The following is a 144179-nucleotide window of genomic DNA, read 5'->3' on the forward strand; positions in this document are numbered from 1 at the left end:
GTCGAAAGTTCTAAGCCAGGAGCATTAATTCATTAAACTTAACCCTGTGCTCATAGCTTGGTCTGCTGTGGAATACCTGGTATTTAAAAACAGCATTTTAAGGATTTCATGTGCACTTGTCTCTGGAATGTAGTACAACTCTTTAAGCAGTGGCAGCCCTCTCATGATTTACTGCAGCTACTGTTCTTTGCATGTGAGGCCAAACAGTGAGTAGTGGTGTTGTACTATGGGTTCTTTAGATTTCTCAATGATGAGATCTTGAGATTTGTATATTTAAACATGAACCATTTATTGTTAACGTTTAACCATTTACAGATCCCAGCTTACTGTCATGCATGGTTCTGTTACCTCTTTGCAGGCTGGTTCCAGGGTGTTCTCTCTAGACTGTTCTCTCAGTCTATTACCATGTGACTCCATGCATCATACCGTGGGCGATGCTATTCTCCAGTCCCACATTAACCCTTGCTCTGCTGAGCACCTTTATATTACAATGGCACATCATACAACATACCCCTTTCGTCTCCAAAGAAAATTATCCTCCCTTCCAACAGTGTATAACAAACAATTGTTATTTGCTATCCCTGTTCCCCCACCCCAAATCTCTGACTTTATAAATTCAGATGGTCTTGAAGCTTCACAGTCCCTCCATATCTTGGTCTGTCATGCATGGGGGAATGGTAGTAGTATTTTGTGTTTCTGACACTTTGCCATCTTCATTTGATTTGCTTTTTGCGCTCCTTCGAGTTGCGTTTCTCTTCATTAACAACTGTCTGCTTTTTTCAGACACTGTGAGTTTGTCCCGTTCCTTCCGAGGGGAATGTGCACTCCATTCATTCCTAAGCTGGACTTGAATTTTCTTTTCCACGGCGTCCGCCATGTTCTTGCTGGACCTTAATGTTTCACAAATAGAATCTTCATTCTACTTGTTTCATAATTTCAGCCGAACATTTATTTGCTGTTTTATTTTCAAATCGTTTTGCAAGTTTATGAATCTTTTCATTCGGCTTAGCTTCTTCTTCTTCTAATGCCTTGCGCTTCAGTGTTGGATTTACATTTTCCAACCTTATTCCTGTTTTTTTCTTTCTCTGTCTGCAACAGAACTATGTCCTTGTCTTTCGTGTTTGTTTCACTGTTGGCCAGGTCTGTCTTCAGTGAAGTCTTATCTTGTTTCAGTTCTATAATTGTGCTACTCATGGCTTCATTATCTGCTCACAGTTTAGAAAGTTCTGCGGCTCTTCCATTCAATGCCTCCTCTTTTCCATTCAACTGCTTCTTCACCTGTTCAGTCTCTTTCTTGTAGCTTTTGATTTCCTCATGGAATATAGAACATTACTGAGTCTTCTCTGCTAACAGGTTCCTTAGTATGTTCAGAGTGATGTTAAATTCATTTTCCTTCTCTTGGTAATTTTCCAGAAGAATACACTTTGATGTAAGGAATTCTTGTAACATATGAAGGCCTTTCAACAGGTTTTCCTTTTCTTTGCAAAGCTCACTTGCTTCATCTTGAGTTTTCCTGTAATTCAGCATAGTCTCCTTGAGTTTTTTTCTACCATGCTTCCATTCTGCTGCTAAGACCATCTTCATTTCTTCATGTTGCTGAATGGTTACGCATTCCTTTTGCATTTGATCTTGAAGGACAATCAACTGTTCTTTCAACTCCAGTGTATCATTTCATTGCTATTGATAGTTCCAATGCAGATTTTTGTGAAGTAATATTCAACATTCCTTTTAGCTCATCATTTTTTTCCATGGCTACATAGTGATTCTTCAAGGAGTCTTTCAGGGTCACAACTTCTTTGTGTGCCTTTTCTGCCTGCTGTTTTTCCTGCCTGTACATCTGGTGGAGTTTTCCCAACTCCTGCTTTGATTTGCCAACAGCAGAATTGAGGGTTGTTATCTCCTCCTGATACCTTTGTGCTGTTTCCAAAATTTGTTTGTTAAGATCTCAAACAGCTTGGTTCATTGAAGACTTCAGTGTATTGTACTTTTTCAAAGGTATATACTCAGCTTGAATCTTGCGCTTCAAATCTTCCAGTTCAGCTCTGATGCAAACATTTTCCTGTATGTTATGAGACAACAGTTTTTAAAGGCTGAGTTATTTAAAACCCCAGAGGGAAACTTTAAACAACTGTCATAACCTATATTTTCAATTGGTACATTTTGAATTGTAGCTCTAAATTCAGGAATAAGGCCACCAGTTCTCGAGAGGTTTTCATATCAAACTAAATGAGACATTTATTAATTTACAAAAATTAAACATATACACGTAGCTACAATTTAGTACTATCATAACTTTTAACAAAATCCCAAATTATTCTCCACTAAGACAACTGTAACCAATAGGTTTAACCAGACACCAGGCAAAGCATTTTCACCTTATGAATTCAAAATGAGGTTCCTTTCAATTTGGTTCCTTTGCAGACAGCTGTAAGCTTACAGCTGCTTAGATGTTACATGCCTCTGCTCTGCACACACAAACTCCTCTCAGGTTATACCGAGCCGTCCCTTTTGAATGCAAATTCTCATTGTATCACCAGGCCTTTTGAACTCCACCTCTTCTAACAATAAAACCCCTTTCGTAGTACCAATTTTATTAGTAATATAAACTTTGCTTGGTCTCTCCTAGCTAGGTGCAAGATTTCACTCCCACTCTTGAATGCTCTATTCAATAAAATGCAAATATACCTCTACCTCTGTTCACATCCCAAAACTACTGTACTTCAAAGCACCCAGACTGGCTGGCTTTAATCTAATTAAAACACATGCAGACACACCCACAGACTAAGCCTCTATTTTAAAAAAAATTCCAATAACAATATATACATTAATAGCTCCATGACATGTGGAATATTTTCATTTACTTATGCATGTTTTGCTTCTTTTGAATTGGCTCAGATAGCTTCCCTTCACTCATTGCCATCTGCTTACTCTGCACTGCCATCAGTCTCCCTCTCTCTGGGGTCTTTTGGTTCCCTCTCTCTGGGATTGTCTGTTGTCCTCTCTCTGGAGTCTTTTGTTGCCCTCTCTCTGGGGTCTTGTCCTTGCTGCTTTATTGGGATTTGCTCCCTCTCTGGGTCTCTTGTTGCCTTTGGCACTTTATTGGGAGTTTAAAATATCTATCAAAGCCTTTTAATATCTCACCAAATGTTGTCGAGCACGAATCTATACGTTGGCTGTGGAGTACTTCAACAGCAAATGCACCAAAGATGAATAAAAATTTATCAACTTGTACTTCTGATTCTTTATTTAATCTTGAAGCTCTTCTGTAAATTAAAAATTGCCTTCTCCAAGACTCCCATACTTGAGTCTGGTTTAGCCCTTTCCATAGCAAAATGCATCTGGCTGTTCTAATTTGCTGGTGCCCAACATTTCAGCTCTGACCCCTGTGACACTCCCAGCACATTATTCACTACATGCTGGGAACATCACTAAATTAATTAAATGAGCGGACCTTGCCTGATGAAGACCAGGCATTTCCCAACACAATGGTAAGGAAATTCAGAGGGAGAGACACTACAGTCTGCATCTCAAACATTTCCTGATGGTGCTTTAAAAAGAAAAATGGAAAGACTTACATTTCGAAAGCAGCTTTCATGTCCACCAGACATCTGAAAGTGCTTTATAGCCAATTAATTACTTCTGATGTGCTGCCACTGTTGTAATATAGGAATGCAACAGCCAATTTGTGCACAGCAAACTCCCAAAAACAGCAATGTGATAATGACAGATAATCTGTTTTTGTGATGTTGATTGAGGAGTAAATAGTTGCCAGGGCACCAGGGATAACTCCCCTGCTCCTTTTTGAAAGAATGCTATGGGATTGTTTATATTCATTCATGCAAGCACTTCAGCCTAACATCTCATCTCAGAGTCAGAACCTCCAACAGTGCAGCACTCCCTTGGCATTGCAATGGCTCAAGCCCTGGAGTGGGACTTGAATCAAGAACCTTGTGTCTCAGTGGTAAGAGACCCACTGAGCCATAGCTGACACTTGAAGACCAACATTGACAAAAACAACTGCTTATCCTTTTTTGAGTTGAGATGATACATAACACATGGCATAGGAAGACAGAAGGAAGGGGGAATATATACCTCAGAAAAATATCTCACTTTCAAAAAAACAATGTTTCTCCCAATGGCTCAGTGGATACATGAATGGTGAAGTGTGATACTGAACCACATCGGGTAGATCCTGGTATTGACCGCTGGCTGATCATGTTGAATTACCTCATCTCAGTCATGCTGACATTGGCTACAATTATCTCAGCACTTGAGGTTACAGACAGGACCCCAATCCTGGCCACTGATCCAACTTAAAAAATGTGCACATGTGGGCATAATGTATGGGTTTGGTTTGGTGGCCTCCCATAAATGAAGCTTGCTGACAATGCCTACAGTGAGGTATAAACAGCACTATTTGGGTAAAGTATTGGATGATTGTCAGCACTTCTAAAACCATATCATGGGATGGACTTAAGGGGAAGAAACAGGAACTAATTTTTAGTAAGGATATTTACTGAAACAAACTTGGGTGGTAATACTGAAAAAAATCTGTGATCAGCAAATAAAATGCAGAACATACATAAATACACTGCAAGGAAACATCATATTTCTGTTATAACAATGACTAAGAGTGACAGTGACAAACAGGCCATTTAAAAATAACTAAGGGAACTGGGTGGTGCAGTGGGTTCATGATGTGTACACTGGGACCTAGGCTTGAACCTGACCCAGAAAAGCAGATTACTTGTAGGATCTGGAATGCCAGTGAACTTCTGGGTTTGATGCCCGGCCCAGTATTTGTACTATCACAAATAATTACCTTTCACATATCCTTTCCTGTCTTTTGCCTTGCTTGGATTTTTATTTGTACAGTGCAAAGGAGAAATGGGGTAACTTCATATTGCAATTAGACCAGCAGAAACTGAGAGAATTGCAAAAGACTGGCAAGGAAGAAGATAGTGCTAGGGAGACAAAAATAGAGGGTGCAGAGAGATGGAAATGGCACTATAGACCAGAGAATGGAATAGACCAAGATTGCCATGGGGTTTTCAAGGGTTCAAGATTAATATCCAGGACACTACTGTGAGCAACCCAGGAGAAAAATCATAGATGTCCCCATCCCAACATTACAGGTGTCAGGATTCAGCCAATTCGATTCACTCCACATGATATCAAGAAACGGCTGAGCACATGGGATACAACAAAGGATATGGACCCCAATACATCCCAGTTATGGTACTGAGGACTTGTGCTCTAGAACTAACCGTGCCCCTGGACAAGCTGCTCCAGTAGAGCTACAAAAGTGACATCTACCCGACAAAGAGGAAAATTAACCAGGTATGTCCTATTCAAAAAAAGCAATTACCGCCCCATCATGCTACTCTCAATCATTAACAAATTGATGGAAGGTATTACCGACAGTGCTACCAATGGGCACCTACTGCCAAATAACCTGCTCACTGATGGTGGGTTGTGCCTCCAGGCCTCATTGCTGCCTTGTTCCAAACTTGGACAAAAGAGCTGAATTTCAAAGGATTGAATTTCTAAACTTATTATTGAATTTCGGAGCTGATGGCAGAGTAATTCCCTTGAATTGTGGCTAGTTTCTTTTTTCTCTTTTTGGCTGACACAGACACAGAAAGAGCTGCACCATAACTTTTATATGGTTCTAATTCAAAACAGCATTTGACAAAATATGGCCTCAAGCAATAAAATTGAAGACAATGGGAATCTGGGGAAGGCAGAGGTGTAAAGCTCTCAAATGGCTGGATTCATATCCAACACAAAGGAAGGTAGCTTTGGTTGTGGGAGGCCATCACCTCAGCCGCAGGGCATCGCTGCAGGGGTTCCTCAGGTTGGCGTCTTAGACCCAACCATCTTCCACTGCTTCATTGATGACCTCCCCTCCAACAGAAGGTCAGGAATATTGACTGATAACTGCACAATGTTCAGTTCCATTCACAATTCCTCAGGTAATGAAGCAGTCTATGCACGCATGCAGTAAGACATGGACAACATTCAGGCTTGGTCTTACAAGTGGCTAGTAACATTTGCATTGCACAAGTACTGTACCAGGCAATGAACTTCTCCAACAAAAGAGAGTGCGATCACCACCACTACACCCACCCCTTCCCCCACCACCTACTTGACACTCAATGACATTACCATTGATAAATCCCTCACCATCAACACCATGAGGGTTACCATTGACCAGACACGTAATTGATTGAGCCACATACATGTGGCTACAAGAGCAGGTGCTGGAGATGTTTCTACTCAGACAAGGGGGAGAATTTTCTCCCCATCAAGTGGGCCGGTCGGGAGCGGGTGCAGGATCGATCAGCGCCCATGATCAGCTGCGCACCGCCATTTTATATGGGTGGGCCAATTAAGGCCCGCCCAGCGTGACGTACACCCGGTAGCGTGTGCTACCTGTGCGGGTTGGGGGAAGGAGGGATATGCACGAAAGAGCGCAGAAACCTCCCTGAAGCATGGAGCTGCCTCAGGGAGATTAATTTCATAATGAAACATTGAAAAAAAAAAATTATTCAGGCTTGTATCCTCATGTGGACAGTGTCACATGAGCTGGGACATGTTTATGAATTTTGATAAAAAAATGTTATTCATTAATAAATCCTTCATGAAACCTCATCCCACCCGTGGATGAGGTTTCATTAAAAATGCAAAGGTCACCTGGGCTCTTCGCCTACCCACCAACCTTAAGGTTGGATGGCCAGCCCTGACAATTACTTTAATTAGTTTATTAATGGCCTTAACAGGCCTTTGACAGTTCGGCGGGTGCACAGCTGGCTCCGGCGCTTGCCCGCCGAGCTAAAGATTGGAATGACGCGCGGTGACGTCGGGACGCACGCCCGATTTCATTTCGCATCATTTTACATGTCGCTGTGTGGGACCCGCCCCCGCACGCCGAACAGAAAATTCTGCCCATGGTATCACTTTTCAGTTAGGTGAACAAGCTTTTGAAGTGTCAGCAGAACCCAACTAGAAGCAGTACAGTGGATCTAGGCAGTGATGCTCCTGATGGTACTCAACTCAATTCCTCCTTCCATCTGCTAACAGAAATAACCATCGCTGTCAGACCCTAACTTTTGCTCCATCAAGCAGATCTGCACTTTTATATGTAGCCCTTGCTCTGCAACCTAAACTGTGCTCTTAAGACATGATCACTCTGAGTCCTGGTGCTTGCTTTAAGACGCAAATGCCCACATCTTTAGCATTATAAAGCATTTATCTGATAAATTCTGCAGGACACTGACACTGTAAATCAACTGGTTAAGCGAAAACATCAGCGTTATCCACTTTCATAATATAATGTCACGATTGGCCCATTACACATTTTTTTTCAGTTCTTCTGATTGAAGTGAAGACCATGGCTCTCATGAAACGGTTGAATGTTGAGGCCTCTGTGCAGGCATAAATTCCAATAATATTATACTACATTGCATTAATTATTGAAATGTACAATATTATACAAATCAAAATCTTTTTACTACTTTTCCGTGTTATTTTGATGGAGGTGTTAACCTGCTCTGGTTATTGTGTGTGTCACAAAGGAGAAAGCAATCCACAGAGTGCATGAAGCATTTTTCTGAAAACATAGCCACAATTGTTTCAGCCTTAATGGGTATTAAAAATATTGGGTGCACAAAACACCCTTTCTCATGACCAACCCTACTTCCTTCTGTAACTTCCCCTGTAAAGAAAACTCTTTCCCATTGACTTACAACTGCACTTTCAAATTCCCAACTAGCTAACCTTTCATCCTCCATTTACCACAGCATCACTGTAGCTACCAAACAGCTGAACCATACTCTCACCTCTGCTTTTGATGTCATAGGCCCCATTATAACCATTACTCCCTTTCATCATGGTCCACCTTTTGGTACAGCCCTCATCTCCACTTTCTCAGATCCAATCCTCAATCTGTGGCCATCTTTTCTGGACCTCCATGTTTTGATCCCTCCAATCAGGTTTTCACACCTCCCACAGTATCAAATATGCTCTTGTCAATGACACAAGTTACATCATATGTGATGTTGCCTGTGGTAAACTATCCCTCCTCATCCCTCAATCTGAGGGCAGCCTTTGACAGGGTTAACAGCACCATCCTCCTCAATGCCTCTCCTTGGTCATCCAGTTGGGTGCGACTGCGCTCACCTGGTTCCCTTACTATATATCCAGTCCTGCTTCAAGAACCTTTCTTTCCGCCCCTGCAGCATTACCTCTGGTAGCCCCCAAAGGATCTGTCCTTGGCCCTGCCCTATCCCTCACCTACATGCTGCTCTTCTGCATCATTGTCTGAAAAACAGTCAAGTTCCACTTGTCAGCCAACTATACCCCACTGCCATGTATCTTGACTGTGCCAGTGTCTCTAAATTGCCAGACTGCTTGTCTGACATCTAGTACTGGATGGACAGAAATCTTCTTCAACAAGACATTGGGAAGACTAAAAGCATTGGCTTTGTCCCTGCCACAAAGTTTGTTCCGTAATTGCCAACTCCATTCCTCTCACTGGCAACTGCCTGAGGCTGAACCAGATTGTTCACAATCTTGATGTTGTACCTTGGGATGAGCTTTCAATTGTGTATCTGCACTCTCACAAGACTGCCTACTTTCACCTCCATAACATTGCCTGACTCTGCACTTGCCTTAGCTTATTTTCTTTTGAAACCTTCATCCAAGCCATTGTTACCTCTTGACATTTTTAAAATTCATTCATGGGATGTGGGTATCGCTGGCTAGGCCAGCATTTATTGTCCATCCCTAGTTGCCCTCGAGAAGGTGGTGGTGAGCTGCCTTCTCGAACTGCTGCAGTCCAAGTAGTGTAGGCACACTCACAATGCTGTTAGGTGAGAGTTCCAGGATTTTGACCCAGCCACAGTGAAGGAACAACGATATAGTTCCAAGTCAAGGATGGTGCGTGGCTCGGATGGGAACTTTCAGGTGGTGGTATTCCCATGCTTCTGCTACCCTTGTCCTTCTAGGGTTTATAAGATCCTGTTGAAGGAGCCTTGGCGAGTCGCTGCAGTGCATTTTGTAGAAGTACACCCTGTTGCCACTGGGTTGGATTTATCCTGTTTTTTGTGGATAAGTGGTTAAAACTGTAAGTCTCAGTAAAACTGATGGTGTCACCACAACCGATGACATCAGCAACATTGATGTCATCAGCAACATTAATGTCATCAGTATTATGCTCCTTATTCATAAGCAGACATCCAAATAATCAGTTGAAAAACGAAGTAATTATTTGCAAATAAAGACTAAAGGTGTAAATTTGGGTGGGAGTTCTCCAGGTCATCCATTGTAATAGACACAGAAATCCTGGAGAAATCATGCTTATGCCTTTTCTTCACTACTTCCACAGTTCTTCCACTGAAGTTTTGGAAAACAAGTGGGAGAGCCCTCATGCAAATTTATCTCTCTGCACCTTTTCCCTCACTGATACAGCATTAAACCAGGGCTCAAAGCTGGGCCTTCCTGGTGCATATAGTTCTGTGTCATAATGAGTGCATCTATTGTAGGAACTGGGGAATTCAGAGATCTTCTATGTGAAATATCCCTGCATGATATTAGTATTTATTTCCCTTACCACTTTCCTTAACATGTCTAAAGCCAAACTACTCTTTAAAGGTAGTAACGAACTACCAATTCAAGGTGGTACAGACTTTATTAGTCAATAAATTAATTACATTTTGCACAATTTTTCATAAAGTTGATTTCTATAATCACAAATGGAAATTAGTAAAATTTGAAGAATTTAAAAAAAGTTAGGTGGCTTCAAGTGGCATGCAAGTCATCTCACAAATAAACAACTTGCATTTATATAGTGCCTTCAACACAGTACAGCATCCCAAGATGCCTCACAGGAGTGTAATTTTAAAAATTTCACACTGAGCCACATATGATGATATTAGGACAGGTGACCAAAAGCTTGGTGAAAGAGGTAGGTTTTAAAGAACCTCTTAAAGGAGAGAAAGAGAGAGGTAAAGAGGCAGAGATGTTTAGCACCTAAGCAGTTGAAGGCACAGCACCAATGTACTGATGAAAATTAGCATTTGGAAGAGGCCAGCATATCTTATTTAAGTAAAGCATTTGGTTAATAATGATTTGTAATATCTAAAAGCCAACTCACTTGGGAAGGCAACTTTATCCTAATTTCACAGCCACTTTCTGATAGGTGATTTGATAATTGCAAGTTTTATAGTAAGGAGGCCACAAGCAATTCAAATCAGTTATGACTCTGTACATATTTCTGCAGCTTTCATTCTTCTTGAACATGGAATACACATCCTAAAAAAATTTCCTTGGTTTCTACTGTTTTGGGACTTCCCTCTCCATTGAGAACATAATAGGTTGAGTTTTGTGAGTTCTTCTCAGGGTACCTCAGTGCTCTTAACCCTAATGGGAGTAAAGCCAAGCTATGCTTCAGAGATATAATATGACAGGGCCATAAACAATCTTATTTTATAGACAACATAATCATCTAGTTGATGAAAACTGAGGCTATCTACCAAAAGACACCAGTGAGATTATTCTTTTGCCTTCCTGCTATGAAATCCAGGGACATTCCACAGGAGATGTCTTGGACCTTTCTGTGCTTGTAGTCAGTATTATACAATTATCAAAATCCCACTCCACGTGCTACTAATGGACAGAACTCTATTTGCGTAACAATACACAAAAGGTAGACACTCTGTTGCATGGTACTTTTACCTGAGCAAGTATGGCTGGTGAGCAACATTTTTCAGACACTTCTATTCCAGGAATATCATCAAATGCATGGGGCTCTGAGTAACAGGAATTTTCAACAAAACATAGCCTAGCACACTTAGTTTCCACTCTCACCCAAGCACAGCCCACTACACTTAGCAGATGGGAATTGTATTTTGATGGAATTGGAGTGATATTCAAGTAACAGCAGAAAATGTTTTATTTTAATTGAGGTTATAGTTGTCTTGGGGGGAAATGAAGGAGACCTCATGGGTCTGAAGGCATCATATTTAACACTTATTTACATTTAAATCTTTGGGACCCAGCATTTTCTCATTAATAATGCAAAGTGTTTTAGGGTCTCTGAAAATGTACCTTAGAATTTTATTTTTTGCAAGAAATTCTAATTATCTCGTATCATGAAGTCAATGGCAACAGATATTGGGTGAGATGTAAAGTGAGTTGGTGATTCGCTATTATCTGCTTTAGATTAACACATCAATCCAGGGTTATTGCCAACCTCTTTGGAAGCTGTAATTCTCTTGCAAAAATATGACTAATTATTTTGGTGTAGTGTGTGAGCAAAGTCCATCGCTTAAACTACATGAAAGTCAAGCACCTAAAATCAAATGATGTTTATAAAGGTGGGAAGGTAATGATGAAAGCTTAATGTAATAAGTTATGATGCTAATTAGTATATCTTTTAGGAATTAATCTTTTATCCTTGAATACACTGATGTCAACATTTGCATCCATCCATTAGAAATAAAATGTTTCTCTGTAAAATGAATCTATTTGTGTTGACATTTCTGCAGCAGCATCTTTTCATCAGTTTCCACTTTAAAATTGAATGTCATAGTGCTCATTTCCTATCACCTTGAGGAAGTAATTGTTTACTTGCCAAGGAATCTCTAGGAAAAAGAAAAAGACACAGTCAGTCACACAAAAATGGAGTGTTACTTTAGGTGATATATTGAGATACATTGACCCTCTTAAAGAGGTAAGTAAGTATAAAATAAGATCAGGTCTAAGTTATAATTTGATTACCTTACAGAGAGTGCATGACTGATAATGGATTGAATATTATCCCCTCTTGCAGTGCGGTTTAATATTCTGCAGCGCACTCACCAGTCATAAAATCTGCACTACCAGTTAAACATATTGGAGTGTACATATATTTATAACATTAAATATAGGTATGTAAATAGATAAATAGACAGTCAGTCTTTGGTCATGACACATTATAGATACCATTGCATGGTACTTGAAGTTTCTGGCAGTGACAATCTTACTAGAGTTCAGTGCATTTTGATGGCAACATGTTGACAGGTTCAGAATCTTTTCCTTGATACAGAGAAGCTTGGGTTGTGTGATGGTGATGAAGCAGACGCTTGGTTAATTACTGGGTGAGAGTGAGGTTTAGGAGCTTTGCAGTCGGCAGTAGGAGACAGGCTTCTTTGATGAACCAATGGTTTAAGGCCCTCTTATTTGAGTGAGGTCAGCTGGCTCAATGATGGGGTGGGGTTTGCAGTAATGGGACTCACACCTTATATTGTTTTCTCTGTTCTACGCGCAGCCTGTGTATTGTTCATTTAGACTGGCAAATGTCCCACAGTTGCTTTGCCCTTGTGTTTGTTGCACGAGTTTCATGTTGCATCACATAAGTGGATGTACTCTATTGCCACTGAAAGCAAGAATGAGGCAAGTTATTGGCTGTGGGGATCCTTCTGTCAGCAGCAGGCCATGTATACCTGGGTGGGATCTGGTGGATGGTTAAGACAATCAAGGAGTTTCCAGGCTGTCATCCAAAAAGAATGGAGGAGATAATATGACCAGAATGGGTGCAGGAGAGCTTCTGTTTGGCTGCAGTAGTCAGCTTTGGATAGAATTTGTGAAAACTATTGCAAGCATATCCTACTGAAGTAGATTCCTGGGTCTCAAGGATTAGGGGATGCACTTTCCACTAAAGTAGAGCACAGTCTTCTAAACACACTTCAGTCCCAACTGTTGGAATACACGTGCATATTAAAAAGAAACCCTGCAGAGTAACATGTACAACAGAGGGTCTCTTCAGTGCTGCTCTGCACTCAGTAAGCTAGACCCTGCATATTGCACACCATTAGATCATGATGTTCAGATAGGAGGATAAGAGGTTGTGATCTCATGCATGAGACTTCAGCTGGAGGTTGGACAATTGGCAGTCAATAACAATACAACTCTACGCAGCTCTAAAGAACACAGAAAAATGCAAAACACTAAAACTCTAGTTACCAATGGTGACTGCGATCCTGGACATCCTCTTGTGGCTCATGAGATGAATGGGTCCCACTGGCACCTAAAAATGATTTAGGAGAGAGAAAGGATAACGAGTAATATTTATTGTTGGAGGACATTAACAAATTGATTTGTAGTATGCTGCAAATAGTGTTGAATGTTATTCTCAGGTATATACAATACTCAATTTTGGTTTAAATACCCATCACTGCTGCAGCAAACTGTTTCTGATTGGATTAATAAAATAGCTGCAAATCAATTTGCTGTGCCTCCCAACATCACGGTGTAAAAAGACTTGAATTTGTTGCCACACTTGCCTGGAATTTCTGCAGGATTTCCCCTGCATAACTTTGGTGGAGATCTAGGAGAAGCTGCATAAAATGGTCACTTGTGCTACTTCTCCTTTCCTGCTGGGAATTTGACAGGAGATGGGGAGAGCCCCCAAGGAAATTCCAGGCAAAGTGTAGGCTGGGATTCTGTCGGGCTGACGGGGATCTCACACTCCATTGGGAAACTGGTAGGGAATCCCCCTCAATTCCATGGGGGAGACCTGATGGAATCAAGTGCCCTTCAGGCAATTAAGCGGCCACCACGGAGCCTTGCCTGCGATTGAGGTCCCTGGCAGTGGAAGTCCCGCCTCCTGTGAGCTGCCAGCCAATCAGAGGCCGGCAGACCTTATGCAGCCAGCAGCGGCAGGAGCAAAGGCAACTGGCGGTGGCGATGCACCCACCAGAGACCCAATATAATTGTAGGATCCCAGACCAAAGTGGACTGAAGATGGGATTGGGTTTGTTGGCTGAGTGTTTTGGGAGAGGGCGGGGGCAGGTGGGTTTGAGGCAAGAGCAGGGGTTGGCTTTCAATGGGCTCCTCCCTTTCCAATACTGGGTCTCTCGATGAAGCACAGAGTATCTGACTATGAGGGACATGCCCCCCACCCCCCGATGCTGCTGGCAAACCAGACGGTTTGCTGGGCACCCTTTGGGAGGTGCAGGAAAGCCTTGCGGCTCCCTTTTAGTCCCTGAGCCACGACTAAACAGTGGTGGGCTCATGGATAATAGGTGTCAATTGGCTCATTAATGAGCCTCGTTGACATCCCTGTGCTGACGACCAGGAATCCCTACCGCCCTCCAACTTAATCCTGCCCATGTTAAAAAAGGGAAACTGGAAGAAGCTAATAGAATATCCAGGCTGATAGTGAATAGAGGGAAGAAAACGAATGCAATGAGAGCTGTCAGTCCATAAATTCAAGAAACGTGCATATGGAAAGCTGTTTCTGAATGGAAAGATAACAACCTGTGTAATGAAAGCTGCTATTGAATAGTGAAAGACAACAATATGTGTATGAGCTGTTAGTGAATGAGCAAAGCAATGACAATGCCTCAGAATTTCCTGTGGTGTCATAATTTGTACACATTGCTTAAGTCAACAGGCCCCTGGGTATTCTTGCTATAAAGAGGGAGCTCAGATGTGCAAAGGTGGAAACTCCAAATGTACTGTAGCAGAAGATTGAGTGGAGTAGATTAATGGAGCAGAAGCACCCTAAAGATCTAAAACTAAGAACCACTGGAAGCATCAGTAGAGACCAGGCCCTTTAACTGATAAGCCATTAAGGGTAGACTGGCGGAAGACAACAACAAGGGCCTCTCCAGCGCGCAGTGAAAATGACGAAGGGAACATCGTCATTTGGTAAGAAGCGGAACAAGACCCACACTTTTTGCCGACGATGTGGGGCTAAAGCATTTCACCTGCAGAAATCGACCTGCGGCAAATGTGCCTACCCTGCCAAGAGAAAGAGGAAGTATAACTAGAGTGCCAAGGCCAAAAGGAGAAACACAACTGGTACAAGCCGCATGAGGCACCTGAAGGTGGTGTATCGCCGATTCAGGAATGGATTCCGTGAAGGGACCACCCCGAAGCCCAGACGTTCCACAATGGCTTCCTCCAGCACTGCATAAACTACCAGTGTATCTACACAACAAATAAAGCTATGGTTTGGAAAGTTAAAAATAAACAAGGGCCTCTCCGTCCACGAGGACATTTCAGTGCCATTACAACTGGTTCTCACATTTTTTCCCATAGTCCAGTAACATTTTTATGCACCGGCATGCTCCGACAATGGGCGGTGCTGATTAATCAAAAGTGCTGGTTAAAGGGGAGTTACATTATTCTGGACACAAGTCCTGTCTTTGAGAGGTTGAGGGGGGTGCGGAAGCAGCTGGAGAGTCAAGGGCCCCAGCTCATCATGACAACACAGCAGAACCACCACAACTAAATACAAACCCTGGAACTGCAGTTTCGGAAATCCGTCATTTGACTTTTCATTTCTGATGTTCAGACCGAGCTGTCACAAACTCCAGTTAATAGAGGGCATTTACTGTAGTTCTATGAAACACTGATAATCCAGGCAGAACAAAAGACAGAAAATCAGCCCTGGTTTGGATGCCCTCCATTTACTAATCTCTCCTCCACTATCATTTGTATATAGCCAATAGGGAAGGAGAGCTCAAGGGCTGTCCTGGCAATGACAAGGGTTCAGAAATCTAAATAGAAGCGGTGAAGTGAAGGGAGACCTCACTGACCCATTTTTTTGCCACTTCTGCAAATGTGCTCAATTTCAGGAAAGATGGTAAAAAAAAATCCACCCCACCCACCAACCGTTTAAGTTTATGTGTACTATTCCTGCCATTATAAATTCCTATGTCCACACTTATAATCAAAACTGGCCATATAAACTTGTCACACTGTAGTTACATTCTCCCTATCAGAAGAATTACAGCAACACCCCATGAGAAAGCCAAGGCTGTTTCTATTATAAACATAGTCAAAGGAATTTGTAATTAAAGTATAAAAATAAGGACAGAAAGTATGATCTTAAAATAGGGACTGACTTATGTCTACACAGCTGGTGCAAATATTGCCTCCCAACACTCTCTAACCCCACTTGGGGCCCCAGTCTGGGAAGAGTGTCCTGCAGTCAGCATCATGGTGAAGCAGTCTGGGAAGAGTGTCCTGCAGTCAGCATCGCGGTGAAGCAGTCTGGGAAGAGTGTCCTGCAGTCAGTTCTTGTTGAAAATAACAAGAGTGACATCACAAGACAGCGCGAGAGAGCGGTGGAGAGATCAGAACCAGTGTGAGTGCGGGGAAGCTTCAAAAAGTGATGTCAGCACAAAGATGAGAGCTGATTGGTGAATAGTGGGTAAGTGTTTTTCTCCAGTTTAAAATGGATTAAGCTAAGGAAAGGTAACAATTCTAGTTTTTATTTAAAGTACATAAATAATTTAACTTTATTTTACTGTATTTAACTTAAAGTAAGGGGTTTTTTTTTCAACTAGAGGCATGGCAGGGCACCTCAGTCCCGTGTTATGTACCGCCTGCAACATGTGGGAGGTCCTATACGTTCCTTGCGCTCTGACCAACCACGTGTGCAGGAAGTGCCACCTGCTGCAGCTACTTGAGCTCCGGGTTTCGGAGCTTGAGCTGCAGCTGGAGGCACTGAGGTGCATCTGCGAGGCTGAGAGTTTCGTGGATAGCACGTTTTTAGACGTGGTCACTCCACAGCTTACGGAAGTGCAGACAGAGAGGGAATGGGTGACCATCAGTCAGAAGAAAGGTGTCAGGCAGGTAGTCAGGAAATCCCCAGGGTGCATCTCGCTCGAGAACCGTTTTTCTGTGTTGGAAAACAGTGAGAGTGACGGTCCGTCTGGGGAGTGCAGCCACGCTCATGGTACCGTGAGTGGCTCAGCTGCATGGTGGGGGGGAGGAAAAAGAGGGGAGGAACAATAATGGTAGGAGACTTGATAGTAAGGGGAACAGATAGGCATTCCTGCAGCCATAAACGTGACTCCAGGATGGTATGTTGCCTCCCTGGTGCCTGGGACAAGGATGTCACTGAATGGCTGCAGGGCATTCTAAAGGGGGAGGGCAAACAGACAGAGATCGTGGTACATATTGGGACCAACGACATAAGTAGAAAGAAGGATGAGATCCTGCAAGCAGAATTTAAGGAGCTAGGAAGCAGATTAAAAAACAGGATCTCAAAGGTAGTAATCTCTAGATAACTTCCAGTGCCATGCGCAAGTGAATATAGAAATAGGAGGTTAGTCCAGATGAATGCGTGGCTGGAGAGATGGTACAGGAGGGAGGGTTTTAGATTTCTGGGACATTGGGACCATTTCTGGGGGTGGTGGGACCTGTACAAGGTGGACGGGTTGCACCTGAACCAGAATGGGACAAACATCCTTGCGGGGAAGTTTGTTAGTGCTGTTGGGGATGGTTTAAACTAACTTGGCAGGGTGATGGGATCCTGAGAGGAGGTTCAGCAGGGGGAGATGCACAGCCAAAATTAGAAGAGAGAGCAAGTGAGTCTGGAAGGCATAGAAATTATAGGCCAGTTAAGGCACAAGGGAGTTTGGCAATGTTGGATGGTATTTATTTTAATGCAAGGAGTCTGACGAATAAGACAGATGAGTTGAGGGCTCAAATTAACACATGGAAGTATGAAGTCATTGCTGTCACAGAGACATGGTTGAGAGAGGGGCAGGATTGGCAGCTCAATATTCCAGGATATAGGGTCTTCAGGCGTGACAGGGAAGGAGGTAAAAGAGGAGGGGGTATAGCAATATTGATCAAGGAATCAATTACAGCAGTAAGGAGGGATGACATCTTAGAAGGCTCCTCAAATGAAGCCATTTGGGTAGAACTTAAAAACAAAAAAGGAGCAATCACATTTTTGGGAGTGTACTATGGGCCCCCAAACAGTCAGAGAGATATAGAAGAATAGATATGCAGGCAAATTTCAGAGAAGTGTAAAAATAATAGGGTAGTAATAGTGGGGGATTTCAACATCCCCAACATTAGCTGGGTTAGTCATAGTGTGATATGTTTAGAGGGAGAAGAATTCTTAAAATGCATCCAGGAGAGCTTTTTAAGCCAGTATGTAGAAGGTCCTCCAAGACAGGGGGCGGTCCTGGACTTAATTTTAGGGAATGAAGCCGGGCAAGTGGTAGAGGTTTCAGTGGGGGAGCATTTTGCAGATAGTGATCATAACTCCATTAGATTCAAGGTTCTTATGGAAAAGGACAAGGATGGGCCAGAAATCAGAGTTCTAAATTGGGGGAAGGTTGATTCTAATAAGATCAGGTATGATTTGGCGAGAGTGGAATGGGAGCAGCTACTTTTAGGTAAATCTGCATAAGAGCAGTGGGACTCATTCAAGAAGGAAATAGGGAGAGGGCCAACATATTCCAGTAAAGATAAAGGGTGGGACCAACAAATCCAGGGAACCCTGGATGTCGGGGATATACAGGATTGGATAAAGAGAAAAAGGGAGGCTTATGGCAGATACCAAGGGCTCAAAACAACGGAAGGCCTGGAGGATTGTAGTATGTGTAGGGGGGGGGACTTAAAAAGGAAATTAGGAGAGCAAAAAGGGGCATGAAAAGACATTGGCAGGTAAAATAAAGGAAAATCCAAAGTCACTTTACAAGTACAATAAGATTAAGAAGATAACTAGAGAAAGAGTAGGGCCCATTAACGACCATAGTGGTAATTTGTGTGTGGAGCCGGAAGACGTAGGTAGGGTTCTAAATGAATACTTTGTGCCAATGTTCACAAGTGAGAGGGACGACGTGGGTATGGAAATCAGGCAGAAGGACTGTGATATAATTAAAGAAATTAGCATAGAAAGGGAGGAGGTTCTAAGTGGTCTGGCAGCTTAAAAGTAGGTAAATCTACAGGCCTGGATGAAATGTATCCCAGGCTGTTGAGTGAGGCAAGGGAGAAGATAGCAAGGGCTCTGGCAATAATTTCCAATGCCTCTCTGGCCAAAGGAGAGATGCCAAAGGACTGGAGGACAGCCAATGTGGTACCATTATTCAAGAAGGGAGGAAGGGATAAACCAGGGAACTACAGGCCAGTCAGTCTAACCTCAGTGGTGGGAAAACTACTGGAAGAAATTCTGAGGGACAGAATTAATCTACACTTGGAGAGGCAGGGATTAATCAAGGACAGTCAGCATGGTTTTGTTAAGGGGAGGTCATGTCTGGCCAATTTGATTGAATTTTTGGAAGAGGTGACCAGGTGTGTAGATGAGGGCAATGCATTTGATGTAGTCTACTTGGACTTCAGCAAGGCTTTTGATAAGGTCCTGCATGGGAGACTGATAATGAAGGTAAGAGCCCATGGGATCCAAGGCAATTTGGCAAACTGGATCCAGAATTGGCTGAGTGGCAGGAAGCAGAAGGTGATGGTTGAGGGGTGTTTTTGTGACTGGATGCCTGTGTCAAGTGGGGCTCCACAGGGATCGGTGTTGGGTCCCTTGCTGTTGTGGTATATATAAACGATTTAGACGAATGTAGGAGGGTTGATCAGTAAGTTCGCGGATGACACGAAAATTGTTGGGGTGGTAAATAGTGAGGAGGATAGCCTTAGATTATAGGAGGATATAGACGGGCTGGTCAGGTGGGCTGATCAGTGGCAAATGAAACTTAATCTGGATAAGTGTGAGGTGATGCACTTGGGCCAGGACAAACAAGGCACGGGAATACACAATGAATGGTAGGACCCGGGAAGTACCGAGGATCAGAGGGACCTTAGTGTGCATGTCCACCGGTCCCTTAAGGTAGCGGGGCAGGTAGATAAGGTAGTTAAGAAAGCATATGGGATACTTGCCTTTATTAGCCAAGGCATAGAATATAAGAGCAGAGGGGTTATGCTGGAACAGCTAGAGTATTGCATGCAGTTCTGGAATCCGCATTATAGGAAGGATGTGATTGCAATAGAGAGAGTGCAGAGGAGACTTACCAGGATGTTCAAAACAAAAACAGAATTACCTGGAAAAACTCAGCAGGTCTGGCAGCATCGGCGGAGAAGAAATCAGTTAACGTTTCAAGCCTTCATGGCCCTTCGGCAGAACTGGAGCATAGTTAGAAGAAGGGAGAAATATAAATTGGTTTAAGGTGGGTGGGGGGGGGGAGAGACACATTGAGGGTGTGGTGTGGTGATTGTGGAGATGAGCAGATAATCAAAAGATGTCACAGACAAAAGGGTCAAAGAGGTGTTGAAGGTGGTGGTATTTGTCTGAGAAAAGTGCTAATTAAGAATGGAAGACAGGATATTCAAAGTACAGCTCTAGTGGGGGTGGGGTGGAAAGACTAAAGGTTTTAGTTTTAGATTTAAAAATAATGGAAATAGGTGGGGAAAGAAGAATCTATATAAATTATTGAAAAAAAAATAATTTTGTTTTTACCAGGATGTTGCCTGGGCTGGAGAGTTTTAGTTCTGAGGAGAGATTGGGTAGACTGGGTTATTTTCCCTGGAGCAGAGGAGATTGAGGGGGGACATCATTGAGGTGTATAAAGTTATGAGCGGCATGGATAGGGTAGACAGGAAGGAACTTTTCCCCTTGGTGGAGGGATCAATAACCAGGGGGCATAGATTTAAGGTAAGGGGCAGGAGGTTCAGAGCGGATGTGAGGAAGAATTTTTTCACCCAGAGGGCAGTGGGAATCTGGACTCACTACCTGAAAGGGTGTTAGAGGCAGAAACCCTCATAACATTTAAGAAGTATTTGGATGTGCACTTGCGATGCCATGGCATACAAGGCGATGGGCCTAGTGCTGGAAAATGAGATTAGAATAGTTCGGTACTTGTTTGACTGGTGCAGACTTGATGGGCTGAAGGGCCTTTTTCTGTGCTGTAGACTTCTATGACTCTATGACACTTCACCTGTAAACTGTACTTCATCTTTACTCCTCATGTGCATCGCCACAGGGTATTGACTGGTATTTTTATAAATTTTAAACCTTTTCTTTTCTCTCACTGATTGAGTATCTACTCCAATGGGGGGAAAATGAGTATTTCGAGAAAATTTAAAAAAAAGGTCATGGTCGAAGGTGACAAAAAGATAGAGGTAAAAACAAGCACTTAGTCAGTGCTACATTAGTAGGCATCCCCTATCAATTTCTCCTCTTTCTATGCAAAAAGCATCACCTCTGGCCAGTAGCTCATAACCACTGATCTTTAGCATGGATCTAGGAACACAGGAAGACAGGAAATAGGAGCAGGAGTAGACCACATGCCTGTTGAGTCTGCTCCGCCATTCAATACGATCATGGCTGATCTTGGGTTTCAGCTCCACTTTCCTGCCTGCTCTCCATATCCCTTGATTCCCTGAGAGACCAAACATTTATCTATCCCAGCCTTAAATGTGTTCTTTGGGGAGTGGGGAGGGGTGGGTGTTGGGGGCGGGATGGGGGTGGGGGTGGGGTGGTGGTGTGTGGGGAGCGAGAGAGAATTCCAATGATTCACAACCCTTTGAGTGAAGCCATTTCTTCTCATCTCAGTCCCAAATGATTGGCCCGCTATCCTGAGACTGTGCCCCCATCGTTTAGGTTCCCCGGCCAGCGGAATCTCTCAGCGTCCACCCTATCAAGCCCTTCAGGAACATAGGAACAGAAGTAGGCTGTTTTAGCCCCTCAAGCCTGTTCCACCATTCAATATGATCATGGCTGATGTACAACCTAACTCCATTGCCCTAACTAAAATCCATTAATCCCAGTTTTAAAATTAACAAATTATCTAGCATCAGTTGCCATTTGTGGAAGAGAGCTCCAAACCTCTGTCATGCTTTCCATGAAAAATAGTTTCCTAATTTCACTCCTGAAAGCAGGTAGGTGTGAAAAGAGATAAATCCTGACGTGGGTGAAGGGAATCATTCAGAACTTGCTTGACTTGTGAGGATTTTTGTTGGTGCTTAGCAAACTAGCCAACTAACCCACCAGAAGCAACACTACAGGACATCCACTAGTATATGACTAACAGTAATGAATACATAGCACATGGGCATGGCTTCTCAGCAGTCCTCTTATTTTGTGATTCAGGTAACTACTATGGGTGCTTTGAAGTTTCCTTGAAGTCCAAATAATACCGTCCAAAGCCCAAATAAGGTAATGCAAAAGCAAAATATTGCAGATGCTGGAAAGCTGAAATAAGATCACAAGATATGGGAAATACTCATCAGGTCCAGCAGCATCTGTGAAGGGAGAACCAGAATTAAATGAGCCTGTGAAAGGTCATCAATCTGAAATGTTAACTCTATTCCTTTCTGCAGGAATGCTGCCTGAACTGTTGAATATTTCCAAATAGGGTTATGGCTTGCAATCACTACAGGGGTCCCATTATTCACCATAAAATAATTTGAACTCTGTATGGTATTCAGAATAATCATTGTTAATAAATTAACAGCATCTTTCTTGCAGATGATTTTCCATAACTGTATTAACTTATTACCAGGTCCAATGTGCCTTAGAATTTCATTAATCAAATCCTGTGTTCTCTGTAATTCGCTGGTTAGTTTTGAAGTAGCATTTTCCTGCTGTTGATAAAGGGCTGAAACCTTCAACTGCAGGTTCGCAATCTCTTCATGCATTGCTATATTTAATGTTGTGCCTCTGAAAAAGAAAAGAAACATTATGGCTCCATTTAAATTAGTGTTTCAGTCATCAGCGACCCTGTCTTTCACGAATGCACTACAAAATAAATGAGGCATTGTATGTTAATGAGATAATCAAAAGTTAATGAGGTGGTGCAAAGTAAATAAAATGGTGCAAAAGTAATTGAATTAGTGTAAAAAGTAAATGAGGTGGTGGAATATAGATTAAGATGCAACTTAAATAAAGTGTTGCAATTTAAATGAGGCACTGCATTTTTAACACAGTAGTGTGATGTAAATTAGTTTGTGTAATGGTAATGAAGCAATATACTGTTAATGGAATGACGTCATGTACATGAAGCACCCCAGTAATAAGAGGCAGTGTTGTGTAAATGAGTCAGTGCTGCAATTTGAATGTGCAGGAAAACACTGAGAGAGTGGTATTCAAGAATTCCCCTGCAATATGCTGGGCACGGGGGCTTCTGGTCATGAGCTTGTTGAACATTTCCTGTCTGCAAAGGCTACCAGTGTTGTTCTCCAATCACCAGTCACTAATTTGCACAGCTGTTCCCAAACATCAGAAACAATGGTCTCAATATTAACCTTCCCCCCGCACTCCCACCAAAATCTGACAGGAGAGCAATGGGGTTGGGGTGCGCAGAATTGGTTATCAAGGGTCTTAAATACAGGGCGTGCACCCCCAACTTGTTGCAAGTGCACCCAGCAGATATTGGGGCACCTAATTAACATATTTAAATTGGGTATCCATATTACAATTGGAAGTCCAACTTAAAATTCACTGCTGCCATGTACGTTTCCCTGGGGCCCGGAAGCCCAGCAGTGGAAGGGAGGGCAGGGACTGCCAACTCTATAAGAACATAAGAATGTATGAAATAGGAGCAGGAGTAGACCATTCGGCCCCTCAAGCCTGCCCCACCATTCAATAAGATCATGGCTGATCTGCCCCAGGCCTCAACTCCTCTTTCGTGCCAGTTCCTCATAGCCCTCAACTCTCCGATATTTCAAAAATCTACCTACCTCCTCTTTAAATACTTTCAGTGATCTAGCCTCCACAACTCTATGGAGCAGAGAATTCCAGACATTCACTACACTCTGAAAGAAGAAATTCCTTTGCATCTCAGTTTTAAATGAGTGTCCCCTTATTCTGTAACTATGTCCCCGAGTTCGAGATTCCTGCACTAGTGAAAACATCTTCTCAACATCTACCCTGTCAAGCCCCCTCAGAATTTTGTACGTTTCCATAAGATAACCCTTCATTCTTCTAAACTCTAGTGAATAAAGGCCTAACCTATTTAGTCTTTCTTGATAAGTCAAGATAAAGATCAGATGTGTGTGTTTTACAGCACTCTTTGTGGGCCAAGAGTGCTCCCCCACTAGGCCTCTCAAGGAAGTCTTCAGCACCTCCCCCCCATTGCCAATTGTAGTTTCTCGGTCCCTTGTGCTGATTGCGTCCATTGCCCTGCTTCTCACCTCTGATTACAGAATTGGATCCCAGAAACAAAATGTACCTTGTACGAAATTTTACATTAAATCCAACTATATAGGCAGAAACAACAACTTACATTTATATAGCACCTTTAACATAGAAAAAAAAATCCCAAAGTACTTCATAAGAACCCTATTAAGCAAAATTTGACAATGAGCCATATAACAGGATATTACAACAGTCAACCAAAAGCTTGATCAAAGAGGTAGGTTTTAAGGACCATTTTAAAGGAGAGAGAGAGATAGAGAAGCAGAGATGTGTAGGGCAGGAATTCCAGGGCACAGTATCTCAGCAACTGAGATACTCATGGGGGAGGTGGTGGTATTGTCACTAGACTGGTAATCCAGAAACCTAGGGGTAATGTTCTGGGGACCGGGGATTGAATCCCACCACAGCAGATAGAATCTGGAATTAAAAGTCTAATGATGACCATGAAACCATTGTCAATTGCCATAAAAACCCATCTGGTTCACTAATGTCCATTAGGGAAAGAAATCTGCTGTCCTTACCTGGTCTGGCCTACATGTGACTTCAGACCCACAACATTGTGGTTGACTCTTAAATACCGTCTGAACAAGGGCAATTGGGGATGAGCAATAAATGCTGGACTAGCCAGTGATGCCCACATCCCGTGAACAAATAAAAAATAACTGGTCACCAATGGGGGAGTCGTCAAACTCGGTGATGCGCAAGAAGCCATAATTGGAGGAGCACAGATATTAGTTTACAACCATCAGATGTAAAAAGGAATGCTTCACTAAAAGAAGTACATAATTTTGTATAGGTTAACCTCATCTGTCACAGTTATGTTTCCATGTGGATCCTGCAACAATGTGTACCTTGATGGAGGATGATAAATGTCTTCCAATATAAGCAACCATAGCAGAGGGAGTATGCCCAAAAGACTACTGTAGAAAAATGGAGATGCCTGCAACCATTTTTGAATAAAATCAAACATTAAAACCTGTCCTAATTGTGCAAGTATTATTTGAGAGCCTTTATAGAATTACTACAATCTGAAGGCTGCTGGGCAATAACACTTCATGTCAAATTCAACATGGGCAAACCGCAACTCAATGCAACTGTGCAGTAACTTGAGCAATACAAGAGAGATTGGAAATATAGGACCAGCTACTTACTCTTCTGAATCTTCATCTTGACTTTGGCTACGACTGTTGCCCCAAAACCTCCTGGAAAGTTTGCTTTTAGGACTCTGTTCATATTCAGCTTTCTCCCATTCTTCCATTTGTATTAAATTTGTGAGATTGTCTATATCTTCCTGAACAGGGATAAATTTCAGAATTTGAGATTAAGATGAAAGGAATTTCTAGCTGTTGATAATGGTGAGTACTTAACCTCGGATCAGTTTTGTTTTATTTAGAAAGAAAATATTGAGGAAATTGGATGGTGCGATGGATTAGGCCTTTCATCTTAACTACCCCTCACAGAGAGCAGAGACTGACTAGGTAGTTTAGGAAATGGAATTGGTGCTCTTCTCAGGGATGGGACGTTCCTGGGGCAGATATATATATACCCTGCATCTACTTACTGAGTCACTGTGTGTGAGTGCTCAGTGGGGCGACTGGGTGACCAACATAGAAAGCATTTCATTCTGTAGCACCAACGTCCCTTGATTTGCCCATAAAGGGGCTGAATTTCAATATTGGTGGTGATGCAAAAAAATCAATAATGAATCGATAGCCTGTTTTACACCCAATCCAATTTTCCTACCCATTGGAGTGAATATAGTAGAATTTAAGGAAAAAGTCTTATTTTGTTGTTTGTTGCAAAAAAACCCAACATTGATTACTGCTGGTTTAAGTATACGCTATCAGATATACATTCTCTCTGCTCTGTCCCACCAGTGTACGCTGTGCCCAAGATCATAACATCTCCAACTGAACTGATACAATTTTTCTCATTTCCCTCACTAGCTGTCCTTTTAGCTTCTCAGTAAGATTGCCAAATTAGTACAAAATTGTAACAGTATTGTGATGTGGACCTGTGCTCACTATGAACTGGGTTAGAACTTAAGAATATAAAAAATAATCTGAATATAAGCCAAGGTCCAGCAGACCCCTCTCTTTTTCACTGATCTCAAAACGATTTATTTGCCTTCTCATCATATCCCTTAATCTCATCCCTACCCAAGAGCATATTAAATTGTCCAAGCATACTTTCTTTTTTTAATTTGGAGCTCGGCATCGTCGGAAAGGCAGACATTAGTTGCCTTTCCCTTATATGTTTGAGACGCTGTTGATGGGCCTTCTTCCTTGAACCGCAGTGTGTGGCGATTTTGTACAATTGAATGGCTTGCGAGGCCAGTTGGTAGAGTAAACCACATTGGCATGGTACTGCAGTCATATATAGGCCAGACTGGAAAGGAATCCGGCAGCTTCATGGTCACTTTTACCAATGTCAGCTTTGAATTTCTAGGTTTTTAAAACCAAATTCAAATTCTCAAATTGCCTATTTCATGTGAAATTCCTGCAAGCCTCAAATAAAGTAAAGCTTACTCTCTTGGGCTGTCGGTTTGGACTGAATACAAAATCATTTCCCGAAGGACAATCGTGTTAATCCACTACAGCATCGAATTCCCCTTTACTTTAATTTACATTGCAGTGGTTTCAGACGTTGGATGCACTCAATTTGATCAAGTATGATTTCATCAGAAGATTCACATTACCTTTATTTGAATGGTGACTTTTTTGAGATCATCTTCTTGATCTATCGTCAGGTCATCGTCAAAGAATATTTCTAAAGGTGCACATGAATTATGAATAAATTCTTGAAACTTATTCTTTCTCCCCTGACTGAGATGGTCTTCAACGTATAGTACAATGCTAGCCTGTTGCATGGCTGCATTTGCATTTGCATTGTCATAAACTCTGAAATAAGAAGCTTCAATGATCAACAATGTATGTCACAAAAATCAATTACAAACACAGGAATGTAAGAAAGCCTTGGATAGAAGTCTTCACCCTTTCCACAGAATATGTATAATCTGCTATATCATGAACTCTACTTTCTCACCAACACCCTCCACCCCTCCATCAATCCCTTGAGAGGAAGTTCGGTCTAAATATGCCCTAAACCATTGGTATTCACTACATGGCCCGCAAGCGTCTTTCTTAGCTGCGGCCCTTCTTACTATGACTCCCCGAGCTGATTTTTGTATTATATTATGATGATGAACTGACTGTCTAAGCCGGGGGTTCCCAAACTGTGGATCATGACCTCGCAAGTAATTGGGGTTGTGAGTTCCTCTTCCTCCAAGGCAGCAGTGCCAATTGTGGAGTGGAGACTCTAGTGGGACCACACCCTGGGATTAGCTGTAGTTTGGAGGGCCATTCCTAGGATAATGAGCTTCGAAGCTTAGCACAGTCTTCATTGGAGTCTGAAAGGCGATTGTGGAGAAACTATTGCTCCCCGCTCTCACAATTCGGCACTGCGGTTAGAACTACTCAACGCTCCCCTCCAGATATCACAGCCTCCCCCACCCAACCCCATTTTCTCACAACTTCTTCCCTGTGCCTGCTCTCACAACATCCATACCCCCAACATCTCCACTCTCACAACTGTACCCTCACCCACTGCCACCGCCCCCCATGCACCCAACCCCCCAAAACACTGTCATGTGACCCGATCAAGATGCTTCAATGTCACAATTGGCCCTCGCTATTTTTCCAGTGAATACCGTTGCCCTAAACGCTGAAAGTAATCAAACACAGCATCTAGTATATCTATTCACCCCTCTACTTTTTAGTCCTACCCTCCAACAATAACTTTTCATTTATGCAGTGCCTTTAACATAGTAAAATGTCCCCAAAGGAGCATTAGCAAACACAGGCAATCCCATCTTCCAGGAACACAACCACCATCATATCCCATTGAGTATTTAACCATCTTAATTAATACTTTCACTAATTTTAAACTCATTTATAAATATTTCTCCAGATCTTTTTTAGAAGAGCCAATACAGATGAAATTGCTCTTGGTGGCAGCATGTTCTTCCAATGCATCTTGTAATGGTTGGAAAATACTCCTCTTGGCTCTAATTTTAATTTTGAAACTGCTGCCTACAATTCTGGACTCATGGTCTAATTTAAATACATATCTTACATCTCCATTATCTATGCCTCAGCGATTTAAAGTCATATATATTGCCCCATCTCAATCTTCTTTCGTCCACTGAAAAGAAGGTCAACTCTTGAAGGATTTTGCATAGCCTAGGGCATGATGCTTGGGAGTTAACTTTCCAATTTTCCTCTGAATTCCATTGAATGCACCAATGCTCTTTTGAAGATAAGCTAAATCAGTACTTGACAGCCATAGTTATCCAATGCTCCACAGCATTACAGATTATGCAGTCAGGAGAGAAAATTGAACCCCCAGCCTCATAAACTCAATTTATACATGTCTAATCTTCCAAGGCAAGATGTTGGGGCAAGCAACAAGGCAGTGTTGGGTACTGGGTCAGATATGTCCCTGCAATGGCTGGTGCTGTTTGATAATGCAGTAGGGCCCAGGGCTTATCTGATCTCTGGTGTTTCCTTAATTCTTTTAGAAACTTTGCAAAAGTGGAAAGATGCACCTCAAGAGAGACACTTATTCAGTTCTGCTCCTGCATTGCCCTGATAATGGCTACCTCGCAAATCTGAGTAGGGTATCTCCAATGTGGAAAGCACTCATGAACATGGTTTGCTCCAAACAACCTACCAGACTATCAAATATAGCAGTGAATGGCTCCAGTAATTGGGTTCCCAAGATCTCAGACATCAGTCGTAGCATTTGTGAGAAAATGCATTTTCGGCATTTCTTCCTTCCCTGCTTTTGGGTTCCTTTGCAAATCACCATGGAAATGTCACTCAATCCATGACACTCTGCAGTTCTGTAAGTCCTCCAGGAGGCCTGCAATGATGTTGGAGGCTCACTGTTGCACATCATCCAACAGCTGTTGCAATTGCTCATGGTACACTCAAAGAATGTGGCAAACAATGAAGACAAGCCCGTGACAATGCCAATCTTTTGCCTATACCTATGACCTATGATATGGCTTTGCACCTTGATGTTTCTTATTCCTTTTCTGCCACTTTTACTTGCAATTCACCTATTACACCTTTCTCAACTTCACTCTAAACTCTCTAGAATATTAGTGGTTGCTGGTGGCAGTGAACACACTTGGCAAAACCTGCTATGAAATGCCATTCTTCTATGGGGACACTACAGCCAAACCCAATCGTGTTCTCGCTTGTTATCCAAAGAATGTCCAACTGAAGTCCATTGACATGCTCAGGATCGGGAAGCTGGAGGATTTTCTTTCCTCTACCCCACAGATTCTGAGACCTGTCATACCGCCGGCATTGCCACCCAAGATCTGTATCAGTAACCACAACAAAACTGCATACATTTACCCAATGACCTTGTAAGGGAAGTCACATTATACGCTACGCCTTAAATATTTTTCATGCACTCTTACCTTTGGAACGTGTCTGAAAGCAGTGCTATCAGAAGATTGATACAAAGAATGCTCGAGACCCCAAGAAATGTTCCACAGAGAAAATAGGCCATTACTGGGTCCTTTTCGTACATATCCTCAAACCGATAATCATCAACCAGTGTAATACGAAAGACAGTAAACATCATCTGGGGCAAAGTTGTCATATTTGATACTAATCCTGGAAGCGTGAAAATGATGCAAGATAACAAATCATTGAATCATAGTATGGTTACAGCACAGAAGAAGGTCACTTGGCCCATCGTGTCCATGACAGCTTTCAGCAAGACCAGCAAACCTAGACCCACTCTCCCATCTTTTCCTGTAGCACTGCAAATTTATCATCAGATAATTTGGGGGAGGCGGTGGTGTGTAATGGTATTGTTACTGGTAATCCAGAGACCCAGGGTAATGCTCCAGGGACCCGGGTTCAAATCCTGCCACGGCAGATGTGAAATTTGAATTCAATAAAAATCTGGAATTTAAAAGTCTAATGATGACCATGAAACCACTGTCGATTATCATAAAAACCCATCTGGCTCACTAATGCCCTTTAGGGAAGGAAGAAAATCTGCCCTCCTTACCTGGTCTAACCTACATGTGACTCCAGATCCACAATGTGGTTGACTCTTAAATGGCCTAGCAAGCAACTCAGTTGTACCAAACCACTACAAAGTCTATAAGGAATGAAACTGAATGGATCACTCGGCATCGATCACAGCAAATTCGACCCTGTTGAACCTGCAAAGTCCTCCCTACTATCATCTGGGGCTTGTGCTAAAATTAGGAGAGCTGTCTCACAGACTAATCAAGCAATAGCTTGACAGTCATACTCACAGAATCATACCTTACAGATAATGTCCCAGACACCATCATCATCACCACCCCTGGATATGTCCTGTTTCACTGGCAGGACAGACCCAGCAGAGGTGGTGGCATAGGTATACAGGCAGGAGGGCTTTAGCCCGGGAGTCCCCAGCATCGATTCTGGACCCCATGTTATCATGTCAAACATGGACAGAGAAACCTCCTGCGGATTACCACATGGCACACCCACGCCCCCCTTAGCTGATGAATCAGTGCTCCTCCATGCTGAGCACCACTTGGAGAAAGAGATGGCAAGGACATGAAATGTACACTATATGGGGGACTTCAACGTCCATCACCAAGAGTGGCTTGGTAGAACCACTACAGACCGAGCTGGCCGAGTCCTAAATGACATAGCTGCTAAACTGGGTCTGCAGCAGATAGTGAGGGAACCAATTAGAAGGTAAAACATATTTGACCTCATTATCATCAACCTGCCTGCTGCAGATGCATCTGTCCATGACAGCATCAGTAGGAGTGACCACTGTACAGTCCTTGTGGAGACGAAGTCCTGTCATAACATTGAAGATACCCGCCATCATGATATGTGGCACTATTACCGTGCTAAATGGGATATATTTTGAACAGATCTAGAAACTCGAGACTCGGCAACCATGAGACAGTGTGGGCCACCAGCAGCAGCATTGCACTCGACCATAATCTGTAACCTCATGGCCCAGCATATCCCCCACTCTACCATTACCACCAGCAAGGCGATCAACACTAGCTCAATGAAGAGTGCAAGAGGGCATGTTAGGAGCAGCACCAGGCATACCTAAAAATGAGGTGTCAATCTGGTGGAGCTATAACACAGGACTACTTGTGTGCCAAACAGTGTAAGCAGCTAGTGATAGACAGAGCTAAGAGGTTCCACAACCAACAGATTAATCTAAGCTCTTGCAGTCCTGCCACATCCAGTTGTGAATGGTGGTAGACAATTAAACAACTCGCTGGAGGAGGCAGCACCACAAATATCCCCATCCTCAATGATGGAGGAGCCCAGGAACATCAATGGAAACGATAAGGCTGAAGCATTCGCAACAATCTTCAGCCAGAAATGCCGAGTGGATGATCCACCTCGGTCTCCTCCGGAGGTCCTCAGCATCACAGAAGCCAGACTTCAGCCAATTCAATTCACTCCACGTGATATCAAGTAATGGCTGAAGGCACTGTATACCGCAAAAGCCCCAACAATATTCCAGCAATAGTACTGAAGACTTGTGCTCCAGAACTTGTCCCGCCCTTAGCCAAGTTGTTCCTGTACAGCTACCTGGCAATGTGGAAAATTGTCCAGGTATGTCCCGTCGACAAAATGCAGGATGAATCCAACCCGGCCAGTTACAGCTCCATCAGTCTGCTCTCAATTGTCAGGAAAGTGGTCAAAGAGGTAATCAACAGTGCTATCAAGCAGCGCTTGCTTAGAAATATGTTCTTATGTTCTTATAACCTGCTCACTAATGCTCATTTTGACTTCCACCAGGATGACTCAGCACCTGACCTCATTACAGCCTTGGTTCAAACATAGGCAAAATAGCTGAACTCCCAGAGGCGGGGTAAGAGTGACTGTCCTTGACACCAGGGCAGCATTTGACCAAGTGTGGCATCAAGGAGCCCTAGCAAAACTAAAGTCAATAGGAATCAGGGGGGAAACTCTCCACTAGTTGGAGTCATGGTTGTCAAAGGTCAATCATCTCAGTCCCAAAACATCGCTGCAGGAGTTCCTCAACGTAGAGTCCTTGGCCCAATCATCTTCAGCTGCTTCATCAATTACCTTCCTTCCATCATAAAGGTCAAAATTGGGGATGTTTACTACAATGTCCGTTGATAATTACACAATGTTCTGCAACTCCTCAGATACTGAAGCAGTCCATGTCCAAATACAGCAAGACCTGGACAATACCCAGACTTGTGCTGACAAGTGGCAAGTAACATTTGTGCCACACAAGTGCCAGGCAATGACCATTTCCAACAAGAGAGAATCTAATCATTGCCCCTTGACATTCTGTGACATTACCATCGCTGAATCCCCCAATCAACATTTACCATCGCTGAATCCCCCAATCAACATCCTGGAGGTTACCATTGACCAGAAACTGAACTGGACAAGCCATATAAATACTGTAGCTACAAGAGCAGGTCAGAGGCCTGGAATCCTGTAGTGAGTAACTCACTTTTTGATTCCCCAAAGCCTGTCCACCATCTACAAGGCACAAGTCAGGAGTGTGATGGAATACTCTCTACTTGCCTGGATAAGTGCAGCTCCAACAACACTTAGGAAGCTCAACACCATCCAGGACAAAGCAGCCCACTTGATTGGCACCCCATCCACAAACATTCGCTCCCTCCACCACTGACACACAGTGGCAGCAGTGTGTACCATTTTACAAGACGCACTACTGGAACTCACCAAAGCAACTTGGACAGCACCTCCCAAACCCACGACCGCTACCATCTAAAAGGACAAGGGCAGCAGACACTTGGGAACACCACCACCTGAAAGGTCCCCTCCAAGCCACTCACCATCTTGACTTGGAAATATATCACTGTTCCTTCACTGTCACTGGATCAACATCCTGGAACTCCCTCCCTAACAGCACTGAGTGTACCGACACCACATAGACTGCAGCAGTTCAAGAAAGCAGCTCACTCAAGAAGGCAGCTCACTACCACTTTCTCAAAGGCAATTAGGGATGGGTAAAAAATGCTGGCCTGGCCAGAGATGCCCACATCCCATGAATGAATAAAAAAAAACAGAAAAAAACTGTCTAATTCTCTTTTGAAAGTCTTGATTGAATCTGCCTCTTCCACATTCTCAGGCAGTGCATTCCAGATCCTAAAGGGCAGGATCTTCCCCCCGTCAGGGGGGTTGTGCGGGAGTAGGTGCAAGCGGGCAGGTTCCCGATCGGCGCCCCCGCTCGGGGAGGTGCCGCCATTTTACGTGGGTGGGAAAATTAAGGCCCGCCCAGTGTGAGCGCTATGCGCTCCCTATGTGGGTGGGGGGTGGGGGGCGGTGGGGGGGGGATTCCCTTCAGCCAGGAGTGTGCTCTTTCAAGCATGTGCGCGAAAGAGTGCACAGATCTCACTGAGGCAAAGTGCTGCCTCAGGGAGATCAGTTGAAATTTTAAAAATGTATTAAAGGTAAGAAAATGTTTTCCTGACATTTCCCCTCATGTGACACTATCACATGAGCTGGGACATGTCCATTACTTTTATTTAAAGATTTTCCGAACATTTTAAATCCCTCATGAAACCTCATCCCGCCCGTGCATGAGGTTTCATGTATTTTTCTGAAGGCTGCCTGGGCATTTTGCCTGCCCGGCAACCTTAAGGTTGGACGGGCAGGTCCATTAAGTGTTTTAACTACTTTATTAATAGCCTTAAGTGCCCTTAAGTGCCGATCTGAAAATCTAAATGACGCGGGGTGACGTTGGCCCCACCCCTGCTCGTCGACTTAAAAATTCTTCCCAGAAAGCTTTTCCTCATGTTGCTTCTTTTGCCAATCACCTTAAATTGGTGCCCTCTGGTTTTTGATTCATCCCCCAATGGAAGCAATTTGTTCTCGTCCCTGAAACATTCTTGTGAATTTTAGTTGCACCCTTTATAATGTCTTCACATCTTTCCTAAAATGAGGTGCCCAGAACTGGACACAATGCTCAATTTACAGTGTTTTATACAGGTTTATTTTAAATTCCTTGCTTTTGTACTCTATGCTCCTACTTATAAAGCCCAGGACCCCACACGCTTTATTAACAGTTTTCTCAACCTGCCCTGCCATCTTTTATATTTGTGCACATATATCCCCTTATCCCTCTGCTCCTGCACCACCTTTAGAATGGTATCCTTTATTTTATATTGCTTTTCCTCTTTCTTCCTAACCAAACGAATTACTTCACACTTCTATGCATTAAATTTTACCCATCACCCATTCCGCCAGCCTGTCTTCTTGAAGTTTATCCTCCTCATAGTTCACAATACTTCTAAGTTTTATATCATCCTCAAGTTTTGAAATTGTGCTGGTCTAGCTCAGTTCAATTTCTGGTCATGGTAGTGGGGGATTCAGCAATGGTAATGCCATTGAATGTCCAGGTGTGATGGTTAGATTCTCTCTTGTTGAAGATGGTCATTGCCTAACACTAGCATGATGCAAATCTCATCCTGGTGACTTGTCAACTTCTTAAGTACAGTCAGCTTATATAATACCTCCTGTTTATCAATTTTCACCCCATTTAGTGTCTCAACTAGCTCCCCTTTCACTATGACTTTGGCAGCATCTTCTTCCTTTTAGAAGTCAAATGCAAGGTACTTATTTATGCCTCAGCCATGCTACCTGCCTCCATATGTAAATTCTCTTTAAGGTCCCACAATCTGTCCCACAACTCCTTTTACCACACCTTTACTATTTATATGTCTATATAAAGACTTTTGCATTCCCTTTAATTTTAGCTGCCAGTTTCTTCTCTTATTTGTTTATCACTTCCCCTCTGAACCTTCTTTATTCAGCCTGATTCTCTATTTGCCCAGGTTTGTACCCTGGAGAGGACACTCCAGTTTCGCTGAACACAGAATTCACAACCAAAGCACAAACTATCATCTAACAAGGCAGCTGGCTGCCAGATCTCTCAATTGTATTAAGCACCTGACATCTGTCATATGCACCCTTTTTCTGCTTCATCTTACTCTCTATCTCTTTTGTCACCTAGGGAGCTCTGGATTTGTTTGACACGCCTTTCCCATTTGTGGAGATGTACCTTGTCTCCGAATGTAGTCAAAGCAAAAGACACTGTGAATCATTACTTGCTTCTTCTGCGATTGTTCATTCTTACAATTTTACAAGTTCTGATGCACTTATTCCACTGGCACAATTGCAGTAGAACAGAATCCAGAGTAATCCAAAGTGGAAGCTACAGACAGTATCTTGAATTCTGGGGTGGAATCTTTAGCATGGTTGGAACAGGCACATTGAACCTGTAATCAGGCACCAACTTTCACTGAGACCTAGAATTTTGGGCCAGTTCCAGCATAGAAGTGAGGCCCAGGGCAGGCCTTGTAGGGACAGAGCAGCCGTCAATTCTGTTACTCCTAAAGGAACTTTGTAGGTAATCCATTCTCTCCAGGATTGCTACCTGCTCCGTCTATCAGGTTGGAATCCCTACTAAATACATATTGGAACCCACAGCTGTTCTCAGCAAGCTTCGGTTCCTTTGGGCCAATGGGATGGTGTACTAGGGAAACCCTGAAACTCCCTGAGCTATGCCCCTATGATGCAAAGGGGACCAAAAATAGACCCAACCTTCCCCACTCCATCCCACCTTCTACAATCTACACAAACTATAACATTATCCTGCAGTTTCTAGTTATCCACAGGGAACTTGATGAAAGTGTCTGTTTTAGAAAACCTGGCATCAGTCACAGTGAGCATGCACTGCTAACTGCAGACTGATGGTATTTATATTCTCCATCTTTCTTATCTCATTCTATAATCCACTGTCATCATTTTACCTAAGGAGTTTGCAGCACAGATTTTTAATGCTATCCTCCATTTGCCTAATGACCATTTAGCTTTGTGTTTACCCCCAGGAATATCAAATGAACCTTCCTCAATTTCCAAATTCTTCCGACAGATAAAGCTGCTCCTGTCACTTCTGTTCTTTGGGTTATCTTTATTATCCATATATTTCGAAATAATTATTATCTTCTTGGTGAGTCATGATTCTGTAATCCCAGAAACATCAGTAGCTTTCAGTGTTCTGATGATAGGGTTGAAATTCCTCTTTTAATGAGAAATGGGAGAGCACTTGTTAATGGCCCACTAATGAAACTGTATTGGCAGAAATTGCTCCTTTTACGGTCACACTCTTCTGCAAGCTCATCAACAGTTCATTAATTATTGAGAAATATGGGCATTTGTTAATCTTTTGTCCAAAGGAGATATATTGTCCTCTAGTCTCAACAAAATGATAAAATGTGATTTCCATCTAATGATCTGCGGGTAAACACAAGACTTACCACCAAATATGATCCAAAATGCACAAGCAAAAGGAATGTAAAACTCTCCATAAATAAAGAGGAACTTCAAGAGGTCGACGATAATCTTTCCAAGCATTACAATGAAAGGTCCCAGAGCTCTGAATGAGAAAATTAACAATATTATACAAATAAATAAATAGAAGTGTGAGATGTTACAGTTTGGTAGGATGAATAAGGAGGCCACATACTGTTTGGATAATAAGAGTTTAAATGTGACAGAGGAGCAAAGGGATCTGGAGGTACAGGTAGACAAAACACCAAAATTAGTGATGCGAGTTAATAGGGACATAAGAAAGCAAACCAATGAGTGGGTCCATTTCTAGAGGGATAGAATTGAAAAAAGCAATTCTTTATGTTTATGTTAATACTTATGTTCATGTTAACACTGGTTAGACCACACTTAGAGAACTGTGTACAGACTGATTTCCATACCATAAAGGACATTAGAGGCAAGGATTCACAAGGATAGTACCAGAATTGAACGGATATATTTATCTGCAATGACTGAACTGACTGGGCCTCTTTTCATTATAAATATATGCTACCACAAGGAATAGTTGAGGCGAATAGCATAGATGCATTTAAAGGGAAGGTAGATAAGCACATGAAGGAGAAAGGATATGCTGATACAGTTAGAGGCATTAGGACATTCATGAAGAGAGGCTCTGGAGCCTTGTGTGGAGCATAAACTCTGGCATAGATCAATTGGGCTAAATACAGACTCAATGCAATTCTATGTACAAGAAACAAATTTTTAAAATTCTAACTCTGGATATAATGCGGCTGCTGTTGTCAAAAATCACATTTACATAAAATATATAATGGAGAATGCCAAGAGGTTGGGAAGATGCTCGACCGTAACTTACCATTCTGAGAGGGTGGGAATTCAGACTGCTCTTTCCCTAATGGAAAATATTCTCAATCTTCAATCCTCGGCCCTTATGAAATTAAGTTGCCACAGCAACAATGTAGCACATTTTCCAACATATAATCACTCTTACAGAAATGCATAATAGTTTTATATACATCTGTAATGTATATATAAGAAACTTAACCTGAAGCGTCAACTCTGTTTCTCTCTCCATAGATGCTGCCTGACCTGAGTATTTTCAGCATTTTCTGTTTATATTTCATATTTCCAGCATCTGCAGTATTTTGGGTTGGATCTGGGTTGTGGAAGGCAATCCTTGAGGGGGGCCTCAAAGGCTTGGACAGAAGGGTAGAGTTTTTCTGTGGGCCTGGGAGATGCACTCCTGCTTTTTTGAGCAGCCTCACGTGATCCCTTTGAGGATCACTGGTTAGGTCTGATATAACTAGGTGAAGCATACACTGCATAAACCCAACCCGTTTCTACATGAATTTCACAATCAGGACCGTACGAAAGGCACAGGGCCCCAAAATACATATTTAAGGAGCCTGATGCCTATTTAGGCAGGCACCTGGACAACTATAAGCCACCCAAGACAATATGGCATCCAGCACACTTTTGCTCCTGATTAGCTGCAACAGATTGTGGTGCAAACTTTGGTGACCTGATACCCATTATAGAAGCACAAAACTGGTGGCTGTCAGCTTAATTTTTCCTCTATTCTTATTAATCATAAGCAACGCCACAGGAGATTTACTCTGGTGCGTGGGAGATGCTGGAGATCCGAAATAAAATTAGGAAATGCTAGAAATACGAAACAGAGTTAACGGTTCATCGTTAACCTTTTATCGGCTCTTCATCCTACATTCAGATGCTGGTGTAACAGAGATGTTACATGCAAACAACACTAGACCTCATTCTTTGCAATGATTTTAGCACACAAGTAACCGAACCAAACTTACGCATTTGACCTAAATTAAATTTTCATGATCAGATGTGCTGTCAGATGGGGGAACATTTCTCTTAATAGAACCATAGAACCATAGAACATTACAGCACAGAAAAACAGGCCACTCGGCCCTTCTAGTCTGTGCCGAAATATTATTCCGCTAGTCCCATTGACCTGCACCCAGTTCATAACCCTCCAGACCTCTCCCATCCATGTATCTATCCAATTTATTCTTAAAACTTAAGAGTGAGCCCGCATTTACCACATCAGATGGCAGCTCATTCCACACTCCCACCACTCTCTGAGTGAAGAAGTTCCCCCTAATGTTCCCCCTAAACCTTTCCCCTTTCACCCTAAAGCCATGTCCTCTCGTGTTTATCTCTCCTAATCTAAGTGGAAAGAGCCTACTCACGTTTACTCTGACTATACCCCTCATAATTTTGTAAACTTCTATCAAAACTCCCCTCATTCTTCTATGCTCCAAGGAATAAAGTCCTAACCTGTTTAATCTTTCCCTGTAACTCAACTCCTGAAGACCCGGCAACATCCTAGTAAATCTTCTCTGCACTCTTTCAATCTTACTGATATCCTTCCTGTAGTTAGGCGACCAGAACTGCACACAATACTCCAAAGTTGGCCTCACCAATGTCTTATACAACCTCACCATAACATCCCAATTCCTATACTCAATACTTTGATTTATGAAGGTCAGTATGCCAAAAGCTTTCTTTACAACCCTGTCTACCTGTGACGCCACTTTCAGGGAATTATGTATCTGAACTCCCAGATCCCTTTTTTCCTCCGCACTCCTCAGTGCCCTACCATTTACTGTGTATGTCCTACCTTGGTTTGTCCTTCCAAAATGCAACACCTCACACTTTTCTGCATTAAATTCCATCTGCCATTTTCTGGCCCATTTTTCCAGTTGGTCCAGATCCCTCTGCAAGCTTTGAAAGCCTTCCTCGCTGTCCACAATACCTCCAATCTTAGTGTCATCAGCAAACTTGCTGATCCAATTTACCACATTATCATCCAGATCATTGATATAGACAACGAACAACAATGGTCCCAGCACAGATCCCTGAGGCACACCATTAGTCACAGGCCTCCAGTCTAAGAAGCAATCATCCACTACCATTCTCTGTCTTCTCTCACACAGCCAATTTCGAATCCAGTTTACAACCTCTCCATGGATACCAAGTGTCTGAACCTTCTGAACTAACCTCCCATGTGGAACGTTGTCAAAGGCCTTACTAAAGTCCATGTAGACAACATCCACAGCCTTTCCTTCATCTACTTTCTTGGTAACCTCCTCAAAAAGCTCTACAAGGTTCGTTAAACACGACCTACCATGCACAAAGCCATGCTGACTATCCTTAATCAGCCCTTGGCTGTCCAAATAATTGTATATCCGATCTCTCAGAACACCTTCCAATAATTTACCTACTACTGACGTCAGGCTCACTGGCCTGTAATTACCTGGTTTACTTTTGGAGCCTTTTTTAAACAACGGAACAACATGAGCTACACTCCAATCCTCCGGCACCTCACCCGTGGCTAAGGGCATTTTAAATATTTCTGCCAGGGCCCCTGCAATTTCTACACTAGTCTCCCTCAAGGTCCGAGGGAATATCATGTCAGGCCCGGGGATTTATCTACCTTTATTCGCTGTAAGGCAGCAAGCACCTCCTCCTCTTTAATCTCTATATGTTCCATGACACTACTGCTTGTTTCCCTTCCTTCCTTATACACTATGCCAGTTTCCTGAGTAAATACTGATGTAAAGAAACTGTTTAAGATCTCCCCCATCTCGTGAGGCTCCACACATAGGTGACCACTCTGATCTTCAAGGGGACCAACTGTGTCCCTTACTATCCTTTTACTCCTAATATACTTGTAAAAACCCTTCGGGTTTACCTTCACATTATCTGCCAAAGCAACCTCATGTCTTCTTTTTGCCTTCCTGATTTCCTTCTTTAGTATATTCTTACATTTTCTATTCTCTACAAGTACCTCATTTGCTCCTTGTTGCCTATACCTGCTATACGCCTCTCTCTTCTTCTTAACCAGATCGCCAATATCCCTTGAAAACCAAGGTTCCCTATGCCTGTTAACTTTGCCTTTAACCCTGACAGGAACATGCAAACTCTGCACTCTCAAAATTTCGCCTTTGAATGCCTTCCACTTACTGAACACATCCTTGCCAAAAAACAACTTATCCCAATCTACTCTTCCTAAATCCTTTCTCATTTCCACAAAATTGGCCTTTCTCCAATTTAGAATCTCAATTCGAAGACCAGACCTATCCTTATCCATAATTAACTTAAAACTAATGACATTGTGGTCACTGGGCCCAAAATGTTCACCTACACATACTTCTGTCACCTGACCTGTCTGGTTCCCTAATAGGAGATCAAGTGTTGCATCCTCTCTCGTTGGTATCTCTATATATTGATTTAGAAAACTTTCCTGAACACATTTGACAAACTCCAAGCCATTCAGCCCTTTTACAGTATGGGAGTCCCAGTCAATATGGAAAGTTAAATTCTCCTACTATCACAACTTTCTGTTTCTTACATCGGTCTGCTATCTCTCTACAGATTTGTTCCTCCAATTCTCTCTGACTATTGGGCGGTCTATAATACAACCCTATTAGTGTGGTCACACCTTTCCCGTTCCTCAGCTCCACCCATATGGCCTCTGTAGACGAGCCCTCTGGGATGTCCTGTCTACGCACAGCTGTGATATTTTCCCTGACTAGTAATGCCACTCCTCCCCCTTTCATCCCTCCCCCTCTATCACGTCTGAAACAAGGGAACCCCGGAACATTGAGCTGCCAGTCCTGCCTCTCCTGCAACCAAGTCTCATTAATAGCAATAATGTCATAATCCCACGTGCCAATCCATGCCCTAAGCTCATCTGCCTTTCCGACAATACTCCTTGCATTGAAAAACTCCTTGCAATGAAAAAAAAATTTCGGAGGATGCATCACCTGGGATTGTTTGTGTACACCTTTTGGCTCAACAGTAGCAGCTGAAGAAAGTCGGGGACAAGTTATGTTGCAGAGAACTGTACATGACACAGGATAAATCATCTCTGCTCCCTACTTAAAGCCAATGACACTTGCTATGGTATGGTTAATAGGTACTGATAATTCTTCACTATCTTTCTAAAGTAATCACCAATCATATGTTGGAAGGCAGTGCGACAATTGCAGGAGGGGACACTACATAATTAAGCCTGTTCTTCTCATCCAATTGTTAACATGCATTTTTGAGATGGGGAGAGCAGAGAGAAAGAGCAGTAAATGTATAAAAAAAGCACTGGTTGGTAAAACTTCCTATCAGTATTGCATTCAATCTGTGAATAAAATGAATGTAGTTTTTAAATAGGCTGGATTTTATTGAATGCCGTGGTCCCTGCCAAAACTCCAACCCCCTCCCAAATCTCTTGGCTTAAAAGTTTGGTGGGGAGCCCCATCTATGATTCTGCTGGCTGCCCTGCAGCAATTCAATGCAGCGTTAATTGCCTTCAGGCAAGGCTTGCTCCCCTATCTCAGGAGGGAGTCCCGATTGGCCAGCAGTGCTAGGTGGGAGTGGTGGCCACTGCTGGGACTACAGACAGTCCTGACAAAGAGGAGCATGGGCTTAAAATAAATCCAGGGTATTGTCGGGACGAGGCTGGCAGGGTCAGACATGGGGTTTGGGGTTTGGGTCTGAGAGGCCAGTGGGGAGGGTAAGGGCTGGTGGCGGGCAGCAGGGGCTGGTGGTGGAAGAGAGCTGCCTCTGATGGACCCAGGAGCTGTCCTGCAAAGGAGGTCTCACCAACCCCGTCCAACATGAGCCTGTACAGCTAAAGTTGCCACTCATCCCATAGGTCACGGGCCTCACCCCAACGTGGAGAAAATAGCAGCAGAAGCAGGATGAGGCCCTTAAGTGGCTATTGCCACTTAAAGTCCTCAATAAGCCCCAGGGCAGACAGGCCACCTGACACCTCCACCACCCACTGTAAAATTTCAGACATGTCAGAGGCAGGCAGTAAGGTGGCAGACAGGCCACCCATTGGATTTTACGAGTCCTCCTGTCTAGAAATCCATCAGCTGGGGACTCTAAAATCCAGCCCCGCATTTTAGAGAATAATAGTCATAAAATCACTGCAGCAAATTTCAAACCTGAAATTGAGCAGTAGAACTCTCATGTGAACTATGATTTTTTTTAAAACAAACCAAATGGAAATATAAGAGAATGTAATGCATAGAATTCACCTGCATTACTTTATGCATCATGGAACGTGTATTGCAGTGTTGAGAACAGGGAAGGAAAGTATCATAATCAAAAGACATCTTATTTGAGGGAAAAGAACAAATCAGTGAGCTACACACCTGATAGCTCGGACGTGCTTCATGAGCCGAAGCCAAAGGAATATGATAGTCACAGCAAATAGTCGAATGTGCGCAATGTGAATAAAGTCATTGTCCGTTGTCAGATCAACCACATGAGTTGCTATCAGAGCAAAGAGCAGCAGATAAACCATCCAGTCAAACAGGTTCCTGGAAAAAAAAATGGCAATAGTTATGTTAAGTATAAGCAAGTACAGTTGGTGCTCAGCATTAATATACTAACAATGCTGCAGAACAGGTACAGTTTGACTTGAATTTTCACAAAGCTGGAGAAGCTCCATGCCTTAGCCAAAATGGTGCCCGAGCCCCGATTCTGGAAGTCCCTTCCCCCGAATTTGGCACACACCATTTTCGCCAGGGGTGTTGGGGGAGAGGGAGGCGTAAGAACTGGAGTGGGTTATAGTTTGCACATCTATGGTTCAGGGAGGCAGCTGCACATGTAAAAGTGCTGCTGCCTTCAAACGAGTGCAGTTTTCATTACTGGGATGACCAAACCACAACTCGTGGTCTTTAGATATTTGAGGAAAAGGTCTAAAGCTGCCAGAGTTTTTTTTGGAAATGTTGGATATCCTTTTGGAGAGGTAAGGTGCCCCTTTGGGAGAGGTAAGATGCCCCTTTGATATTGTTAAGAATAGACATGAATGTGCATAAAAAGTGGATAAACTCAGTGGAACTGTCAAGCTGTCAAGTCAATTAAATTCCAAGCCCTGGAAATTTTGGGGGGAAAAAAAAACAGCCTGTTGTAACTCAGCTTGTAATTTCACTTGCTCTCCTAAGTCTAAGGGGTATCATTATAGGATTAGTGCTGCTTAACTGCTTCCACAACCTATCATTATCACAAATGGGCCTTCTTGGTTCACAGTTTGATTGACAGCTCCATGTGGTTATAAAGAGATTAGCTGTCTTTGATGTGTTTTCATAAAGGATTATGTACTTGGAAGGAGTTTAAATGTATAGTTTTTTTAAGGAATTCGTGTTTTTTTTTTAAATAGTGAAGCCTGCAATATACATTTAGGACTTCATTTTATTTCATCTCACCATGGCTCCTGAGGTCTGCACATGGTGGATACTGGGTGAGTTGGCATGGAAGGTGTAAATGTAAAGGATGGTGGGTCGGGGTCATGGGTTGGCATGAAATGGCAGTAATTTGGGATAGGGGCTTTAAAGGGCCATGAGGGTGATTACAGGAGCATAGGTTGGCTGAGGGGCCATGGGGGTGTGGGGGCATGAGGTGGCATGGAGTGTGTGAGTTAGCATGGAGGGTCTGAGGGGCATGAGGCATGGGTAGAGGCATAGGTTGACATGGATGAGGCATGGGGAATCTGTGAGAAGGTGAAGAGGCATGAGGGGTGCTTTTGGTTTGATTGTGGTTTTCTTTAAAAAAGAATTGGGATGAAGTCCGTGAGCACCAAGGCAGGTCATTTAACCAACCCGCCTCAGCACGCAGCATACCCTGTGTCTGGCTCCAGACTCTTTCTGGGAGTGGCGGACCCGACTCAAGTTACAACCTGGCCCCTCTGACACCACCAACCCTACATCCCCCGCACAACCCCAGGGATCAAAATCAGAAGATTAGGGGAATTTTCTCCTGCATCAGGTACAATCCTGACTTGGGAGCTAAAATTCAGCCCTTTTAATCCTACTCTACCTCCTTTCAATCCAAATTAGGTTAACTGGCTGGGTACTGATTAGAGGCAGCTGTCTCTCCCAATAGAGTGGAGGGATAATTGGAGAGGAGAATTGCACTTGGGCAGTGTCTCCACTCCTCCTTAGTCATTGACAGAAGACATTGGCAGCAGCATGCTATGCACCCACCCTTTGTTCCATGAATCAGGGCAGACTGAGGAAGAATGGGGGTTGAAAGTACAGAAATTATCAATGTACCTGAACATCAATATCCCCATCAAAACACATGGGGCAGAATTTTTCAGTCAGCGTGTGGGAGCGGGCCCGACACACCAACGCATAAAATGGCGCGCAATGACATCAGGCATGCGTCCCGATGTCATCGCGCTGAGTAGCGATGTTTCGTTCGGCGGGCGTGCGCCAGAGTCAGCTGCGTGCCCGCCAATATGTAAACGGCCTAATAAGGCCATTAAGGATCTAGTTAAGGTTATTGTAAATGCTGCCCGTCACCTTAAGGTTGGTGGGCAGGCGAAAATCTAAGCGGCCTTCGCGTTTTTTAGGAAACCTCATCCACGAGCAGGATGAGGTTTCCTAAGGTTTTTATTAAATAAATAAATAAAAATTTCATTAAAATAAAAAATGTCCCATCTCATGTGACACTCGAGGGGACATGTTTAAATAAAATTATAAATCTCTTATTTAATAATTTCAGAAGCCCTTCAATCTCCCTGAGGCACGGAGCCGCCTCAGGGAGATTGAAGCCCTGCGCGAAAGAGCACTGGCCCCGACTCTCCCTCCTCGCACAGGTAGCGCTAAGCGCTGCCGCTCGCGTATTACGCTGGACAGGCCTTAACTGGCCCGCCCGCGTAAAATGGCGGCACGGAGCCAATCACGGGTGGCTCCACAACCGCCCTTGCCTGCTCCCACCGAGCTCGCCCGCCAACTGAAAAATTCTGCCCATGATTACTAAAACACTGGACACACAAAATGAAGAACTTGCATTCAACAGTGCCTTTCATCACCTCAGGATGTCCTAAGGCGTTTTACTTCTGAAGTACTTTTGAAGAGCAATCTCTGTTTTATTGTATAAAGCTCAGCAGCCACTTGCACACAGCAAGCTCCCACAAACAGGGATGAAATGAAGCGATCAAAGCATCCAGAAGAGCAGGCAAAAAAAGAGGACTCAGAGGCTGTGGCCACCACCCAGAAGAGCAGGTGAAAAGAGGACCTGGAAACAGTCCAATTCAGTCCAGTCTGTGGCTCCAGATGAGAGCAGTGACCGTGTTCTGAGAGAAATCAAAGTGTGGCATCACAGGAAAACAGATGTGATTGGTTGGTGACTATTTTGCTCATTTACAATCAAAACTCATGTAATTTATTAGTAATTTTAGGGGGAGAATCTTCTCCCTGTCGGGCGGGCGGATCGGGAGTGGGCGCGAAGCTGATCATCGCCTGCGATCGACTGCGCGCCGCCATTTAGCGTGGGCGGGCCAATTAAGGCCCAGCCAGCGTGACGTGCACCTGGAAGCGCTGAGCGCTCCCTGTACGGGTGGGGGGGGGGTAAGGGAGAGTCGGGGCCTGCGCTCTTTCACGCATGTGCGTGAAAGAGCACAGAAGCCTCAGGGAGATTTCTTGGCTTATGGAAAATTTAAATAAAGAAAAAAAAATATTCAGACATGTCCCCTCATGTGACAGTGTCACATGAGCTGGGACACGTCAATCAATTTTAATAAAATATTTTACTAAATATACCTGTGGGTGAGGTTTCATGATAAATGCGAATGTTGCCTGGGCTCTTCGCCTGCCCGCCAGCCTTATGGTTGGAAGGGCAGCCCTGTTAATTGATTCAAGTGGTTTTTGAATGGCCTTCATTGGCCTTTGACCGTTTGGCAGGCGCGCAGCTGACTCCGGTGCGCGCCCGCTGAACTGACGATCTGAATGACGCGATGTGACGTCGGGATGCATGCCTGGCATCATCGCGCATCATTTTACATGTCGGCAAGTGGGGCCCGCCCCTGCACGCCGACCAGAAGATTCAGGCCTAGGATTTTATCAGTTGTAGTATAAGGTTTACAAGCTGTAGTAAAGCTTATTGGGAGCTGCAATGTTTATTAATTGTAAATTAATTAAGAAAAATTAATTAACACATACTAAAGATGGCAGGGTAGATGGTGTATTGCGACTGCAGAATGTGGGAGATCCTGGATACCAGTACGATCTGGGGCAAACATTTCTGCAGTAAGTATCTGCGGCTTGAGAAGCTTCAGCTCAGAGTTGTTGAGCTGGAGGCAGAGCTGCAGACACTGATGCATCAGGGAGGGGAAAAGTTACTTCGACACTTTGTACCAGGAGGCAGTCACAGCCCTGAGGATATGGTCTTCTGATTTGGTCAGTGGTCAGGGACAGAGGGTGTGACTATGAGTGAGGCAGGTATGGGGACCCAGAAAGTAGAAGTGGAGGAGCCTTAATTGTCCAACAGGTTTGAGGTTCTTCAGCCTGTATGGACGAAAGCGGCGGCTGCAGGGTGGATGAGCAAACTGACCATGGCGCCATGGTACAGGAAGTGGGGCAGTGGGGCGGGGGTTCATATGTAATGGAAGTAGGGGATAGTATAGTCAGGGGGATTGACACAATTTTTTGCAGCTGGGAACATGAGCCCAGTGCCAGGGTTCAGAACATCTGCTCTGGGCTGGAGAAGGACTTGCAGTGGGAGGGGAAGGATCCAGTGGTCATGGTCCATGTAGGTACCAACAGCACAGGAAGAACTAGGAAAGAGGTAGTATGAGCAGATAGGGACTCAATTAAAAAGCAAAACCTCAGAGGTTAATAATCTCCTGAGCCATGAGAAAATTGAAGTAAGGTAAATCAGATGTGTGTGAAATGTGTGGCTCAAATATTGGGTGTGGGAGAAATGAGTTTTCATTTGTGGGGCAGTGGCACCAATATTGGGGAAAGTGGGAGCTGTACCATTGGCATGGTCTTCACCCAAACCTTACTGGGGCTGGTGTTCTGGCATGTTATATAACTAGAGCGGTAGAAAGGGCTTTAAACTAAATAGTGAGGGTGAGGAATCAAAGTTCAGGAGATGCAATAAATTTAAATAGAGAAAATAAGGCAAGAGGGCAAGGTAGGAAATAAGGGAAATGATGATCCAAGCGTAGCAGGAAGGCACAGCGTGTACAAACCTAAGAATGTGCCAGAAGATAAGGCTACAGGTTACAAAAATAGTAAAAATGCAGAACTAAAGGCTCTATATCTGAATATAGCATTCGTAACAAAACAAATGAAGTAACAGTACAAACAGAAATAAAGATGTATGATCTGATAGCCATTACAGAGGCATGGGGCTGAATTTTCCCCCCGTCAGGGGGGGAAGTTGAAGGGCTCGCGCGCACTGGCGTGCTTCCGATCAGTGCCCCCGATCAGAGGCGTGGCACCATTTTACGTGGGTGGGCCAATTAAGGCCCACCCAGCGTGACGTCTGCAAAGAAGCACTATGTGCTCCCTGTGCAGGCGGAGGGGGGGGAAAATCACAAAATCAAGAGTGCACTCTTTCGCGCCTGCGCACGAAAGAACGCACTCATCTCCCTGAGGCTAAGTGCAGCCTCAGGGAGATCGGCTCTAAATGTCAAAAACCTAAAAATAGAAAAGTAAAATTTACCTAACATGTCCCCTCATGTGACAATGTCACATGAGTTGGGACATGTCCATAATTTTCACAAAAACTTTATTAAAATTTTTTAAAGCTATATGAAACTTCATCCCACCTGTGGATGAGATTTCATGCTTTTTCCAATTCGCACCGGGGCTCCTGGCCTGCTCGCCAACTTTAAGGTTGAACGGGCAGGTCCTTTAATTACTTAATTGCCTCTGTCAATGGCCTCAATTGGCCATTGACAGGTCGGCAGGTGCGCAGCTGATTTTGCTGCACCCCCGCCTTCCTGAAAATTTAAATGGGGCTCGGTGACGTCGGGAGTTCCCGAGTTTTACACATCAGTGAGCGGACCCTGCTCCCGCTCGCCGATGCGTAAAATCCTGCCCATGGTTGCAGGATGGCAAAGACTGGGACCTGAATATTCAAGAGTACATGAGATTTAGAAACAACAGGAAGATAGAAAAAGGTTGAGGAATATCTCTTTTAATTAAGAATGACATTGTTACGATAGAGAGCGATGACCTTAGTTCTGAAGATCAAGAGCAGCATTTTCCCCCCGTCGGGGGGGTTGTGCGGGATCGGGAGCAGGTAGGCGGGTTCACGATCGGCGCCCCCAGTTGGGGGCGTGCCACCATTTTACATGGGCGGACCAATTAAGGCCTGCCCAGCGTGACGTGCGCCAGGAAGCACTATGCGCTCCCTATTTGGTGGGGGGGCGGGATTCCCTGAACAGGTCTGTGTGCTTTTCTGCACATGTGCGCAGAGTAGCGCACAGATCTCCCTGAGGCAAAGTGCTGCCTCAAGGAGATCAGTTGAACATTTAAAAATTTATTAAAGGTAAGAAAAAGTTTTCCTGACATTTTCCCTCATGTGCCACTGTCACATGAGCTGGGACATGTCCATTACTTTTATTTAAAAATTTTCCGAACATTTTAAATCCTTCATGAAACCTCATCCCACCCGTGGATGAGGTTTCATGCTTTATCGGAAGGCCACCTGGGCCCTTCGCCTCCCCGCCAACCTTAAGGTCGGAGGGGCAGGTCCATTAATCATTTTAATTACTTTTTTAATGGCCTTAATAGACTGCCGAACTGAGAGTCCAAATAACGTGGGGTGACATCGGGACGCACGCCCAACGTCACCCTGCGTCATTTTACGCGTCGGCAAGCGGGCCCCGCCCCCGCTCGCCGACCGGAAAATGCTGCCCCAAGTTGCAGAATCAGTTTGGATGGAGTTGAGAAATAGTAAAGATAAGAAGTCACTTGTGGGAATGGTCTATAGGCCCCTAATAGTAACCACACTGTAGGCGAAGCATACTGGAAGAAATAATGAGGGCTTGTGAGAAAAGGTACAGCAATAATTGGGGTGATTTTAATCTACGTGTTGATTGCCAATCTGATTGGTCCAAAGGTAGTCTGGAGGAGTTCATAAGAGTTCACAGTTTCTTAGAGTAGCATGTTCTAACACTGACCAAAGAGCAGGTTACACTAGATCAAGTATTGTGCAATGAGACAGGATTGCTTAATGACCTCATAGTGAAGGTACCCCTCGGTAGCACTGACTATAATATGATTGAATCCCACATTCAGTTTGAGTTGAGAGGAGTAGATCTAAGACTTGTGTTTTAAACTTAAATAAGGGCAATTATGAAGGAATGAAGACAGACCTGTCTAAAGTGAACTGGGAATTTAGGTTAAGGGAAAGGTCAGGAGAGATGCAGTGGCAGACGTTAAGGGAGATATTTCAGAATAGTCAGAAAAGATACATTCCAATGAGAAAGAAAGACTAAGGGAAGGATGCACCATACATGGCTAACTAAGGAAGTTAAAAATGAAAGAAAAGGTAATAATTCCACAAGGATAGTGCCAGGTCGGATGCTTGGACAGGATATAAAGAACAGCAAAGAATGACCGAAGTTTAAAAAGGAGGGAGAAATTAGAGTATGAGAGAAAGCTAGCTATAAATATGAACACAGAAAGTAAGAGTTTCTACAGGTATTTAAAAAGGAAAAGTTTACTTAAAGTGAACGTTGGTCCTCCAGGCAGTGAGAATAGGGAATTAATAATGGAAAATAAGAAAATGGCAGATGTACTGAACAGATCCTGTGTCCCTCCAGGTCCTGATGGGCTTCATCCTAGAGTCTTAAAAGAAGCGGCAGCTGAGATAGTAGATGCATTAGGTTTAATTTTTCAAAATTCCCTAGATTCTGGAAAGTCCCATCAGATTGAAAAATAGCAAATGTGACTCCACTGTTCAAGAATGGAGGGAGACAGAAAGCAGGAAACTACAGGCAAGTTAGCTTAACATCTGTCGCAGTGAAATTGCTGGAATATATTATTAAGTGGGGCACTTGGAAAATATCAGTGAAATCAGGCAGAGTCAACATGGTTTAGTGAAAGGGAAATCTCTTTTGATTAGTTTATTGGAGTTCTTTGAGGAAGTAACAAGTAACATGGATAAAGGGGAACCCGTGGATGTGCTGTGTTTAGTTTTCCAGAAGGCATTTGACAAAGTACCACTTTAAAAGGTTACTACACAAAATAAGAGCTCATGGTGTAGGGGGTAACATTTGGAATGGGTGGAGGATTGGTTAGCTAACAGGAACAGGGAGTAGGCATAAATGAGTTATTATGTATTGGCAAGATGTGGCGAGCGGAGTGCTGGGGCCTCAACATTTTTCAAATTTATATCAATGACTTGAATGAAGGGACCAAATGTTTGGTTGCTAAATTTGCTGATGACACAAAGGTAGGTAGTTGTGAACAGAACATAAGGGCTGGGATTTTCCAGCCCCGTCATGGCAGGACCTGCCATGGGAGGATCGGCAAAAGTCCATTGACTTTTGATGGGACCAGAAGATCCCACCAGCAGGCGGGGCCAGAAAATCCCACCCAAGGGGCTGAATTTTGCCGTCAGCGAGCAGGGGGAGGAGCCCGCTCGCTGATGCGTAAAATGACACGGGATGACGTCGGCGGGTACCCCTGACATCATCCCGCCCCATTTAAATTTTCAGGAAGGCGGGGGAGCAGCAAAATCAGCTGCGGGCCCGCCGACCTGTCAATGGCCAATTGAGGCCATTGACAGGATAATTAAAACAATTAAAGGTCCTTCCCGTTCAACCTTAAGGTTGGCGGGTCGGCCAGGAGCCCCGGTGGGCTTCTGAAAAAACATGAAATCTCATCCACTGGCGGGATGAGGTTTCATGTAGGGTTTAAAAAACTTTAATAAAGTTTGAGTGAAATTTATTAACATGTCCCATCTCGTGTGACATTGTCACACGAGGGGGATATGTTAAGGATTTTTTAATTTTTCTATTTTTAATGTTTGTACAAGTGTAAGCGATCTCCCTGAGGCAGCACTTAGCCTCAGGGAGATGTGCGCTCTTTCGTGCACATGCGTGAAAGAGCGCACTCTCGCATTTGGGGAATATCCCCCCCACACCTGCACAGGAAGCTCATAGCGTTTCCTGCCAGGGAATGGGCCTTAATTGTCCTGCCCACTTAAAATGGCAGCGGGACCCGCTTCTCCGGCGGGGATTGGCTCCCCACCTGCCGGAGATTGGGTTGGGCCCGCCCGCCCGACAGGCAGAAAATTCTGCCCAAGGGGTCTGTAAAGGGATTTAGATAGGTTAAGCAAGTGGGGAAAAATTTGGCAGATGGGAGAGAACTTTCCCCCCGTTGGGGGAGTTGTGCAGGGGTGGGTGCGGCGAACGCGGACCCGATCAGCGTCGTGCCGCCATTTTACATGGGCCGGTCAATTAAGGCCCACCCAGCGTAGCGCATGCCCGGAAGCGTTGTGCGGGCTGGGGTGGGGAGGGGTTCCCTCAGTTGGGAGTGCACTCTTTCATGAGCTGGGAAATGCCAATGAACTTTAATGAAAAAATGTATTTAATTTATAAACCCTTCATGAAACCTCATCCTGCCTGTGGATGAGGTTCCATGAAAAATGCGAAGGCCACCTGGGCTCTTCGCCTGCCCGCCGACCTCAAGATTGGACAGACAGCTTTCTCAATAGCCTTAATTAGTTAATTAATGGCCTTAACAGGCCTTTGACAGTTCGAAGGGCGCGCAGAAAATCTAATGATGCGCGGTGACATTGGGACGCACGCCCGACATCACCCTGTGTCATTTTACGCCTCGGCGAGTGGGCCCCGCTCCCGCTTGCAGGGCCGAAAATTCTCCCCACGGAGTATAAACGTGGGAAAATGTGAACTTGTCCACTTTGGCAGGAAGAATAGAAAAGTAGCGTATTATTTAAATAGAGAGAGCTCTGAGGCACAGAGGCATCTGGGTGTCCCGGTACAGGAATCTCAAAAGGTTACTATGCATGTACAGCAAGTGATTAGGTAGGCAAATAGAGTGTTATCATTTATTGCATGGGGAATGGAATATAAAAGTAGGAATATTTTGCTTTAGTGAGATCACATCTGGAGTAGTGTGTACACTTTTGGCCTTCATAGTTAAAGGATATAAATACGTTAGAAGCAGTTCAGAGAATGTTCACTCAACTGATACCTGGGATAGGGGGCTGGGGAGGTGGGGTTATCTTATGAGGCTGGGCCTGTAACCACTGGAGTTTAGAAGATTGAGAGGTGGTCTTATTGAAACATACAGGCCAGGATTTCCCGGTCGGGGGGCGGGGCCCGCTCGCCAACGCGGGATGACGTTGGGCGGAACTCCTGACATCACCCCACATCATTTCAATTTTCAGGTCGGCGGGGGCTCAGCCGAATCAGCTGTGCGCCTGCCGACCTGTCAATGGCCTATTGAAGCCATTGACAAAGTAATTAACGTAATTAGTGGACCTGCCCGTCCAACCTCAAGGTTGGTGGGCAGGCCGGGAGCTCTGGTGGACATTGGAAAAAGTATGAAACCTCATCCACGGGCAGGATGAGGTTTCATGTAAGTTTTTAAAAATTTAATAAAAGTGTCACTAAAAGTGATTGACATGTCCCAACTCATGTGACATGGCAAACCCCTTATTTTTAAACTGTGTCCCCTAGTTCTAGTCTCCTCCCACAAGGGGAAACATCCCTTCCAGTATCCACTCTGTCAAGTCCTCTCAGGATCTATGGGCAGAATTTTACCCCCATCGGTGGAGGAAGTTCAGGAGCGGGCGCGTGGAGATGCGCCACATGAGGGGACATGTCAGGGAATTTTTTTCTCTGTTTTTTAACATTTTTTAATGTGGAGCCAATCTCCCTGAGGCAGCACTTAGCCTCAGGGAGATGAGTGCATTCTTTTGAACGCATGTGTGAAAGAGCGCACTGTTGGCTCAGGGAATCCCCGCCCCCCCCCACCCGCACCGGGAGCGCATAGCGCTTCCTTGCGAATGTGACGCTGGGCGGTCCTTAATTGGCCCGCCCACGTAAAATGGCGGCGCGCCCCTAATTGGGGGCGCCGATTGGAGGCACGCCTCCATGCACCCGCTCTTGAACTCCCCCCCCCCATTGGGGGGTAAAATTCTGCCCATAGATCCTGAGAGGACTTGACAGAGTGGATACAGAAAGGGATGTTTCCCCTTGTGGGAGAAGACTAGAACTAGGGGACACAGTTTAAAAACAAGGGGTCTCCCATTTAAGATGGAGATGAGAAGATTTTTTTTCTCTGAGGGTCATGGTTCTGCGGAACTCTCTTCCCCAGAGAGCAGTGGAGTCAGGGTCATTGAATATTTTTAGGCATAGGTAGATAAATTCTTGACTAACATGGGAGGCAAGAATTAATCAGGGGTAGGTGGAATGTGGAGTTGAGGCCACAAACAGATCATCCATGATCTTATTGAATGGCTGAGCAGGCTTGAGGAGCTGAATAGCCTATTCCTGCTCCTGATTCTTACGTTTAACCCAACATGCTTGATGGAAACAGGGCAGGAAGGCTGCTTTTAAGAAAAAAAATTTGTTTAGCTCCTCAGATTCCAGGCATTTCAATGTCAACCAACAGAGTTTTGCAAGCAGATGTGGTGCCTGCCTAAGTTTATGCAAATTGGAATCCTATTGCAAAGTGTTTGCAATTTAAACTCAAAACATTTTCCCCTCAGAATTGAAATGGGGATCCGATTTACTTCCTGGACCTCAGTTGGCATATCACATGTGACCTCCCAACTGAAACAAGCTCGTTTTTGGACAATCCTGACATGGAAATATATCACCGTTCCTTCATTGTCGCTGGGCCAAAATCCTGGAACTCCCTTGCTAACAGCACTGTGGGTGTACCAACACCACATGGACTGCAGCGGTTCAAGAAGGCAGATCATCACCACCTTCTGAAGGGCAACTAGGGATGGGCAATAAATGCTGGCCCAGCCAGCGAAGCCCACATCCTGTGAATGAATAGAAAAAAAATCAGTTCAAGATACCACTCAAAATGATAGCAGCTGCAGTGCCAGTATAAATAGGGTAATATGTCACCCATTGCCATTTTCAGGCTGCTTCTGCTCCATTTACACAAGGTGTGGGGCTCTTATTACCACTCATGGAGAGATAATCAATGGCTGACTGGGAATCGGAGACCACATACTAATAACCAACCCATGCACATTGCAAACTGAAAGAAAGAACTTTAACCAACAGGTTTACCAAAAATCTTTAAAATAGTTGGGATGCATTTCTTCCAGTCCAGCCAACTGTTTCTTTAGGTATGACTCCTCCTGTCAGTCAAGACAAATTAGCACAGGATAATCAGTAGCTGTAAACAGATGCATCCAGTCCCAACATTAAGCATTAAATTATTAGCAGATGATGCTTCAATTGTGAAGATGAAATTTGGAGCAAAATTATAACATCTCTTTGAAAACAATGACTCAAGAAAATATCTGCTAATATACTAGGCAACTGTTCTATTAAAAACTTCTTTTCAACAGGTTTGTTTTACAGCCCATTTGTACAATTATCATTTTCCCCATTATTTTGGCCACACCTCATATGTAGACAGTAGAATCATTCGTGCTCTTTGCTGTGGAAGTAATATTTCGAAGCCAATCAAAAGCACCAAATGTTAAGAATTACACATCAAGATCAAGCAAAGATTGCTACCTTTGGAGCTTAATAGTGCTTGGCTGTATGAAACTTTTCAATGGCATTGCAAGAGTTAAATAATATTCAACACTAATTTTTCCTTGCGAAACAATTATTAAGAGAATTACAGGAAATTGCTTCTACAGTTTACTATTTAATGTTTGAAATGCTCTTTTCCATAGAAAATTCATACGGACATTTTGTGTACCTCTGGCCATCTTGGGTGACACAGGTTAAGATCCTTCATTATTTCCTTGCTTCTCCAATCCTTCCAGCGAGTAAACTTTGTATTTGAAGAATGGATTTCAATAAATTCCTCTACAACCTGATAGCCAGTGAGTCCAATTGCTATGATGGCAATAACTATTTTCCACCAGTCCTGTATTCATACAACATAAGAGAAAGAGAAAGAAAATACCTTCAAAAGGAACAAGAGACTAAGAATTTAGCATTATCCTTCAGCTATGACTTTCCATCCCATATTTTTATGATTTCAGGATCTACACATTAAATGCAACACTTGTACTATTCTATTTCACTAATACTTTGTCACATGACAAGGAAGTATGTGCATTCCAACAAAACCTATTTTTGGACTGTGTAAACTAACATTCGTATCTATCCATTCACCATTCTTCACTTTATGCACTGGATAATCCTCCCATAAATTCACTCAGTCTTTTTTGAATGCTGTGATCAGTTCCTGATCAGTTGTAGAGTTACTGAGCATGGCCATTTGAAGGAACTGTACTAACATATATAAATATTTGAAGTGACATTTTCACACAAGTGCACTCGGCTTATGACTGTATCTTCACCGGGGTCAGTTAAACCCTTTCCCATTATTCAGCTCAGTAATCCTCCCAAAGATGTAATTAACACTGAGGTTAAACGCAACATTTAAAAATGAAAGAAAATAGCGATGTGGGGAAAAAAGAATGTTAATCAGAATTAATTTTATTTGCTTGATCTCAAAAAGTGTAATTAATGCTTTAACTTTTTGATTGAAACGTGAAGAAGAGCCAAGATCCATAATGCAGAGTACCACCAAGGTTCAAAAAAGCAAGAAAGAAAATGAGATAAATGAGGGATAAATAAATTTGAATTCCTTAAAAATCTGATCATTTGTGGCCAGCACCAGAAAAGATTATCGTGAAAACTACCAATTATTCTTAAAAACTCAAATGATTCATGAATGTTCTTCGGGGCAGGTAATCTGCCAACCCTACCTAGTCTGGCCTACATGGAACTCCATTTTCACTCTATGTGGCTGACTCTTAATGCCTTCTGAAAGGATCTAACAAACCACTGAGTTGAAAAGTAATCATAGAAAGTGGTCCACCAATGCCATCTCACAGCAATTTGGGATGCGCAATAAATATGATTTTGCAGTTTTACTCACATACCAAAGACAATTTAAGAAAAAAATGATGCCAGGATTAAAGTCTGAGGATTGTAGAAGGAGCAAAGGATTGAGCAGGGTAAGGAATTTATCTTTTAGAAAGGGATGAATGAATAAGAGTAGGATACACCACAAAGGCTGCAGTGATTCAAGACAGTGGCTCATCACTACTTTCTCTTGGACATTTCGGGATGGATAATAAATTCTGGCCAGTGACACCCACATCCCAAAAATGAATAAGAAAATCTTAAATTCAAACCAGTGAGGATACAGTAAGAACAAAAAATCTGTAGCATAGCATATTTGGTGATCAGGAAGATGAGGAGTAAAATACAGGCAGCAAAAAAAAAGATTGCAATAGAGAGAAACTATTTCTTGTATACTGTCCAGATGGGCAAAAGACATGTTTATAGATGTACCCCAGCTATATGAGGGTAATATTTAAATCTTCAAAAGGTGTGTTTAGTTGCAAAATAGGAAACCATTTTTTTTGTAAGTGGAAGTGGAGATGTGGGGGTTACATTTGTGATCAGAGAAGTTGATGAAGCAAAGAATACCAGTGAAAAAGATGAACGAATGTGGTGGGCCAGCCAAAAATCCATTGATTTCAGCGGGACTGGAAAATCTGTGGAGCCACAAGACATGGCAGCTGAATTGTGAAAGACAGAAGAACAGTCCCTGAAGAATAGAAAAAGGACAGATTTCCATTTATTATTAAAAGATGATCAATGCAGTGATTCAACTACTGAATTACAGGAAGAATGAAAATTACATGCACTGAAGGCATACACTCAGAGGAAAGTTGATGAATGTGCAGTGAGGTTACTTCGCAAGTAAACAAGGTTAGATCATGAATGGAGAAGCCTATTGATTGGGGTGGAGAGCAAAGCCCTGAGAATTCTGGTTAGTTGAAATAAATGGTAATGGATAAGCCAACAACTCATCATTCATTTGTGTGTGCTCTGCCCAAAGGCAGGTCCCCGGCTTATTGTCTCCTGATGCTTAATCCTGAATCATTTCCTTGTCAGTTTTCTTTCAGTGGTTTGCCTTCCACTCTCAGGGCCAGGGAGTTAGGTTATAAGCTCACCTCAGGCAGAACAAGAATTGAACCCATGCTGTTGGCATTGTCCTGAATCACATGCTGGCTATCTAGTCAACTGAGCTAACCAGAACCCAAGCCAACAACTACAGCACAGATATCGAAGAAGAAACTAGCTAGCTATGAACATGACATTCATGGAAAGCCATGAATATAACTTTGTTTGTAAAGGCTGAGTTAATGTCAAGTTTATCACACTGGGGTAGGATTTTAACTCACACAAATCTTATTCACTTACACAGAGTTAGTATATTTCTGCTATCTGTATGTCCAGTTGTTGCAGTCTAAGAGTTAATGGGTTGATGTTAACTCCCTCCAACTGACTATAACTGAGTGACAGGGCAGCAAAATTTTCAAGTAAGAACATACACTTACCACCCATTCTTGCCCATCACCATTTACCTGAGGGTCTCTACCAGAGCTCAACTCTAATATGGTAATCAGGGTCCTATGTGCAACTTGAAGAAGCTACTGGGCAGACCATGAACTGCACATGGTCCTCCTCTGGCACCAGGTGTTGAATGGCTTAACCAGGGATCCTCAAAAGGGACTGCTGAAAACCACTGAGGTTTGTGTGAGGTGAGGAGGAACATGAATGCCTTTTCTGTCCTCCGAAAAAACATTTTTGGCTAACCACTGGACTTCCATGTCTGCCTCCCCCACTGCGATGCCCCATCATTGAGTTTACCTCCCTCTCCTCCAAGGATGACATTTCCAGCTCAGCTTCATGTTGAGATGTGCACTACCTCCCAATTGGCAAGTTATCTGTGAGTTTCAGAACAGCACTTGTAGCTCACCATCAATATTGAAATACAGCCCCACCCTCAAGATGGCTCTGGCTACTTGGCAGAGACTTTGGATGAAATGTGCCAGTGTCACACCCATTGTTCACCCAAAATCAAAGTGACCCCATTTTCTTTTATATATAAAAATTTGATTCTGACTTGATATATTTTGGACTTGAAGTAGAGATACTGTACTTACACCAGGTAGATCGTACTTTAATTTTTCACCATATGATAGCGATGAAGTAAGTCCAAGAACAGTCCAGGACAAGATGAATAAGATATTTAGGATCAACATAATTGCAACCCCTCTCCTAGAAAGCCAAACAAATTGTGAGCTTCCTCTTATAGTCAGGAAACAGGGAGGTATTACCACATAATGAAGCCGACAAAAATACGACACTGACAACAACTTGTATTCATATGTCAACCTCAACATCGTCAACTGTCCCAACACACTTTCCAGGACATTAGTCAGACAAAAATTAACACCAATCCAAAGAAAGGGACATTAGCTAGGTTTTAAGGGCAGTCTCTTGGAGATAGAGATAGAGGCTTAGGAAGAGAATTCCATTGCGTAGGGTCTTGACGGCTGAAGGTATGAAGACCGATGAGGTGAAGGAAGTGGGACTGGATAAGTGACCAGAATTAGAGAAAGAGAGTTCTTGGAGGGTTTTAGGGCTGAACGAAGTTAAAGAGATAGGGAGGGGTGGGGCCATGGAGGGATTTGAAAACAAAGATGAGAATTTTAAAACCAAGGCATTTCTGGATCAGGATCCACAGGGATAAACTCAGGTTTTGGAAGGGTAAAGATGGGAGACCGGGAGAGCATTGGAATAGTCAAACCTGGATGTAATAAAAATATGGATGAGGGTTTCAACAGCAGATGGGCTAAGACAAGGATAGAATGGGGCAATATTACAGAGATGGACGTGGGCAATCTACTGCTGGAGAGGATATGGGGTTGGAATCTCAAATCAAGGTGGCAAACAGTCTGATTCGGCCTGAAACAGTGGTCATGGAGGGGAATAGAATCAATAGCTAGGGATTGGAGTTTGTGGGGGCCAAAGACAACAGCTTAATTGGAAGAAATTAAGGACAAATGTTTAATTGGAGGAAATAAACCTTACCTTCCAAAACGCTTCCATTTAAGATTAATTAATTTCTGCACAACAGGATGCATGATGAGGTCCAGCTGTCGATATTGAACAATCACTTCAAGCTGAATCATATTTGTAGGCAAACAGAAAGAAGTCATTTTATGATCAATGAATGGCATAATCTCAGACTTACTTAGCTTTGCATTGTCGAGTGTCCAAGATACTCTCAGAGATCTCGTTTATTACTATTAACATAGTAACAGTCCACTTTCTGGGGATTTCCCAAATTTAATGTCATTTAGTTGATTCTACAACATGCAAACGCAAGGCAGACAACAGAAGAAATTTTTTTGTTGCTGCAATTTTAAACAAAATCATAACCAAAAGAATTACAATGAAACACTGACACTATTGTCCCATATTTACAAATTGAGTTTGTTTAAATCCCTGTGAATGGCCAGCTAGCATAGTACTTGATGCACTCGCCAAATTTGAGCAATGCAGTGCATTACATGTTGCAAGCGGCACCCAGCACATGAAACATGTTCAAGTATCTTGTGGACGTTGACATTTTTTTTGAATCAAGAAATCTTGTAGGCCAACCAATGTCCATTGTGAAAGACATGGCCAAGGTTAGAAAAATAATTAAGAGAGAAGGCATGATAAATCAAGAGCAAATAGCCAAGTAATGCCAAATTTGGGTTTCAGATATTGTAGAAGGAAGGATAACCTTAATGAATACAGTTTGAAGGTCCCAGCAGAAAACAAGCTGTAGAGAAAACAATGAATGGCATTTTGATTCAATGAGAATGCAGAGGGTGGAAGAGAATGCAGGGCAGTGTATATGGTACTAAGGAAGAAAACAGAGGAGATTTGAGAAGGGCAAAGGTTATAGTAGAACCCACACAAAACTAAGAATGACTGTGAGAGAGAGAGAGAAAGAAGTGAAGAAATGGAAGCTACAGGTTATCGACCAGAAGATAATTTTTTTCTGTTGTCACATCAGGGAGGATGAGAAAAGTGCATCAAGAACCTCCAAATGTGTGGGAGCAGTGTGAGATGGATTTGGATGGATTTATAGAAAGTTAATATTGTTGAGGGTAACAGCAGTTTCCGACATGAAAAAAACAATCAAACTCTTTGAAGGCATAAAATGAAACCCTAATGGGCTTATTTTTCCTCATTATTTTACTGATTTACACACTCATAGCAAGGCCTGGATTTTCATCCTTCAGGCAGACAGGGGAGAGGTGGGAAAGTTCCTGGCTCGGCCGTCTGCCTCAGGAGAATGCCTGCAAAGGCGGGATCTTCATTGCTAGGGACCAGTTGCGGGTTGGAGTCAGGCCTGCTGACCCAGGAAGAAGTGCGGTGGTAGCCACGAGGGCTGCTGGGTGTGATGACAGGCTGTTTAAAAGGCACGCCTCAGTCCCATGAGCCTTTTTTTTCCACTGGGACAAAGGCCCTCCAGTCCTCACCCCTGACACCCCTTCCTCTCCAAACACCCCCAATGCCCATCCATGCCACCTCATGCCCCCATGCCAAGCTCACCATTCCATCCACCCCCTCAGGCCCCTCAAGCCACCTCTGCCAAGCTCAGTCCTTCCACCCACCTCCCCAGGCCTCTCATGCCCCCATGTCCCTCTATCCACCCCTTTAGCCTCCTCCATGCTCAATATGCCAAGCTATGGCACTCCCATGTCCATTGACCCACTGTACACTTTTCAGAACCAATGAACCCCTAATAAGCCTCATTATGTATACTTGGCTGTCAGCCCAATGAGCAAGAATACCTGCACCCAAGAGGAAACATTGTTTGATTAAAAGCTCAGGCTGTCCCATCTCTGCAGTCAATTTCACATTATTTCTTTTCACAAGTTAAGTGGTTTTGAGGGTTTGTGGTTTTTGAAACTTCAAAGGGCCTGGATGAATGACACTTTTATTATCAATGGATTACTTTTTCAAAGTTTTTTTTACACATACCACTATACACTATAGAGTTCACTGGTTCTAGAAAGCGTACAGTGGGTCAATGGGCATGGAAGCACCATAACTTGGCATAGGGGGCATAAGGGGCCTGAGGAGGTGGCTCAGTGTGTGTAACTTGGCAAAGGAGGCATGAGGAGGACCTTTTGAACCTATCATTTATAAAGGTCCGCTTATATAGACTACAGTGTACAACTTCTGAGGGTCCGTGAACCATGACTCTTTATAAACCTGGTCCAACTCCATGAAAATTGCAGAGAAGTAGGAGATGCCTATCTCCGCAATGGAGCTGGCCAGGTCAGGAGAGCTGGATGTAGGCTTTTGACAGGAACCAGCCCGCACCCTTTAAAGGCACCCCAGAAAAATCGCACAGCCCGGGAAAGGGGTTTGGAATCCTGGAATTGGGACCCACCCGCCATTTTTAAAGGGCTCCCGAGTTATCCTGACTTGGCAAAAATCCAGGCTCAAATTTCTCTCTGCACAATTTTAATGCAGTCATTACATGCTTTTTCAAAAAAAAAAAAATTACATTCAAATAACAGAAAAAGTAATATTAAAATAAGAGAGAAATGTGATATAAATGTGTAAAAGGTGGTATGCAGAGGGATTCAAACAACTCAAATTGCAAATTCTTAATGGGGCTCATTTTATTATTAAATATGTTGTTTGATATCAGTGGCAAATCAACATGTTGACTACTAGACTGTAGGTCAGAATTAAACTCTATTATTGTTTTCTAAAATTCTCAGAGTACTGTGTGCAGTTCTAGTCATCACATTATGAAAAGGGTATAGAGGAACTGGAAGGGTGCAGGGAACATTTACGAGCATGATACCAGAAATATATGGGGCTGCACATCAGGAAAGGATTGACGGGCTGGGTTTCTTTTCTCTTTGGAGTAAAAGGCTGAGGGGTGACGTAAGAGAGGCCTTTAAAATTATGAAAGGCTCTGATAGAGTGGATACAGAGAGAATGTTTCCTCTTGTGGGGAAGAACATAACAAAAGGACATCAATATAAGTTAGTCACCAAGGAATCCAGTAGGGAATTTGGAAGAAGCTTCTTCACCCAAAGAGCAGCGAAAATGTGGGACTTGCTACCAAAGGGAATGGTTGAAGTGAATAGGTGCATTTAAGGGGAAGTTAGACAAACATTTGAAGGAGAAAGGAATAGATGGTTACAATAGTAGATTTAGATGACGAAGATGGGAGGATGCTCAAGTGGAGCATAAAAATGGACTGGTTGGGTCGAATAGCTTGTTTCTGTGCCGTATACCCTATGTAAATCTAATTCACTGCTTTCCATTTCCTAAATGAGAAGGCAGGCTTAGTCAATGATGCCCTATAAACAGCCACCAGGAGATGCACAAGAACATTGTTTATGTTAAGGTATTCACACAATACCTTAACACTGGTACAAAAAACAGTTGTTAATTTCATGCCAACACCAAACTTGTTTACTTCAAACCAAACATCAAGGCACAAACTGACCCTGAAGCAAAGCAGATTGAGCCCATCTCTTCCATGGATTCTCACTCCGTTTCACTCCAGTCTTAGGTTGTGTTTACATAATAACTGCACTGAAGTTACAGTAGTAACATGACTGGACCCAAGCACTTCTCTATCAATTTCCATAATTTACCATAAGAAATTGTTTAGTTGACCCTGATGACCCAGCCAAGAGCAAGAACTGATACTGTACCATTCTACGGGATATTATATTGTTACGTGCTTTCAAGTGACAAAAATTTGCATAGAATTTACAGCACAAAATGGCCATTTGGCCCAACTGGTATCTCTACCCCACATGAGTCTGCATCTACTCCATCTACTTTATCTCAGCCTTTCAGCTTGTTTTTCCTATTCCCTCTTCTCTCGTGTACTGGTCTAGTTTCCTTTTGAAAGCATCTGAACTCTGTGTCTCAAACACTTCCTGTGGTAGCAAGTTCCACATTCTAAGCTTAATACATTTGAAAAGTCAGTTTTAATCTTGAATGTGGAAAGGTTATTTGTCGTGGACAGGAGGTTCTGTTTATTGCAGTTTTAAAAGTTACACAATAAAGTTTATTTACACAATTTATTAGTTAAAAATCTCTCCAGTGCAAATATTATTTTCTGTCAACACAGCAACATTTTCTAGCCATAACTCTCTCAAGATGTCTCCAGTTGGTGACATCTTGGCTGAGATCGATTTTAAACAAAAAGTCTATTAAGAGAAATTCATTTAATTAGATAATGAAATAACGAAATTGAAACTTGATGACTTAAGAGTAAACATTTCAAATTTTCCACTCGCAGCACTCTGGGGTTCATTCTTCATTTTACTATCTATTGATCATTCTGCATTTTGAAGGACCAGTTTATACCTGATCTCTGAATCCTACCCAGAATAAAGAGACTGCACTGCCAATTTAAACATGTAATAGAACTTCAAGGCATTCATCGATAATCGCAGTGAAAATGTAAAAGGGGCTCCACCACCACTTTCTCAAAAGCAATTAGGGATGGGCAACAAATGCTGGCCTTGCCAATGAAGGAATATTTAAAAAATTTAGAATGAGTGTCCAGCTAAAATCTTGGACTGTTCGTAAGTGTGAGCTTGTGATTCATCGTTAGATTTGAGAAGTCTCACGTAACAATCGATCTCTGTTCAAGCCATTTTAGTGAAAATGGAGGCTTTTCTCAGAGCCTTTGCATAACTCTCTATTTATCAAAGCTGAGGTAATACTTACTAAGGACTTGGCACGACTGTTATCGGTCTCTGTTTCAAAGGAGATTTTGAAAAATCACAAGTGTTACTGAATATCAATTGCAACTTTCATGATCTGTAAAAGTTACTACACAATGATTAAGCTACAACTGCAGTATCTGTCTATCATTCTTTGCCTCTATCACAAATCAGCTTTGCGAAACAAGAGTTTCAGGCAACTTATAATAAATGTATGAATTCCAAATCTGTCACTTCTTTTCATTACGCGAGTCTGGTGCTTCACTACTGGGGTCTTGTGTAATGACTTCAAAGATAATCCAAGCCAAAAGTTGCTGCATTTTAAATGATGCCATTACAAAGTGAGTTTTGCTGGATAACTCCAGTGACATTCAGAAAGAAGAAATCCAGAAAAAAGTGCTAACTCTTTGGGTTTCTGAAGGTTTATATCTGCGCTCCTGCGAGTACATTCCTAAACTTGAGTGGAAAGGAGAAATTAAAGGCACTGAAATTCTATAGGTTGGAGGAGGAAATTTCATTTTAAGTGCCAGGATCTGTCCACAGTACTGGAAATCAGTCTAGAGTATTAGCTAATGACAGTGCCATTGTCACCAACTTATTTAAATTTTTGAGGCAGGGGAAGATAAGAGTTGAAGGCCTTCTAGAAACACATTTTGGGCCAAAAAGCCTGGAGTGCTGGTTGAAGTTGCTGGGTGTGGGGTGTTGGCTGGAAGGTACCAGTTCTCCATTCTCACTACACCCCACCCCTGTGCCAGAGGGCACAAAATATACAATAGAAACATTTCAGACTCTTACGTTGGCCTGGACTCATAGGTGAGATACATATTCATCACCATCAATGAGGTACACCTATATTCACCAGGCATACCTTTGCCAAATCAGTAGATGTAAGAAAAGCTGAGGCTGGGAGTGGAGCATCTGAATGAAGATTTCATGATGCGGACTATGTAAATAAGTTTGATCTGTTTCCTGCTCTGCAACCCTCTTTATTTCTGTGCTGTTTCAGTCAAATTGAAATGTATCACGATTGCCCCCCACAAGCCTCTGGTTTCTATTGACTGTAGGCAGGGACCAAATAGTAAAGAATCGTGTTTGTAAATCAGGTCCTGACTGAGGGTCAAGGTGCAGATATTACACACTTATGGAATCTGTGCACCTGTGCACTGACTTACACCAGTGGCTGGCAGAGATGGGCAGAGACTCTGTTTCCACAAAACTAGCCTGGGCACTGTGCCCAGCACCAAGGACCTGATGTACTATGGCTTCCATGAAGTTATAGCAGGAAATGGCTGGAACAGAGGTTGAATTTCAGAGCTAATATGATCTGTGTTGGTGATTGATATCAGGTTGTAACATAAACATTACCAACACCATCTTCATTATGGTCACAGCCAATAACAAATGTCAGCTATGTTGTCATTTACGCATCTTGCACTTTTGTTTCCTGCTGGCTTATTTCATTTTTGCTGCCAATACACCAGACTGATTTCTAGTGTTGTATCTTGAAGTGGATTAGAAGTGACACTGAAGCACCTGTTTTCCAAATTCTTCTTATACTGACGTCTTTAAAAAGCTGCTAGGTGAGTAATTCCCAACTAGGAGTCAACTTACTATGTGGAACACTAACCTACTGGGTCAGATCAAACCTGAACAGCAAATATTTCTGCAATCTTTCAAGTTTAAATTAATTATTTTACCTCCTCTAGAAATTTCAAATATTAGAAGTCTGTGTCTTGCAAAGTTATCAATATTACAAAATACATTTTATTAAATTGTGCTTTCTGTATTAATATTTACTTTGTGCATAAATAACATCTAAATTGCTATTATTCCTCAGGACACCCAATGCCTGTTGAGGCCTTGCAATTCTGAACTATCTTCCGTTTTATTCCCTGACAGTTTAATTGGTTCCTCTCCCACAGTTGCTAATACCTTGCTATGCTCCAATGCTTTAGGTGCCAGATGCTCTCCTGTACTGCACCCAAATGGTCATTTTGTTTATCTTTGAGCTTTGCTGGCAAATGTGAGATAACTATTTTACCTAGGGGTATTGCAAGTGAGCCCGGTCTACATGTTCATGTGGGCCGTTGGGCTGTCAGCAACGAGAACCTCGAGTGAATTTCACTTCTCAGAGATGTTCAGGGCAATTGTGGTGCCCCAACTAGTGGTTACTTGAGGAAAATTTTTTCTACACAGTAAGTTATTAGGATCTGGAATGCACTGCCCGAGAGTGTAGTGGATGCAGATTCACCGTGGCTTTCAAAATGGAACTGAAAAGCACCTGAAGAGAAAAGATTTGCAGGACTATGGGGAAATGGCAGGAGCAGGGGACCAGATGAGTTGAAGTTGCAGAGTGCTGGTATGGACACGATGTGCCAAATTGGCTTCTTCTATGCTGTAAACATGCTGTGGCTGGGATTTAGTTCCCATGATGGGGCCTCGCCGCCCCCCCCCGCCATCAGTTAGAGAACTGGTGGGAGGCCTGCTTTGTTTCTGTGCGGGAGGCTCGAGGTGATGCAATTCAAGTGCACTCAGGCTCCGCTACCCAGCCAGAGGGCCCCTGGACACATGTTAGTGGGGCAAGTTCCTTGGGAGGGGGACCGGGGGCTCAGAGGCAAGGGTGAGGGGTGGGTTGCTTTTAACAGGTCCCCACCCTTTCCGATGCCGGGTTCCTCGACTGGGTACTGAGTGTCTGTCAATGAGAGAACCCCCCCACTCTTACGAAGCCTCAGGCAAACCCAATAGTATTTACTGTATGGCCTTCCAGAGCCATGGGAGACCTATGAGAGTCCCGTTAAATCCCTAAGCCTCCATTAAGCTCCGGTGGGCTCAGGGATGATTGATGTCAAATGGCTCATTAATAAGCCTAATTGGCATCCTCCTGCAAGCGGGTAGGATTCCCAACATAATTGAGGTCATTCTTTGTGACACTGGGAATAGGAAGGCAGGTACTCTCACCCAATCCTCCTGGCCCCCCGTCAAATTGCTTGCTGCGGCAGGCTCAGTTAAATTTTGCCCTGTGATTCTCTGATTCTAATTTGGTATAGACTGAGGATTATGAACATTCCTTGTCTGCATGGCCAAGTTTAGCACTGGACAAACTCTCAAATATGTTGGAAGAAAGAATTGCATTTATATAGCGCTTTTTATGAGCGCTGGACATCTCAAAGTGTTTTACAGCCAATTAAATATTTTCAAAGTGTGGATACTGTTGTAATGTAGGCAACAGGACAGCCAATTTGCACACAGCAAACTCCCACATACAGCCATGTGATATTGACCAGATAGTCTGTTTTCTCTTGTGATATTGATTTAAGGATAAATATTGGCCAGAACACTGGAGATTACCTCCCTGCTCTTCTTTGAAATAGTGCCAAGGATCATTTACATCCACCCAAAAAGGCAGATGGCACTTGCATTATAAGAAGCAGCATTATGCATTGATCACCTTGGATTATTGGAGAGGCATTTCCTTAACAAGAGGTTTAAAAATGAAATTGGAATCAGTGTGATTATCATCCATGCATTTCCTATGGGCTGTCTCAGAAGTGATGTACTGCAAAGCCAGGAAGAATTTGCATGCTTGATCCTCTAAATGAGGAATTTGTGAGAGAGTGCTGCAGAAAGAAAGAAAATGAAATGAACAAGTCCTTTTCAGATAAACCGATGGGATTATGAATTTGGAAAATGCCCTACCTAACCAGGGTGCAGCATCACCTTTTAATGGGTAAGGCTGTTAAAATTACAGTGACTTCCCAAATAGAATATAAAAAACCTTAAATAACCAAATCAAATGAAGGCAGGAAAATCAATACAAAAATTCTGCTCCCTGATCGCAGAAGGCAAGATAACAACGTAAGCCTAATTTGCAACAGGCAGTGTAAACACAGAGTCACTCCAGCCTAGCTATATTGGAACACAGTCAGGTGCCTCCCTTTACATTTCATTTTTTGGGCTGGGTAGATCCACTGAAATATTTAAACAAAAGAATAAATGAGTGCAATAAAATTAAATAAAAATTTAATTTAAATCTGGGGAGTCAAAATAAACATTCCATGCACAACCCACCAGTCCTGGGAGGCAACATAATGGAAAGGCCTGACTTTGAAGTAGATTGGGCAACCGCAGAACTGCCTCACTCCACAAGGATGCACTCAAATACCTCTCGTTAACAGACAGTGGCACCAGTAAATTGATTTCCAAAAGCAAAGTGCTGGAAAATCTCAGCAGGTTTGGCACCACCTGTGGAGACAGAAACTGAGTTAATGACTGACGTGCGGGTGGCGGCCCCCGCAGGTCAGCGCTTAAAATGTCGCACACTGACATCAGGCGAGCGTCTCGACGTCAGTGCGCGGCATTGCGATATTTAGCTGGGCGGGCGCGCTATGAAGCGCGACACGCACCCGCCGTTAATTAAAGGCCAATTGACGCCGATTTTGAGGAGCCCGTGCGATCTTCGGCTCGGCGCATGGGCCCAACGGGCAGGCGGGTAAGTGACTTTTTAACAAACCTCATTCACGGGCGGGATATGTGGGCTCAGAGGAGTTGTTAGTGTTTTATCTGAAGTATTTATTGCAGCAAGTGTTTTAAACTTGCCTGTGTGATTGTTATCAGTTCAGATCGATTCCCAGCAGCTTTCTCTGTACTTTGAAGCTTCAGCTCAGCACTCTGCAGACAGCAATCTTTATCGGGCCTGCAGCTTTCCGGAGGCCTTCATTTAGCCTGGATCTGGGTTCTGACATCTCCACTTGAGGCAGCTCCCCTGAGGAGGAAGGGAAGGCTAGAATAAGGAGGAGGCCAGGAGTGGACAATCAGCCTCCAGGGGAGCCACCTTTGGGAGGCCAGGCACAGGCACAAGGGGCGCAGGGCCAAGAGGTAGCCCAAGGTGAAAGGGGCAGCAGAAGACGCCACTATCCTGTTGCCAGGGTATACAGGCGGTGAAGCAGCTACCTCAATATGTCTGAGGTGCACTGCCGAAGGAGGCTCCTACTGTCAAGGGAGACAGTGAACTATATCTGTCAGATGATTGGCCCTGAGATCTCCCCTAACTGTGTGGGCAGACAAACCCATGCCAGCAGCTCTGAAGGTCACAGCTGCCCTCCACTTCTATGCATCTGGCTCCTTCCAGGGCTCGGTGGGTGATTTTTGCGGTATCTCCCAATCAGCTGTCCACACTTGTGTCAAGCAGGTTACAGACATTCTGTTCAGACGGGCATTGACCTTCATCCACTTCCGCTGCGACCAGGCAAGTCAGACCCAGCGAGCAAGAGGCTTCGCGGCCATTGCTGGCTTCCCCCATGTCCAGGGTGCAATAGACTGTACACATGTGGCCATCAAGGTGCCAGCAGGTGAGCCCGGTGCCTTCGTCAACAGGAAGGGCTTCCACTCCATGAACGTGCAGATAGTGTGTGATCACAGGATGCAGATTCTGTAAGTTTGTGCAAGGTACCCAGGCAGCTCCCACGACACCTACATCCCCAGACACTCCCAGGTGCCGGGGCTCTTCAGTTCTCTGGCTCAGCTGGATGGTTGGCTGGTGGGTGACAAGGGCTACCCCTTCAGAAGGTGGCTCACGACGCCTCTCTGCCATCCAAGAACAGAAGCTGAGGAGCGCTACAATAGGAGCCACGGCACCACAAGGGCTGTGGTGGAGAGAGCCATCGGTCTTCTCAAGATGCGCTTCCGTTGCCTGGGCTGCTCAGGGGGCGCACTTCAGCACCCCCCAGATCGCGTCTATGATAGTGGTAGCATGCTGCGCTCTCCACAATCTAGCGCTGGAAAAGGGGGATGCAGTTGACGATGAAGACCTTGACGCAGTGAATGAGGCTGCACATGATGAATCCAGCAGTGCCTCAAAGGATAAGGAAGCACAGGGCAATGATGAGGGGCAGTACGCCGACCCGCTACTACACCAAGGAGGCAGGGACATCCGGGACACTTTAATCCAACGAACCTTCGGCTAGATCCACACACATGGATCAGCAGGACCAGCATTGCCTGGCACTTCCACACGTGGCACTTAGGTGCTACATCTTCCACCTCATCAGCTGCAACTAAGGGCTTAGTACAGAAACATCAATGTCCACTCAAACACTCAAGATATGTCTGTGAAACATACAAATGCAGCACAAAGGAAACACCCTCAGCCATGGTAAGAAAAGTGGACTTTATTGCCACCAAAATAAAGCACAAACGTCGCTCTGATGCACATAATGATACATTCCCTAATCTAGGGCCAACACAAAATCATCAGTGACAAACCCCTGGAGTGCCTGATGTGCCTTATGTTTTCGTTTGCGGGTGCTACATCTAGGTGTTGCCCCATCGCTCGGAGTGGCATCTGAGACAGCCTGCTGACTCTGCTGTCTTGTTGGCCTCGATGACCTTAGCGGCCGTCCTCTGGCCCGTGGAGCCCGTGCTGGCCCCGCCTGGGAGGGAGTGGCCAGTTCCAGAACTGGCACTTCCCCAGTTGTCGCAGCCTCAACGGATGCAATGGTCACTGGCAGAGGGGCGGAGGAGCTGCTGCCCTCATCCGGACAGCCCTGAGAGGAATTTGCAACGACGACAGGCAGCTGCTGCGCCGATGTGAGGTCACTTTGGACCTCCCTGCTCATCGCAGATGGATGGGCACCGAGCGGCGACACCTGGTGCCCAGAACATCTCCCACATTGCCAATGACCACCTGTGGCCATTACCGCTGTGAGGACTTGCAGGTCAGAGCGTAACCCAATCAGAAGATTCTCAATCTGTTGGAAACCCCTCTCCATGAGAGTTGCCAATCTCTCAATGGAGGAAGCCTGAAGCTCTGTCCTGAGGTTCATGCCATCACTGACACTCTGCCTGGATTCCTCCACCACAGAGACCAAGTGAAGCACACCCTCATGCACCCTGCCAGATGCTCCCGCACGCCCTGCCACTTGTCCTGCAGCTGCTGCATGGCTGACATCTCCAGAGACACATCATCACTGCCCGACTCAGCAGGTGCCTGGTCCCCTGCAGTCCTCCAGCTGCTGGCGCCATTGGCACTCTCTGTCCATGCCATCTCCTCCAGCGATTGTGAAGTGCCCTCTCCACTGTGCCCCGGGACACTAGCTGATGTCATAATCCCCACCGATGTATTTGTCGCTGCGCTGGTGCCTGGCTCGCTGAAAGGATGTGATGCAAGTTGCAAGTGTTGGCCCTCAGGTGCGGAGGGGAGGCTCTGGACTTGTTGGTGGCGGCCATGTGGTGGTGATGCTGAAATTAACAACAAGGACAGTGCATCAGTTAGCGTTCAGTCAGTAGCACCTTTCATCCACATTGGTGGGGTGGTAAATAGTCAAGAGGAAGCCCAAACATTATTCGCGCATACAGACAGGCTGGTCAGATGGCCTAAGGAATGCCACATGGAATGTTATGTTGCTAAGTGTGCAGTTAAGCACTTGGGCAAGACAAGCAAGGTACAGGAATACGTGAGTAATGGTAGGACCGCGGGAAGTCACAACGATTACAGGGACCTTGCTGGGCAGACCCGTTAAGGTAGCAGAACAGGAACATCAGGTGTTTAACAAGGTCAAAGCCAGACTTGCCTTTATTAGCTGAGGAATAGAATATAGGAAAAGAGAGGTCATGTTGCAAGTGCAGAAAACGCTGTCAAGGCCACAGCTACACTTCTGCATTCAGTTGTGACCTGTGTTTCATGGGAGGGATGGCATTGGAGTGGGGAGGATGCAGAGATTCCTGACCTGGATGCATGCTGGCCTGGAGAGTTGGAGTTATGAGGAAACATTGCATACACTTGTGACATTTGCTGTGGAGCACAGGAGATTGACAGATCACATTATTGACCGTCATACCGTTATGAGAGGCATAGAACGGGTGGACAGAAGGCAACATTTCCCCTTGGCGCAGGGATGATTGACATGGTGGCATTTATTTAAGTTGAGTGCCATGAGGTTGACAGGTGAGGTGCTGTGGACCTTTTGGACAGAGTAATGTGGGACGCACTGGCTGAAGGGGTGGTGGAGGTACAAACCCTCCTAAGATGCAATCAGTATTTGGATGTGCAGCAGCGATGCCATAGCATGTTAGGCCATGGTGATAGTGGTCACAAATGGGATAAGGCGACTTTGGAAGGTGCTAGAGATGCACATCCTCAAGGGGCCGAGGGATCTTTGCGCATGACCCACACGTCAGACTGTATCAGTCTGTGAATGAGCAGTGTTGCTGCATTAACGATTGCAGCAACCATCAGTGCTTTGGATGGTGGGGAGACAGAGTGGATGGGACTGTGGCCCTCAAATACCTGGCCGCTGCACCCCAGCCTCGCCGACACCTGCCGGCCTGGCTGCCTTCATCCTCCCCAGCTCCATGGCCTGCTCCTCATAAGTGGTGAGGTGCTGCAGCACGGTGTGCCCACCACCAGTCCACAGACGCTCCCAGCTATTGTTCTCAGTTTTTGCCTGCAGAACAGAGAAGAGGATTTATTGGGGCTGATCGCTCATGTAGTCTGCACGCACACGCTGCACCCCAACCACAGTGGCCCATCTGAGGCCTCCAGCGGCTCCTGTCCACACTACTGGTGATCAGTCCCCAGAAGATAGCACGGCTGCTCCCAAACCCCTCCCCCAACGGTCACCTTGGACATATTCGGTGTCCATCACTTTGAATAGCACACGGGTCCTAGCGCCCATGGCAAGGAGGTGCAACTAGGTGCAGCGCCGAGGCCAGCAGATGGCTCTTGGCCACGACACCTTGAGGCTCCCCTTCCACTATCTCATCACTATCAATAAAACGTGTGTTGGAGTTCTGAGTGTGTGTCTAGCAGCCTCCCCTGCAGGTTGCCCCCAGACTCCTCATTTGTGACAAACACCAACATATGCTGCTGGGAGAACCCATCTTCTCCTCAACCACTAAGGCTGATGTAAGCATGGTCACTATCTGTTTGCCCACCCGGCGTGCGCAAAATGCCTAATGCAGTAACGACAGCAAGACAGTTGGGGGGAGTGGGTGGGGATGGGGAGGGCCCCTCAAAGGCTAAGGCTACCTGCTGGGTCAAATGGCCAAGGCTGACATGGTACTCACCCTTCCAGAGCGCAACAAATCATTGAAGCGTTTGCGGCATTGGGTTCCTGTGCGCCGCACATCATCTTGAGAGCTTACAGCCTCCGCCACCTCCAGCCACGCCTGCCTGGTCATGTGGGAGGGCCCTTCTCCTCCCATCCTCCAGAAACAACACCTCCCGATGGTTTGACATCTCTTCCAGGAGGGCAGCAAGGCAGGCATCGGAAAACCGAGGGGCACAGTGGCCCCCCGCTGGCCTACCCTGCAGCCTGCCTCCCCCCCCCCCCCCCCCCCCCCACCCCGCCCAACCTCCTCCTCTGCCCTCACCTCTTCTGGTGTCCGGCTACTGGCATGGCCTAAAGGAGGCTGCCTGGCCTTTCTTTATACAGACTGCTGGTTCCCTATTGGAACTGGTGGTCTGAACACGCCCGCCGCTGATTTGATTTTCCCGCTGAACATGGGAGTCTGAAACGCGCTGGGTGGGCCTTAATTGGCCCACCCGTGCAAAATGGCGGCGCGGCCCGTTTCGCTGGTGGGGATCGGCTCCCCGCCCACCGCCGATTCGGTCAGGCTCGCCCGACAAACACAAAACTCAGCCCAAAATGTTTCAAGTCCATATGACTCTTCTCAAAGACTTCTTCTGAAGAAAAGTCATATGGACTCAAAATTTTAACTCTGGTTTGTCTCTCCACAGATGCTACCAGACCTGCTGAGTTTTTCCAGTCGTGTTTTTACTTCTGATTTCCAAACTGATTTGGAAACAAAATTAGCTGGAGAAACAAACCATATTGTAACAGTGAAGTGAGGGGAGATAAAAACAATGATTCACAGGTCACAAATCGCAACACGAACGTGACAAGGGCCACTAACAAAGTTATAAAAGAAGACTTGGAGCTGCTTAATCTTCACTGAAAATCACCAGTTTATTTTGTAGCTCTGATCAGCAAAGCCGCCCATCCAGTAACTGGGTGCATCTCAGTCAACGCAAATTATTGATGAAGCCACTGGAAATTTGAGTGCAATTTTGTGTGTCCTATCCTGGAAAAAAGTTATTGATCCGCTAGAGAGGATTCAAAGAAGAGCAACAAAGATGCTTCTGGGCTAGGAGAACAAACATGGACTGTGCTGTTCGCTAACTGCTCACTGTATGTTTTAAATAAGGAGTTTAGGCAGTCCTACAGTTATATCACTCGCTTTTAAAGTATACAGGTGGAATATACATTGGAGGCTTTCCATTTGATGAGAGCTCTGTTATATCTCTAGACTGGGCATTAACCTAACTTGCTCAAAAATCAGATGTCCCCTGATAATTGCGCAAGTCTTAGATCCAAAACATTTGCATATGGGTCCTCAGTATTCAGCTGAGGCTCAGCCTATTTGTCTGAGTCAAACTGTAAAACAACACATTTATTTAACTGATGAGTCAGCTCACCTGAAGGCTGGGGTATCAGAAGGTTCAGCATGAAGTATTGTTTTCGGTTAGCTCTGTCCTTAATGAGGAACTGATCCAAGGCTATTAATGCCTATGGGATTCAGGAAGAGGAGATACTTTATTTAACATACATTCTGGAGATTATATAAAAGTCCTTCCAACCTTTCTCCCTCCTCCTTTCATTTCATGAAGGTGGCAACTCACTTCAGAGTACAATCCCATCTGTTCTGGTAGCCCTCTAGTACCTTAACAAAGGTGCCTTTCCTTTTTTTGCACTCATAGGCCAGGATTTTCCTGTGGCGGATGCGGCGGGACATTTAAATTTCCATTGGCTCAGGCAGGATTGGAAGATCCCACCATCAGGAGGGGCCAGAAAATCCCACCCATGGATAGTGGCCATTAATTAGCTACTATATGTGTATACATCTAATAGCAAGGTTCACTGGGCAAGTAGGAACATCAACCCTAGTTCCCTTTTCGCTCCTCTACCTTCAGGTAAACTCAGGCACTGCCCTAACTAACTAAGCTCCGGAGCGAAACTGGGGCCTCCCTGACCTTTAAGTCTCATTGCTAAACCGCATGGTGGAATCATACAACAACTTACATTTCTTTTCATGAGGAGTGCTATATCGAAGGTGGTGATCAGGAAGAAAAAAAGTGGGAAACTTACTTGGGGAGAACAGAAGCACACTCAAAGTGAAGGGTTTTTTGGAGACATGTGAAGGCAAGAGGGCAGTGCTGGAGTGAAGTCTTTGGGAGAGAATTGCAGAGAGGAGTGGTGTAGAGCTTCAATGTCAGCATCAGGCAGTGGAGTGGAAGGAGGGGAATGAACAGTCATCTAGTGTCAGAGTGAAGGGTGCATGGGAGACTTACAGTTGTAGATCACTCGGCTAGATTGGAGGGGAGTCATGGCACTGTATAATGTACTGTATTGATATACAGGTGGACATCAAAACTAATATTTCTATTTACTCACAAGTTGAGACATGCCTGCAGCCATCAATGTCAGACATAATTGCCCTGTATTATCATGAACTCCTGCATCTGCTTGAAACTGCAATAACAATCGAGCTGACTCCGATCGGTCTGAGGGGAAACATCATAAAAGAGAACAATTTGGTGACCGCAGGAACTTTAGGCAGAAACAGAAAATGCTCCATTCTATTCACAATTTAATGCATGCCAGACCTCAGGATACTTGACAAAAGGATGCTGGAAATCGGGTTCTGATGGAAGGTCTCTGACCTGAAATGTTAATTCTGTTTCTCTCACCAGAGATGCTGCTGGACCTGCTGGGTATTTCCAGCAGTTTCTGTTTATATCACAGTATACTTGAATTTGCTCATGTTCAACAGCTCAGGCTCTCATTTTAATTTATTTTTCTTAAGTGTTGGCTCCATTAATAATTATAGTACACTAAACTAGTTCATAGGAGAGATGGTAGCATAGTGGTAATGTCACTGGACTAGCAATCCACAGGCCCAGGCTAATACTCCCGAGACACAGATTCACAGTAGCTCGTGGAATTTAAATTTAATTAATAAAATCTGGAATTGAAAGCTAGTCTCAGTAATGGTGACCATGAAAATATCATCGATTATTGTAAAAGCCCACTGGTTCACTAATGTCCTTTAGAGAAATAAATCTGCCATCCTTGCCTGGTCTGGCCTACATTCCACAGCAATGTAGTTGACTCTAACTGCCTTCAGAAATGGCCTAGCAAGCCACTCAGCAAAAAAGGCAATTAGGGATGGGCAACAAATGTTGGCCTTACCAGTGACGCTCACATCGCATGAAAGAATAAAAAAAAATCCTTATGCAAGTCTTCATGACCCATAAACTAGGAAACGTGGCCTTGTGATGCCATTTTGACATTTGTATATTGAATACATCAGGTATTATGGCGCTTTCCATACATTCACACACTGCGTACCTCAGTGTAAATCAGGCAGCCTGTGCCATTATACTTCTAATACTGGCATCCCTATACTTTTAATACTGGCGTCCCTACACTTTTAATACTGGCATCCCTACACTTTTAATACTGGCATCCCTACTGGCCATTAATGTACATGGTGGAAGCTACAAGTAATAGGACACAATTGATCAAACACAAAATGGATCTGGACAGATTGGGGGAAATGGGCTGACAGTGCCAAAAATGTAATTTACTGCAAACAAGTCCAAGGTGAAGAGGTGGGAAGAGCAGGGTTGCTGGGGGTGGGAAGGGGTGGTGGAAGTGGGCAAAAGGAGGAATAACTTGTGGGAATGTAAAATGAATGACAGTAAACTACAGAATGCAATATTGAGTGTTTCCTTCAACGTTGGGGAGTTTAAAGAACGAGGAGATTTTGAAGCACCACAGTGCCATTAGTGAAAAGCACAAGTCCACGCTGTGGGCAGATGATGGAGCAGTTTCAAGTGGAGGCCCCAGCATCAGTCAAATCACAGCACTTGCAAAATGAGAAGTTCCGAATCTTCGAATTAAACCATAGCTCCTGAGAAAGGTGAGAGAACCTGGATCCTCAGATCAAAAGAAATTGATGTGAAAATAAATATTACCTGCAAGCACACATGTGGCCAACAGAACTCAAGGTACGTCCGGTGCTGTCAGGCATGGGGAAGGTCACACCTTTTATGTGCCAATCTAATAAAAATAAATCGTGAGTCTCACCAAGCTCTGTTGCCAGTTGCAAAGGGGTTCGCTGTTTGTAGTCTCGAGCCTTCATGTTAGCATCGTGTTTCAACAGACAGTGCAGGGAATTAGCAGCATCATACTTAGCCGCATAGTGAACTGGTGTCTGCATCATTCCAGATGTCTTCGCTTCAACATCCGCTAAAGAAGGAAGGTGACAATTATACACGATCTTGTGATATTCCAGTTGCTGTGTTGTGGCTATGTTTTGTTCTCACTTTACATATCGTGTTACTTTAGCATGATACCTCTTTCTCCGTGGCAGATTTTTTAAAAAACCCTTCACCAATGCAAGATTGCCCTATTGTATGCATTTCATCACCCTGTAAACCCCACCCCCAGCACCCCCTGAACTTGATGTTATAAAAACCCAGAGAACGCTGCAATCCACACACTGGGATAGAAATTCATCAGTGGAGCTGAATATTGGACAGGACATATGGTGGACGATTGATTTGATACTGCCTGCTTGCGCTACTGCTTAAGACGGAATTTATACACCACTATGTTCATACAATATAAAAAAGCTTACTAAAAGCAGAAAAACAAATTGATATGAGTGTTTTGGTCAGTAAAACCACTAAATTATCTTGCAATGTCATCAATTTTCCACCTAAATGGTGTACACTTTTTAAAAGGTCTGTAGCATAGGTCCAATTAGAGATTCAATACTCATTCAACTAATTGTGTATCAATTTATACTGTTAACATCAGGTAAGAAGGGGTAAATTGGCTCCCCTTTATTCAACCTCCTCAGTTGGTCACAACAAAGGTTCAAGCTTCTTTATCACGAGGCTATGCCTTTTCCAAATCAAAACGTATTTAACTATTTAAGCTGTGAGCAATAAGGAGCCAATCAAACAAAGTTTTCTTAAGTCAAAGAAAGAGCAAACTTATGAACCACTACATATGAGAAAAATAATAAAAATGCAACTTTGAGCATTCAGCCCGCACACACGCACACACCTCCCCCACAACACCTGGTATCAGTAATAAGGGGAGTTTGAGTCCAAATAAAAAAAGGTGAAAGAATACATGATTAAGTGTCAAGAGAAAAACAGAAAATACTGAAAAAACTCAGCAGATCTGGCAGCATCTGTGGAGAGAAAAACAGAGTTGACATTTCGAGTCCATATGACCCTTCCTCAGAGGTGATTAAGTGTCCTTTGATTGTCCTTGAGGTGTAGATTTTAAACACTGTTCTGCATTTAGGTGGGTGAATATAGTGTCCAATTCACTAGAATTTCTGTGTTTGCTAGATGGACGGTCGGGGGTTCAATGTGGGCCTCACCCACGTCTACCTCCAATTCATCCTCACTGTTCCTCTCGTCCTCCATGTCTGTGATTGGACAGACCATTGCCTGCTTGTTCCCTTCTCTGCTGTGATATTGCTTTATCATGTTGACATGACACAGCCTTTGCTTTTTCCTGTGGTCTTGGGTGTGAATTAGGTGGTTTAACGCCCACCCCTTCACTCCAAGCCTCTTTGCTACTCTGTACGGACCACTGAACTGGGCTTTTAGGGGTACACCCTGCATTGGTAGGAGCACTAGCATGTGGTCTCCTGGCTGAAAGGTTCAGGTCCTGGCATATTTGCCTGCCTGCTTTTTCATACCTGTTTGGGAGATTTTAACTATCCTCAAGCCATATCACAGGCTCTCGTGAGTCGCTTACGGAATACGATTACGTAGTCTAACTTGGAGACTTCCTCCTTCTGTTCTAAAAATCTCTCCTTGATTAGTTTCAGGGGACCTCTCAGTTGGTGTCCGTTTACTCCTTCAAATGGAGTAAAATTGGTGGACTCATTGGGTGAATCTCTGGTAGTGAGCAGAAGAAAAGCTAGTCCTTTATCCCAGTCATGGGGGTACTCGTTGCAGTATGCCCTGATCATTATTTTTTAGGGTCGAGTGCTACCATTCTAGTGCCCCCTGCGACTGTGGGTGATACGTTGAGGACTTCAGCTGGATCATGCCCAGGTTACCTATGATGTCCTGGACTATTCAATACATGAAATTTGAGCCCTGATCTGACTGGATCTCGGTGGGAAGGCCATACCTGGTAAAGAATTGGGTCAATTCCCTCACCACTGTTTTGGCAGAGATGGTTCTCAGGGGAACAGCCTCTGGGAACCGGGTAGCCACATCAATGATGGATATACTGGTAGACCCCTTTTGTTTTGGTTAAGGGCCCCACACAATCCACCAGCACCTTGCTGAATGGTTCCTCAAAAGAACGGCATAGGTGCAGGTTTTATTGCAAGCTGGAGTTTTCCTACAACATGTCAGATGTGGGAGTTTCTGCAAAACCTGTCTACATCCTTGTGGAAGTGTGGCCAGTAAAAATGTTGGCTGAGGCAGTCTTGGGTTTTCCATATACCAACATGCCCAGCCATCAGGATTTTGTGTGTTAGCTTTAATATTTCCCCACAGTACCTCAGCAGCACTACTACCTGGTAGATCATGGTCCACTCCTCATTTGCAGGTCTGTGAGGAGGGTCTTCACTGCCTCACCAGTACCTCATTTTTAATGTAGTAGCATTCAGGGATTGTCTCTGCCTCAGCTTTAGTTTGGACAGCCTGAACTAAGTTTTGAAACAACGGGTTGGTTTGCTGAGCCACAGCCAAGGAAGACCTACTTATTACTTCCTTACGGTCCTCTGGACTCCTGAAAAAGATAACCAGACAGAGTCATCTAACTGCACTGCCACTTCAGCCTCCTCTGATGGAGTTTGTCTGGCCATAGACCGGGTTACCACACAGTCAAGGAAAATGCCAGGCACTTGCTCCTGTAGCTGTTCTGTCCCCCTGACCTCTGTCGGCTTCTCTGAGACCACTAGAGGTGCTATCACTTTTGGTCCTGCCACGTCATTGCTGAGCAGCAAGTTGACCCCGTTGACAGGCAAATTGGGGACGACTCCCATGGTCACCAGTCCTGACACAAGGTTGCACTCCAGGTGCATCTGGTATGAGGGGATGAAATTGTACTCTCCTTTACCAACACCTTGACACTTACTGCACTTTGGTGGAAAGGCCATACCTTTTCCCAACAGTAGAGTTTGGCTACCCCCTATCTCCCTCAATATCACTATGGGCTTACCTGCCTCAGTCTGGGGAAATGTGGCCACTCTTCCTTCTGATACAAAATCCTTGTAACTATCAGGGATTTTTTTAAACTCACCAGCACTCACAGTAGTGCATCTATAGTCTGCCACAGTCAGAGCCATAGTCTGGTTTGCTATGCTCTCTTTCTGACTCCCATTTTCTGCGCGGGTGTTGTGTGCTCCAACAAATTACACAGGTTTCTCCCATCACCTCCAGCAATCAGCATGGAGGTGCCCTCCTGCATCCTTGGCCTCACTCCTCTACTCATTCTTTCTGGCCTGAGGAGGGCCCTCAGTGTTTCCAGCTGGCCCTTCTCTCCCATGGGTGCTCAGTTTCTTATCACTCTCCCACCTTCTATCCTTCTCAGTTGGTTGGGAGTTAATAGGAAAGGGTCTCTTTTAGGATAAGAGTTTGTCGACAAGCTCAATCATCAGCCAGGGTTGCTGCCTACCTGGCCCCTGTTACTCTGTCCCTCTATGTGAGTTCTTATCATGAAGGGTATGGCGGTTTTGTACTCCAGAGGAGAATTATCTCACAAAGGTTTTTGTAGGTGGCCTCAATTTTAAGCGCCTGTACCCACCAGTCAAAAGTGAACTGCTTAAGCCATTCAAACTCCAGGTACATCGATTAGGCCGTTTCCCGAGGATATGGAATTCCTGATGGTACGCCTCCGGCACTAACTGGTGTGCACTTAAAATAGCCCTTTTGGCTGCCTTATAGCTTGTTTCACTTCCCCTAGGCAAGGGGGAGTAAACTCCCTGAGTTTTCCTGTCAGCTTACTCTGCAACAGCAGGAACCAGTGTTGGACTGGTCACTTTAACCGCTGTGCTAATCTTTCGAATGAGATAAAGAAAGCATCCACCTCTTCTTCATCATCCTTAGGAATTAAATGGGAAAACTTGAATACCTCTGTCCCCAAGTCTGAGATAGGGGTGGATCCCTCACCAGGGGTGTCTTCAATGGGCACAGTGGGATCCTTCCTCCTCAGCTCAAGCTGTTTTAATTTAAACTCCCTTTCCTTTTCCCTTTTCTGTAATTCTCTGTCCTCCTTCCATTCCTGCCTCTCTTTTTCCCTTTCCTCAAATTCCAGTTCCAATTTCCACTGCTCAAATTTTCATTTCTCTGCCGCTAATCTATCCATTTCAGCATCCTCAATTTCCTCCTCTAGATGTTTTGCCACCCGTTTTAAATTTTCTGTTTTTCTGTCTTTTGTGCGGAACTCCACCTCTAATTGTCCAGCTACACCTTAATTCTTCCAAGGACAGTGCCCTTAACTTCTCAACAGTTATCTCGTCCTGTTCTGTGAAAGTATTGTCATCGAATTTGGATATTTTGGCGCTTAAGTATTACAGATCCAAGAAAATCTTTTGCAGTTTTTAAATTGTTTTGGAACGATTTACATTCCTCACTCCAAGTTTTTCACCAGTCTGTGGGAATAATTCCAGACACAAGCCCCCAGCTCTGTTACGACCAAGTGAGAAGGGGTGAGCTGGCTCCACTTTGTTCAACCTCCTCGGTTGTGCACAACAAAGATTTAAGTTTCTTTTTCACGAATATATGCCTTTTCCAAATCAGAATGTGCTTAACGATTTAAGCTGTGGGCAATAAGAAGCCGATCAAACAAGGTTTTCTTGAGTCAAAGAAAGAGCAAATTGATTAATCACTAAACCAGAGAAAAATAACAAAACTGTGACGTCAAACATTCGGCCCTCATGCATTCATTTGGGCCCACACAATCACACTCACCCACACACAGGTATCAGAAATAAGTGGAGTTAGAGGCCAAATAAAAAAGTAAAAGAATATATGGTTAAGCATCCTTTGATTGTCCTTGAGGCATAGCTTTTAAACGCTGCAGCCAATTTAGGTTAGCTGGCTTCTTGGATGTAGTCAGATGTAGATGATGTTGCAATTATTACGAGATTTTGGTTTGCTGTTAGGTTTCTAGAAGGGTTGACTTCTAGAACCGTGTGGCACTGTTATTCCGAAAGAGAGAGAGGAACAGAGGGCAGTCTTCAGCCTGTTTCCTCTGCTGAAGACTTTCTTGACACCGCCTGTGTCACTTGCAATCTCTCTCAAGTGGCTGGGCAGCCTTGCCATGAAATACTTCACCCATTATGTATTTCCAAGAGGCTTTGGCTGCATCTGTCTGTGGCAGCTATTGTTTCAATACCCATTACTTTTCATTCTTAATGTCTCTTCCTTAGACAGCTACAAGTTTCGATGGGTGTCTGGATTACAGGAAATGTCTCTCTCTTCACACTCCCCTGTGGGTGATTTGTCTGCTTCTCACTTTCACCTAGGAATGTGGCCTTGCATTTTTAAGCAGTTTGTTCTGTCTCAGTTCAAATTGCAAAATTTCTAGTCAGTTGAAAGTTTAAAAATCACATCTTCAAAAATAAAGGACCATAGCCCCGTAGCAATACCAGCCCTATTACCTTCATTGTCCTACTACAGTTAGGATGAGTTTCAACAGTGCTTAGTCAAGTTCTTCGGCACTACCACCTCCTGAGGAGAAGGAGGAGGGTTGGTGGTAGGGGAGGTGGGGGGATGGGTGGGGGCACGGTGCAAAGATAAAACCAGTTCTTTACAATTGACTGCAGATTGGCACTGAAATAAGCACTGAAAAGTTAATCAGCTCTTGCATTCAATATGGTTGAGGAATGGAGATGAAGTCATAAAAGTAGCAATTATAATGAAAAATATCTTTTGCATTAATTTCTGATGAAAGTAATTATCCACTTGGAGATAATCCAATGAATTTTGTTTTTACATTAGATTTTCTATGGTGTAATCATGCATTGGTCTCTCTGGACCACACAACACTCCCTAGAGAAGAGGTGCATGTGATATAAGCCTTTGACAGTGGGATGAAAAGAAAATTGGACACAGCCTACAAGGTTGTGCCTGTTTTGTGCTATTAGGGCAGGCCAAGTCCACCTCCCAAGGTATTTAAGCATCTTACTCCAAGGCTTCCGTCAAATCCACTCTAAGCGGCTGTCAGAGCCAAGGTCTGATGGTGAACCGACCTCTGGGGGCTGCATATATCTATGAGCTAACTTCACACTATAATGCAAAATCAACTGCTTTGCTTAATATCATAGGCTGCCCAGCACAGTGAAGAGGCTTCTTACGCACAGAAGCTTCTTTAAGCTGTACTACTGCCACAGGCAGTAGGTTTCAGCAAGGCCACAATGCAACATTGGAGATCTGGCCTGCAAGAGTTGCTGGGGAGAAGGGAGGTCCATTTTGAAATAGAAGGTCATCATTTCCTGAAGAGTAGCGTAAGGGAAGCAGAAAAGGATATGAAAGGAAAGACTTGCATTTATATTGCACTTTTCACAACCATGTGATGTCTCAAACCACTTTACAGTCAATGAGGTAGTCCTGCACTGTAGTCACTGTTGTAATGTAGGAAATGTGACAGCCATTTTGTGTAGACCAATTCTCAAAAACAGTCCTGTGATAATGACAATGATTCACAAATCATAATGTGAATCAGATTATGACCTGATAATCTGTCTGCCTGTGATGTTGATTGAAGGTTAAATATTGACAAGGACACTGGGGATAACTCCTCTGCTCCTCTTCAAATAGTGCCATGGGACCTTTTACATCCACCCGAGCAGGCAGATGGAGCTTCAATTTAATGTCTCACCTGAAAGACAACAGTGCAGCAATCCCTCAGTGCTGTGCTGCAATGTCAGTCTTGGCTTTTGTGCTCAAGCGAAGTAATGCCATTTCCCTGAATCAGATCTTGGCTACAGGTGAGAGAGGTTGTCAATAAATCTCTGACAGCCTGCCAAGGTAAGGGTACTTTGCTTAATTTTACAATGCTGCCTGATATTAGCAGTGCTTCAGTGTAAGCCTAACTGAAATGTTCTCAGCTAACATCCAGAGATGGCAGATTGGGTGAGGCCTTCACAATGTGTGAACAGCTGAAGCACTATAGCCCAAGGACACCATAAAATAAATAATAAAACTGCTGGATCAACATGCCCCAATAGGTTTACATATTTATGATGGTGTGAATGAGTAGTTAAAGATAGCTGACAAGAGAGATGTGAGATTTCCTCAGTGTCAATTGTGGCTCAGTTGTAACACTCGTGCCTCTGAGTCAGAAGGTTGTGGTTTCATAGTCTTAACCCAGGACTTCAGTACAACAACCTTGGCTCATACACCCGTGCAGTACTGAGGGAGTGCTGCATTGTTGGAGGTGCCATCTTTCAAATGAGATGTTAAACCGAGAGCCTGACAGCCCTCTCAGGTGGACATAAAAGATCCCATGGGACTATTTAGAAGAAGAGCAGGGGAGTTATCCCTCATATCCTGGTTGATATTTATACCCCAATCAACATCACAAATGAATAGATTATCTGGTCATTATCACCTTGCTGTTTATGGGAATTTGCTGTGCACAAATTGGCTGCTGCATTACAACAGTGACCACACTTCAGAGGTACTTCATTGGCTGTTAAACACTTTCAGACACCCGATGGTCGTGGAAAGTAATGCAAGTCCTTCTTTCTTTTAATAATCTTGTACAGCACAGCTCTCACGTGGCTACTCATGCAAATGAACATTTATCTTACCATTACAGTCCAGGAGAAAGTCAACCATTTCAGGATAATTTACTGCTGCAGCCACATGCAGTGGGGTTACTCCATAGTTATCAGGCTTGTTTACGTCAGCATTTCTCTCGATCAAAAACTTGGCAACATCAGGGTGCCATGTTCGGGCTGCCTATTAACAGAGATAAGAAATGTAGTTAGGATTTTGAGCAAGTGCCATTTTAGTAACACTGAATGACCCAGCTTTCAAGGTAATCTAAAATCAGTTTACAAAGCTGATGATGCTATCAATAGGCCTTTTCCTGTCACTAATGTTAAGACTGTGAAGGATTTAGTTTGACTCTTCTGAAGGATACGGTTTGTCTGAAATTTTAACACAATTTGAAAGAATGATGTATTTTATTCAACATGCAGCCAAATTCCATACATTTGTGGAATGCCATAAGTGGCAGCAAGTGATGAGCATGCACATGGGGTGGATTTTTATCGAATCAGGATGACTCAAGAGTCCTTTAAAATTGGCAGGCGGCTCCCGATTCGGGGTTCCTGACCCCATTCCTGGGCTCTCTAATTTTTGGAAGTGCCTTTAGAGGGCGCGGGCCAGCTCAGGCCAAACACCCACATCCGGCACCCCCAGCATGGCTGGCTCCATTGTGGAGATAGGCATGTTCAAGTCCTTTGCAATTTTCATAGAGTTTGGCCAGGTTTTTAAAGAGTCATGGTTCATGGCTCCTTAGAGGAGTTGTAATCCCTAGTCTGCATGACTATGATGAAAAAGGTCACTCTCATGCCCCCTATGCCAAACTATGGCACTCCACATACCCTCCATGGCCCCTCCTGCCGCCTATGCCAAACTATAACCCACTATGCACTGTATAGAAGCAATGAACCCTATAGTGACAGTAGGATGTGTAAATAAAAGTTATTCATTCATTACTTTCCGCTATGTTAAAAAATGTCATTTCACTACAGGGCAATAAAAATGTCAATCATCCAGACCCTGTAAAGTATCAATAACAGAAACAGCAGGCCCTTGAAACCACTTAATGGTTTTTTGTTAAAAAACACATACACTTATAAAACATACACACACATAGGGTTCATTGGCTCTCTACAGTGTATAGTGGGTCAATGGACGTGTACGTGCCATAGCTTGACATAGAGGGAATGAGGGGCCATGGGGGTGGGTGAAAGGGCATAAAGTGCATGGGGGGCATGGGTGGCCATAGGGGTTGGGTGGAGAGGCATGAGGCGGTATGGGTGGGTGGGGTTGAGAGGTGCACGGGCCTGTTTTTATTTTAACAGGGATGACGTCCCATAGCACCAAGGTGGACCTTTTCAATAACCCACGTCCGCACCCAGCAGCCCCTGTGGTTGCCTCCGACCTCTTTCTCGGGTTGGCTGGCCCAACACACGGCAATAAAGATTCCGCCTTTTTGGGCATTTTCTCCCAAGGTGGGCAGGCTAAGCCAGGAGTTTTCCCAACTTTCGCTAACCCACCTCGGTGACGAAAATCTAAGCCATTGTGTCAAAGTTACATTGTAAGAGTGAAGTCAAGACTGATCTAGTACACAAATATGTGCATATTTAAAAATGTTTCATTTAAGTTGCATGCTATGACTGACTGCAGAAGAGATTTGTGATGTGCTTACATGACTGATAAAGAAGGGGAAACTTTATTTATATATGTATTATATATATACTTACTAGTCAAGAATAGATTTTCCAAAATACTTGTAAATTGTACACAATCATTGTTAACCACATTTTAACAGGATTCTGACTTCTTTTTGTTTGCTCTGGGACCTTTTACTTCATATAAATGCAGGTTGTTATTGTTTGATGTTAAATATCAATGAACAAATGACAGACAACATTTCTCTTGATCAGAGTTTACATCTATTAAAATCATCATGCGGGACTTAATGCCAAATTAAAAAGCGACACGAATCATAATTATTAAATATAACATATGACTTGCGGCAAAAATATTTTCTCTGCAATGAATCATGCCATCAAGTTCACATTACCCCATGCAAAACGCCCTGTCCATATCTGTCAGTGGCATTGATATCGGCTCCATTTTCCAGCATTGTATTCAAACGCTCCAAATCAATCTAAAAACAAAAGGTTACAGATATTTCTTCATTCTTAACATTAATAGTTAAACAGAGACCGAGGGAACAGATTCTCAAAGGCAGGCATGACATGCAAAGCAGAGATGACACTGAGTGGAGTGTAGGTAACTTACTTCCTCTTTTCAATTCTGAATATTACCATTTCTTCACCTCTTTATAAGTAGTAATATTTGTATTTATATAGCACTCAATGTTGAGTTGTGTCAATGCACTTCACATGGTTTGAAGTACAGTACCAGCTATTCTGCATCAGCTACACACTATAAACAGCTGATAGAGAAATTACCAATTTTCCCTCCAACCCCCAATATATCAGCGTGGTACAGGGACAATGACTTTGATCATTAAGCAGATTTACAAATTTTCTCTCCCATTCCTTTCAACAGCCATTATCAATTCCGACCCAGGTCCCCCCTCCAACCTCTCAACAGCCATTCAGCCTGCTCAATTCCATATGAAAGGTTGTTCAAATAGCAGCCATTAACTGCTCGCTGGGGTGCCTTTTTACGCAGCATTTCTTTGCTGCACATCCAAATCAATTAAAATATTCTGATTTATAATTATCAATTATATTATATAGGTTACATGGTTTCCAAAGTAGCAAATGCAATCCTTCCAAGTCAGTTTGCTTGACAATGATAATTGAAGACGTAGGGCGGAATTTTCCACTCCGGAGACCAGTCTTCCAAATGACATTCATGCTGAATTATTAGATTAAAAATAAAACATGTTTCACACATATCCACAAATCTGCATCATATACATATGATGGGAAATTAAATTAGTTATTCATTGAAGATATAAATGGAGATAATTCCTTGGTTGAACAGGGTTATATGGCCAGAATTTTCGGCTCAGCGAGCAGGGGCGGGGCCTGCTCGCTGAGGCGTAAAATGACCCGGTGATGTTGGTATTGCCCGCCCGACGTCACCACGCGTCAGTTAGTTTCAGTTCGACAGGCGCGCAGCCGATTCAGCTGCGCGCCTGCTGAACTATCAAAGGCCTATTAAGGCCATTTAAATATCAATTAAAATAATAAATTGAGCCACCCGTCCAACCTTAAGGTTGGCGGGCAGGCGAAGAGCCCAGGCAGCCTTTGCATTTTTCATGGAACCTCATCCATGGGCGGGATGAGTTTTCATGAAGGGTTTATAAATTAAATAAATTTTTTCATTAATGTTCATTGACATGTCACAGCTCATGTCTCAAAATTTTTTCTTCTCTTTATTTAAATTTTTAAACATAAACTAATCTCCCTGAGGCACAGAGGTGCCTCAGGGAGATTTCTGCACTCTTTTGAACGCATGCGCGAAAGAGCACAGGCCCCGACTCAGGGAATCCCCCCCACCCTCCTGTACAGGGAGCGCTCAGCGCTCCCGGGCGCAAGTCACGCTGGGTGGGCCTTAATGAGCCCGCCCACGTAAAATGGCAGCGTGGACCCAATCGGGGGCGCCGATTGGGTCCACGTCTGCCCCCGCCCACCCCAGCACAATCTTCCCGACGGGGGCACAATTCTCTCCATTATCTCAGTCTTGTCATGGAATAATTTAGATTTTTCTTTTTCTTGTAAATTAGGAGTCTTGGATCACTTTGACCCATTAAACTACCAAGGAGAAAAGAGCAAGGATATTTTTAGAATCAGTGGCGGTGGAGAAGCTCCTTCGTGACAATGCTGATATTGCCGTAAAGCTAACAAGAAATGCAAAACTCCACCCAGACTCCAAACACTGAATTATTTTGGATTGGACCTGCTGTTGTTAATCAAGGGAATCACAAATGGCAACTCACAGTGCTGAATAAAAAACAAAGCTTTTAGCAGGGAGGCAATGGTGTAGTGGTATGGTTGCTAGACTAGTAGTCCAGACGCCCAGGATAATGCTCTGGGGGCCCAGATTTGAATCCTGCCTCGGCACATCGAGAAATTTGAATTCCATAAAAGAATCTGGAATTAAAAGTCTAATGATGTCGATTGTTGTAAAAATCCATCTGGTTCACTAATTCCCTTTAGGAAAGGAAATCTGTTGTCCTTACTGGGTCTGGCCTACATGTGACTCCAGACCCACAGCAATGTGGTTGGCTCTTAAATGCCCTCTGCAAAGGTCTAGCAAGTCACTCAGTTGTAACAAAGTCACAAAAAAGGAATTGAACCTGACGGACCACCTGGCAATGACAGTGGCAATCGCAGCCCTGTCGACCCTGCAAAGTCCTCCTGGGGGCGAGTGTCAAAATTGGGGCAGCTGTCTCACTGACTAGTCAAGCAACAGCCTGACATAGTCATCCTCACGGAATTATACCTTACAGATAATGTCCCAGATTCCACCATCACCATCCCTGGATATGTCCTGTCCCACTGGCAGGACAGGTCCAGCAGAGGTGGCACAGTGGTATACAGTCGGGAGGGAGTTGCCCTGGGAGTCCTCAACATCGACTCTGGTCCCCATGAAATCTCGTGGCATCAGGTCAAGCATGGCCAAGGAAACCTCCTGTTGATTACCACGTACTGCCTTCCCTCAGCTGATGAATCATTTCTCCTCAATGTTGAATACTACTTGGAGGAAGCACTGAGGGTGGAAAGGGTGCAGAATGTTGATCACCAAGGTTGGCTCGGCACCACTACTGACCGAGCTGGCTGAGTCCTAAGTGACGTAGCTGCTAGACTAGGTCTGCAGCAGGTGGTGAGGAAACCAACAAAAGGGAAAAACATACTTGACCTCATCCTCACCAACCTGCCTGCCGCAGATGCATCTGTATATGACAGTGTCGGCAGGAGTGACCATAGCACAATCATTGTGGAGATGAAGTTCCGCCTTCACATTGAGGATACCCTCCATCACATTGTGTGGCACTACCACTGTGCTAAATGGGATAGATTTAGAACAGATCTAGCAACTCAAGACTGGACATCCATGAGGCACTGTGGGCCATCAGCAGCAGCAGAATTGTACTCAAACACAATCTGTAACCTCATGGCCCGGCATACCCCCCACTCTACCATTACCACCAAGCCAGGGGATCAACCCCAGTTCAATGAAGAGTGCAGGAGGGCATGCCAGGAGCAGCACCAGGCATACCTAAAAATGAGGGGTCAACCTGGTGAAGCTACAACACAGGACTATTTGTGTGCCAAACAGCATAAGCAGCAAGTGATAGACAGAGATAAGCGATCCCACAACTAACAGATCAGATCTAAGCTCTGCAGTCCTGCCACATCCAGTCATGAATGGTGGTGGACAATTAAACAATTCACTGGAGGAGGAGGTTCCACAAATATCTCCATCCTCAATAATGGAGGAGCCCAGCACAGCAGTGCAAAAGATGAGGCTACAATCTTCAGCCAGAAGTGCCGAGTGGATGATCCATCTCAGCCTCCTCCAGAGGTCCCCAGCATCACAGATGCCAGTCTTTAGCCAATTTGATTCACCCCACGTGATATCAAGAAACAGCTGAAGGCACTGGATATTGCAAAGGCTATGGGCCCTGACAATATTCCGGCAATAGTACTGAATAATTGTGCTCCAGAACTTGTCATGCCCCAGCCAACCTATGCCAGTACAGCTACAACACTGGAATCTACCTGGCTATGTGGAAAATTGCCCAGGTATGTCCTGTACAGGAAAAGCAGAACAAATCCAACCAGGCCAATCACTGCCCCATCAGTCTACTCTCCATCATCAGTAAAGCAATGGAAGGGGTCATCAACTGTGCTATCAAGCAGCACTTGCTTAGCAATAACCTGTGCACTGATGCCCGGTTTGGATTCTGCCAGGGCCACTCAGCTCCTGACCTCATTACAGCCTTGGTTCAAACATGGACAAAAGAGCTGAACTCAGACATGAGGTGAGAGTGACCACCGTTGACACCAAGGCAGCATTTGACTGAGTGTGGCACCAAGGAGCCCTAGCAAAACTGGAGTCAATGGGAATCAGGGGGAAAACTCTCCACTGGTTGGAGCCATACCTAGCAAAAAGGAAGATGATTGTGGTTGTTGGAGGTCAGTCGTCTCAGCTCCAGAACATCACTGCAGGAGTTCCTCAAGGTAGTGTCCTTGGCCCAACCATCTTCAGCTGCTCCATCAATGACCTTCCTTCCGTCAGAAATGGGGATGTTCGCTGATGATTGCACAATGTTCAGCACCATTCATGACTCCTCAGATACTGAAGCAGTCCATGTCCAAATGCAGCAAGACCTGGACAATATGCAGGCTGAGCTGACAAGTGGCAAGTAACATTCGCGCCTCACAAGTGTTAGGCAATGACCATCTCCAACAAGAGAGAATCCAATCATTGCCCCTTGACGTTCAATGGCATTACCATCACTGAATCCCTCGCTATCAACATTCTGGGGGTTACCATTGATCAGAAACTGAACTGGACTAGCCATATAAATACTGTGGCTACAAGAGCAGGTCAGAGGCTAGGAATTGTGCAACCAATAGCTCACTTCCTGACTCCCTAAAGCCTGTCCATCATCTACAAAGCACAAGTCACTTGCCTGGATGAGTGCAGCTCCCACAACACTGAAGAAGCTGGACACCATCCAGGACAAAGCAGCCCGCTTGATTGGCACCACATCCACAAACATTCACTCCCTCCACCACCAATGCACAGTAGCAGCAGTGTGTACCATCTATAAGATACATTGCAGGAATTCACCTAGGCTCCTTAGACAGCGCCTTCCAAACCCATGACCACTGCCACCTAGAAGGACAAGGACAGCAGATAGATTGGAACACCACCACCTGGTGATTCCCCTCCAAGTCAGTCACCATACTGACTTGGAAATATATTGCCATTCCTTCACTGGATCAAAGTCCTGGAACTCCCTTCCTAACAGCACTGTGGGTGTATCTACACCACATGGACTGCAGCGGTTCAAGAAGGCAGCTCACCAACACCTTCTCAAGGGCAACTAGGGATGGGCAATAAATGCTGACCTAGCCAGCGATGCTCATATCCCTTGAATGAATTAAAAAAAGCTACTAATATCTGGGGGCATAGAGAGCTGATAATGTAATGGCATTGAGTAGTCATTGCCTGAAGTATCAGGGCAGAGCCCTGAGGTTTGCAACACTCTCAAGCACACCTCAATTGGGCTGGCAAATGCAAAGAAAGGCTGTTTAAAACCATTTGAAAAAGTCATTAAGGCCCCAAACAAAATTTAGGGGCAATTTTGGAATAGCCCGCTGGATGGGAAGTGGATGGGTTTAGTTCGCTGCCTGTTTCACACCCAACTTGATTTTACCGTGTTTGCTTCATGGTAACTTAGATTAAAGTTAGCCCCTAAATTTGGAGCCTTCTATTTCTGGAGTGAGACCTGAGCTCAAAATCTTCTGACTCAGCAGCAAGGGTTCTAACACTGATTCGCAGCTGACACTCAGAATTAGAAGAAATCTTATATTAACTGTTTGCAGCTGGAGGATGGTCCAATGTCATTATTTGATTTTTTTTATTTGAACGCCTGAACATCAGTCACATGAAAAGCCTTGCTAGGACCGTGGGATGAAAAGGAGAATCACACCGGACACAAGATCTGTCAGGAACTTCCCCTGGATTTCCAGTGGGACTGTCCTGCCTGTACGCACAATCCAATGACAACAGTGAACCCACGCGGGAGGCACGGCTAGCATTCATATTACCTGTTGCTTATGCCTGATAACCGAAGTACCAAAACCACAGAGCACCATTTCGTGTTTGGTTTTACTCAAGCACGCTCTATTTTCTTACTTTTGCAAGTATCGCAGGAAAGGAGGCAGCAGTAAGAAAGTAGTCTGTTGCAGTAACATTTTAACACTTCAATTGTTATGGAAAAAAAGGCGGTATAACAGATTGGTTCTATAAGATTTTCCAACACATTACACAAAACGATTTGACAAACCAAAGTAAAGGAACAAATTACCTCACTATCATTTCCTCTCTTTGATGTTATGATAAAATACTGAAGGAAGTCCGTAGTGGGGGAAGTACTGGTACTTTGGTTCTGACTGCTTGTCGCTGGAGGTTGATTCGATGGCACGACTTGTTGCCCTGCATCTGTAATCCTTTTCAAGCCAATATATGTGGCAGAATCTGTGGTCTCTGTTAACAGAATGATGAGATTAGCAGGTTACAATTTCTCAGATTACCATGATCATTTGCACCTACCTGATGTAGGTGAAGCTAGACTACAAAACAATATCTGAAAAAGCAAACTTTTAAGGGCCTTTTAAGTGACGTGGAAAAAATATATTTCATATTCGAAAAAAGGAGGAACATAATTTAAGAAACAGGGAATGAAAAGTAAACATGAATGCGAGTATTCCAGAGTCAGCTGAAAAATATCAAGAAGATTGGACACAGAGGTAGCAGCAAGAGGTAACCAGGTATATTTAAGCTATGTGAGTACTGGATACCATATCAATGATCAAATAAGTCTTACAAATGACAAGGTGGAAATATCATAAAAGATCCAAAAATGCCAGGATAGAAAAATGGATTCTTCGCAAAGATTAGGGAAAGGTTTCACACCCAGTCATTTTTAATGTAGGACTTTACATGGAGATGTTAGTAAAGGACAGAGTTAAACTTTAAATGACCACATTTAAAACATTGCTTTTCGGCTAGCAAATGTTGATTATAGCATTAAAGTCAGTTTCAATAATTTCAAGGTCGTCGCTTGTGGTAGCTTAAAAGTTTGGACGGTTAACAGCTGTTCTTACTCACTAGTTAGCATTGCCCCAAGGTTACTAAACGAAAGAACAAACATAAGCGAGTGAATAAGTAAATAAAACCCTGTTAATGTTCAATTAATTTGTGTGTACTCAAGGCCTCAAAATCCTCTAAATGGTGTGGGATTATAGTTTGTGCTGCAGAGCAATGTGGAAACAACTGGGAAAAATGTCATTACACAGATGGAACATTCTTCTTCTATCATAATCAGGCTGTCACTTTATACCAGCCTTTGCATATAATGGGCAAACATGTTCGCACAAATATACCTGTTATAAGCTGTGGAGAGTCTATTACCAATAAATTCAAGGAAGGAAATGTGTCCATGCCACTTGGAGCATAAAGGGAGCAATTTTACCATCCACATCACTGGCCAGGAGCCTCATCCGCCCACAGCACTCATTGGGAATTCTCACCACTCATTGTATCCTGACCAAAGATCCTGTTCCCAATGTGCCTGGCTGGCACAGATTCATAAAATGACCAAATTATCTCCACTTAGAATTGCCCCCCAAAAAAGAGAGATGAGACTATAGCTAATTTTTGAGAGGCTGCACAATCACAGGAACAGCACTCTGTCCAGCATGAAGGCAAATGTTATTCTGATATTAGATAAAGGAGCTGTAGATCAGTGAGCATAAAACCCATACCAAATAAGAACACAAGAAATAGGAGCAAGGGTAGGCGATTCAGCCTTTTGAGCCCACTCTGCCATTCAGTGAGATCATGGCAGATCTTCTACTTCAACACCATTTTCCTGCACTATCCCCGTATCCCTTGATGTTTTTTAATATTTAGAAATCCATCGATCTCAGTCTTGACCATAGAGTTGCAACCAGCCAGTTTCTGCTGCGTGCTCATTTTTTTTCAAGCAGGCTTTTGTTATTGTTCATTTAAAACGGGCAACTTAAATCTGGTTTTCTACATTTCCAGTGGCTATCTTAGCTGATTTATTTTCATCTGCTATTGTGGAGTTTACAATAAAATATCAAAATCCAGACCAAACTTTTCCGGAGTCTTAAATTGAATTTCAGCACCACAATTAAAGAGGAGCTGCAGGTCCCGGCTGCAAAAATACAAATGTAGGAGGAGGAAGAGCCCAAATAAATATTCCACACTCTGGGAAGCAAATGAAAAGCTCAGAAAAGCAACGGCCTGCAACCATATTACAATCCACAGGCACTTCCTGTCTGGGCCCCTTCCTTGATGTTTTCCAGCAGGGCTTGACCCCGTTACCTTCTGAGCCAGCTACAATCAAGAAGTGATTTTTTAAAAAAAGAATGAAAGGAGCGATGCAGGAAAGAGAAGGGTGAAGCAGGAGAATGGCGGGATTGGCTTAGTGGAGAGAGAACATGAGAAAATAATACCTAGGAGCGGGAGTAGACCATACGGCCCCTCGAGTCTGCTCCGCCATTCACGGCTCATCTACTGCTTCAATTCCGTTTTCCCATTCGTTTCCAAAATCTCTCGATTCTGAGACACCAAAAATCAACCTATCTCAGCCTTAAACATATTCAGCGATGGAGCATACACAATTTGCTGGGTTAGAGAATTCCAAAGATTCACAAACCACTGCACGAAAGAAATTTCTCCTCATTTCAGTCCTAAATGATGATGCCTTATCCTGAGACTGTGCCCCTCCCCCCCACCCCCCCACAACCTCCCCCACCTCCTCCCTCCTCCCCCCACCCCCGTTCTTAATTTCCCAACAGAGGAAACAATCTCTCTGTGTCTACTGTGACATAACCCTTCAGAATCGTATACGTTTCAATGGGATCACCTCTAATTTTTCTAAAATTCAAAGAGTATAGGTCCAATTAACTCAGCACTTATCATAAGATAGCCCCCTCATCCCAGGAACCAGTCTAGTGAACCTTTGCCCTCCTAATCCCTTGTTGTACTTTCAAGCTTTTTTTTGGTGTTCCATGTACAAGTATACCTTAATCTCTCTGAATATCAACATTTATTTGTATCATACCTTTTAAAGATTTTTTTTTCTATTTCTACTGCCAAAGTGAACCTCACTTCCTCACGTTATACTCCACCTGTACCTTGGTGCTCAATCTCTTAATTTGTCTATATCTTTGTAACCTGTGTCCTCCTCACAGTTTACATTCCCATCTATCATCAGAAAACCTGGATAAATTACTCTCAGCATCTTCATCCAAGACATTAATACAAATTGTAAATAGCTGAGGTCCCAGCACTGATCCTTGTGGCACTCCACTCGTTATAGCCTGGCAACTTGAAAATGTCCACTTGTCCCTACTCTCTGCTGTCTATTCATGAATGAATTTCCCAGCCATGTTAATATATTACCCCCAAAACCAAGAGGCCTTGTCTTACACATCAACTTTTTGCATGGCACCTTAGCGAATACCTTTTGGAAATCCAAGTGTACTGCATTTACTAGCTCTTCTTTATCTACTCTACTGGCTATATCCTCGAAAAGCTCTAATGAATTTGTCAAGTGACAAACGAGGAGAGACAGGTGTGGAAAGTCTAAGAGACAATCCCATTGTTTCAACCCATTGTTTTAATTTCCATTTTCTTATACTAAGCTGCACCTTAGTGAATATACACTGTCCCATCCCAGTTGCTTCAACACCCTTCCTATTGTATAGTGTCTAAAATTGCAGCCTGTGCTTCCAGTTGCAGTCCTAAGATTGCATAGAGATTCACCATTACACCTTAAACTTTATGTGCTGTACCACTTGCCATCTAATTCAATATTGCATTGGCCTTTCTAAAGCCATACCAACTCAAGGTGTTGTTTTTCAAGCTGCAAGTGGCATATAACGTGAGGAAGCGTAAGGTTATTCACCTTGGCAGTAAAAATAGAAAGCCAAAATATTCTTTAAAAGGTATAAAACGTATAAATGTTGATGTCCAAGTCTTGTGAGCCTTAGCCCACCCAATTTCTCTGCTCCGCCAAGCTTTCTGCCATTCAAAATTTACTTTAACTCAAACGTACTACTTCAAATTAGCTGATATTGAATTCCCTCAGCTACCTTCAGCTCATTCTTGTCAACTCCTGCTAACAGCTTCCTTTGGCCCTTAGAATTATTGACTGTATCTCATATTTTAGTGTTGTCTGCAAATTTGGACTCCACTCTCTGTAGTCCTTTCGCTAATCATTGATGTACAGAGTGAACAAAAACAGCTCAGAACATCACCCTGGGGGACACTGCTGCCCACTTCCAACCATTCAGAAACTGCTTTTAACTTGCAATCTCTTTCCCTCATTCTACGATATTCCAATTTGTTACCTGTCCCTCTCATTTCATACCCCTTAATCTTCTCCAGTATCCCCTATGAGGCACCTTATCAGGAGAACATAAAATATAGGAGCAGGCGTAGGCAATACAACACCTGAACCTGCCCCACTGTTCAATAAGATCATTTCTGAACTCCGCATAAACCCTACTTCCCTGGCCTGTCCCCATATCTCTCGATTCCCTTACGGCCAAAAAAATCTATTGATCTCAGTCTTAAATATACTCGATGGGTGGGATTTTCTGGTCCCACCTGCTGCAGGATGAGAAATTCCCACCTGAAGTCAATGCATCTTTTGCTGATCCATAAAATTATCAGTCCTGCCCGCTACAATTCCCGCAGCAGGCGGGATTGGAAAATTTAGGCTACCAACTTAGCAACTACAGCCCTCAAGGGCGGAGAATTCCAAAGGTTCACAACTCTTGAGTGAAAAAATTATTCATCTTAGTCCTAAATGGCTTTTCCGTTATCCTGAGGCTATGGCCCCAGAGTTCAAGACTGTCCAGCTAAGAGAAACAGCCTCTCAACATCTAGCCTGTCAAACCCTCAAAGAATTTTATACATTTCACCTGCCATCCTTCCAAATACCAGAGAAGGTAGTAGTGGCATGTTACAGCTCACTCAGGAAGTCAAGGTTGCTGTGGCAACATGCACATTTACATGCATGTTGTAGTCTGGACCTACGAATAGTGATTGGAAAGGCTCCAACATTCTTGCCATCACATGGCTGACCAGGAATTTCTACTGCTCTTACCACCTGCCAGTGGGATGTGTTGGAAGGATTTGCAGGTTGATACTCAACCTATTCGGCCCTGTTATGAAGGCACTAGAGAATGCAGGCACATTCAATTCAATCCAATCTCTCCTCCTAGGACAGACCTGTCATCCCATGAACCAATCTAGTGCATCAGTCTTGAAAGGATATAGCGGACAATTGATTTAGCCATTCACCGCCAGAACTGGCTGGAGTGCATAAAGCACTGCTTTTGTCTGCTAAAACTGCTCACTATTCCAGGATCATCCTGGAATGCAAGGACACATCCTAGTTTATTTTCCCAACTGCAAACCATCTTCTTAAACCCTTCTCCCCTGTCTCCGCTAACTCAATAAGTGCAAGGACCTCATGGACTTCAGTGTCATTAAGATCCAGATCATCCTATCAGCTGCCTCTGCTGCTTCCTTCCCTCCCACTAGCCCACTGGGCCAAACTTCCACTAAAGCTTCCCCCAGTCCTAGCCCTTATCACGCATTTGTCTGTTTAGTTTCTTTCTTATCTCCCCTCATGCCCAGTCTGAACTCAACTTGTCCATAGACCATCTCCTGCTCCCTTGGTCCTATTCCCACTAATGCTGACCACCCAATTTCCACCGGTGATCCCCAAATTTTCTGATATCGTTAATGGTTCCCTCTTTTCTGGTACTATCCATCTCTCCTCTAAGTCTGCTATTATCAACTTTCTCCTCAAATAAAAACTCACTCCATAGTCCTTGCAAACTACCATCTCACCTCCAGCCTCCCTTTCCTCTTCAAAGTCCTTGAACATGTTGTGACCTCCCAAGTCTGCGTTCAACTTTCCTGAACTCCAGGTTTGATCCCTCTAATCAGGTTTCCACCCCTGCCACAGTAACGAGATAGCTTTTATCAAAGCCATGTCATTAGCGACATCCTATTTGACTGTGGCAAAGGTAAACTATCCCTCCTCGACCTGTCTGCAGCTTTTTACACCCCTGACCCCACCATGCTCCTTCAACATCTCTTCACTTATTATCCAGCTGGGTGGGACTGCATTCATTTGGTTCCATTCTTATCTATCTAAGCCTCTCCAATTCTCTCTTTCATCCTTTAAGCTGTTCCTTAAAGCCTATCTCTTTGACCAAGCTTTTGACCATCTGCTCTAACATCGCATTATGTAGATCGATGTCAAATTTGGTTTGATAAACCTCCTGTGAAGCGCCTTGGGACAGTTTATTATGTTAAAGGTGCTATATAAATTTACATTGCTGTTGTTGAACCTTTGTTGCGACCCTTCTAAGGCAAGAATATCCTTCCTCAGGCAAGGAGACTAAAACTGTACACACTGCTCCAAGTTTGGTTTCACCAAAGTCCTGTACAATTGTAGCAAACTTTGTTACTCTTATATTCCAACCCTCTTGCAATAAAGTTAACATGCAATTTGCCTTTGCAATTGCCTTCTGTATCTGCATGGTAACTTTCTATGATTCACGTGCAAGGACATCCAAATCCCTCCGAATTACATTTGCTGGTCTCTCACCTTTGAAATTCTTCCCATCAAAGTTGATAATTTCACACTTCCCCACATTATACTCCATCTGTCACCTTTGTGCCAAAGCAAGTAACCTGTCCACAACCCTTTTCAGCCTCTTAGTGTCCTCCTCACAACTAACTTTCTTACCTCGTTATATATCGTAAGCAAACTTGGATATGTTACTCTTGGTCCCCTCATCTAAATCATTGATATAGATTATAAGTAGCTGAGGCCCCAACAGTGAAAATTGTGGTTCTCCACTGGTTATATCCTGCCAACCTATAAACGACCATTTATTCTTCCCTTCTGTTTTCATTGAAGCTACCGTTCTTGAAACCCAAAGATATAGGCTATCAGGTCCAAGAGATTTGTTGGCTTTCCAGTACTTTCTTTACTAATGTTATTTACTTTAAAGTTCCTCACTCTAATTTGAACCTTGATTCCCTACAATTTCTGATATGTTCTTTGTGTCTTCTATTGTGAAGTGAGACAAATTTTTGTTCAATGTCTCCGCCATTTCCTCATTCCCTACTTTAATTTCATGTGTCTCAGCCTCTAAGGGACCCAAATTTACTTCCACCAATCTCTTCCTTTTTTCACACATTTGTAAGTCAAGGGCTTTCTTAAAGTCCACAGACAACACATTCATTACAATTCTCTCACCTACCAAATGTGTCACCTCCTCAATGAACTCTTTCAGATTTGTTCTTTTCTGAAGGCAGTGCTGGCTGCTTTTAATTATTTTCACTTTAGATATTTAGTAATTTCTTCTAAAGCCTTTCAGAGATTCTAAAATTTCCTCTACCACTACATTAAACCAAAACGGCCTGTAGTTACTTGGGTTAGTTCTGTCTCCCTTTCAACCTCCAGCAAACACTAGGGCTGGAATTCAACTTCAACATGGGTGCAAAATGGACAGTAATGGAGCCACTGCCCAGCTTACACCCCACCCAATTTAACTTTCCATTGAATTCAATAGAAGTAAAATTGGGGAGATGAATAAGTAGGATGGTTAACCTGCTACATTATTTTACCCTCTATCCCCTCTCAATAGGGAATAAAGGAGATGAGGATTTTTCTCAGTAATCCTCTCTGCTTTCCTTTCCCTCACACTGGGGAAGCTGCAACTAGATCCCTCCCTGACACACGCATTGCAATGATGGGGCCAATGTCTCCTCTAAATTTCTTTTGTCCGCAGCATGGTACCTTTAATTTTTTTTTTTACGTGGCTGTACACATGTGAGGGGTCTGCATGGCATCTTTCTGGTCGCTGCGCTGACCATGCATGTGCGCAACTTAGAGGGAATATTGGTGGGGGACTTGTTCCTGGCTGATTATTCGTCCTTCTACCATGTTATGGCCACTCCCCGTGGCCTCACTTAATAAACCCTGTCCCAAGAAAAGGGGCTGGTTGGGGCACAAGTCCTACCCTGCCAGACTTCCATTGCAAAGAGGAGAATCCTTCCCCTACAATTCCTAAGGCATTTACAATTGCTTCTCTCATTCCCTCAAAGTGAGCCCTGCAAGTTACCTCTTCTACCACCGTGCCTTAAATGGCCGATAATGAACTGGTACCCATTTTACACTCACGTCCAATTTTTGCCACCACAGAAAGACATTGGCAACAAGAGGCTGATAAAAGATATATATGAATATTTGTTTTCTTGAAATGGGTCACTTGTATTCTGAATGCAAGGTACAATCCAGGAGGACCTTAACCAACAAACTGGTGGATGGACCTCTGCTCCCAGACAACTTTGGTAGTTCATAGGCAGCACCACAGGCACCAGTCTGCTTTCCCCCCAGCCGCCTGTGAGAATTAAATAATTTGATTAGAGCCACTGTAAGTTTAAGGTTACAGTACCTAGCTCAGCATCTGTTTTAAATGGTATATGTTTATGTGGAACTCGGCGTTGTTGCACATAGTCCTTCCACTTGTCCTCTGCATCATCCTCACTCCCTGGTAGGGTCACAACTGTGGTCTTTGTTTGGCCTTCCTGTAGGAAAATATTCAAAATGTGTTGAATACTTTTATGATGCAAATCATATGGACTCTTCTGCTAGGACTGATTTAACAAACGATAGCACTCAGCAGTCAAATAAAGTTTTGATATAATCAAGAGAAAACATCAGAGTACATCGTACCATTTCTCACAGCACTGTCGCTCTTTTTCACCGGTGTTCTCTCCTCCTGTTCTAAGAACACTGCATCATTCTGAGTTCACTTCTACAGCACCTAGTATCGCACTGAAGTAGCCATTCTTGCTGGGAGGACGCATACACAGTTAATTGGATAGTCCATTTTCTCTCTCCTTGCCAGTGTTGGATGAGTGCAGTGCAACAACTTGGGCCCTGCGCAAGGATGGCACGCAAATTTGTGAAGCGTTCCACCTTTTTAGCGGTTAGATTAGGGTATTGGGGTATTTATAAAGTCATGTTGTCTTTTTTCTATTTCACAGGATTAGCGCATTGAATTTAGGTTTTTTATTGCATTGCACCTCTTCCTCAGATACGAAGGTGGCAGTAGTATGCCAAAGAGGTGTGAATTTGCCAGAAACCCCCAAAAAAGAAAGAAGCTTAACACAATCCAGGACAGAGCAGTATGCTTAATCAGTCCTAGTGTCACTGAACTCAATATCCACACTTTTTAACCACCAGTGCACTATGGCTGCAATATTTACAATTTACTGAAGCAACTCACCTAGGTTATGTCTGCAGCATTTCCTTCACCTGTGGCTTCTACCAAGAAGGACTAATGCAGCAATATCTGGGGAGCACCTTCATCTCCATGTGCCCCTGCATATCGCACACCATCCTAACTTCAGCATATATGTGTTCCTTCTTCATTGTTGCAGGATTAATAACCTGAATTCTCTGTCTAACATCACCATGACTCCTCTAACAGAGTTTCAGGCAATGGGTAAGCCCATCAGGAAGTGAGGAGATGAGGTAAGTCTGCCCTACACAATTTTTCATTGGATCTGAGCTTACCACGTAACTATTCAGAAAACACAGTATGGCTAAAACAAATTGCCTCTGTTCATCTAATAATTGTCCTAATTCCTGTTTTCAACCCAGCAAGAGTAAAAATTATAACACCTTTCCAAACCTATGTTGGAAAATTAGAACCATCTGCAACTTTGTCTAAATGATCATTTTGTGCTGAAATCCCACTGTGTGATATTAATCATAAATGCTTTGCTGCATTTAAAACAAACAGGTTAACAGCTTTGTTAAAATTACACACCAATAAGTATCATATGAGCACATTAACAGGCTGATTGTCATACAGTGTGGTTTCAATTAATATGCGTAGGATTTCATTTACTGTCTGGCAGTAAATCAGAGTTAAAATTAGCAACAGATAGAAAGCCACTTGAATGGAAATACTGTTCAGACCACAAGATAATTAGGAAAACCATAGGCACCAAATGCAAAGAGTCAATCCGTGAAGCACCTTGGAATGTTCTACTACATTTTACTAAGCATTGGAATTAATTATTGATGGTGTATGCCAATTTTCACATGAATGGTATAACCTACTTTGCAATCAATCCATATTTATCAACAGGAGTCCTAATTATAAAGGCAAAAGCAATTAAGTCTAACAATGATGTTAAAACACAAAACATATTTCTGACGCCTACTCAATACATTGGGTGATTAGACCTGCCCTAATTGTATTGGCCCGGTCCTGTTTTACCTGCATTATCGTAAGCATATGTGGCCCATCTAGCTGTTGACGTTAAACCTCAGAGGTATCCTGTGGAAAATGCTCTAAAAGTTTCCAAGAAGTATTAAGGTTCACGGTATGGGGGGAAGATACTGCTGAAGAGGAAGATGGTTGTGGCTATGAGAAGTCAGTCAGCTCAGTCCCAGGATATTGCTTACACCAGTTCCAAATCTTAGGTATTCCACCCAACTAAGGTGTACATTCCACTTTTTGATCACTCTTAATCAGGCTCAAAGTGGGATGGGTAGCTTTACCACCCATTAACATCTGCAGCCACTTCATTCTGAAAGGAGCCTACATTTTTTTATTCATTCATGGGATGTGGATATCAACGGCTAGGCCAACATTTATTGCCATTCCCAAATTGCCCTTGTTCAGAGGGCATTTAAGAGTCAACCTGTGGGTTTGGAGTCACAAAGGACATTAGTGAATCAGATGGGTTTTTACAACAAGGGTTTCATGGTCATCATCAGACTTTTAATTCAAATTCCACCATCTGCCGTGGCAGGATTCAAACCCGGGACTCTGGATCACTAGTCCAGCGACAATACCACTACACTGTCACCTCCCCTATTGCCAGGTGTCTAAAGCTCCCACCTGATTCAGGTGATAAGCTCCTTTTAATGAGAAAATCGCTGTCCCATAAGGTAAATAGGACCCCGATTACCACCTTTGGTTGGTACTGGACGGAGCCTTCACATTTCCATGGGTGATGGAAGCCTACCAAAGGTAATTGTTGAACTATTAAAATAACCTGGGCCACTGCCACCCCACACTCCCCCACAATTTACCCGGCTGAAGATCGCCCCAAACTGACCTTGAGACCTCTATTCGGCAAATTAGATCAGGACGTCTGTTTGGCGCCTCTTGGTTGGCTGTCAAACAATGACACGGGGGCTTCAAAGATGCAAGGCCCTCTTCACCATTGGAATAGATGGTCGATCAGGTGCATGTTATCAGTCAGATAGCCCAAGATCAAACTCGATCTCTTTGTGTAAAATCTTACTGACATTATCCTAAATTTTCCTGACAGCATCCTTCCTGTTTCATCGTTCCAATGTGAGAAGATATTTCCACTTATAGGTGAGTCCAAAGCTGAGGGCTAGAAATATTAGTCGCTAATAAATTCAATTGAAGAACTTAGGAAAGCTTTCTTTACTGAACGTGTGTGGGAATGTGGTACTCGCTATCACATTGAGTAGTTGAAGTAAATAGCAGAGGTACGTGTAAGAGAAATCTAGATAGGTACATGAGGGTGAGAGGAATACAACGTTGTGTTGATGGTTAGATGCTGTAAAGTGGGAGAGCTCATGTGGAGCATGACACTGGCCTTGCACCAAATGGCTTGCTTTTGCGTTCTAAATTTTATATAATTCTATGTAAACGTGATCAGGTACCCCTCATGTTTGTATTGTATCCCTTTAATCAAAAAAATGTTTTTCTTTTCTAAATGCCGAATGTTGTCTCAATTGCACTGTAGCTTTTATTTTTCCGAGGTATTTGAATGCAGCCAATCTCCGTGGTAAATTTGGGGCAATGGCTAGTTTTGGAAGTATTCCTCAAGTTGCTTTATTGGCATGTTTAGCCTCTCCTCTCTGCCATCTCTTCTCAGGGAGTGAGGAAATCCACCAACAGGATCGTGCTCAATCTCAAGCACCCTCTGGTGGTGAGCTCAAAGCAGCATTCATTGAGACCTGAGTCACCCTCCTAAATTCAGGTGGGTGTGTGTGGTTCAGTAAGACCAAAAGGAAAAGGTAGAATGTACTTTTCAAAATTATTTCCAAAATAAATGTCTGCTGCAAATAATTGGGACTAACATTGTTGTATGTGAATGACCAACACATAGGAATAAATAGATTAAACTCGATCAATAAAATGATTTTAAGGTGTGGCTATGGGTACCCGCATGGGCCCCAGTTATGCCTATCTCTTTTTGGGGTATGTGGAACATTCCTTGTTCCAGTCCTACTCAGGCCCCCTCCCACAACTCTTTCTCCGGTACATCGATGATTACTTCGGTGCTGCTTCATGCTCTCGTCTGGACCTGTAAAAATTTATTAATTTTGCTTCCAATTTCCACCCCTCCATCATTTTCACGTGGTCCATCACTGACACTTCCCTTCCCTTCCTTGACCTCTCAGTCTCAATTTCTGGTGATAGGCTGTCCACCAATATTCGTTACAAGCCTACTGACTCCCACAGCTACCTCGACTACAGCTCCTCACACCCCACTTCCTGTAAGGACTCCATCCCATTCTCTCAGTTCCTTTGCCTCCGTCGCATCTGTTCTGATGATGCCACTTTCCAAAACAGTTCCTCTGACGTGCATTCCTTCTTCCTTAACTGAGGTTTTCCACCCACGGTGGTTGACAGGGCCCTCAACCGTGCCTGGCCCATCTCCCGCGCATCCACCCTCACACCTTCCTCTTCCTCCCAGAACCATGATAGTGTCCCCCTTGTCCTCACTTATCACCCCACCAGCCTCCACGTTCAAAGGATCATCCTCCGCCATTTCCGCCAACTCCAGCATGATGCCACCATCAAACACATCTTCCCTTCACCCCCCCTGGTGGCTTTCCGCAGAGATCGTTCCCTCCGGGACACCCTGGTCCACTCCTCGATCACCCCCTACACCTCAAACCCCTTCCACGGCACCTTCCCATGCAACCGCAGAAGATGCAACACCTGCCCCTTTACTTCCCCCCTCCTCACCATCCAAGGGCCTAAACATTCAAGTGAAGCAGCGCTTCACTTGCACTTCCCTCAATTTAGTCTATTGCATTCGCTGCTCCCAATGCGGTCTCCTCTACATTGGAGAGACCAAACGCATACTGGGTGACTGCTTTGCGGAACACCTACGGACTGTCCGCAAGCATAACCCAGACCTCCCTGTCTCTTGCCACTTCAACACACCACCCTGTTCTCATGCCCATATGTCCACCCTTGGCCTGCTGCAATGTTCTAGTGAAACTCAACGCAAACTGGAGGAACAGCACCTCATCTTCCGACTAGGCACTTTACAGCCTTCCGGACTTAATATTGAGTTCAACAATTTCAGATCATGAACTCTTTCCTCCATCCCCACCCCCTTCCCGATCCCCCCTTTGCCAGTAATTTATAATTTAAAAAAAATATATTTTTCTTTTCCCACCTATTATAAAATTTATTTTGATCTATTGTTTTATCTCCACCTTTTAGCCCATTTCGATCCCTTCCCCCCATCCTACCCTCACTAGGGCCATCTGCCACTAGCTTGTCCCCATTAGCACATTCCTTAGATAATATCACCACTGTCAACACCTTTTTGTCCTTTTGTCTATGACATCTTTGGCAATCTCTTCTTTGCCTCCACCTATCACTGGCCCCCTATCCAGCTCTACCTGTCCCACCCCACTCTACCAGCTTATATTTCACCTCATTTCTCTATTTCCTTAGTTCTGATGAAGAGTCATATGGATTCGAAACATCAACTGTGTTCCTCTCCGTAGATGCTGTCAGACCTGCCGAGTTTTTCCAGGTATTTTTGTTTTTGTAATGATTTTAACCTAGATGAGAAATGCAGCACCTTTCTCACCGTGCCTGTGATAGCAGTTGCTACCTATTCCCTGTCTGTTCACTGGGAGTTCCAGGTAGGTCTTAAATTCTCTCAAAGGACTGATTCCTAATGGTCTAGTGGTCGTACGATCTTAGTATTGCTCTTCTGTCGATCCCCTCCTTTAAGAACTTCCTTAAAACCTACCTCTTTGACCAAGACTTTGGCTCACCATCCATTTCATCCCCCTTGCGACTATGTGAAACACCATGTGACTTCCTCTACAGCCACAGTGATATGGAAGTCAAAGTTATTGCCAGAGGTAAAGTGTCAAATTACTTTTGCTCTTGCTTCTCTGTGGGCACAAAAATAATCTGGGCAGCTGCCCTCCCCGGACCCTCCGCCCTCTGCAATCAAGACTGCCCCAACCTTACTGGTGGCTGTCCCAGCATCATCTTGAGGTCTAAATCCTCAGGAGGCCTCTTTGGTGCCCTGAAGCTCCACTGCCAGATTTAAATGAGGTTAGATAGGGCCTCAAAACCGCAATGGATTCTTTGCCATTGGGATTGGCAGCTCATCCAAAAGTCACCACTGAGTCTAAAACACAGTGCCCATTATTAAGTCCTGGCTGGTTACATGCCACAGATAGCAGTTCTTCGAGGCCCAGTAGGATCAGGATTTACCAGGTGCCAAAAGGTATTGGATGTGGGTGTCACTGGCTAGGCCAGCATTTATTGCCCACCTGTAATTGCCCTTGTTCGGAGGGCATTTAAGAGTCAACCACCAGGTGAGGACAGCAGATTTTCTTCCCCAAAGGACTTTAGTGAACCAGGTGGTGTTTCTTTTTTACAACAGTGGTTTCACGGTCATCATCAGGCTTTTAATTCCAGATTTTTGTTGGATTCAAATTTCACCATCTGCCATGGTGGGATTCAAGCCGGAGCATGACCCTAGGTCTCTGGAATACTTGTCCAGTGATAATACCACTAATGTCAGGGCAGGAGTTCGGCCTTCCCACTTTCTTCTGCTGCTTTTTCCTCCAGGGCTCCCGATTAGGTTTTCAAGGCTAATTAGAGCTCCTCACTGGGTTACCTCTGCTGTCAGGAGGCATCTATGGCTTTGCAGCTAATTAAAAGGGACATCTGAGTTATCTGGGGAACTGTGATCGGCAGTGGAGCTTGACTACACAAAGGGCTCCCAGATTCATAGATCTATCAATGATTTTACTGAAAGAGCTAGAAGGCAGCAACTGGTGAGGCCTGAAGGCAGGAAGCTGTATAAGAGGGTAGTTCAAGCTGCATTCAGGAAGGTTGTTGAAGCAGTCGCTGTGCAGGCCTCCATCATCCCAAGAGTTGCAACATGATGCTGGAAGAGGTTCACTGACTGGTCAGCACAGGCTGCTGGACTATACCTAACATTGGCTGGGTGATTGGTGACTCACCAAGCAAAGTTCAATCACATTTTAGAGTGACTGCAACTACCTCTAGTAGATTGACCACATTCTTGAGAAACAGCATTGACTTGGAAGCATCCCTCACATATGGGGATATTTGAAACTGTGTGGTGGGGTGAGGGGAGGTATGGGGACTTAGGGAATCTTTGACCTCTGCCCAAGGTGGACATGAATTTGACAGAGTGGCTGCACAGTGACAAAAGGCCCAAACCATTTGTTAATTCGGTCCTTGTCTCAATAATGCTACCAGAGAACTCCAGATGCCAAACGGGCTTCTGATTGCTGCTCAAAGGACCCGCTCAATCAGCAGCACATCAGGCTTTTAATGTGAGGAGGCCAGGGATTGAGTCCCTGTTTCAGTGCTGCTCAAGGAGGATATAGACGTGCTGGTCAGATGGGCTGATCAGTGGCAAATGGAATTTAATCCGGATAAATGTGAGGTGATGCACTTGGGCAGGACAAACAAGGCAGGTGAATACACGATGAATGGTAGGACCCTGAGAAGTACCGAGGATCAGAGGGACCTTGGTGTGCATGTCCACCGGTCCCTTAAGGTAGCGGGGCAGGTAGATAAGGTGATTAAGAAGGCATATGGGATACTTGCATTTATTAGCCAAGGCATAGAATATAAGAGCAGGGAGGTTATGCTGCAATTGTATAAAACACTGGTTAGGCCACAGCTAGAGTATTGTGTGCAGTTCTGGGATCCGCATTATAGGAAGGATGTGATTGCACTAGAGAGAGTGCAGAGGAGATTTACCAGGATGTTCCCTGGGCTGGAGAGTTTTAGTTATGAGGAGAGATTGGATAGACTGGGGTTATTTTCCCTGGAGCAGGGGAGATTGAGGAGGGACATGATTGAGGTGTATGAGGGGCATAGATAGGGTAGACAGGAAGGAACTTTTCCCCTTGGTGGAGGGATCAATAACTAGGGGGCATAGATTTAAGATAAGGGGCAGGAGGATCAGAGGGGATGCAAAGAAAAAATTTTTCACCCAGAGGGCGGTGGGAATCTGGAACTCACTGCCTGAAGGGGTGGTAGAGGCAGAAACCTTCATAACATTTAAGAAGTGTTTGGATGTACAGTTGCGATGTATGGCATACAAGGCTATGGGCCTAGCACTGGAAAATGGGATTAGAATAGTTAGATAGTTGTTTGACCAGTGCAGACTTGATGGGCCAAAGGGCCTTTTTCTGTGCTGTAGACCTCTATGACTCTATGACTATGACTCTATAACTCCAGATGCCAAATGGGCATCTGATTGCTGCTCAAAGGACCTGCTCATCCCTACTCCACAAAAGAAACAACTTATAGGGCCGAATTTTCTCGTTGGCATGCGGAGGTGGGCCCCACCCACCAACGTGTAAAATGACGCGCGGTGACATCGGGCACATCAGTCCGATCTTCTGTTCGGCGGGCGTGCACCGGAGTCGGCTGTGCATCCACCAAACTGTCAAAGGCCTGTTAAGGTCATTAATAAACTATTAACCAAATTGACATGGCTGCCCATCCAGCCTTAAGGTTGGCGGGCAGGCGAAGAGCCCAAGTGGCCTCCGCGTTTTGCATGAAACCTCAGCCACGGGCGGGATGAGGTTTCATGAAGGTTTTATTAAATGAATACGAATATTTTTGACACTTCATAAACATGTCCCAGCTCATGTGACATTGTCACATGAGGGGACATGTCTGAAAAATTTTTATCTTTCCTTTTTCGCAAACTTTAAAAGTGAACTTTATCTCCCTGAGGCGCTCTTTCACGCCCATGCGCGAAAGAGCGCAGGCCCCGACCCTCCCTCCCCCACCCCACCCCCCCCCCCAACCCCGTCCGCACAGGGAGCGCTGAGCGCTACTGGGCGCATGTCACGCTGGACGGGCCCTAATTGGCCCACCCACGTAAAATGGTGGCTCTCTCGACCAGCCCGCTCGACAGGCAGAAGATTCTGCCCATAGTTTGTTTGTCTGTAATTTTTTTTAGCTTCCAGCATTTCCACTGAGGTAGCTGCTCAATGCCTGGTACATGTTTCTGAGCCGTGCACTCTCTGTAAGCCAACTCATGCCTGGATATTGTCAGTGGAGTCCTACAGTCGATGTAGGACCGCTGTTTGATTAAGCATACACCTGTGAGTAAAGGCAAGTGTGCTGTTTACCCATTTACAAGCCCATCAGAAAATTGCTTGATGCAGACCTTGGGCCTAAATGGGGACAAGACTCCCTGTCTGCCAACTGGCCACTTTACAGTGAGTTGAAAATCGACCTCTGAAAGTTTGAAACACACAATTTCTCAGCAGGGGACAATTCACACACAGAACTAAAGCTCTTTATCCTTAAAGCCTAGTTATAAAGCCAAAGATCAGCTACCATTATAAAAAAGAAAAGAAATGTTAATCCTGTAGCACAATAATATCTTCATGTTTGGCATGAGCACTGTGAGTAAAGCTTTACAAAATGCAACAACATTATGCATTTATATAGCATCCCAAGGCACTTCACCGGAGTGTGATAGACAAAATTTGTCACCAAGCCCCATGAGACGATTTTAGGACAGGTTAGCTAAAGAGGTAAAGGTTTTAAGGAGTGTCTTAAAGAAGGAGCGAGAGAGATAGAGAGAGAGGCAGAGAGATTTAGGGAGGTAATTCCAGAGCTTAGGCAGCTGAAGGCACAGCTGCAATGGTGAAGTGATTAAAATCAGGAATGCATAAGAGGCTGGAATTGGAGTAATGTGGAGACCTCGGAGAGTTGTAAGGCTGGAGGAGGTTGCAGAGAAAGGGAGGCACAAGGCTAAGTGTGATTTGAAAATGAGGGTGAGAATTTTAAAATTGGCGTTGATGGACCAGGAGCCAATGTGTGTCAGTGAGCATAGGACTTGGTTGTCAAAATCCAAAATTGCCGATGCTTTACCATTGTTTCCTGATTCATCTGGTCTCCTGATCTATAGGTTGATCCCTCTGCGTCCATATGCAGAAAAACATAAACAAGCTCTTTATAAACAGGTTTATGATTTGGTAACATATAGTGCACAAAGGAATTCTTTCCAGAACACTCTTTCAATCTGTGTGCTAAGTTTAAATAAAAAGTGCTCTTAATAAGCTGGGAAGGTTTATCATGATAGTTCAGCGAAAGGCAAAATGCTCCCCTATAGAATATTACAATCTTAAAGTTGTCTTCATTATGGATCTTTGGCCTTTAAACCCAAAGTTCTGTATTTTGAAATAAAATCCTCAGTCCATACTCTGGAATGTTAGAATATTTTTTAAAATACCCTTATGAAAACTGACCCACCATGACAAACTTTAACAGATAATAGAGTTTTCACAGCATGGAACCTAAAACCACAATTCATCTTTCACAACCTTTGACACTTGTGAACGTTGGTCTCATAAGTTCAGCTTTTAGCATTTTTGCTGTTTGCTGCTAAAGAAATGAAATCATCAACCCAGACCAAAACTTTTTTACAAAGTTTATGAAGATAGGTTTGTTTTAAAATTGTTGTGGAATGGCATTAATTTGGACTGGCTATCGTGCAGAGACGGGATATTGTGCATGAGTTTTATTTTTAATACAATTTTTGATCAACTTGAAATGGGGGCCCATATGGCTCAGTTGTGACTTTTTCTATATAAGTAACTTCATAAGTAATTACACCCACAGTTTTGCCACACTGCTTGCTCTGCACAGCTTAGACACTTCCTAAACTCGTAACTCACTGCAAACTCTCCAATAATGGACAAGCATATGCCATAACCCTGAGCTACAACCAGGAAACTTCCCTTTATCCAATCAATAACATTTCAAATTTGATTTCAATTTCAAAATTAATTATGCAGAAATGCGAGTGCTTCATCTCCTGGACAGTGTACGAATACCCTAAATCTCATGATGACAACAGAACAGTGTGACATTGTACCACGCTCAATACATGAAGTAACACAGGAAAGGTTTCAAACTCAGTAACTTGAGAGAAAGGTAGTGGAAGGTGAAATGTGCACATGTGCTAACTCGTTAAAACATTTAGATTGCATAATAGGATTCTCAGTATTTTGAGGTGGACATTAAAATTCTTGGTTCTAACCATTTTGCCACTTGCTTATCATAATGCCAAGCGACATGAATTTTAGTGTCTCTTTTTTGTTAATCTTGTATTATATTTGGCTGTGTGCAATATTAACAAGGAATTACTTTCCTGAACTGGAGAAATTTACCATGTCAGTTTTGTTAAAGATGTTTTCTTCAACTTCACGCAGAAAGTGAGCCCTCCCCCCATATTCTCTGCCCTTGGAATGTTGAAATGAATAGATGATGTGGCCAAAGGCAAGCTATTTTACTTCAACTATGAGTACAGAACGAAAGGACGCAGGTTTAAATTTACTGACCTAGGGCTGGATTTCGACTTGCTGCCTGAGCCTGAGACTTGCATTGTAGATCTGCGGTGCCTTAGACAAATTGACCGATTTTAATTTCCATTGATATATATTAATAAACTAGACTTGGGTACACAGGGCATAATTTTGCAAATGAGACAGAGCTTGTTAATGTAGAAAACTGTGAGAATGATGGTAGCTAGAGGATATGGACTGGTGACTTGGGCAGACCTATGGCAAATGCTATTTAACACAGAGATGTGTGAAGTGCTGCATTTTAGTAAGAAGAGTGAGGAGGGATAATATAAACCAAATGGTAAAATATTATAGTGGTTGCAGAAAGAGAGAGAGCTAGGGAGGGTATACATATATAAATATTTTAAGCTGACAGGAAAATTTGAGGAGGCTTTTAAAAGATGAAACAGGACCCTTGATTTAATAAATAGAGTACAAAAGCTGGGAAATCATGTTAAACTTTTATAAATCACTGGTGGGTCTCAGCTGGAGTACTGTGTCCAATTCTAGGCACCACACTTTATGAAAGATACCAAGACCTTCAAGAGGGTGCAGAGGAGAATTACGAGATGTGTACCAGGGACGAAAGACCTCAGTTACATAGAGAGACTGGGGAAACTTGGGCTGTTCTCCTTAGAACAGAAAAGATTCGGGGGATATTTACTGGAGGTATTCAAAATAATGATGGGTTCTGATAGAGTAAATAAGGAGAAACTGTTTGCACTGACAGAAGGGTCAGTAACCAGAAGACACATATTTTAAAGTAACTAACAAAAGAACCATAAGTGCGAGGAGGAGAAATTTGTTTTACGCAGCATGTTGTTATGACCTGGAGTGCATTACCTGAAAGGGTGAAGGAAGTAAAGTCTGGGCCTATGGAATACCATTAGTGAGAGTGGAGAATGTGGAGGGTACAAAGGTTAACATTGGCCGCACCTCCTTTTGTGAAGCATGTATTATTGGAGTCCTGTGGATTTAAGGCAGGGGAAATCTTCTGTCGGTAGAATTTCCACGGTAGTGGATTACTTCGGTTGTGTGGAGAGACTAGAGTAACCAGGATTGTTACCCTTCGAGCAAAGAGATTTGCTCCAAGGATAACAAATCTCGAAGAGATTTGATAGAAGCCTTCAAAATTATGAAGAAAATTGGAAGAACAAGAGAAGCCATTTCTACTGGCAGGAGGGTTGGTAACCAGGGGATACAGATTTAAAATAACTGGCGAATAAGAGGGGAGAAGAGGAGATTTTTTTTTTACACAGCGATGTGTTATGAGCTGGAAGGTGCAGCCTGAAAAGATGGTGGAAGAAAATTTAGTAGTAGCTTCCAAAAGTGAAAAGGAAAATCAAAATTGCAGGGTTATGGAGAACGAACAGGAGAGTGGGACTGATTGGATTTCTCTTTCCAAGGCCCGGCATGATGGGCTGAATGGCCTCCTTTTATGCTGTAAGAATGCATGATCCGACATCACTGGTGTTTGTGTGTATGTATGTGTGGCTGTGGGTGTTTGTTATGTGTATATGCATAATGTATTTTTGGTACATCAATAATATTTTGCTACAGTACTTGTAAATAACAGAAGAAATACTTCGTGATCAGACTTGCCCAGATTAGGACTCAATCTGCAATTAACAGGCTACATGAAGCAGAAGGGGCCAACGAACACTACTCCTTTTCCTTAAATGTTCTCCCAAGCTGGTTAATTGCTGAGGAAGCTGCTGTCACCACAGGCATCCGAACCCCTAACCTCATGATATCAAGTAAGAAAAAGGATGGCGATCTCAGTCAGGGTGCTTCACAATAAACCCAGGAATATAGCAGGCTTGGGAGATAAAGGGGTTTTAGACAAAACATTTTAAAAATTACCTGTGTTTTGTTGGAAATTGCTGATACATTTTCAATCGTCAGTGGCTGGACTTGCTTTGATTTCTTCAGTGACATTACACTTTTCACTGAAATAGGGAAATAGCACAACAACGGGTCAAGATACGTGCACCAGACTCGTCTAAAGTCTGGGGAATCCTTCTTTCAGCCGCTTAACTGTCCACACATTCCAAATATTTAATTCCAATGGAACAAGAAATATAATCATTACAAACCACCAAGTTAGAAAAAGAGTTGCCTCAATTTTCAAGAATGTAAAAATTCAGACCGGTAGTAAAATCTTATCTGAGGGATATACAATAGTTCTCTATTCAAGCATGCACCTGTGACAGATTGCGTTAAGTAATTATCCATATTTCAATAGCTGTAGCATAATCTGCATACCTAACAACTCTGAAGGAAAACCACCCACCTGCAGGCTTGGCGATGCTCGATGTGGATTGAGCACTGATTGCTGCTCCTGATGTTACCGAGTTTACTTGACACACATGTATCCGCCCCTGGCAGGATGCAATCACCTTAAAAATATCTGTTGCCTTAGAAACAGCGAGACGCCCGATCTCCTCCTCAGCCCCAAAGTTAGGCAGACATAGGAACTGCACAGTCATTTCGTTGAGCCACAAAGTTAGGTGGGTAGAGGAATTTTGTAGTCATTTAGTTAATTCACAGTAGTTCATTACAAAGCTAACCGGCTTTGAAAACTGAACTTTGTCAAAATTGTTGGGCATCTCATGCACAACCCTGAATTCATTCTGAAATATCAATTTTTAAAAATGTATATTACTTAGGAAATGATTTCAGGTTGAAATGGCTGAAGTTCATATCCATAAAAAATGTTTCATGTATAAGCACAAAAAATAGTCCATTATTTACCAATTTTAAAAATACATTGACAAAGATTGTGGGAACAAACTTATTAAATAATATTTGAAAATTAATAACAATTAACATCTGTTGTATGTGGAACGTCGAACCTTAATTTCAGCTGAGGAGTCTTTTTATTAAAAGAGACAAAAGAATGTATACACCTTTAGGCTTGATGCATAGTATTTTTAGTAATGTTATTTTTTGGTATTTTCAACTGTGCATCATTTTTGTCCTTGGCTGAGGAAGGTTAGAGCTATTTTTGGGATAAGATGCACAAGGACGACATCAATTGGGGAGGACAGGTTGCTCCTACAGCCTTTCACACACAGCAGCTGCCTAGCCTATACCTGATTAGCATTTCAATAATCTGTCTGAATAATTCACCCTCCTAGAACAGTTCAATGCAAAATGAAACATTTTTTCACAAATAGTTGATGCCCAATAGAATTGGGATCGAGGTCCCAATAACAGGATCAAACACAGATCCCGATCGTGCATCGTGTCGGAAATAGTCACCTGACACGATTTTCCAAGGAATGGCCAATTAATGATCCGGAGATGCTCTGCACGATTCGGCATGAATCAGTATGGGAAATACCAGTGTCACATCCTGGATCAAAGATTTGGAATGGGAATCATTACAGTAAAAAGGAGGGAGAAAAATGGACTGATCATATTCTATAAAATGGAAATGGATTGGTAAGAACTGAGAGAAACAAATACCTGGTGCCCTCTGGCAATGTCAAAACACGAGGTAGCCATGCACGCAAACTACAAAGACTGTTTCCAAGACAGTGTATCAACAACCTTTCTTCCCTGCAATCCCACAATGGAACAAGCTGTCAAAGGAAATTGTCACAGCCCCATCACTTGAAATCTTCAAGGCCCATCTTTCCACTCAAAGGTTTTCTTTATCAGGACTATGTTTCAGCAGGTCATGCCTGATTTAGCTGTTGGCGGAATACAGATATTAGTCTGTGATTCCGACACAACTAAGCAGAGGTAGAAAGGCCAGAGAGCACGCTCACCTTCCAAGTAAGGACGGTGGCAAGCTCCCAATAATGGAGGGCCAATAGGAGGCCCTCCAGTGCTGAGTGTGGTAGGCAAGGGACAGAGAGTATGCCTCAATATGGAGATGCCCCGTCAGCACTTCTAAAAGTTTTGAAAATAAAGAAGGCCACTGTTGCCAGACTGCCATTGTGGAGAGAGAACCCTGGAGCCCTGGCATCTGGTCTGCCAGCAGGAGGCCACCTCCTTTTATTAGCACTGCTGGGGGCAAGCATGGAAAATTCCAGTCAGTGCAGGAGGGTGACCTTAAAAGACTCATTAATTGCTTTGGTTGATCAGTCCCTGCTTGCGAGCAGGTAGCCATTGTGCCTCAGGCCTGGCCTTCTTGATAATGGCCTGGAGGTGGGAGGACGCCGGCAAACCTAGACAGTGCTCTCCCACGCCGAATTCTCTGCCCAGCCACCTCCAGTCCTGACTCTGGCCATTTAACAATCTGGCCCATGGAGTCGATGCTGAGGAACTAGTGGCTAGAGGGCAGGCAGTATAAACAGGCCAGGGCATATAGGTGTAATCAGGCCCCAATTTAAAACCATTTGGATCAAATTTCATTTATATAGCCTGACATTAAAAGATCTCAAAAGGGGTCAGGAGCCTCACCTGTTCATTAACACCGATGAATAGGATGGTGAGCACTTGAATGGGGCATACTGCATTGTCCCCCAAAGTGCCCATCTGTCTCAGGCAGTAAATGCCTTTTAATTGAATGCATACCGTGCACATTCCAACCAATTCCACAGGGGATGCAGCTGAAGAGGGCCACCCAAAGTGAGTTTTTAATTATTTTTGTGGGGCCTGTCTAGTGCTTCCCCCGAGCTCCACAAAAATAATCTTTCTTTAATTGTAATGCCTACAACAACTTGGGAAGCGGATAAGTTAGAGTTGGGTAGAGCATAGAAATTTCCCTGCAGTAGAGCCCCAGGAGCTGGGACACAGTGGGTGGGATTTTTATTTAAGAAAGTGTGGAGAGAGGTTGCTTAAACCACCACCCACCCCCATCCCTGATCAGCATGCTGGTTTCCCAATGGAAAACTGACACACTCAAAGATTAAAAGGCTCTGACGAGAGCTGGAAGAGGCAACCTTCCTGAAATGGATAAATGGCCAGTTAAGGCTCTTAAAGGGCTAGTTTTGGTTTTTCTTTGAGGCACAGGATCCACACAGGGTCTCGACCACAACACGGAGGAGGGGGCCGTAACAGTGGGGAGCCAGTCAGAACAGTGGAACAGAGCAGGAGATGCCATTAATGAGGGATGCTCAGAGGAGGCACAAATTCGCAGGCAATCAGCATCAGGAGAATTATCTGTAATATTCCTTCATTCTTGACAAGGAAATTTTGAGGGTTGGCTTTGGGGGTGCAGAAAGTTCCTTCTGCTTACGGGCCTTGGGTTCATGAGAGTGGGTTTAGGAAAATGCCACATTCCAATAGGAAGAAAGGACATAATAGGGAATAGGATTAAAGCTGCTCTGAGATAGGATAGACTGATAGGATTGAACAATAAGGAGCAACAGTACCTTCAGGAGCAGAGGCAGACACCCAGGCAACGGGTGAAGGGGTGAGGAATGAGCAACAGGATGGCAACGAAGGTGATGCCCTCAGCAGAGGGTCTACAGCCAAAGTGAAGCTGGCTGGACATGTCTGAGCATCATTGCCGCTGAACACTATGCCTCTCCAGGCAGATGGTTGCTGACCTGACTGCCCTCATTGAGGGTCATCCGAGGGTTCACAGGAACTGTCACTATGGCCTTCCCAGGTCTCTGAGTCATTGTGGCCTTGCACTTACTGCAAATGGCTCCTTCTGAAGAGCGGCTGTAAATATTGGCAGCAACACTTCATTGCACCATGGAGGTGAGGGATGCTCTGTCTGAGAAAGCAGGGGGTTACATTGAATTCAAGATGGATAGCACCACTCGAGCTCAAAAGGGCATTTGCCTTGATTGCACCCATGTGTCCATGAAGGCACCGACTGACCAGCCAGGGAGATTCCACATCAGAAAGCAATTCCACTCCCCTTAAAGTTCAGTTGGTTTGCAACCATGGCAAGTGCTTTATACGAGTGAGTGCTTGCTAACCTGGAATGCCATGATACCTTCATCCTCTGGCAATTGCAGGTGCCATAGCTCTTCATGGAGCCAATGGAAATCTGTGGATGCTAGTGGATAAGATTTATCCTGTGAGGGAATGGTGATTGACTCCAGTGCATAACACTGCCATGGAGGTTCAGAGACACTACAACCAATGTGGCCTGAGCACAATGGTCATCAGTGACCAGCTGCCTGATGATGAGGTACAGGTTCCTTGACCAGTCAGTTGGCAGCACCAGTACACGCCCTCAAGGGTCTCGCCCATTGTGGTGGTCTGCTGCACTTTCCATAACACGGCCCTTCAGCAAGAGGTGGACCTCGAAGAGGGAGAAGAGCTGGAACGGCACAGCTCTTTGGAGAAGGAAGAGGAGGACAATGATGAGGTGGAGGCTGAAGAAGAGTGGTCCCCATGCTTTGCTGGGATGTTCTGTGGTAGACTCAGGAGGTGGAGCGCTCATCAGGATGGCATGAATGCAAAGGTCCATCTAATCCATGTGTCACATGAGCAATGCTCAGTCTGCAGGACACTTAAAGTCATAGTAAGCATTCGTTAATAACAAAACCTTCCAATGGGCACAAGCACTGCAAAGCTCAGTCTCTACCTGACGCACTCTTCTCCAGTTCATTCTTGTGCCCTTATTTTCCATTCTCCTGCCTTTTGCCTTGATGAAATGGAATCACACAAGTCTGCATTAGTGCAACAACAGGCCCATTGCTTTATTGCATAACATTTTGGTGTCATGTACAACAAACACCCAAATGACCCACAAAGAGATATTACCGATGTGGTGACCTGCTCCCCATGTTTGCTGAAGATGAAGTGGAAGCAGGCTGCTCGCCAGTGCTTGTCTGGGACTGAGATGCCTTTGGAGCTTAGCCTCATCATAGAGATGCCAGGAGAGGCACCTCCAAAGTTTGCACCGGTATCCCTGGAAGGACAACCTTTATCACAGGGAATAACTCTACAGATGCCTTGTCCATCAGAGGCACTCTGAAGGCAGATGATGATGATGGAGTCCAATGAGGGGTGGCACCTTTATTACCATCTGTTGCTACCTCAGGTCTTTCACGGCACCCTTGACTGCTGGAGGGAACCACCAGCCAGGGTGCAGCTGGCGTCCACTGCATGTTTCTTTGTGCCTCTAACCAGGCTGCAGCATGCATTCTGTGCCTGTCAGTGCACTCTTCCTGCATCGACTCTGTGTGATACCACATATAGGTCTCCATGAAGTTGGCCAATCCCTCAACGGAGGAGCCCATGCACTCAAAGCACTAGGAAATCATGGAACACGTTAGACATCGTTACGCAAGAAAGATGTGCAGCCTCTGAGGTGTCGTACTCCTCTGACTCACCCAGAACTTGCTTGTGATGTGGTAACGCCCTCCTCCTCCACCACCTGCACCCCCCTCGCAGCTAGCCTTGTGGGAGACATGAAAAGGTGATCGTGAGAAATCGGCACAATCAAGATACGTCAGCTGCTGAAAATAATGAGACGATAGCTCATTGCACAGGGTGGATTGCCATGCATCCCCTGAACCTGAACCTGTTGAGATTTTTTCACTCTGTCTACAGTGGACTCCAATGTTCCACTGCTTGCCACTCCGACGAAATCAAAGACCAGCTCCTCAAAATGTGCCAGCGACATGAGTGAGGGAACCTCACCGTCTAAAGGTGCCTCTCACTCTCCCTGGCATTTATTCTCCCATTTAGTCTGCGAAATGAAGAACGATGCTGTTAGGACAATGCCCCTCTCTCCCTCCCTCTCTCCCTCATCACTTGCAGCTTCTTATTTGGATAAGGTATTGCAGACTTCCCTATACCTACTGTCCAATAGCGCTCAGATAATGAACTATGCTTGTGGACCATAAGTGATATCATGTGCACATCTATCCTATCGTCAAGAGAACTTTGTGCCCTCAGACTGCTTCTCACTCTTGCACACTTCAGTGACTGCTGACCCAGGACGCATGCTATCTGGGCCTATCTTTCAACTCTCCTTGCCAGATCTAAGCAGGTCTGAAGTGCTTCCTGCATTGGACCCCGTTCCTCTTCACCATTCCTCTGCTGTTGCCCTCATGAGCCACTTCCAGCCATATCTGATGAAGAGTCATACGGACTCGAAACGTTAACTGTATTCCTCTCCACAGACGCTGTCAGACCTGCTGAGTTTTTCCAGATATTTTTGTTTTTGTTCCAGCCATATCTCCTTGTTCTGCCTTGCAGGTGTGTCACTGACTGGGAAGAAGATATTTCTCCACGCTGTCACTGCCTCCAGCAGCTCTTCGAGTGAGGCTTCAGGAAAAATGGGGGGGTCTGCCCTGGCACAGGGCCCTCCCTACTCGCAGTCCTCTGCTCAGCTCCCCCTTCCATTATTGAGAAAAACTGCAACCTCAGCTACCCACCCTTTGAAGTGAGCCGGCTACTCCCTGTGCCTTGCTTCCTTCCTATGACCCTGCTAATAATTGGGCAGCAAGTGCAACTCTGGGCCAATGAACTGGATTTTCAATTAAAATAGCAATACGTGTGCCTTGCCAACACAGTGCGGTGTGAGAACCTACAAATGAACATCAGCTGGGATCCATATCCCAAAATTGAAATCTCGCCCGGTATCACTGCTTGCAGGAGACTATAATTCCAGCGTAACAAGTTCACATAGAAAGCTTCTGTTATAAATGAAAAGAAAGACAGACTGACATTTCAATGGTACCTTTCACGACCTCACTATGCCACAAAGCTCTTTACAGCTCATGAAGTACTCCTGAAGTAGGATTGCCAAGGTTGCAAAGAGCCTGACTCTGTCTGAGACAGTGGCTGGAAAGAGGGATTAAATAATGGCAAGCGTACAGAATTTGTGGTAGAGCTGAAGAAAATGGCTTTAACCCACCCAACTTTGAAGGGGCAGAAACTGTGGCTCATCCAAGACTCGATAGCCTGCAATCATCTCTGCCCCTACTGCAGTTTAAACTCTCAAAAGATATTTTGCCGTCTCGAAATTCAATTATTCTGGTGCTCTCCTGGAAATGTACGATTGAAACGGAACTGACATTGCTGTCTGGGGATTAACTATAGCAGCTGGGAGATATGTGGTAATGAATCACATTGCAGAATTTAAATGATATAACAAGGATTCGAACTTTTAAGATAAAAATATGCTTTTTTTTGTGCGGAGGGCTCAATCTTGAAGTGACGCCTATTTGTTGGGCAGCCTACATAGATATGTTAATATGTTACTTATGTTCAGACCCTTATGCCACAGGTAGATTTAAGTCTAGATAAAACAGGGCCTAGTGACAAGAGCTCAGGTTCCAAGACAAGGAGATAACTCGGCTTTATCAAGGCCTCCTTCCTATCTTATTAGGAGCTGTCCTGTTTTTTTTAAGAGGTGGCCTGAGGCCAAACTATATGACAGTTCATATAGTGATCTAGTGATAATCAAGACAGCATCCCTATATACCTACTGAGTCTATATACACACAACAGTACACAGCACCCAGATGTGAAAACCTATTCCCCCAGCTCTGCTACTGGAGATCCCAAGTGAGATAGGTACATAATTGGGCGAACTCTCTAGTGTCAAAGAGAAGGTTACTTGAACCATGTTTATGCGTTATTTTAAGTTTCATCATTCATCCTGTGGTCATTGATTCCCAACCTTCATTTTGTTTTTATCAGTCCAAACATTCTGCTCATCAACCATAACATTGACATTATAACTTTTGGGATGGCGTAACTGGGGTGGGGCGGGGGTAGAAAACAATTTGTCCGTATGCCGTGTGATATTGATTTGATCAATAACTCAACGCCAAGAAACTGTTCTTGCTTTGAAGTGAGTTTTTTTTTGTCTCATCAAATTCACAAAGGGAAAGAACAGGTTTATATTCAACCCATCTTTATATAGAACCAACAACGACTCATCACAGCATCCAATTGTCTTTTGAATGATTCCAGGGAGTTTTGCCTCCACTACTGTTCCTGGAAGTTCATTCCATTAATTATGTGAAGAAATGCTTCTGGGTATCAGTCCTGAACTTGTCATTTGCCAATTTGAATTATATCCTTTTGTCTTGCACTTGTGGTTTTAACTTGAAATAATGCTCAGGAGTGCTGCCCATATGCCAATATTGTTGGGAACCATCTGTAATTTCTCAGCTGTGATGTGGGTTTTGTTGCTCCCTCCTACCCTCCAATTAAATATCATCACAATTGATCCAGTTACACTGCATTTTGTTAATCTAGATTGTTTATGTAGATCTGAAGAAAAAAGGGAACACAGAGTTAAGCCCTCAGCAAATCAACTCCACAAACCAACATCACTCCCCTTACTCCTCATTGCTTCTTGTTCATCAGCCAATTTCTATAATGGGCACCCACTACACACCCATATGCAAACCATCTGAACAGGTGGGCTCTGTCGCCTTTAGTTAGGAGCAGAAGTGGTGGCCACTGCTGGCACCCCAAGAGGCCTGACGGAGCAGCAGTAGCAACAATGGAGGCCCCAGAAGAGAGTTGAATGGGGTGGGCTGCTCGAGGCCATTCAGGCAGGTCCTGGCGAGAGGGGAATGGGGCGTCAATATAGAAAGCAGGGGTGTCTTCCAGCAGGGTCGGTCCTTGTCACTGGGGCAGCACACCATGGGCCACAGGAAGGCCCACCCCCATCCCTGATTCTGCAGGGTAGCCACCAGGGTAGACCCTCTTTCTGCCGCTGGTATCCTACCAGATGAGATGAGGCCCTTAAGTGGCCATTAATTAGCTACTTAAGAGCCTTAATTGGTCTAGAGGTGGGAAGACTGACTTCACTCTTCCCCGTCCTGATTTAATAGAGAGGTGTTGGAAAGGGGATGGGTTCTCCACCTGGGGCTTTCCCACCTGATTTTACAGGCCCTCCTCCACCTCCCAGCTTGCTCCCGGTTTTGTGGTGAAGCAGCAAATTCTGTCCTTCTCATTTACTCCAGGCGAAGAGTTGTTAAGAAAAGCAGGCGCCACCTTCATACACATTTACCGAGAACTGAATGATGCATTATAGTTTGAGCCTGCAGCTGTTGTGACAGTATAGCATTAAGACACTAATCCAGTTAGCCTGAATTGAATTTTCCTTGGGAATGTTGTAAATCTTAGCCTGGGCATGAGAGACTGCACTTAATAGAAGAAGGCCAATCTATCTACAGGAAACGGAAGACCAATAGAACTCATGAAGGGCTGAAAATCCTTGGCCTGGCTGAACTGGTTTGTGCAGCATAGTAGTCACTGGGGGGGTCTGCACCTGACTGGGGTCTCTGCACCTGATGGCATCAAAGTATCCAGGTCAGGAAGGGGGTCAACTGATTTAAGTTGCATCAACCAATAAAAGTGCTCTTGGACACCAATTGCATGAGGGAAGCTGATAAATGTTTATTGCCTGGACGCCACCTACAGAACTGTGGCTCGTACCTTCAGGTGAGCTCCACTATTGCTGGTTCCACAAACCAATGGATATTGGGTTCATCGAGCACTCAGATTAATGGGTGGTAACTGGGGACAAGAGCACTCCTGACATGAGAAATCTGCCCCTTCAGCCGGCCTTTCTTCAAAGACGTGGGTCTTATCAGGGATGGGATAGCCAACGGTTTTGCCTCCTCTTCCCCAATCTCCTCCCTCCGGCCCCGCAGACCCTGTTGTAAACTGACAGCCAGTGGGATGCTGAGCAGATAACAGGCACTGGACATCAGCTGGTCCCATTCGAAGTCCTGTCTCAGCCGGGCCTCCCGTGTAAACCTGCATCCCAGATCCAGCACTTATTTGAGGTTTTCCGACTCAGTGCTGTCAGTTGACCATGGAGCAGCATTCACTGGAGCCAGAGAACATAATAGTTCAGCTTGGCTGAATGCCTCGGCTGTAAAATAAAACACAGTAGTGCGAGGCCTCTAAAAAGGGAGAAGGGGGGGGGGGACATAGTACAAAGGAGAAAGTACCTTTCAAAATAACTTTTCTTTTATCTGGCATATAACCCTCATCTCCATTATGACGCTTGGGTCTTTCTATTTCCTTCTTCTTTAATGATTAAGTGTTCAAGTCTCTGCATTTATCCACTGCCCAGGAGAGGGGAATGCAGATGGGGCCAAACACTGTGGCCTGGGCTCCGTGTTTTAAACAGAGTTTCTCGTTGTCCAGACTGAGCAGCCAGTGCTGCATACTGGCTTTAAGAAGTACAGGACCGGAGAGTTCCAATCTTTTTAAAGCAGGTCTGTCAGTGTCAGTGTTAATTTCACTGAGTTGCTGGGCTGCTGCTTCTGACCTTCGGGCAACTTCATTGGTCCGATTTTCGAAAAGCCCACCATTTTGTTGGTAATGAAAGTTTACTGTGAGTGTGCTTTGTAGGGTGAGATTGCCAGGACAGGAGTGCGTAATAAGCTCATAGTGAATCAGTAGCTTGTTTTATCCTGCACATAATTCTCAAGAGTTTTTTCCATTGACTTCAATCTTGTCCTTTTGTCTACTTGCCTATTATCCCACTTATGAGTTGAGGTATTGAAATATCGTGATAAAATTGAGTTGCATAGTAGATTTTGAAAATATATTGTAATGAGAAGCAGCAGTCAGCAGTCTTCAGTCTTGCTGATCAAGAAAACACAGATACAATTGTGACCCATTCAGTCTTTGTCCGGTCTCTTAAAAGTTGTTTTGAAGGTTCCAATGCTTCTCACTGACAGTGAGGACCTATGCTGTTGAATCATCCCATTTGCATGCTCTGGTGTTATTTGATCTGTCCATCTTGTGAGATTACTGATAAAATAGAATCCAATTATACCCCTTGTATGAAATAATTATATTGAATAATATTGTGCACCCAGGCAGAAGAAAGTTGTCTTTTACTTCTACAGAATGGAAAGGTTCTTGTGCAGTTTATATTTCTTGCAAGTATTGAATCTTTCCCCCAAATATGAATTTGCTATCACTGTGTCCATATGGTGCAATGTGCAGAATATGTTAATGAGGGTTGAGGCAGCCACCAAAATCAGTGTTATCATCTACATAATGTTATAAATAACTAATAGAATATTTTCCTGTCAAATTAACAATATTGCACGATGCAAGTAAAATTTGTACTTTCTGGTTTATTTACTGATCACGGTGGGATCACCTATAGGGCGCACAAACTAATACATTATATCGCTGCTGCTGTTAATATTATTGACCCATGCTGCATATACATTGGATGATATTTCTAACCAGATGCCAACAATGGGCGTCATCATTTCACTAGGAACTTTCTGTGATTGCTTGGTGAATTGATTGGTGAATCTTGAAAGGGGAAAAATATCATGTATGATTGAGGGGAAGGGTTAAAGTTGGCAGTGGGTGGTGGGCTGGGGGGAGGAAGAAGGGGCCCGCAAACAGGAAAAGCACTGGGGCAGATGATTTCTCTGCCTGGCCCTGCATTTATCCCCCTTCTAAATTGTTATTTTTTTCACTTTCATGGTTTTCCAATTGCATTAGGGAAAAGTTTTCTCCCTAATCTTAATTTTTTCATGAATTATCTCGGCAAGAAAAATTCTACCCAGTAATGATGAAGCAACAGCAATCTGCACGGTGGGTGAAGAAATGTTCTCACCAAGATGCTTTACAATTCCTTCCTGTGCTCAGACTGAGACAGAAGCTTTGGATAACAGTACTGCTTTGAATGGTGTACAATCTGATTGGAGTTATTTATCATATAGCCCTATGAAGACAATACAAAGAGTGTACTGTCACAAACCCAGCTTTCCTTTTACTCAATTTAGGAAACCATGACTTCCAGTTCACCATTCCAAGCGGGTCCCTTTTTTTGAATTTGCATCTACTATAAATAAACCCACATCTCCAATCCACAGCCCCAGTCTCTCCCCAGAACCCACACTTCAATCCAGCAGCATCCACTCTCATGGTACTTCCACCTTGCACTCAAGCAGGCCCCAAACCAACCTGACCCCACTGTCAGCTGGAAGGCCAGCTGATAAACCGCGTGATCAGCTGATCTTGCTGATAGGCGCTTATTCCACTGGAGCAAGCAGAGTTGTGACTTCCAACAGAACAAGCTTCTCCTGCCAAAAATACTCCTGTTGAAATGTTGGCCTTGCTATCTGATTGGCCAGCATTTCCCAGCTACAGTTGGGCTCTATCGGAGAGCAGGATCCAGCTATTGAATTGGAGAGAAATTGTGCGTAAAAGGCAACATCTCGAAAGATAAATGTAGATTATTGATTTTCTTCCCCCTCCCCATAGTTTCTGGTTGGAAAGTAATGGCTCCTCGTAAGGGCTTATATTCACAGGGTACCAAAAACTACAGCACCAGCAAATAATACATGTTGTAACAACAGCAGCATAAGCAAACTAGGCACAGGACATACATATTTATCAAAAGAGACAAGACAGGACACATGTTAGAGCTGTTTTCGCTTTGCTTTATAGCTTTGCTGGAAATGGGACAGAAATCCCATTTACACATGTTATTGGTGGAGTAGGCTTTGACTGATTAGGTGAATGGTGAGATTCCAGTCGCCAGATGGTGAATCATATTAATTTTTATCTAACAATATGATCTATTGGGAGGGTGTTGTTTGCAGGACTGTTTCACTTAAAGAAGTCTCTGTAGTCTTCAGTAGGTTAACTGTGAGTCTTTATGAACAAATAGAATTATTTACACATGTACAGGCTAGGAGCTATCTCCAAGCTTTGGCCTTTACCAGTCTCTGCTCAACACCACACTGACCCCTGGGTCTGGGTTATGTGCCTTCCTGCACCACTCTGTGGGTGTTACTGTACGCGGTCCCACATTAACCTTGTATATGCCAGACCCTTATACTGCATGATAGACATTTACAATTAGTTCCTGTAGTGTAGCACATGGGGGTGGGGCGGGGGCTGGGTGTGGTCAAAATCAAGTGTGTTCTTCGGGCAAAGTGGAGTTTAAGGGGGAAAATTGGGATGAAGATACACAGACGTAGACTTGTAGTTACATAAATAGGTAGGCTATATATAATCAATTTGCACTTCAAAGTCACACATCCTATGCTTATTTTTATGTAATACTTTTATTTGATATTATTTGGGATGACATAGCAAGGGATGGGGGTGGAAACATGGGTAGAGGGGTGGCTAGGGGATAAGTAATTTCCACATCTGGAATTTCCTTGGCTCCATCCTGGGTTATTGTTGGCAACTGCAGGGTATTTAGAGTCCAGTCTAGGATCCCAATATAATGATATGTCAGGAACTAGAAATAGTTTAAATAAGTTAATTTGTATTTGTGGGTGTTGGAAATGAGTTTTAGCTTTAAGTTTAAGTTTGATTTGCGTTTCTGTATTGGTGTGTTAAGAAAGGGGGGACCTTGAATTCAAGTTTCACTTTAAAAGAGACCTGCATTTTAATGAGGTTTTATGACTCTTGAAGGGAAGTTAAAACAAACACAAGGTAGAAAAAACTGTGCTGTTGCCTCGCATCAGGGGTACAGAGAGAGGGACCCACAGACACAGAGAAAAACAGAGAAGTTGTTTTTTTCAGTCAGTTGAAGCCAGGAGAGGCTGGGCACACCAGAGGGAACTGCAGAGAGAGCCGATTCCCATAAGAACAGGAGATAATCCCAGAAAGCAGGGAGGAGGTCCTAAAGGAAAAAAAGTCCCAAGAAGACCCTCCAGTCAAAGGAAGAACAGGAGTCTGGAAAAGGTCCTGTTTAGTGAAGTTAAGAGTAAGGAGCAGAGAGGAAGGGTCCAAGCTTAAAGGGAGAAAGCTGCAGGATGTAGACTTAAAGCAAAATAGTCTTGTGACAAGCCAAAAGATCCAAGGAGACAGCCTAAAGTCTGTAACTCTTTACTATGGACCTGTGAAGCAGTGGTGTTCTTTTGGTATGGCTCAACATTTAAGAGAGTACGTGGAAGGAAAATCTTCATGTGGTTGATCCAGGGGAGAGGAACATCAGAAGGAGAGTTCAAAACTCTGGAGGTGGGCCCTTGTGGAAGGCATCCGAGAGAAAGCGTAATTGGGGAGAAGATTCCAAAGCGGGTTCTTTGAGAGTGGAGACTGGAAGCCCTCATGTGAAAGCTGGAGTTCAGTGAGACCGGTTGGCTCACAGTGAGCAAGGGTCTGGAGGGACAGTTGATGAGGAATCCATATCATCTGTTTGTGGTGGCATCAGTCAGTTGGTTTCAGTGTGTGGTGTGCCTGACCACATGTCGCCTATTGGTTTACATGGACTGTGTACTTACTATGAATGTTAGAGTATAAGACAGCTTTTGTAACTTGTGTTATCCTTACAAGCCGGTATATATCTGTAAAGGTGTAGCTGTGGGTGAAGGAGTATTGTAATATAGATCTTTTCTTGTTTAATAAATGTTTTGTCCTTTTGCTAAAAGTTCATTGGCTGACTCCAGTGACTCTGTTCAGTAGCCGCCATCCATGTTCCTAACCAAAACATAAGAGTTAAGATCTATCAAGCCAGGTTCCACCCTGGGATCTGGCATGCTCAATAGTAACGTCAGCTGGGAATCCATCATAACAGTTGGAGTCTCTCAGGTGAATCAGCTCCCTAGGCAATGGTGTCAAATGTGCCTCCCTTAAAAATGCCCTTATACTCTTGGAACCAGCATAGCAAAGAGTAGCTGGCCATTGTTGCCTTTCCTTTCCCCTCTGCTCTGGCTGGGTACTTGGAATCTGCCTTTACAGTGGCAGCTGGCACTCAACAGCAATATGGATGCAATCTCTTCAAGTCAATCATGGCGGGATTGACTGCAAGCAGATTTTTGTGCCATTTGTCTTCATAGTGTACAAGTATATTAAGTGTGCATTGAAACAGTGCACCTTCAAATCAATTCTAAGATTGCATTTGAATAAACATAAGCATTAATAACATTTGTCATTGCCAACCTCCGTTTCCCCACTAACTCTTAAACAAACTCTTGCAGGATTCCAGCAGCTTTGTTGAATTAACTGCTCACTTCACATGGACAAGGGTGTTTAAAGATTTAAACACTCTTTCTCAATCAGTAGGACAGAGGCATATTTGAAGATGGCGCTCTTGAAATATTGACGCATGCAGTGAGACACAGAAGGCTGACCCTCATTGACACTTCTCTCCTTGGAGAAAATAGTTGCTGGAGTGATTGTGATCCTCAATACCCAGACAATCTAGCAGCAAATGAGGAAGAAAATGGCAGAGCTGAGTAAAGGTGCCAATGTTGTTGTAACTGGTGCCGTAAATTTCTGCAACACGTTTCTTTTCTTTATTCATTTACGGGATGTTGGCTTCGCTGGCTGAGCCAGTATTTATTGCCCATCCCTAGTTGCCCTTGAGAAGGTGGTGCTGAGCTGCCTTTTTGAACCGCTGCAGTCCATGTGGTGTAGGCACACCCACAGTGCTGTTAGGAAGGGAGTTTCAGGATTTTGACCCAGTGACAGTGAAGGAACGGTGATATATTTCCAAGTCAGGATGGTGAGTGACTTGGAGGGGAACTTCCAGGTGGTGGTGTTCCCATCTATCTGCAGTCCCTATCCTTGCCCTCCTAGATGATAGTGGTCATGGATTTCGAAGGTGCTGTCTAAGGAGCCTTGGTGAATTCCTGCAGTGCATCTTGTAGATGGTACACACTGCTACTGTACATTGGTGGTGGAGGGAGTGAATGTTTGTGGATGTGGTGCCAATCAAGCGGACTGCTTTGTCCTGGACGGTGTCAAGTTTCTTGAGTGTTGTGTGAGCTGCACTCATCTGGGCAAGTAGGGAGTATTCTATCACACTCCTGACTTGTGCCTTGTAGATGATGGACTGGCTTTGGGGAGTCAGGTGGTGAGTTACTCGTTGCGGGATTCCTAGCCTCTGACCTGCTCTTGTAGCCACAGTATTTATACGGCTAGTCCAGTTCAGTTTCTGGTCAACGGTAACTCCAAGGATGTTGATAGTGGAGGATTCAGTAATGGTAATGTCATTGAACATCAAGGGACGATGGTTAGATTCTCTCTTGTTGGAGATAGTCATTGCCTGGCACTTATGTAATGCGAATGTTACTTGCCGCTTGTCAGCCCAAGCCCGGATATTGTCCAGGTCTTGCTGCATTTGGACATGGACTGCCTCAGTGCTTTCTATGCCAAATATGCCTGCCACAATTAACAGGAATTACTATGTCACTTAAAGGCTGATATTTGCTGTTGTCATTTATTTGACATATCAGCAATCCCATGATGTGGATTTCAGTTTGCAGCAATCACTTTTTTTGATTCCCATTAATGGTGAACATTCATAGTGCACCCGTCATCATAACAGTGTCCAGTATAGGAACATCTTCCAGTTACCGTGTGGCAGCTACTGACCATTTTTGGAACTATCGCAAGCAGCTTTTATCACAATTGAAGTGTTTGACACTGGCTAAAATCCATTGTTTTGTTAGAGTGTAGGATAAACAATAGCAGAACTTCCCCTTGGTTGAAATGTGCAGCCTCCATTGGTGTATTGTCAAAATAGCGTGAATGGAAGTGCTGCTATCACATAAATGGAGACTCGTCACAAGACCAAACCTGGGAGCATGTAAGGAGTAAATTAGTTTAGTTTAGTCCCTTGTTTCCCCTTTGTTTATTTACTAGAAGTGATTTTTTGGGGTTTCCTAACCAGCATTGTGACATATTCTAGTAACAAAGGTCTTTAAAAGGGGCCCTGGAGGGTGTGTTGCCTACCTTCCAGGATTGTCCAGGGATTGGAAATTAGTCTCCTGGACACGCTACGAGCAACCCAATAGAAAAATCATGGGCCCTTTTCCTGGGTTTTGAGTTTGAATCCCATTTCTAACATTAGCTTTTGCTGCCATGGACTGGTAGGGCTGAATGGCCTGTTTCTGTGCTATGTAACATATGATTTGGGAAAGTTCAAATGCAAAGGGCTGATGTGTAATATGTTACATGACCAGGTTTTCCAGAAGGATTCTCAAAGACTTCTGTTAACAACAAAAAATTAACTGCAAAGCAACAACAGTTAAATGAATTAATCCACCTTTAGTAACTTTATGAAAAACTAATTTTGTATTTAAAAGTGCTCTATGCGAAAAGTGAAAAGCAATCTGACATAACTATGGTGTCCAGTGCAATTTTAAGAAATACTTAAAGACAAATCACAGAATTTGCTGTTGTGTACCAAAGGAATTTAGTCAGTCCCTAAATGGGTGAGGCCCCTCACCACAAGGAAGTCTTGTAAAAAGCATCAGTGGGTGAAAAAGATACCTAATTTGCAGGGAGGCTGATTTTCTGGTAGGCAATTTAAGGGTGAATAATAAAGCTGCTTTTGGGAATGGTGGCCTCGTTTCAGTATTAAAATAGTTTTAAAAATTTGCTTCTCCAACTCTTCCTTTATTGGGTGCTTAGGATGTGTGCCTAACCCATAAAACTGGGTGCATGGAACACTTAGGACTGTGTTAAAAGGAGAACATAGATTTTCATTGGTTTTGCTAATGTCCTCCATTTTTTGGGGTGTTTTCCTCACCAGGTGTCAACTGTGTTTCAGTTGGAAGCCTTCCTGCCTCTGAATCATAAGGTTCTGGGCTCAAATCCCACTTCAAGGCTTGAGCACAAAAATCAAGGTTGACACACAGGCACAGTATTGAGGGAGTGTTGCACTTTTTGAGCTGCTGTCTCATGAGATGTTAACCTGAGGCCCTAACTGCCTGCTTGTGAGAATGTGAATGATCTCATGGTAACAGGGGATCTATCACTGGTATCTTGGCCAATGTGCAATCATCAGGGAACACACAATGTTCAGTATTCAATGTTTAATTTGTGACTCCTCAGTTACTGAAACAGTCTGTATCCATATGCAACAAGACCTGCCAATATTCAGGCTTGGGCTGATAAGTGATAAGTGGCAAGTAACATTCGCACCACACAAGCGCCAGCCAATGGCCACCTCCAACAAGAGAGAATCTAACCATCTACGCTTGACATTTAGTGACATTACCATGAATCCCCCACTATCAACATCCTGGGGGTTACCATTGACCAGAAACTTAAAATACTGTGGATGCAAGAGACTGGGAATTCTGAGGCAAGTTACCTCCTGACTCCCCAAGGTCTGTCCACCATCTACGAGGCACAAGTCAGGTATGTGATGTTCTTCAAGGATGTCCTTGCTATAGAGGGAGTGCAGCGAAAGTTTACCAGACTGATTCCTGGGATGGCGGGACTGGCATATAAGGAGAGATTGAATCGGTTAGGATTATATTCGCTGGAGTTCAGAAGAATGAGGGGGGACCTCATAGAAACCTATAAAATTCTAACAGGACTAGACAGGGTAGATGCAGGAAGGATGTTCCCGATGGTGGGGGAGTCCAGAATCAGGGGTCACAGTCTGAGGATATGGGGTAGACCATTTAGGACTGAGATGAGGAGAAATTTCTTCACCCAGAGAGTGGTGACCCTGTGGAATTCACTACCACAGAAAGTAGTTGAGGCCAAAACATTGTATTTTTTTGAAGAGGGAGTTAGATATAGCTGTTGGGGCAAAAGGGATCAAAGGGTATGGGGAGAAAGTGGGAGCAGGCTGTTGAGCTGGATGATCAGCCATGATCATGATGAATGGCGGAGCAGGCTCGAAGGGCTGAATGGCCTACTCCTGCTCTTATTTTCTATGTTTCTATGTGATGGAATACTTCCCACTTGCTTGGTTGAGTGCAGCTCCAACAACACTCAAGAAGCTCAACACCATCCAGGACAAAGCAACCAGCTTGATTAGCACCCCATCTTTAAACATTTACTCCCTCCACCACCGATGCGTAGTGGCAGCAGTGTGTATCATCTACAAAACGCGATGCAGAAACTCACCAAGACTCTCTGGGCAGCACCTTCCAAATCCACGGCCGTTAACATCTAGAAGAACAAAGACAGCAGGTGCATGTCCTTGCACTACCACTTGCAAGTACCCTCCAAGCCATACTTCATCCTGACTTGGAACTATATCTCCATACCTTCACTGTCGCTTTGTCAAAATCCTGGAACACCTTTCCTAACAGCACTGTGGATGTACCTGCACCACATGGGCTGCAGCGGTTCAAGAAAGCAGCTCACCACCACCTTCTCAAAGGCAATAAATGCTGGCCTAACTAGTGCAAACTGGAGGAACAGCACCCCATCTTCCAACTAGGCACTTTACAGCCTTCCGGACTGAATATTGAGTTCAACAATTTTAGACCATGAACTCTCTCCTCCATCCCCATCCCCTTTCCGATCCCCCCCCTTTTTTTTCCAATAATTTATATAGATTTTTCTTTTCCCACCTATTTCCATTATTTTAAAATGTATTTCCATCCATTGTTTTATCTCTACCTTTTAGCCTATTTCGATCCCTTCCCTTCACCCCACCCCACCCCCACTAAGGTTATCTGTACCTTGCTTGTCCTGCTTTCTACCCTTAATTAGCACATTCCTTAGATAATATCACCACCTTCAACACCTCTTTGTCCTTATGTCTATGACATCTTTTGGCTATCTCCACCTATTACTGGCCCTCTATCCAGCTCTACCTGTCCCACCCCCCCTTAAACCAGCTTATATTTCACCTCTTTTCTATTTTTCTTTTGTTCTGTTGAAGAGCCATACGGACTCGAAACGTTAACTGTGTTCCTCTCCGCAGATGCTGCCAGACCTGCTGAAATTTTCCAGGTATTTTTATTTTTGTTTCCCCAGATTTTAAGTTGTGTTGACACGTGTGCTATAGACCAGGTTCTCCTGTGCATCCAGCCTCTTCAATTTTAGGCCATTGGTACCACCAAGGCGCAGTATTACAGTTCTGAGTGGGATCGTGAAAGCAGGCCTTTTATATTTGTCTGCAAAATGCACCCCTGATACAAGTTAAGGATCCACGGCCAAAGGATGCATCAGCGTGCCAAGCATTGTGCTAGCAAAAATTAAGTGTAGATTAATGCCTTTTATGCATGATCCGAGTCTAAAAAATAAATATCATTTCTGTGGCATACAGTGGTTGTTATAAAAAAAAATTGACAACAATCCAAAAAAAAACACAGGGCTTTTGCAAAAAAAGGTGTTCAATTGCATTGGCCGGGAATCGAACCCGGGCCTCCCGCGTGGCAGGCGAGAATTCTACCACTGAACCACCAATGCAAGAGATATGTAGCACTTCCCCTTCTTCCTTCATATCCCTAACTTTACAGGAAATTAAGTTAGCCCTGCAAAAGCTCTTCATTCTATATGCTAATTCTTTGAATTTTAACGCAAAACTTCAAAGGAAGCAAATTTTGCTCGTCTCTACAGTGCAGTGCCATACTGGTTTCCGTCTACGTGTTGGTCTAATAAGGGTTGTTGCATGAGCTTCTATTTATCACAGCAGGAGCTGGACTGCATGCAGCTGTAACCTGAGTCTGCAGGCTTCGTACCCGCGATGACGCGACCAGCTCTCAGCATCAATCAGCTTGCAAAGCACAATAAGCATACAGCAGGAACCCCACTGCATCACCAAACTGATGACTGCAAATGGTTGTTTTTTTATATATATATACATATATATATATATATAGGCAGTGGGCCGTCTTGAACCTGGTCAGACAGGGACTTATCAGCACATTTCCCCGAGAATAATGGACTAATGGATAGTCTGGCGTGTGCATATTAACAGTGATTCACAGTGCACTTGGGGAATGCGTTGATTTTTTTTTTAAAACGCTCTTAGGATTTGAACTGAGCTTCGAGGCAATATGCGTCGAAGCAGGCTTTAGAATTACAAATACGTACCTTGGCATTTTTTTTTGTGTGTGGAGTAGAATCCTGAAGGATCTTAAACCCAGAATGCAGAAAAACAGCTGTTAACAGCGGCTAGTTAAAGAAACATGTCTACATGAATTAACATGCTAATAAATAAAGCTAGGGAATAGTTACCATAATATGTATGTCCTAAAAACCTATCTATATAGCTTTCCCATTATAATGCTTAGAAATATACAATTACCTTGATTAAATTTATGTAAGCCTATCGTTCAGTGAGGGTTCTGTTTGACCCCGTGAAATTATCAGACTATGGAGTTGAATAATACAAGCCAGGTCCATCCATTGCAAATGCCTCTTGTTATGATCCTTGGCCAGACCCTGGGAATTTACGTAAGAGAATCTATTCTTCTCCCCTGTCTTCATTCCTTACTTTGGACAACCTTTCGGGACCTTTCCAGCCCCCCACTCCCTGATTTGGGACCTTCTCCCTGTCCCCCAAGTGTGTCTTGCTCCCTGGGACACCTACAAGATAATGGCGCTCCATCTCAGGTCATCAGACCTGCCTTTTCGTGCCGTTTTCTCTTTTCCCTTCTGTGCAGGTGCTCAGGGCCAGTCCCTGGCCTAAAGAACGTAAAAAAAAAACCTAAGTGCACATGTGCGGCCATTTCCTGGCCACAGCATGCACAAGAGGCCCAGGTTTCATCGGGAACCGGAATTCCAGACTTACCAACTAAAGAGTTTCATCACACTCTGGGTAGTAGTACCTCCCCCTTTTGGAGGTGTAAAATCAGAGGCTTTATCTGACTGCAGCAGTTTCAAGGGGTGAACATCCTCAGAGTTAGTGAAGTGAAACAGAAACAGTCCGAAAAGTTAAGTTCAGAATTATTTCCGTGGGGCCAAGAACAGGAGGAACACTCCTCTGGACACCACAAGAAGACACTGATGCTTCAGGCTCACCCCACTCTGTAATTTTCCCCCTTCCCCCCACTTGAACCCACCTGCCTGCTCACCAGCACAGCTTCCAGACAATCCAATATGGTACCGGCCCAGAGCTGAACAAACTTCCTGTCCAGGGACAGCATGCAAATAAAACCAGGCCTTCGAAATGGACCAGGCCTCCTGAGGTCTTATCAACACTCAAGGATCGCCTCCAAGTTTCCAGGAATTGAAGATTAATCTCCCATACACTGCTACAGATAGATAAATCCATAGACTATAACCTGCCCTCTACTGATCATCTTCCGATCCCCCAATTGCCACTCATCCCCTGATTGCGGGCCCCTTCCCTGATCTCCGCCCCTCTCCCTATTGCCTCCTATCTCCTGATTGCCCCCTCTTCTCTCCCTCCTGATCTCCTCCCCATCTCCTCTCCTCCCCATCTCCTTTTCTCCTCCACACTGTCCCTGCAAACCCCCTCCTCTTCCCGTCATTTCCCCTCTCCCTGTCGCCTCGCCCTCTCCCTGTCACTCCACCCCCCTCTCTCTGGGCTCCCTCTCTCTCTCTCTCTCTCTCCCTGTCAGCATTAAACTTGTTTTCACCTTCAGGTCCAGTAAACTTGGATACAGGTTTTATTCTGGTGTGATAAACACTCAGAGTAAATGAGGTGGAAAGGGAGCATTTGTATCCACCATGCCATTTACATGGCCCCACCATAAAAGGGGCAGAAGCTTTGGATGTCACATGAACAGGGCAGTAGGAAATATGGCGGGTGTGAAAATGGCTGGGGATTCAGAATAACGAAGACTCGCTCTTTTTCCCTCGCTGCCTCGTCAATTATCTCATCTCCCATCCAAAATTGGGCGCACAATGGCAAATAATCCAGTGCATTCTTTCCACGGATTCCATTTTCAAAGATCCATGATTTAAAGCTTCACCATCTTAAGATACATGTTTGGCAGACTTGTTCCTATTTGTAAATGGGTGCAAAATGCAACGAGGCAAATTGTGTCCATACCTGCCATTGCTTCACCTGCACATAACATCACCTGAAAAAAATAACGCAGGATCCTATCTTTCATTTTCCTCCTTCAACAAGAAACTTTTTTTTCCCCTTTATTCATTGCGTGTGGGTAACTCTGGCAAGACCAATGTTTGTTGCCCCTCCCTAAATACCTTTGAGCTGGGTGGCTTAGGCCATTTCAGAGGGTAATTAAGAGTCAACCACATTGCTGTGGGCCTGGAGTCACATTTTGGTCAGACCAGGCAAGGATGGCAGATTTCCTTGCAACAACAGTCAATGATAGTTGCTTGGTCACTATTACTGAGACTAGATTTCAATGCCAGATTTTATTACGTGAATTCAAATCCCACCAGCTGGTGGGATTTGAACCCATGCTCCCAGGATGTTAACATGGGCTTCTGAATTACTAGCCCAGCAACATTAACACTACACCACCATCTCCCCACAAAGTTTCTCAACCACCTTTTTTTCCCCACAAAGGCGCTATCGTAATTTATTTTGTTGCAAACGATGCCCGCATCCTGAAAATGTATTATCATGGGCAGGATTTTACGCGTCAGTGAGCGGGGGAGGGGCCCGCTCGCTGATATGTAAAATGACGTGCAGTGACGTCGGGGGGATCTCCCAACGTCACCGAGCCCCATTTAAATTTTCAGGTAGGCGGCGGCGCAGCGAAATCAGCTGCACGCCCGCCGACCTGTCAATGGCCAACTGAGGCCATTGACAGAGTCAATTAAGTAATTAAAGGACCTGCCCGTCCAATCTTAAGGTTAGCGGGCAGGCCAGGAGCCCTGGTGGGGAATAGAAAAAGCAATGAAACCTCATCCACGGGTGAGATGAGGTTTCATGTAGGGTTTTAAAAAGTTTAACAATGTCTTTGTTAAAATTATGGACATGTCCTAACTCATGTGACATTGTCACATGAGGGGGCATGTTAGGGAAATTTTATTTTTCTATTTTTAGGTTTTTAACATTTAGAGCCGATCTCCCTGAGACTGCACTTAGCCTCAGGGAGATGAGTGCGCTCTTTCGTCAGCATGTGTGAAAGAGCACACTCTCGATTTTGGGATTTCCTCCCCCGCCCGCACATGGAGCACTTAGCGCTTCTGTGCGGATGCCACACTGGGTGGGCCTTAATTGGCCCGCCCATGTAAAATGGCGCTGCATCCCCGATCGGGGTCACCGATAGGAAGCACACCTGTGCGCGCTCACCCTTCAACTTCGCCCCCGACGGTGGGGGGGGGGGGAATTCAGCCCTATATGTGCACAAAAGTTTGTCCTACAGACGAAGGACACAAAGAAAAGAGGGATAGATTTTGGAGGAAATAGCCTGAAACATAGTGGCATATGCAAGAAAGCAAGGGTGTGTTTAACCCTTTCTGACTGGCAGATGTAGGGCAGCGAAAACCAAAGGGATTATTTACCCACTCTAGAAGCCACCCAATTGCTGTCTGCTGTCCTAATCTGTGGGCTGACTTGCCTTCCTAAAACAGTAGCAAATTGAGGTCCGATAACATCTATTGCGCCTTGATTGTATTTTAACGTGAGCTTGCGCAAGGCAAAGCTGTGAAATAGAAAGAGTAGTCCCAAAATGTTAAGTGGAAAACTTCCCTTCGGTGGCCTGGAAGGGAGTGATCCCCACTGCCATGACTCAGCCTCCTCACCCCTCCAGATCTCCCCCAGGCAATGATGTATGTGTAATGCTTCCCACGTAAGTATATAATAAAATCTCACTCTTCAGTACAGCACTAAAGTATCAGCCTGGATTATACATGCAAATCCCCGGCATGGTGCATGAATTGGGATTAGTCTCCCAACTGAGCTGAGTTAACTGATCATAGTTGAGATTGGATTGGGACCCATAAAAACCTCCTGATGTCTGGTGGAATGGGGGTGGGAGATGGGACTGAGGCAACAGCTTGGGTTATTGGTCATGACCGCCATCTAGTGATCCTTGTCAGAAAGTGCATGTGTGTGGAAATTGTGTGAAGACAGGGTCAAACCTAACTGTGATGCCTGATTCTCATTCTATCACATAGTCAAATAGTTTGCCAACACTGAGAGCAAAATTGGATAGCCCCTGAAAATGGGCACAGGGTTGTGCTACCTACTCATTGACAGCATTGGCAAAATTGTGCCAAGTTGGGGACAGAATTCCCCATTCTCCTTGACAATGACAGCATGTTCTCTGACAGACCTGCCAATGGACCAAGCATTTCTGTGTGTATACCCATCAGTTTCTTTTTGTATGTCGCCCAGTCCTCTGCAGCAGAACTTGTGTATAAAATTGTCCTTCAGGAAACGAGCATTCACGCTACACTTTTCCCCTGCCTGGCTGCTGCTCACTCATGCCTGGTGACTCACCACATGCAGATCTCAGCTCTGTCATACCCTTCAAAGATTGTGCAGTGCCAGTATTGCAGCCAGTGGCTGCGAGTGTCAGATTGAGTGACTGTGTTTCTTCCTCCTCTGTCTCCTCTCTCAAGGCCTTCAACCTCCCTCATCACTGGCTGGCCAAGTTCTTTGGTGTCCGACACCATAAAGGCACAAGGGCAGGTTTGGGGTGAGGGAAAAGGAGGAAAGCAACAGGTCCATGGTTACACCATCTGGATGGGGAACGGCCGTTGTGGCCAATTATTGGTCACTTAAAGGCCTCAATTGGGGCAAGGCCAGGCTTCCAGTCCGCGGTCCTGCCCGTCCCAGCGTAAAATCGCTGTGTGGTTGGGGTAGGCGGGAACCAGGAAGGAATCCCATCCCTTCAATTTCACACTCCAATGCTGCCTAAAAACCCACTGGTGGACACTAGCTGCCTGAGGGAAATTTCTTAAGGCACGACCTTCCTTTCGAAGACATTTTTAAAATATCCTAACTCTTGAAGGCATGCCCACAAGTTCTTCCCTAACCGAAGTGGCGCATTGTTAACTTTTAGCACCCTTGGAACTCAGATTGTTGACACCAAAGGCAACCCAGAACGAGGAAATGAAACATATCAAATACTCCCCACAACAACCAGGAGAAAAAAAAGTGTCTGAAAGATGCTGAGTTACTTTAAGAATGAACAGGAGTACACAATGGATCAAGTTACAAAGGAGCCAATCTTCATTCCTCTCAGTACAGGCACCTGGGATGGTTTATAAGGAGGGACTTCATCCTGAGTGAAATGGCTGCGAGGCACCCGGAGTTGGCAGGGATGTGTCCCCCGCCGACCCTTTGGATGGCGGGAAGCGAGACATTGCCATCTGAAAAATTCGGGCCATGTTTTTATTCAGGTGTGCCTGGAGCTTGCTGATTCTGGTATGCTCTTCCTCATTGAACCAGTGTTGGCCACCTGGCTTGATGGTAATGACAGAGTGAGGAATGTGTCCAATCATGAAGTTACAAATGTGGTGATTTAATTCTGCTGCTGATGGCCCACAGCGCCTCATAGATGCCTAATTTTGAGCTTCTACATCTGCTCTGACTCTGTCCCACTTAGCACGATGGTCGTGCCACATAACACGAAGGAGGGTCTCCAGACTGTGAAGATGGGGCTTTGTCTCTATAAGGACTATGTGTTGGTCACTGTGACCAATACTGTCATGAATCTGCGACAGGTAGATTATGGGGATAAGGACAAGCACGTTTTTCCCTTATGTTGGTTCTTTCACCACCTGCCACCAAACCAATCTGGTAGTTATGTTCTTCAGGACTCAGCCAGCTCAGTCAGTAGCAGTGCCACTGATGGACGCTCAAGGTCCCTGTTTCCATAGTATATTATATGCCTTTGCTTAGTGCTTCTTCCAAGTGGTGTTTGACATGGAGGAGTACTGGTTCATCAGCTGAGGATGTTAAAGAAGCAGAGGCAGAGTAGTTTGGGGTTAAGGCAAATGAAGGCACTGGCCGGAGGTGGGGAGGAGCTACTGGACTATCATCGTTTTGATCATGTTTGAGTTAATGACCTGAGGCCTCGAGGGGTCTGAAGTTCTTCCTACCTGACTGTGTACCACTGTGCTCTGCTGCTCCCCTCAGGACACACCCAGGGATGGCAGTGAAGAATTTCTGGAACACTGGGTAATAGGTGTTATTCTGTGAGTATGACTATATCAGGGTGTTGCTTGACTAATCTGTGGAACAGCTCTCCCAGGTTTGGCATAAGTGCTGAGATATTTGTGAGGAGGACCTTTCAGAGTGGAATGGACTGCATTTGCCTTTGTCATGTTCAAATTCAATACCTGGGTCAATGTCAAGCAATCCGGCTGATACTATTCCTCTTGGACTTTTTTGGAGAGATTTTGACACAATTGTGTGGGCTTGTCGGACATTCAGAATTGATCCAGAGTCACATATAGACAAAATTGGGTAAGGATGGCAGGTTTCCTTCCCTAAAGGACATTAGTGAACCAGTTGTGTTTTTACAACAATCTGATACTTTACTGACTAATAGTAGCCCTTTTTCATTTAAACATTTATTTAATTAACTGAACTCAAATCCACTAAATGCCCTGGTGGGATTTGAACTCATCTCTCCTGATGGTGATTCCAGTTCTCTGGATTCATAAATCCTATAGCATAACCACTATACCACCATGCCTGAGATTAAAGCAATGAGATCATATCCCAGTGAATTAAAGGAGGTTACAGCTGGCACTTTTAAATGAGAAATTTTGAAACAGTTTTTGTTTAAACTACAACGACACAGAAATGGGAGCTCTGGACAACCCATCAATAGTTTTCAAGTCATCGATGAATGTTTGGGAAGTGGCTGCTGGCACTGAGCTGGACTGGAGATTGTTGGAACCCAGGATCTGAGGCCTTGTGTTCAGATGGCATCTGCAAAATAGGAATGGAAAATCAATCACTTTGTAATGCATGACCTTATCAGGACCAGAGTGATCTCCTGGACTAGTTTTCGATCGCTTAGGGGGGGGTCAAAGAGGAATTTCCCTGGAAATGTTTTCTACAAAATTGAATTTGGATTTTAAGCTGGTTTTTCACCTCCCTCCCCCAGGAGATAACACAGTCACAGTTGGACTGGAGAAGACAACATATTTTGCTACACAAGGCTTTGCAATTGTGTGGGACAGCCTGGACAGACCACAGGATCTTTTTCTGTCTGTCATTTTTTATATGTTCTTATGTTTTATTTCAATGAATAAAGTGTGACTTAAATGTGAGTAGTTTCACACCCAGAAATAAACATGGAAGGAATATTAACTCACTGTGTGTGGTCTGATTTGTGTACAGATCCCAGTGAGGAGCAGATAGGGGAAGGGCTGAATTCTCTAATGGGGGATTGCAGTCTGGAGATTGTCACTGGGCTCCGTTCATTGACTGGGTGAATTCCCTGAGCCACACACCACGGAGGGCCCAGATACAAGGCATAGCCTGCACATAGACTTTACTTGCACATCATTTTGTACATTTCTATCAGACCCATCAAACTTGTCCCAACCAGCAGGCAGCATCAACGTGCACATTGCTGTCCCACCACCTAGGAATGCTATCTCTTGGAACATGGCTGTTTCAGGAAAACTCTTGGCAATTCCTCCCCTACTCCCTGAGGCTTCAGAGGGGCCACAGGACAATTTGAACCTAATCTCTAACTCTCTGTCCTCTCAGGAAATGGTCGAATTTTCATTTAAGGGATTATAGCGACTCCACATTTACCACAATGTTGCCTCCATTTCTTCCAGAACATGATGACTCTGTGGCAAGTCGTATCATCTTGTATCTATCAGTATGGCTGTTAGAACTCAGATAGCCTGGTGGTGAATAACAGAACACTGACGTCAAATCTTTATTCATTTATCAGCTTTTATTTGCTGATTACACACCAAGAGCAACAGCACACTTTCAGCCTACTCCTATGTATAACCTTTTGAGTATATCGATAAAAATAAAACAATTAAACAAGTTGATAACCTCTTAAAAGGCACTGTAACAAAAACGCATAATTTTAAAGGTGCCTTTTTTAGTTAAATTAAAATCTCATTTTGGTGGCTGAGGAAGAGCTCCAGCCCCCACAGTGCCCATTGGTTGTGGAAGGCCTTGCTCCTGTATATACTCTTTTGAGTACACCTGTAACTAAATTTAACAGGTGAACAGATCAGCTTAAATAAACAGATCAAATAAAATTAAAGTGATACCCCCTTAAAGGGGAACTGTAACAAAGGAGAAATTTTTTTTTAAAGGAAGCTTCATTAACTCAAATTAACATTTTGTTTTGGGGGCTGAGGAAGCACTCCAGCTCCCATGGTGCCCAACAGCCCCAGAAGGCCTTGCTCCCATATATACGAGCATAGGTGAGTCCTGAATTAATACCCTCCAACTGCATATAGTTAATTCCCAAAAGATGCAATTAACAGATTCCCTTCTCTTGTTTTACCAGGAAAGCTGGCATTTATTGCCTGATGTGTTTTTTTTTAAAAAGCCTGCTCAAAAAATGAGCTGTCAGGTCAGGAAATGGACAGGTGGCACCTTGAAGCAGCTTGTCAGGTGGCAATCTCGAGGTGGATGGCAATTCAAGGAAAGTGGCATATACCAACCTAAGGCAGATGGGAATTGGAAGTGCCAGGGACCATCCCACACATGGCCGTCTGCTTTAGTGCTCCTGTCTCCCAGTTAGAAGATGCCCAGGCCTCTATAGGCACCTCCCTACTCAGTGCAGGCTCACATTGCAAAATAAGCAGAGCAAGGCAGGGATCTTCACCTGGGTATGTCTTTTTTTTCCTGACTTGGAACTATATCACTGTTCCTTCACTGTCGCTGGGTCGAAATCCTGGAACTCCCTCCCTAACAGCACTGTGGGTGTACCTATACTACGTGGCTGCAGCGGTTTAAGAAAGCAGCATGTTCCCAAGGGCAGTTAGGGATGGGCAATAAAAAGGCTGGCTGAGCTAGCGTCGCCCAAGTCACATGAAAGGATTTTTTTAAAAGCCATACTTGTGGCACTTAAGCGAATGTTTTAATTCAAACTGTAACTACCGATGATGACATCAAATTCCTGACTTGGACAAGTAAAGTTAGTAGTGTGAGAACTGAATAGAGACAAGTTAAAATGATGGTGACTGTCCTATTCCTCCTGATTGTTGTTCAACTGCTTTGTATTTTAAGTCTCACAACTTCAAGCCAGTTCCCAATTGCAGTCACTGTTTAATTAAAAGCGTACATATGTTTAAACAAACAGAATTTTCTTAAAAATTGAATTAGAATTATATGTTAGTTTGTTCTTTGTAAAACATGGAATGCCAATGGTGAGGTGTTCAGTGAAATACGACGCTCTTCTAGTGATTAACACAAAAATATCCCCAATGTTGTCATTGATTTGGTAGTTGCATTCAGAGTGGAGGAGGGTGAATTTCTGTGGACTTTCCCAGATCTCCCAC

At 44.0% G+C, this 144179-nt stretch overlaps 1 protein-coding gene, 1 non-coding gene and 1 pseudogene across 2 annotated transcripts; 1 reads left to right on the forward strand and 2 right to left on the reverse strand.

Annotated features, from left to right (window-relative positions):
* Positions 1-9685: 9685 nt before the first annotated feature.
* LOC144679298 (transient receptor potential cation channel subfamily V member 6) lies at positions 9686-77242 on the reverse strand. The gene is made up of 16 exons (XM_078539678.1): positions 77088-77242; positions 75390-75499; positions 74414-74504; positions 63944-63972; positions 59261-59352; positions 58330-58444; positions 55053-55223; positions 54407-54477; positions 42534-42701; positions 36315-36433; positions 29424-29622; positions 26631-26832; positions 25084-25223; positions 22296-22456; positions 13006-13069; positions 9686-11645 (listed from the first exon to the last, which is right to left on the reverse strand). Coding segments are annotated over exons 1-16 (1869 nt in total). The 5' UTR covers positions 77224-77242; the 3' UTR covers positions 9686-11644.
* On the forward strand, positions 14652-15022 carry LOC144679297 (large ribosomal subunit protein eL37-like; annotated as a pseudogene).
* Positions 77243-134184: 56942 nt separating the features above from the next.
* On the reverse strand, positions 134185-134255 carry trnag-gcc (transfer RNA glycine (anticodon GCC)). The gene has a single exon. It is a non-coding gene; the product is annotated as a tRNA-Gly (tRNA).
* Between the last annotated feature and the right edge of the window lie 9924 nt (positions 134256-144179).

Source organism: Cetorhinus maximus, chromosome 4 (assembly GCF_964194155.1).
Source record: "Cetorhinus maximus chromosome 4, sCetMax3.hap1.1, whole genome shotgun sequence".
NCBI classification, from domain to species: Eukaryota; Metazoa; Chordata; class Chondrichthyes; order Lamniformes; family Cetorhinidae; genus Cetorhinus; species Cetorhinus maximus.

Coding starts and splice junctions, on each gene's coding strand:
- LOC144679298 (XM_078539678.1), bottom strand. CDS start 77,223: ATGATGCAGACACCAGTTCACTATGCGGCTAAGTATGATGCTGCTAAT. Junction 74,505..75,389: donor CTGCAGGCATGTCTCAACTT/GTGAGTAAATAG, acceptor TGAATCCCATAG/GCATTAATAGCCTTGGATCA. Junction 59,353..63,943: donor ACAGTCGTGCCAAGTCCTTA/GTAAGTATTACC, acceptor AATATGATTCAG/CTTGAAGTGATTGTTCAATA.